At 34.1% G+C, this 112,585-nt stretch overlaps 14 protein-coding genes and 2 pseudogenes across 16 annotated transcripts; 7 read left to right on the plus strand and 9 right to left on the minus strand.

Moving 5' to 3' along the window:
* The first annotated feature begins 370 nt into the window (after nt 1-370).
* Nucleotides 371-5,541, plus strand: ABCF5 (general control non-repressible 5). Its single transcript, XM_011102597.3, has 9 exons — nt 371-1,486; nt 1,837-2,178; nt 2,414-2,554; nt 3,284-3,463; nt 3,628-3,783; nt 4,300-4,401; nt 4,510-4,638; nt 4,927-5,031; nt 5,117-5,541. The coding sequence occupies exons 1-9, from the start codon at nt 596-598 to the stop codon at nt 5,210-5,212; spliced, it is 2,142 nt and encodes a 713-aa protein (XP_011100899.2). The 5' UTR covers nt 371-595; the 3' UTR covers nt 5,213-5,541.
* Nucleotides 5,542-6,636: 1,095 nt separating this feature from the next.
* On the minus strand, nt 6,637-8,857 carry LOC105179015 (small ribosomal subunit protein eS6). The gene is made up of 6 exons (XM_011102598.3): nt 8,721-8,857; nt 8,545-8,609; nt 7,678-7,735; nt 7,483-7,591; nt 7,127-7,399; nt 6,637-7,007 (listed from the first exon to the last, which is right to left on the minus strand). Exons 1-6 carry the CDS (start codon nt 8,724-8,726, stop codon nt 6,769-6,771), a joined length of 750 nt encoding a protein of 249 aa, XP_011100900.1. The 5' UTR covers nt 8,727-8,857; the 3' UTR covers nt 6,637-6,768.
* A 1,411-nt stretch (nt 8,858-10,268) lies between these two features.
* LOC105179016 (programmed cell death 2 C-terminal domain-containing protein) lies at nt 10,269-14,001 on the minus strand. Its single transcript, XM_011102599.3, has 8 exons — nt 13,708-14,001; nt 12,735-12,835; nt 12,561-12,644; nt 12,379-12,470; nt 11,958-12,250; nt 11,243-11,477; nt 10,871-11,075; nt 10,269-10,513 (listed from the first exon to the last, which is right to left on the minus strand). The coding sequence occupies exons 2-8, from the start codon at nt 12,825-12,827 to the stop codon at nt 10,427-10,429; spliced, it is 1,089 nt and encodes a 362-aa protein (XP_011100901.1). The 5' UTR covers nt 12,828-12,835; nt 13,708-14,001; the 3' UTR covers nt 10,269-10,426.
* A 1,258-nt stretch (nt 14,002-15,259) lies between these two features.
* On the plus strand, nt 15,260-17,123 carry LOC105179017 (alkane hydroxylase MAH1). Its single transcript, XM_011102600.3, has one exon. The coding sequence runs from the start codon at nt 15,382-15,384 to the stop codon at nt 16,903-16,905; it is 1,524 nt and encodes a 507-aa protein (XP_011100902.1). The 5' UTR covers nt 15,260-15,381; the 3' UTR covers nt 16,906-17,123.
* A 5,772-nt stretch (nt 17,124-22,895) lies between these two features.
* LOC105179019 (alkane hydroxylase MAH1 pseudogene) lies at nt 22,896-24,755 on the minus strand (annotated as a pseudogene).
* A 4,451-nt stretch (nt 24,756-29,206) lies between these two features.
* Nucleotides 29,207-33,284, minus strand: LOC105179020 (small GTPase LIP1). Its single transcript, XM_011102602.3, has 7 exons — nt 32,634-33,284; nt 31,812-31,903; nt 31,597-31,738; nt 31,022-31,326; nt 30,586-30,639; nt 30,386-30,507; nt 29,207-29,573 (listed from the first exon to the last, which is right to left on the minus strand). Exons 1-7 carry the CDS (start codon nt 32,722-32,724, stop codon nt 29,378-29,380), a joined length of 1,002 nt encoding a protein of 333 aa, XP_011100904.1. The 5' UTR covers nt 32,725-33,284; the 3' UTR covers nt 29,207-29,377.
* Nucleotides 33,285-36,671: 3,387 nt separating this feature from the next.
* On the plus strand, nt 36,672-40,145 carry LOC105179021 (ras-related protein Rab7). Of its 2 annotated transcripts, XM_011102603.3 has the most exons (8): nt 36,672-37,036; nt 37,174-37,200; nt 37,552-37,651; nt 37,732-37,878; nt 37,970-38,050; nt 38,644-38,786; nt 39,368-39,400; nt 39,744-40,143. In XM_011102603.3, exons 1-8 carry the CDS (start codon nt 36,984-36,986, stop codon nt 39,814-39,816), a joined length of 657 nt encoding a protein of 218 aa, XP_011100905.1. In that variant the 5' UTR covers nt 36,672-36,983; the 3' UTR covers nt 39,817-40,143. The 2 variants fall into 2 exon arrangements, with proteins under 2 accessions (XP_011100905.1, XP_088733305.1); XM_088877179.1 differs by lacking the exon at nt 37,174-37,200 and having other exon boundaries at nt 39,744-40,145.
* Nucleotides 40,146-40,749: 604 nt separating this feature from the next.
* LOC105179022 (Tetratricopeptide repeat (TPR)-like superfamily protein) lies at nt 40,750-43,470 on the plus strand. Its single transcript, XM_011102605.3, has one exon. The coding sequence runs from the start codon at nt 40,811-40,813 to the stop codon at nt 42,950-42,952; it is 2,142 nt and encodes a 713-aa protein (XP_011100907.1). The 5' UTR covers nt 40,750-40,810; the 3' UTR covers nt 42,953-43,470.
* Nucleotides 43,471-44,264: 794 nt separating this feature from the next.
* CPISCA (chloroplast-localized ISCA-like protein) lies at nt 44,265-47,023 on the plus strand. Of its 2 annotated transcripts, none has more exons than XM_020691219.2 (3): nt 44,265-44,493; nt 45,539-45,757; nt 46,594-47,023. In XM_020691219.2, exons 1-3 carry the CDS (start codon nt 44,322-44,324, stop codon nt 46,761-46,763), a joined length of 561 nt encoding a protein of 186 aa, XP_020546878.1. In that variant the 5' UTR covers nt 44,265-44,321; the 3' UTR covers nt 46,764-47,023. The 2 variants fall into 2 exon arrangements, with proteins under 2 accessions (XP_020546878.1, XP_011100908.1); XM_011102606.3 differs by having other exon boundaries at nt 44,271-44,493; nt 46,621-47,023.
* A 404-nt stretch (nt 47,024-47,427) lies between these two features.
* Nucleotides 47,428-59,739, minus strand: LOC105179024 (GNAT acetyltransferase (DUF699)). Its single transcript, XM_011102607.3, has 26 exons — nt 59,426-59,739; nt 59,196-59,287; nt 57,847-58,018; nt 57,610-57,732; nt 57,224-57,397; nt 56,877-56,987; nt 56,666-56,799; nt 56,458-56,551; nt 56,025-56,123; nt 55,304-55,440; nt 54,996-55,093; nt 54,232-54,355; nt 54,068-54,155; nt 53,856-53,955; nt 53,729-53,781; nt 52,699-52,875; nt 52,574-52,611; nt 51,970-52,063; nt 51,369-51,548; nt 51,144-51,252; nt 50,985-51,054; nt 50,760-50,910; nt 49,963-50,091; nt 48,310-48,435; nt 48,175-48,240; nt 47,428-48,088 (listed from the first exon to the last, which is right to left on the minus strand). The coding sequence occupies exons 1-26, from the start codon at nt 59,528-59,530 to the stop codon at nt 47,831-47,833; spliced, it is 3,102 nt and encodes a 1,033-aa protein (XP_011100909.1). The 5' UTR covers nt 59,531-59,739; the 3' UTR covers nt 47,428-47,830.
* A 2,145-nt stretch (nt 59,740-61,884) lies between these two features.
* LOC105179071 (glucan endo-1,3-beta-glucosidase 8-like) lies at nt 61,885-64,165 on the minus strand. The gene is made up of 3 exons (XM_088876908.1): nt 63,769-64,165; nt 63,228-63,238; nt 61,885-63,178 (listed from the first exon to the last, which is right to left on the minus strand). The coding sequence occupies exons 1-3, from the start codon at nt 64,125-64,127 to the stop codon at nt 62,010-62,012; spliced, it is 1,539 nt and encodes a 512-aa protein (XP_088733034.1). The 5' UTR covers nt 64,128-64,165; the 3' UTR covers nt 61,885-62,009.
* Nucleotides 64,166-70,268: 6,103 nt separating this feature from the next.
* Nucleotides 70,269-74,395, minus strand: LOC105179025 (glucan endo-1,3-beta-glucosidase 5). Its single transcript, XM_011102608.3, has 3 exons — nt 73,946-74,395; nt 72,348-73,827; nt 70,269-71,950 (listed from the first exon to the last, which is right to left on the minus strand). The coding sequence occupies exons 1-2, from the start codon at nt 74,302-74,304 to the stop codon at nt 72,672-72,674; spliced, it is 1,515 nt and encodes a 504-aa protein (XP_011100910.1). The 5' UTR covers nt 74,305-74,395; the 3' UTR covers nt 70,269-71,950; nt 72,348-72,671.
* Nucleotides 74,396-79,247: 4,852 nt separating this feature from the next.
* On the minus strand, nt 79,248-81,009 carry LOC105179026 (glucan endo-1,3-beta-glucosidase 5). Its single transcript, XM_011102609.3, has 2 exons — nt 80,565-81,009; nt 79,248-80,403 (listed from the first exon to the last, which is right to left on the minus strand). Exons 1-2 carry the CDS (start codon nt 80,951-80,953, stop codon nt 79,248-79,250), a joined length of 1,545 nt encoding a protein of 514 aa, XP_011100911.1. The 5' UTR covers nt 80,954-81,009.
* A 3,892-nt stretch (nt 81,010-84,901) lies between these two features.
* On the plus strand, nt 84,902-85,483 carry LOC148784606 (secreted RxLR effector protein 161 pseudogene; annotated as a pseudogene).
* Nucleotides 85,484-94,335: 8,852 nt separating this feature from the next.
* Nucleotides 94,336-97,484, plus strand: WRKY13 (WRKY DNA-binding protein 13). The gene is made up of 3 exons (XM_011102611.3): nt 94,336-94,975; nt 95,154-95,375; nt 97,074-97,484. Exons 1-3 carry the CDS (start codon nt 94,662-94,664, stop codon nt 97,243-97,245), a joined length of 708 nt encoding a protein of 235 aa, XP_011100913.2. The 5' UTR covers nt 94,336-94,661; the 3' UTR covers nt 97,246-97,484.
* An 8,650-nt stretch (nt 97,485-106,134) lies between these two features.
* On the minus strand, nt 106,135-110,403 carry LOC105179029 (systemin receptor SR160). Its single transcript, XM_011102612.3, has one exon. The coding sequence runs from the start codon at nt 110,009-110,011 to the stop codon at nt 106,400-106,402; it is 3,612 nt and encodes a 1,203-aa protein (XP_011100914.1). The 5' UTR covers nt 110,012-110,403; the 3' UTR covers nt 106,135-106,399.
* Nucleotides 110,404-112,585: the final 2,182 nt, after the last annotated feature.

Here is a 112,585-nt window from a genome sequence, read left to right on the forward strand (position 1 = left end):
TAACATATAAAAAGATTGTCTTTTTCAAATTTGAAAAGAAAGAAAACAAGATGAAATGAAAATAATAGGACTAATTTGTGGGAATTTAGGATTTTTCCTAATTATAAAAGGAGATTTTTATTTTTTTACTTAAAAGAGAAAAAATATTTAAATTTATTGAATAAATGGAGTATTTACTTTGAATTGTTAAATGTTAGTTATGATATTGTACTAAATTATTATTTTTTTTCCCACAATATATTTAGTGCAAAATTGCTGTTTTTTTCTATTTACTTATATATATATTGACAATATTTATTAATATTTTTTATTTATGTTTTATGAAAAGACCGTTATATCCCTGAAGGCCTCCCCTCTATTCCTCGGTGATTTCTCTTCACCTCCCATGGGCGGAAACCCGAGAGAGATAGAGCGACAGCAGAGACTCATCACTGTGCTGAGTTTCTCTTTCCACTCTGAATTTCTCTCTTCCTCATTCTCTCTCTCTCCACACGCAACTCACGATATATAGTTAAAGCTGAATTGCCTGTTTCAAACAGCTCACACATTTTGACACACTACACGCACCAAAAGATAGAAAGGAAACGAGGAAAAAATGGACTTAGCCCCAAAGCTCCAATTCATGGACCTACGATCAACCTTTCTTGCCGGAGCAACTCCGCTTTCCCACTCTTTCCCCGCCACCCTCCGCCCTCTGAACCGACCCTTAAGTACCATGAGCACCGCGACATCCTCCTCGGTTAAAGTCGCGATCATCCGTGCTCCTCTCTGCAAAAACACACCTCGAATTTCCTCGAAATTGGGTGCGGTTGCCACGGAAGTCACCACCCTTGAAGAAGAGGAGGAAGATATAGAAGCCCTTCTCTCTGATAATAGCTCCGGACAATCAGAAATTAACTACAAGCGCGGGAATAAGAATTCCACCGGCGCGTCTTCCATTTCCTCTGGTGTAAAGTTAGAAAATGTAAGCAAAAGCTATAAGGGTGTTACTGTGTTGAAAAATATTAGTTGGGAAGTGAAAAAGGGCGAAAAGGTTGGATTGGTGGGTGTTAATGGCGCAGGGAAGACAACCCAGTTGAGAATTATATCCGGATTGGAAGAGCCCGATTCGGGGAATGTTATTAAGGCGAAGAATAACATGAAAGTTGCGTTCTTGAGCCAAGAATTCGAGGTTTTGTCAACGAGGACGGTGAAAGAAGAGTTTTTGAGTGCGTTCAAGGAGGAAATGGAGGTAGCTGAAAGGCTGGAAAAGGTACAGAAGGCAATAGAGAAATCGGTGGATGATTTGGAGCTGATGGGAAGGCTGTTGGATGAGTTTGATTTGCTACAGAGGAGGGCTCAAGCTGTGGATTTGGATGAGGTTGATGTCAAGATCAGTAAGTTGATGCCCGAGCTTGGTTTTGCCCCCGAGGACGCAGACAGGCTGGTTGCATCATTTAGTGGAGGGTGGCAGATGAGGATGTCCCTTGGGAAGATTCTGCTGCAGGTATAAAAGAATCATTGATATGTTCTTTGGGAGTTGAATCTCAGGTTTAAATTATTGGCAATTTAGAATTAGGTTGCTAGTTTCAAGGGTATGAATTTATGCTTGCCAATTGTGTATGAATTGGTTTGAGTTCCTTGTGCTGCTTGTTATTGTTACAGCATGATCCCACAGTTTGATATAGCCTAAGATAGATAACTGCTGCTATAAAATTGTTGTTGAGCTGCAACTCCTTGCATAAGTATGACTGATGCTTATGACAGTAGTGATGCATGTAAAGAATTCCAAACCTCATCATGTAGTTGCTTGGTTTGAGAAATTTGTTGGCTGATGACGTATGAGATTATTTGCAGGATCCTGATTTGTTGCTTCTGGATGAACCTACGAATCACCTTGATCTTGATACAATCGAGTGGCTTGAGGGTTATCTGCAGAAGCAAGATGTACCAATGGTCATCATATCCCATGATAGGGCTTTCCTTGATCAGTTGTGTACTAAAATTGTGGAAACTGATATGGGTGTTTCCAGAACATACGAAGGGAATTACTCTGATTATGTCATAGCGAAGGCGGCATGGATTGAAGCTCAGTTTGCAGCATGGGAAAAACAACAGAAGGAGATTGAACAGACAAGAGACCTGATAAGCAGGTTAAGTGCGGGGGCAAATGCTGGTCGTGCTTCTACTGCCGAAAAGGTCTATATTCATCTATTGTCTTTGAACTTAATCATTCTCATACAATAGTAAGAAGTATAATTTTGAAGCAATCTAACGTTTCTTTTCTGTTTTCCCCCTTCTCCTTTCTGTTTTTCTGTTTAAAGACCAACCTTGTCATTCTAATTTCTATTGTCAAAAATGATTGAAGTACCAATTTCCTTAAATTTGGAAATTTTCCTTTCTCATGACCCTTTTCAAAATTTGGTGGCAACAGAAGCTAGAAAAACTCCAGGATGAGGAACAAGTTGAGAAACCCTTCATCCGGAAACAAATGAAGATCAGATTCCCAGAGCGAGGAAGAAGTGGCAGATCTGTTGTAACAATAAAGAATCTGGAATTCAGTTATGAGGATAAGGTAATTGACTTTTTAACCACGTAAGCAAAACCTATGCTGCATGAAGATTTTACTTTTATAAGCTGAATGTCTCGTTTACAAATCTTTTAGGGGGTGCATGTGGGTGGGTTAGGATGGTAGTTGCTCGGCTTTTAACTAATTCCAATTGTCATTCAAAATTCAAATCTCTGTTTCTTCAGACATTGGTTAGAGTACATTCAGTATATAGGTTTTCCTATGCATGAAAAATTGTTCTCCAAACAGGAAGTGATTTATTGTGGACATATTTATGTATGTGTAGAGCGAATTTTCTCTGAGGCTGCTTGTAGATGTGAAGCACATATTGTGTACTAAAAAGAAAAAGAACGCTTAATTAGACAACACGCCGATAAAGTTAAGTAGTAAACTTCAGCTAAATTGTTTTATTAATTTCAGAAGAGTGTTTTCTCTGTACTTTTGAATGATATTGAACTTCTGCATTCAAAACATACTAGTATAGTGCTCTTTTTCTTTTTTGTTCATCCAATTCCAGAAAATGCCTTGAGAGAGAAGTTGCTTTGCTTTTTATGGACTCACCATTTTACTTGTCTGACATGTTCTACAATCATTTTCATGGCGATAAAATTATCATGTTAAATTTCCTACTGCTCTTTTTCAAAACCATTTTAACTGGCATAATAAGATGGCAAGTTTTGGTTTCTTTGGATCACCATCTTTCTGCACCACATTATTGGACTTATCATTTTACAGGTTCTATTCAGGAATGCGAATTTGACAATTGAAAGGGGAGAGAAAATAGCGATTCTTGGTCCAAACGGGTGTGGAAAGAGTACTTTGCTTAAACTGATTATGGGCATGGAAAAGCCAGATATGGGAGAAGTTTTGCTTGGGGATCACAATGTATTACCAAACTATTTTGAGCAAAATCAGGTTTGCTATTGTTGGCTTTTATTCTTAGATTAGAGTTTGGTTTTAAATTGCAGCTACAATGTTAACCATGTTTCTTTATACCTGTTTTTTTTCCCTTCTCTCTTTTCTTTTTTAGTTATTTTTCTTGTGCTATTTGACACTTTTTTATTTTTTGTTTGTTTCAGGCAGAGGCACTTGATTTGGGGAAAACGGTATTGGAAACTGTTGCCGAAGTTGCAGAAGATTGGCGACTTGACGACATAAAGGGTCTTTTAGGCCGTTATAACTTCAAAGCTGATATGCTCGACAGAAAGGTTTCCTTTCTAAGTGGTGGTGAGAAGGTAGACGCCAGTCGATCTTTCTTGCTTTATAACTTCTAATTTTCATTTAGGTATTCTGCTGCATGCTATATTATAATGACTTTCAAGCTTAATTTGAATTTATTATTTCGGTCTCCTTGCAATGCCAGAACTTGGGTACACCATTTTCTGAATAACAGCATCGGTAGATAATTTTCTGGTCAACAGTTTTTATGAATCTGCTTCTCGAGGACATAGCGTTCCTGAAAGCGTGTTCCCTTTAAGTAGAAGCTTTATGTTGTCTAGCTTGGTTCCTGATTTAATGATGTCTTACAAAGCTTACATAAAACATTTCTTTAAGTTCTTAAATCTTACAAGATTCTTAATATTGGTTCTCTCAATTTTGTTTGGATGAATTAATGCCAAGAGCTAATAAGATATGTAAGTGGAGGAGTGTGAAAGATCTTGGGAAGTTTGTTCCGATCTCCTTGCATGTCTTAAGCTTGACCTTGTTTTCCTCCATGATTCAACTACAGTACTATATTTTACCTTTCACAGGCTCGGCTTGCCTTTTGCAAGTTCATGGTAATGCCGTCGACACTGCTTGTTTTGGATGAGCCGACCAATCATTTGGACATACCTACAAAAGAGATGCTTGAGGTTTTTTTCAGATCCTTTATTTTCCTGCTAAATCTTTCCCATGTTAATGTTATGTGATCAGTTCATCTTCAAAATTCTTTTGCTTGATTTATAGTCGTCGTTTATCAGGAGGCGATTAACGAGTACCAAGGGACTGTTATTACTGTCTCTCACGATAGATACTTCATAAGGCAAATTGTTAACCGTGTCTTGGAAGTAAAAGATGGGATCCTACAGGACTACGCGGGGGACTACAATGTAATTCCTCATTCTACTTTTCCAAATGATCATCATTAATGTTTGCTATTTTACTTTCCTTCAAAATGAACAACTAACATCGTTCTGATTTCGAATACTACGTCTTCATACATCTCAATTAATTATGGAAAAGAGTTGCCGCTTCTATGCCATACATCAATGCATTATGTTTGTGACTGAGGCGAAGTCTTTGATGTGTGCCTGCAATCTTGATCTGATGGTTGTTTCTTACAAAAAAATTCAGTTTGTTGTCAATTCTGATAATTTAGTACTTTTTTACCGTTGCAGTATTATTTGGAGAAGAATCTTGAAGCAAGAGAAAGGGAACTCGAGCGGGAGGCGGAGCTCGAGGAGAAATCTCCAAAAGCAAAAGCCAAATCCAAGATGTCTAAGGTAAATGAGTTTGCACTTGTGGGACTTAGTATCATCATTACGTCCTTAATCGAATAATCAAACAAAAAGGTTCTTTCCTGACTAGGCGGAGAGGGAAGCTCGGAAGAAGCAGAAAATGCAGGCTTTTCAAGCTGCTAAACAGAAATCGAAAGCATTGAAAAACGCTAAGAGGTGGAAGTAGACAAACCGGTTGCGATGATATCATCAGCTTCTTGTTGCTCTGCGAATCTTTGTGAGAAACACAGGGGATGGTAGCTGTTGGGCTTAGGCTACCTTGTTCATTTGTATATATAGGACATGAATAGAAATAGATGACTTGTTTTAGGAATGATTGTAATGAAAGAGCAGCTATTTATGAGTTCTTGAGGTGATAACATTTAGTGCACAGGGTTCAGAGGAAAATTTGTTACAGGTTGCTGCTTTTCTTACTATGTTCTGTGAATTTTAATGTAATGAGAAATTCTGTCCCTTTATTGACAAAAGAAGAAGAAATGTCCATCCTTTGTGGGACTCCATAGTTTCAGAATTCGTTGAATGTTGGAGATATCTTGTACCAAAAAAATAAAAAATGATGTTTGTATATACTTTTCATATAGTAATAAAATAAATTTCTTCAAAAAATTTCACTAATAAAGCAATTTGGTTTTTTATTTCTGTACATATTTTATAAAGATTAAGATAACTTGAGATGAATGAATGATATTAATTTGTTATCCTTTTGTTTCACAATATATATGTATATAGATTATTGGATAACATAATTTCATGTATTAATGCATTATTTTATAGGCTAAATTAAAACGGATTATTTTCAATGGTTTTTTGTTTCCAGACCCGGCCTGCATGTAACTTGTTTTGAGAATCTGAATATGCCATTTTCACCACAAAGGCTTTTCATCTCCAATTTTTATTTTATTTTCTTTTTTCCTTACTAAAAATAGAAAATCATGAGTTTTTTTTTTTTTAAAAAAAATGAAAGTCCTAATTTAACTTTTTTAAAATGGGTTCTCCATACATACATTTGGCAACTTATATACTTTGGCTTCTATAAATTGAATATTACAGAAAAGTCTTCCAAACTAGTGAATTTTATCAAAACATTTTAATATTAAATAATATATCTTCAAATAGTTATAAACCAAAACCAATCAGTAAGTACATACCGATTTTACTTTAAATTTAAAATTAAAACCTGTCCAATAAATCATATCCGCATTTCAACGTTGGTTAGTTCGGGCGAATTTGAATTTTTTCTGATCAGTCCTAAGAGAACTAGAAAATAAAGAGTGCTTTCGCAGTGAAATCGTTTAGTCCCTCCATAAGGTTATAACATGACAAGCCAGTCTTTGGGCAATAAGGTCATTTAATTTTTCCTCCAATGGGTCTATAATCAACAATTTGACAACCAGTAGACAGCAGATCCACCAGAGAGAATCATATCACTTTCTCCATTGCACCTGCTCTATGGTAAGGATTTGCTATTTATGCATCGATGGGCTAAGGGACAGCAAAATCTAAAATAACCACTCCAACACGCCCGTGAGCTGCTGCAAACAACCCAACTTCAAGGTTTTTCTAGCACAATAGCAGCCAGTATGCGTAAAATAAGGAAAAAAAAAATTGTCTTAGCATAGATAACAACATCACAAGATCAAATAACTGCATCCAAATAAGATAGACAGCAATGTGTAGATATATTAAGCTAATCACCCTTCAACAAAACCAACATCTCAATATTTAAGCAGCAGCTGATGGCTTTGAAGCTGCAGAGAGCCTAGACCTCTTCTTGGCCAAGCTCTCACTACGCCTTTCCCTTTGTTCCTTCAATCGAGTAGCAAGAAGCTTCTGGTACTCAACAGCTTCAGACTTGGCCTTGGTGATCCTCTTCTTCTTGTCAGCAATTCTAGCTCTCTTCCTCTGCAATGTCAATGGAGTCACAAGCCTCTGAATCTTAGGAGCTTTGCTGACCTTCTTACCTGTAATCACAATAAAGAATAACATGTCAAATATTAAGTCACATGCCCATAATTCCATACATGCTGATCAGTTATGTGATAATTCTTGTAGATAAAAAAAACATGAGCAACATACTCACCGGATTTGGTGGTGAATGTTCGGCGGTATGTATTGACATACTTCCTAACATCATCCTCCTTTGAAAGGTTAAAGAGCTTGCGGATCTTTGAAGCCCTCTTTGGACCTCTCATCCTTGGCTTTTCAGTATCAGTGAGTCCAGGAAGATCACTCTCACCCTTTTTCACTATTACCAAGTTCAGAACAGAGAGGTCAGGGCTAACAATGCACCCACGAACAGACTTCCTCCTGCGCTCTCCATTTCTCCTACCGTAACCACGGAAGCATGGGGTACCTGTTCAAACAAGCATCAAATCTCATCAATCAGAGAAGACTAGAAGCAATCTAAAAGACACTTACCAAACACATTCCACATACCTCTGTGCAGCAAGAGTCTCACACGACCTGGAGTCAACACACCCTGCTTCATTGGGAAACCTTGCTTATCACAGCCTCCCATGATCTTGAATACATATCCATTGAACTCCTGAATTTCATCAAGTAAAGTCCATGTTAGTAAAAAACATTAGCAGCATAAAGTCCTAAAACATTGGTGGAAAAAGAATAGCATACCTCGCCCAATGCATCTCCACTGACCTCCTGAGAGATCCTCTTGTCCCAGAATACTCGGCTGCGATTACCAGAAAAATGAAGTACAATAAGATAAAATTCTTATTATATTAGGTAAGTAATGTCTGACAACAAGACTAAAACATAAGCAAGATAAGACCGGCAGATTCATGCTGCCAGATTTGAATTGGTCTAATTGTAATCACATGAATCATATCATAAACCTACATATACTCCAGAAAAAATCAGTCCTTCAATTCAAAACCAAATTGCGGTCATGCTCACAGATAAGTGATAGAACAGTTAAACAAACTTCACTACCCCTACCGTTAAGGTCTTAAACTCCAAAAGAGTAAATTACTTTACAAATCAAAAACAGCAGTCAACCAATTACATATAAGAACAAAATTGAGAGGAAAGGATAAACAACTTGACATTTAAGCAACAAGAACATCGTTGTGTATTCACAATGATTAGCCCATGAGAACCATAGTTTCTGCTTTACAAGTACAGTAATCCACCGGGATCCTAGCAAATTGAATTTATGGGCGGTCCACAGTATGCATAATTACCAATAAATAGAAAACCCAAAATGTAAGAAATTTCCCAACCTTAAAATGATACAAACAGCTCAAGAATCCATGTTCATCATTCTCATTACGCAAATTAAGCTCCTTTAGCAAAAGAAATCAGCAATAAGAAAATATAATCAAATACCCCAACACTAATTCCACTTTCTTTCACAACATTAAGAAATCATAAACTAACGAACCTCCAAATATCTACTTACATAGATTTTCAGCATATGAATAACAAAACTACAAAACTTCAAATTGAGGACTCGAGGAAGCAGAGGAAACGAAAACATACAGCTTCTGGTCGTCGTCAATTTCCAGCTTCTTCTGGCAACCAGTGGTCGGATTCGCTATATTGAACTACATTTAACAAAAATAACTACTTTCAACAAATTTAAATTTTGAAACAGAGAACACAAACATAATCACACACATATATATATAAATACACACACACACACAGACACAGACCTTCATCTTCGATGAAACGCAGAGGAGGCAGCGAAGATGTGAAGAAACGCTCCCAGACGCTTTTAGCCTCTCTTCTGAAAATAGGTTTCCGCAGTGGGTTTAGAGCACTTTATATATTAGTCGCCGTAGGTTATAATGTTCTTGGGCCACAAAAACTCATATTGGGCTTTAAACCGTTCAATTCAAGCCCAACTACACTTGAAACTGTTTAATTTACCTTAAACTGATGAGATCATGAGATACAGATTGTGTCAGCGACAGCTTTTTAAAAGCGTTTTTCATTTTTTTTGGCTATAAAAGAAGCACTTTTGAAGTGTTTCTACCTGTTTTGATTTTTTTGTAAATAAATTTAAATTATTTTATTTTTATTATAATAATTTTACTTTTAATTTTAATTAAATTTATTTTTAAAATTGCACATCTAACGTGGATATTATAATTTTTAAATAATTTGATAATTTAACACTAACAAATATGCTTTCACACATTTAATATTTTAAATTTTTTATATTTACTTACTACATTATCTCATGATATTCATATATCATAAAAAATATATAAATTAAATTACTATGATTATTTAATAAAAGAAATTTATTTTCTGGCAATCATATAAATTTAATTTTTATGAATGAATTAATAATAATATTACTTTAGTAGGTACATTATTAAATTACACGTTCAGTTTTTTTATTAATTAGCTAAACTTTCTTTTAGAAGTGTTTTTCCTCTAAATATAACCCAATTTATCTTCTATTCAATTCTTATTTTTTCAATAAATACTATCTATTTTTTATTTTACTACAACTTCTAATTTTTTTTCTTTTACACGAATCATTTATCTAAAAGTTGAAATTTTTGCGACACCCCATACTAATATTTTTATATTGAAAAATACAAAAAATAAAATCTTGAAGTTTTCTTCTAAAATGTGTATTATTTCTGTTAAGTTCCCTAAATTTATGTTATTTCTGAAAGGATGAGAAATTATTTATGTGCATTATTTCTGTTAACTTTAACTATTTTTATTATTTTTAAAATTTTTCTTCTCAATTCAATTTTGCTATTTTCTATTAAATTTGAATATGTATAATATTATTCGTTATATTTGATCTTTATAAGTTTGTTTTTAAATTTATATTATTATATTCTATATCCTATCGAACTATTAATGTGAAAAAAATAGTAATTTAATTTTAAAAAATGAGTTGTTAAGTATATTAATATTATTTATTATTTAATATTATTTTTCAAATATTAATAATTATAGATGACATAAATATGACATTAATGATCTGACCACGATTGACCCAACGGTTTAACCAATGACTCGTAACCTACTTAATTTTTCTGTTAGGTGAACAGTCTGAGTTTCAAAACATTGTTGAGAATCATAAAGGCTAACAAATTTCCTTATTCGCCAACTTGTCACCATGCTTACAATCACATTGTTGGTGCATGAGCATCAATTAATGGTACAGGAAGAGCGGCCCTGCTGTTATTTTCTCAACACACAGAAGTCTTGCTACGAGAATTTGGACCGCTGAATTGAAAAAACAATGATTTTATACCTGGTAAACAAAATTTCGGCAAGCCCGGAAAATCAACTGTAACATCTACCTCTATTACATATTCATGACTCCGGAAAGGAAAAGTTTCAGTGCTGTATCATACAAACTCGATTTTCGCAGAAGGTTACACACTTTTTACTCATGTTGAATGATAACTGCCTCCTCAGCGACTATCCAATCTTCACCGCCAGATTTTACTTGATACGACGAGTCCGCACAGCTCTAAAAGAGAACAGAGACGACAAGTTATAAATTGAAACAGACGGAAATGATAAGGCGAACCTCAATAGCACCGTGTAACAGAAGAAAGGGTGGAAACAGAGAGCACTCTTATGGTTAATAGCCCATCATTCGTCTAATGAACTTGAGAGCAACTATATATAGTAATCAAAGAAGTTTTATGATCTGCAGAGTGATTACTGTAGAAGATAAAGGAGCAAGTCATATGTGTTGCAATGGCTGTGGAGGCCAAATATGAAGTTACGAACTTAAATACAAAATTTTGGAACCCTTTTATCTGTTATTTCCATATATCTTATCTTTACTCTGGTTGGAGTTGCAAAACACAGGGACACTTACCTTCGAACACGTATAGACTAACAAAGTCATCCAATCAATTTTTTCTAAAGCTATCCTCTGCCTATCATCTGCTTCTTCCTGCAAGAAGTATATGACTGGGGGCATCAGCTGCATTTCATAATGCCTTGCCCCACCACAGAGCCTACAGGTCCCAGGATCTCCCATCTCTCCAGAAGCCAATAGGGGCTTTCCGCCATATGAGTATCTAAGTGCAGAAAGGTACACCACTTTCAGATTAAGGTAGAAACAGAAGGCCACAATAGCGGAACATGGCCCTAAGATATTGTATTTGCATGAAAGATTAAACAGGAAAATGTCTATGAGTTTGATTGCAAGAGGTGAGCTAGTTACAGAGGCTTTTTAGGTTTTTACCTGAAGCACTGCTCTGGATATGCATCCATACGCTTCTTGAACTTAAGGTAAGTCCTATCAGCATTTAATGCTCTATCATATTCGTATTTCTCTTCTTCATATGTTTCTACATTTGAAGGATCTTCAGAATTGTTCTCAAGCTCTTGGATAGAGAGCAAGCGGTCCTTAGAACTTTCGGAAGCATCTTTTTTGACTTGTTTCTCTTCCTGAGTGTATATGTAAAAGCACGGCATCACTGCAATGAAACATCATAGATATAAATCTTATAATTCTTAAAGATATAATAGATGTCAAGTCACAAGGAACCAAAGCTTAACAAGGTGGAGCATGTAAAGCTCCATCCAGTAAATTGTCAAGAAAATGGGAATTTCCCTAAATGAGTTCCTTCTGGTCACCGGTCTTCTTGAGGAAAATCATTGCACAAATTCTAGTCTCAAATAGATATCCCACCACATAAAATGTCATTTTATAACTTGACCTATATATTAACTACAACCATCAGATTACCACCAGATCAATGCAAAGATTTCAAACATCAACCTTTCATCTCATCCAGCTAACCAGCTCATAGCGTCTGCATCTTATGTTTTTCCAAGAGATTAATAAATGATTCGTTTAACTATAACGTTTGATTCAACCAGGAAATAGATATTGAGTCTCAAATGGAGTCGAAAACCCACATTTTATGATGTTTAAACAAAAATGTGAACCATACCTGGAATTTTATCATCAATAGACCTAGCTGGTTGACCTCTGGGCAGAGGCTTCCTACTGGGCTCAGCATCATTATTCCGCCTTTCGCCACTAGAAGTTAAACTTGCGGCTTCAGAAAGTGCCCTACCCAATTCCTCCAGATCTATGTCATCATCATCTTCATGACCATCCTCTTCATTAATGTCAAATGACCATAGATCCTTCTGCCAATTAGTATTTGAAATTGAAAGGGAAGATGTAGGAACCTGCACCCCTTCATTGCTTGAAATCTTCTGAACACGAAGAGCTCGCCAGCTGCAACATTCATGAGAATGAGAAACAGTAAATTGGTCCTATAGTAAAACTGACTCAGAAACGTCAGTCCACTGCAGACCAACAAAATTCCAGTACAGTTTCATGGCAGATTAGGAAAAGGACCTTACAGGAGGCTTTCACAATCTGGAACCACACAGCAAAAAACATATATTATTCGCTCTTCTATTGCCACAGATTTATTTGAAACAGGAGCATAAACCTGGAAACACAAAGAGATAAGAGAAGGAGATGCATTTTAATGGTGATTGTCGATGTGCACAAAGGGAAGGTAGGGTTTCATGGTGTAAACCTGTGCAATGAGACAAAGATTGCTTCCACATTTAGTGCACTTAAGCAGCTCTGGCTTCTCGCTAACAATTGGAAATGGACAATCCTGATAAATAGATAGAGTAACCTCAGATATCAGAAGGCACCAAAAGTAAGAAAATGAAATGTAAGTCTCAGCCTAGATCCTGCTACATACTGGAACTCCTCCAATCTTTGTCGTGTATATGTCAGCTGCTTCATAATTACTGTCAGCCCACGGTCCTGGCATGCCTAAAATGACTCCATCCATTTTCTTTTCTGAAAGTTAACACGTGCACTAATATGAGATGCTTTCAGCATGCCATGATAGTAAACCAAATATGTTTTTTGGATATTACCAACAATTGAAAGGCAAACTTTCATATGTTTGATGTAGAAAGACATGGTATTACCTAAAACTGAAAGAACATTAGAGGAACTAATGAACAAAGAGCAGTAATGCCCATGTATAACTCATGCAAGCGAGAGACACTATACAAATGCTAAAACTTTCTAGTCCAAATGCTTGCAATGGAATCTAATTAAAGAGCAATGAGATACTGATCAGCTAGACTCTTTGTTTCAACCTGCCTAAGTTTATGATCAAACTGCAACCTTAGATGAAAGTTATTAACAAAAGAAAAAAAAAAATCAAAATATCATAAATGAATACAGTCTTCAGAGGCATGTGATTGTTCTCAATATCAACCCTGATTCCACTGGCAATACCACCAGACAAAAGAGAACTACATCTTAGCAAAAATTACCCAAATTCCAAAACTTTGAGCCAAATTCATAACAAAAACATGAAAGAAGCCATTCCAAGGACGCAATTTAAAATTCATGCAGACATTCTTCAATACAAGTGTGCAATGCCACATTAACAGTCTGCAATTTTAAGCCATCCTCCACGCACTAACATCAAACACACACACACACACACACACACACACACACACGTGTGCATGCGCGTCTGTGTTGTACAACTAAATACTGACCCCAGAGACTTATCAAAAAGTAATTGCAACACACAAACACACACCCAAAAAAAAAAAAAACTTTAATCTAAACCAAAGTGCCCATACAAAAATCCAGAAACAAAGTTCGCAGATTGAAGTGAAAATAATTGATAAATTGAGCCGTTAACTAACCAAGGAAACAAATTTGAAGGAGTAGAACAAGAAAATTTCGCTCCCGAAGCTCAACACTCCCGAAGCTCAGAAACCCTAAGCAGAGAGATAGGGCACAGGGCGGCGGTAGGCAACGGTGTCGTTTAGAGTCTGTCTGGTCTTATTTCTTTGTTTACTTTTTAATTATATTTATTTGGTTGAATTCCCTAAATCTACACAGACTTAATACATGCTCTGTGATTTTGCACAACAACAGAAAATACAAGGCAGAGATGTAAAATTCAATCCACCCCCTCCCCCATCCCTCTGTAATCCATGGCTCAAGATGTTCCATCTAGGTACAAATATGTGTTACATGTCACATACTAATCACGTCTACTTACGACCTGTTTGGAATAAAAATAAAAAAAAATACAAAAATGCTAAAATTGGAATCATTCCCAAAACAATTTATCAATAAATTTAAAAAAATAGTAATGAGTTGTCTAGTGTTTTTGACTTAAAACAACTTTATAGATAAATAGTTCAAAAGTAAAATTCATAAATAAAAAAAAAATTATTTCATCTTATTCTCGTAAAAAAATTGACAAACACTTACAATCAACTCCGCCAAACACCCCTTTATATTCAAAGACACAAAAAAAAAAAGGACATGTACTTAGGTATAATTATAAATTGCTTGTTGATATTTTCAAGTTTCTTAATTTTGATTTTTTATTTTATTTCATATACACAGATTATGTATATGAAATCTTTTTTTTTTATACACTTCACGTATGTATATAGTGTTCCATGATTAACATTAATAAATTTCAGAAACCCAAAAAAATATTTGGTCAAATTAATCTAATTCTTCTGGTTGTTGGTTATGTATTAACCAAACTATCACCAAACTTTCCTTGGCAACTTGATTAATTTAAGGATCAATGTCACTTCACTTTCCTAAGAAAGTGACTACTCAACTATAATCATATTTTGCATTTGCGTAACTAGGTTACGTACATGATTTTCTTGGCAAAATATGTGATAGGGTTTCAGTATTTTTAATCTTTTGCTTTGTGGGAACTTTTAAAATGATACTATCAGCAAAACTCGACATATTTAATCCTATGCTTTACAGAATTTTTTAAATGATCGTAAAATTGAGAAAACTCGACACATTTAGTCTTTCATTTTATGGGATTTATGGGATTAAATGTGTCAAGTTTTTTCAATTTTAGGACCATTTTGATAATTTCGAAGAATATATATATATATATATAAGATTAAATGTATTGAGTTTTTTCAATTTTGAAATAATTTTAAAAATTCTGTAGACTATAGGACTAAAAGTGTTGAACCACTATCCTATGGGATTAAAACTGTAATAGTTTTATTTCTTGCAATAATTAGAACAATATTAATTACACAAATACTTGTGTTGTTCATATAAGTAAGTAAAAAAAATCTGATTTTTTATTTAATTTTCTCAAAGTTTATGCGTGCAAAATTAGGTTGTTGGATGATGTAAATTAACTGATAAGCTACCACATTAATCTAGAAACAAACTTATAACATTATATGACTAAACAATTCATTTGTATTTTCTTACACTCCAAAGCTCTGCATGGTTCTCTTGGCTACAAATAGACCCTTTTGTGGGTTCTCACTCATGAGCATAGTCCCATTCATAGTTCTAGCCAAGTTGTAATAATCATGATCATGGCCTCATTTGGCTATCCAGAAATCTTGTTTGCTCTTCTGTGCTGCTTTCTTGTTTGGTGTTTCAGTAACATCAATGGGATGCCATGGAACTGGCCCTTGGTTGGGATGCTCCCAAGCGTGTTTTGGCACGTTAACCAGATCCACGACCGGTGTGTAAATATTTTCGAGCAGGTTGGGGGGACTTTTCTGTTGAAGGGCCCTTGGTTTGCTAATATGGATATAATTGCCACGGCTGATCCAGCTAATGTGCATTTTATCATGAGCGCGAATTTTGCGAATTTCCCTAAGGGAGCGGAGTTCAAGAAGATTTTCGACGTTTTGGGTGATGGAATCTTCAACTCTGACGCTGACCTTTGGAGGAGCCAGAGGAAGCAGGCGCGAGCCTTGATCACTCACGAGCGTTTCCGCAAGTTTTTAATCAAGACTAGCTGGGAGAAAGTGGAGAAGGGCTTGATTCCAGTTCTAGAACATGTGTCGGAGCAAGGGATGGTGATTGATTTACAAGATTTGTTTCAAAGGCTCACGTTTGATACTACTTGCATCTTGGTCACAGGGTTTGATCCCGGGTGCCTCTCGACTGAATTCCCTGACGTTCCCTTCTCCAAGGCCATGGATGAGGCAGAGGAAGCTATATTAATGCGCCATTGCTTGCCGGAAAGCCTTTGGAGGTTGGGGAAACTGCTTGGAATTGGGCCAGAAAAGAAATTAAGTCGAGCTTGGACCGTGCTGGACGATGTCATAGGCAAGTATGTCTCAATGAAACGTGAAGAAATGAGCAAATCCAACAAATGCAATGAAGATGACGATGAAGGTTTGGACTTGTTAACCTCGTATATCAATGGAGACGAGTCCACAGGTCTAGAATGCAATGACAAGTTCCTACGGGACACTATACTGAACTTCATGATTGCTGGACGTGACACTACTAGTTCAGCTCTAACATGGTTTCTGTGGCTTGTCTCCACACATCCAGAAGTCGAAAGGAAGATAAGGGACGAGCTAAATTCCGTTGTCCCAGCCAAGGATTCTAACAAATGGAGGATGTTCCAAGTGGACGAGCTACGTAACCTAGTGTACCTACATGGTGCATTGTGCGAAGCACTAAGGCTCTATCCACCGGTGCCGTTCCAACACAAGGCCCCCATTCAGCCGGTGATGCTTCCAAGTGGTCATTACGTGCATCCGAAGATGAAGATCTTGTTTTCCCTCTATGCGATGGGGAGGATGGATTACATTTGGGGCAAGGATTCCAAAGAATTCAAGCCGGAGAGATGGATAACCGACCGTGGAACGATAAAATACGAGCCGTCGTACAAGTTCTTGGCTTTCAATGCAGGGCCCAGGACTTGTCTAGGGAAAGAAGTGGCATTCACTCAGTTGAAAGCTGTGGCTGCAGCTATAATCCATAATTACCAAGTTGAGGTGGTGAAGGGGCACATTGTGACCCCTAATGTTTCTGTCATTCTCTACATGAAACATGGCTTGAAGGTTAGGATTAGCAAGAGATGGACTTGAAATTACTATTATTATTAATTATTAATTACTGTGTGATTGCTTCATATGTTGTCATATTCCTATATATATATATATATATATATATATTCACCTAAATTAATATTAGTGAATGGAAAAAAAGCTTAGCCATAATTTTCAATGTATCAATTTGTACTTTTCATGTATGATTGGTATGTAAATTTTCATTTCAAGAATTAGACAAAATTAAATATCGTGCATTTTTACTTTTATGATGATATTTTGTTTCACTTTCTAAATAATAATACAGTAGATGATCAGTTCTTTTAAAACTATTTTACTCAGGAGCATGACCCCATCATACCTTGTAGCTTTCTTCTTATTTTTTTCTTTTTTTTCCTTAACTAAAATCATTTGCCAGCGTTTGATTACTAGAAAAATTTTTAGCATTTAATGATAATTAATTGTTATCATTACAAATATATAATTGTTATGATTACGACAACTACCTAATAGTTATTGGCCGTAGGATTTTTTGTAGTAGATGTTATACTAAAAGAAATTTAACATTTAACTGTACATAATTGTCATGATTAAAATAAATAGTCGTAATATATATTATTAACCACGACACTCAATTGTTGTTGGCTATAGTTTTTCCGTGTGTGACTAAAATATTTATCATGGTCAAGAACAATAACAAAAGTATTTTCCGTTAATGCTCATTAATTGTCATGACATAATTAGTTTTCATGTTGAATAATTTAAATTTTTAGCATTAGATTTTGTTGAATCATAATTAATAATAATTATTATTTATCATAATTTTAATCCGCAACCAATAAAATTATAGTTAACAATAATTTTCTTTTAGTGAAATTTGACCATGATATTTGCTTGAAAGAATACTTTTACATCCCATAAAAAATTCAAACATCGAACAAATTAGTTAAACGAACTTATCTATCAAGATAACGGTGCTGTCATAAGTGGTTGCATATATATATGGTTTGTCAAGACATTATTCTTGTTTGCTCTAATGTTGTCATTTTTTTTTTAAAACAAATGTAAAATAAATCGAAGATATATATATATATATATATATATATTTGTGTGTGTGTGTGTGGATCAAGTGCTAAAGCATATATGACATGTTATTTAATATTTTTCACATTTAATATAGGAGAAATCACTACAAAAAAATTATTACCTTACACTATTAAGTATTATATATTAAAAATCGTTGCAAAACAATATTATTCATCATGGTCAGATAAAATCGATACCCAACTTAGATTTTACAACGATTAATGAACATTTATTATGATTTTATATATTTCTAACATATTTGCTACAGTGTTTATCTATAACAAATGCTTTGACCTTATTTATAGAAACAAAAACAACATTGTACAGTAGTAGTTATTAGTATCTGTTATATTTTTTTTATTTTTAATTATAGTGAAAATTATATCTTTTTAATACGATTCAACCACTGTTCAACTTTTATTACTTTTCTGGTGAAAAGTTGTTGACTTCTAATTGTGTAATGATTATAACGATAATAGCAATCTTAAAAAGTCAAAAAGTAATAGTCTAATAGAAAAGCAATATTAAGAGCATTAATTACTAAAATTTATGGTAAAGTGTGCAGATGGAAATAGCTAGAATTTGTTCAACAAATGGTGCCTAATTGAAATTCTTTGAAAAAAATAGTTATACTTACTACATACAATTGAAACAAAAAAAAAAAAAAAAATGGTCGCAATAATATGATTGGATTGCAAAACATTATTGAAGGGGTGTTCGCAAAAACTTATTGAAGTATTTACGAAATTTTTGTTACGAAATTTTTGTTGAAATAAACAAAAAATGAGTGTCATTTGTGATGATTTTTGCGATTTTTATTTCTATATTGTTTAAATTGAACTTATTTTATTCCAAAATTACAAGTTTCTCCTCACCAATTTTTGCAGCTTATAGCATATTTTAGAATTCTTGGGAAAAAAATGATAGACAAAAAAAAAGCTAGAAACACTTCTTAGAAAAATAAGTAGATATTAGTTTTTCATAAAATTTTAAGAAATTATTTCAAAGTTTTAATGCATACTCACGAGAGATTGGCTTAGGCTGATAACATGCACTTCTAAGATTAATACTCACGAGTTCATTTCTTTCTTTTTTTTTCTGGTTGGCAGGTTTACTAGCGAATGTGGAAAAAATTAATTTTTCGCAAAGGAGTAAATCAAAGCAAGGCCATAATCGGAACATCCGAAACATTTAATAGAGTCTGAATGTTAGAAGGGTCCAAATCAGAAAATGTTCGAGAATGGTATCATTTTGGAGTTCTGGCTTCAATTCATACTATATCACCAAGTTTTTCAAAAATTTCAAACTTCCAGGATGGATTAGTGGGGCGGTCTATAATTCATGGCAAAACAACCCCCACTTGAAAAGAGGAGATGTTTTGGAGTTAAAATTCATATCAACTGCTCTAGAAACAATAGGAAAAAGGTTTCATCTAGTATTTCATTTTATCAAGCTGCAAGAGACTGTATATGGTATCTTTCAACAAATCAAACTACCTCAGGAGAAGCTCCGTTAGTGTCAACCATAAGTGACAATAATATTCCCACCAGAAGAGCTTGGGATTTATGAGTCTGTTTCACCGAGATCGATAAAGTCAAGTATCTATTAAAATTATTTTCACACAAATTAAATGAATCATTCCTGTTAAACTCCATGACAGGAAAAAACACCACATTTGCAGAAAGCATATTTGAGAAAAAGAGAATAAATATAGCAGAACAAACTCCTTGTAATCGAGGCCAGGAGGATGAAGACATACAATATGATGCATGTTGGGCAATGGCATAACCATGCATGCCCTTGCTATGAGAGACAAGAAAAGCCCTTGGTTTGGGACTAAAATTCGGGCACTCAAGAACCTAACTGAAATAGGATAAGGGTAAAAGAAAAGATTTTTACAAGGCAAAGTAAAACCTGCAGAATGTAAAAATTAAAATATGAGACTGTCAACAGAAATGACAAAGGACAACGGTTAAAAAGCTAGTTAGCAATCACTTAGCCGACAAGCCATTATGGCCGACAACTGAAAAAGATTTGAGATGACGGACGCAATGACGTCATCCGAAAAGACAAGAAGATGACGAACGCAATGACGTCATCAACAAACAAGTTGAAGTTCGTGGACGGTTATAAACAAAGGGGCAATGAAGCAAATGGGGATTATTAGAAATTTTCTCTATCTCTTCAAAGCATCATATTTTGTGTTTCCAAAATCTTGTAATTCCCTAACAAGGCAAGTCCTCTATCATATGATAGGCTAAACAGTTGTCTTCTCCAATAGAAGAAATAATATCTATTTAATATTTCATATATGTTCAATAAAAGTAAGGGCTTCTGTTCAACTTTTTTGTCCATAATTCTATTAAATCTCTATATTGGAGTGCTTTTAAGCCCTAAGGTACGAAACAAAATCAGGTTTTATTGTTTGTTACTAAATGGACCAAGTACATGTGGACCATCTATTGCGGTAGTGTGGTTGGAGGAAGTCCGTAAAATCCAGAATATGGAATACCTGAGAATAAGGCGGTCAGAACAGGTATGAATTTAGGAAGGTTAAATTTATTTCGGAAGCATGTTGGGCCTTTCTTGGAGCAGATAATGGACTATGGTTGATTTTTTACTAGAAGGCAAAATGGTCATAAAATAGGCTGAAGGACCAAAATTACGAATATTTGAAAGATACAGGACGAAAATTGCCACCTCGAATGATAAAGGACCAAAATTACCAACCCCTTATAGATACAGGACGAAAACTGCAACATACCTTCTTTTTTTAATATTGTTGGATCTTCAATAAAATTAAGCTTAGATAAAATTTATACCTTAGTTTGACTGTCTCACCATCAGGTATTCAAAGCCCTTGGTTTTACGAACTTCTTCTAACCACACTACAATAATAGATGGTTCATATGTACTTGAGTCCTTCAGAAACAAACAACAACAAATACGGTGAGACGTCTACAATTCACTTAAATCCAAGTAGAACACCAGCAAAGCGAGATGTTGTCCATCTTTTGATTTAAGAGTTCTATTTTCATAAGTATATAAATTAACATAGTTTTGAAATGTCTTTTGGATCTCTCTTAGTTCTTATAAGAATTTTGAGATATCCGGGCTCGAGTTCTTTCTAATCAGTTCCTTTTATCATAACATTAAAGACTGTAGCATTTTAAAAATTTAACCGATCAATCTCTCATTTTCAACCTCGGATCTTGGTGTATTGTAGACGCTCACCGTATTTATTATTGAAGGAGCCAAGTACCTGCAAACAATCTGTTACAAGAGTGTAATGGGAAGAACTCCTTAAAATTGATGGCTTGGAACGGGTGGCAAGATTGTCAAACCAAGGTATGAAGTATATAGAAACTTAATTTTATCTCGAAAATATGTTGGGCTTGACTAAGAGCATATGATAAGACTAAAGAACTTTTATCATAAAAGGTCCAAATGATCAATAAATGGGTTTGAGAACCAAAATTGCTACATTAAAGTTAGAGGATCAAAATTACCAACTCTTTAATAATACATGACCAAAATTGCAAAAAATTACAACTTGAATTGCCACATCATCAAATTCACCGAAAGCCCCAATTTAGGTGGTGACATGATTGATGACGTGGAATTTTTTGATCAAATTGGTCGGAAAAGACTAAAATTTCCATAATTTTTAAAGTTTCATGCCTAAGTTGTAAATTTTAATTTGAACAGGATCAAAATTGTCACCTCTCTTAACTTAAAGGAGTAAAATTGTATTTTTTTTTCCCCCAACATAATTGAACACCCTCTCAATTCAGAGTCAATTTCTTTAATTCCTTTTCATTATGAAAAATCAAAGGCTAAATACATTTTGCACCATTGAATTATGTATGTTGTTGTATTTACTCCATAAAGTGTAAAAGTAACAAAAAATCCCTAAAATACTTTGACATTGACACAGAACAAACATGCCCTTCTCACTTCCTTTTATACTTTTTAGTTTACTCCTTAAAGTATGTTTGATTAAAAATTTTCCCCCATAGTGATTTTGAATTTTACTCAAATTTACTTAAAAAATAATATTTAAATTTATAGCTTTCTATAAATTATGTAATATAAAAAGTATACAAGCTAAATATATGTAAATATATTTTACAAAGTAAATCATTTATGTTAAAAAATATGTAAACATGTGTAAATACATAGTGTATATAATTTTATAAAAAGTATTTTTTTATGTATCTTATAATTTTTTATCAAGTTACATGTATACATAAGTAAAATATATCATATCAGTATTCAAAAAATTATAGAGTATTATATATTAATTATATTCATTTGCATATTCTACCGTGTATATATATATTTGATGTAATATTGTATTGTAATTTATTTTTAAAAAAATATATATATTTATATAACAATACAAGCAAAAATTATATAAATTTCTGACCAATTATATAAAAAATATGAAGATTGTAAATTTATATAGAGTTCATACAAATTCTATATTAATCATAAGAATTATATATTTTGGGTAGCACTTATTCTAAATAATTTTTTTTAATTAATTCAAATTATGTTTTTAGGGAATGATTATAATAAACATATTTTAGGGAGTGTAAATAATAAGAATATATTTATAAAAATTTCATGAGGGAATATTTTGTTACATTTTATAATTTAAGGGGCAAATAAACTTTATGGATAGTTCAGTAATGTAAAATGCATTTATCAACCCGAAGATAAATCAAGATTTTTGAGTCAGGTCTAATCAAAATTGGCTAGTTTATTATATATATTTAAGGAACAAATATACATTTATGCCGGGAGAAGGAATTTGAAGAAGATGGGTTTTGCACCATCTCTTCGTTCAAGATCCCAATTTTCTTCTTCAAGAATTTTAAGAACAAACTAATAAAATTTTTGTCTCTAATTATAACCGTAGCAAATTGTAAGAGCCATAATTCGAAACTAGCAATTCTCCATTCTTGAAACATCACCAAGGACAACTTACACAAATAGATGACAAGGAAATTACTAGGTAGCAAGAAACTAGGAACAAGAAACAACCAACATTTTCAAGCCCCACATACATCTCAATTTTTCTTAGCAGACCATCTATTGGCAACCCTAACCTTCAATCCATTCCTCATGTAGAGGATGATGGAACAATTGGGCAGCACGCGGTGGCCGTCTGCCACGTGAACTTGGTAGTTATGGATTAAGGTGGCGGCCACTGCCTTCACCTGAGCGAAAGCCACATCCTTCCCCAAGCAAGTCCTCGGACCAGCATTGAAAGCCAAGAACTTGTATGAGGGCTCGTGCTTGATCGATCCCCTATCAGAAATCCACCTCTCCGGCTTGAATTCCAAGCAATCCTCGCCCCAAACGGATTCCATCCGTCCCATGGCGTACAATGAGAACATCACTTTCATTGTCGGTTCCACAAAATGCCCGCTCGGAAGGATATCTGGTTCCACCGGCTCCTTATGCTGGAACGGGACTGGTGGATATAGTCGTAGGGCTTCGCAAATTGCTCCATGCATGTAAACCAACTTCTTGGTTTCTTCAACCCCAAACACACGCCACTTTTCACGTTCTCCGGCGGGCAGAAAGGACTTCAGTTCATCCCTGATCCTCTTTTCCACTTCAGCATGTGTCGACACAAGCCATATAAACCATGTCAGAGCAGAACTCGTCGTGTCCCGCCCTGCAATCATTAGATTCAGTATCGTGTCCCTCAAGAACTTGTCATCACATTTCAAATCATGGGTTTGAGTACCATCGTCTCCCACAGTCATGTAAGACGTGAGCAGATCCACACCATCTTCATTTTCACAATCAATCGAAATTCCTCGGCTTCTCATTTCGCCGCGCTTCAGCGCGATATACCTGCCAATGACGCTATCCAAGACTTCACGAGCCTTGCTCAATTTTCTCTCAGATCCAACCCCAAACCACCTCTGAAGTTTCCAAATCTTTTCAGGAACCACATGGCGCATGAATATCGCTTCTTCGGCATCATCTAGGGCTTTCGAGAAAGGAACATCAGGCAAATCAACAGACAAGCATCCAGGATCATAACCAGTAACAAATGTACAAGTTGTATCAAACGTCAACCTCTGGAACAAATCCTGCAAATCGACCACCCGATTTTCCAGGCACACCGTTTCAAGAACTGGAATCAGGCCTTTCTCTACCTTCTCACGGCTGATCTTCGCCAGAAACCGGAGGAAACCATGGTGAGAAATCAGGGCCCTGGCAACCCTTCTCTGGTCCCTCCAGGACTCCGAATCTGCATTGAAAATCCCATCTCCAAGAACATCAAAAATTTCCCTGAACTTGGGGCCTTTCGGGAAATTCTGGAAGTTCGCGCTCATAATGTAGTGAACATTCTCAGGATCAGCAGTCCCCATCATGTCCATATCAGCCAACCAGGGACCCCGGAAATGAAAAGTTCCCCGTCGGGACTTCCCCATAATCTCCGTGCAATTGTCGTGAATCCGGCTCACGTGAAGCAGAAGCGTCGGCAGCATTCCGATCACAGGCCAGTTCCACGCCAGGGCCCTGTAATTCAACCACACCCACAAAGCCATAAACCACATAACTGACAAGAAAAGCTCAATATACACAATTCCCACCATTTTTAAGCAGAAAAAGCACACACGAACACGATGATTAGTGCTCCGAATATCAAATCACTCCACCAACATGCACTGATATTTATACAGATAGATAGGCATATATTTAAGAAGCTGACGCCTGACGGGGTTGGCTGGTTCTTGTGGTTAACCACTGCATTGGCCTTACCTTCTTAATGGCTTTTGGTAGCTGAGATTACATCAACATTTCCATGGAATTATGCTACTATGACCTGCCCACCATAAATTTCCACCTCATTATTATGTCACATACTTGAAAATTTTTGTCTGTTTTCACCAGAAAGTTAAAGGCGGATGCGTTGAGAGTTGGAAAAAAAAACCTCTTCAATTTATTTGCACCATTTCCTGAAACTATCAACTTTGACTAAACTCACTGAGCAAGCGAAAACTTTTGCTTATTTTATGAGTTGTGATGATCGGGACCAAGAAAAGTATTACCAGTAGAGATGAATTCCAATTATTTATGTCGACATGGAATTCATATATATATATATATATATATATATATATATTTAGGATAAATTACAACGTAATCTATTGAAATTTGTCATAATTATAAATATTTCTTTTATTGTTTAAATAATACATATTTAGGACAATTAACCATGATTAATATTACATTTTTTATAGTGCAACTAGAGGGAAAGAAGAAGAAGAAGAAGAACACAATATTGATGATAATGTGGATAGGTTTTATTTTAAGATTTATTGAATTATAAAATTATTTTTGTATTTTAATGTTGTTCTTTTTGTTTAAAAATAATTAAGTAGTGAATTCTCATTTTCTTTTTTTTTTTTTTTTTGGGAACGACTTGATTATAAAAATATATCATGAATTTCAATCATCAATAATGAATGTATATACGGCAATTACCAATTCTAAATATGTATAACCAAAATAGACCAACCACCTATATATTAATAGGATTGGAATTCTTGACTAAGAGGTTATGTTAGGTATTAACTTCACCAATTAAATTAGGCCACACCGACTAAATTTTGTAGTATTTTCCGTCAATTAATATTATAATTGGTGGAGGACTGATTCTAGTATTTTTATTTAAAAAGATATTAAAATATAAAATTGTAAGCATTTTATTTAACCATAAATTAGACCGATTTTTAGTAGTAGTTTTCTACAACGTAGTTGAACAAATTTGGATGGATATTTTTTATTTGAAATACTAATGTATCTTTTATTTTATGTCACTAATATATTTGCATTACAAATACAAAAAAATATATCATCTATTTTATTTGAGAAAAAATATTATACAAGTGATAGAGCTTATATATACATATATATATATATATATATATTAGTTGAGCGATGAACTATTATTAATAAAGAATAACTCAATTATGATCATTTCTATCAAATATCAATACCTAACTAATACAATTATTACAATCAAATTTCAATCAATACATCAGATAAATAAAATTTAAATACCATCTATTGTAAAATAGAATACCATTCTACACATATAACAAAATTTAAACGCATATATATTGGAAAGAAGGAAAGTTGGTGGAGATATTTCTAATACTATTACCATGCAGTACTAGGCAACCCAGCTTTTTGCGACTTTTGACAGCTAAAAATCTCTTTGGGAATTTATTTAGAGAAACTTACAAATTCTTTAAATTTTGTAAAAAATATTTTTAAATGTTATAAGAATGCTATAATTAGGAAAAATTATTTTCTTAATTCTTTAACTTTACCCATTATGATTTTTAACTTTATAAATATGCCTTTTTTTTTATTATGTCTGTAAGTTTTCAAAATTGACGAGAAATAGCCAAATAAGGATTTTCTACATGATTTTTCCACGAGATTTTAAAAATCAGTCGGAATTTACCCATGTGGCAGGCAATTTATTCAATTGTCGGCAGTTTATACACGTGTACAGCCACGTGTAATACATATGGCCATTATTGTTGACTGGCTATTATTTAAATACGAAAATTCCAAAAAATATATAAAATTTTAAATTTTTAGAATTTAAATGAAAAACCTAAATTAAAAGTACAATATAAAAGTTAAATATATTTTAATAATTATATTATTTACTATAAATAATATTAATTATTTTTTTATATTATTTATAAATTCAAAAAATAAATTTTCTTTAACTTTCTAAATATTTTTTAACTTTCTTTTAAAAACTTAACTTTTTTTTAATTTCTTTAATTACTTTTAATTGAATTAATTAATATTTAATTAACTTTTTTTTAAAAAATTTGCCGGCGACGGTGATTAGAACGCTGCCGTCGTTGCAGAGGAGGGTAGCGGCGCCATCCTCACCTCTGGGCGATAGCCGTCGCCACTGCCGCGGATCGCCCTTTACCTATGGACGACGGCCTTCACCACTAGGCGATGCAGGGCATTGCCGTCGCCCCCTGTGTGCTGGTTGCTGGGGGAATGGGGAGGGGAGGGTTGAGAGGTTAATTTTTCTTTAAATAATAAATTTATTTTTATATGTTATAATTATACATATAATATAATTTAAAATTGATTAATTTTTATTCCTTTTAAAATATGTCTTTCGACTCATATCCAAAGCCATATAGGATTAGAAACTTCCAAACATTTTTCAACTCGACAGTCATGTCATTTTTTCGGTTAAAAATTAAAGTTCTGATGATCAGAGGACTATTTGTATTATTTTTGTAACTTACAGGACTAAATAAACAAAAGATATACTTATAAAACTAAAAATAGGAAGTAAAATTAAAGGACGAAAAAATAATTTTTTCATATATAGTTATTCTAATAAATCTTAATGAATTTGAATAAAATAAGATTGAGAAACACATAAAATGCTAATTAACTATAATTTTCGTGATCAACAAATTTAAATAATTTTAAAAACTTGTTACATTTGTTCTTACTTTTATCTTAAATAGGAAGTCTTATTTTAAGAGTTTATAGATAAGCTTCTCTCTCAATTACATTTTTGAGATCTGAATACTTTACAAATATTTCAAACAAGTTAGAAATTCACCCAACAATGTCTAGGCCATGTTTCGTTTTGTTTTCGTTTTTAATTTTCAGTAAAAAAAAAAATGTTTATTTTTGTATTTTTGTTGTGAAAATGAGACATGTATATGTTTGGATTAGTTGATAAAATTGTATTATATAATATTAGTAGTGTCAAAAATATATTTTCGTATTTGATTAAAATGAAAGTTTTATTTTTTTACGATATATTACATTGCCATTTCTTGATGTTAAACTAAAATATTACACTAACACTCTATGTCTTTTATAAAAGGGATAATTACATTTACACTTCTTGATCTATGGCTTGTTTAAACAAACCATCCCTATTTTTTGGATAATTACACATACACCCACTAAAATATCATTATCACTTACACAAACTACCCTTTACCTTTTTGAAATATTACATAAACACCCCCTAAAAATGTTAGGATTATTATACAGACTATCCCTACTTTTTGACTGTCATGATAGTTTCTGTAATTATGCAAAAATAGGTGTGGTTTGTGTAAATAGACCATAGGTCAAGGGATGTAAATATAATTATTTCTTTATAAAATGACAGCTACAATGTCAGAGGAGTGTTAGTATTATTTTTTAATGGGTATTTGTGTAAGCTTTATTTTTTAATAGAATTATAGTTGTAGTTACAACTATAATTTGAGGGATGTATCGTAATAAAAGGCAAGTTGTTACAATGTAATTTACCTTATCTTTTATTGTAAGTGATGTTAAATCAAATATTATAGTTAAGTTTTTTATTAATTTAAAAAATATATGTTTGTTAATGTATAACAAAAATAATGATAGTAAAATATTTTTATTTTTATTATTATTTCAACAATAAAAAACTGAAAATGAAAAGAAACCAACCAGGGCATTAAAGTTCCTCATTCCCAGTAAATTATTATTTGCCATTTAGTCCATTTATTTGTTTTCAGGTGGCATCTCTGTATTTTATATCTATAGATATGTTTTAATACATTGCAGAATTAAAGTGACAATTGGACTGTCGAGGCCTAGGAATAGAGACTACAAATCTACACAGCTAAGAAAGGAAAATTAGAGATCTACAAGTAAGAATAACAACTTATTTGACCAAACACAGATATACTTTCTAAATTTTATTATTCTAAGTTATAGGTTTAAATGAATGCCATTAATGCCTGAATTATTGTCCAACATTAATAGTAAGATTACATCTATTTTATTAATAATTGTAATAGTTATTAATTAATCATAAATATTTGATATTGATAATTAGTATATTAATCATTATAATCAATAATGAGTGAAATTATGATATAATTGTATGAATTTGCTCAAAAAAGGGGGGAAAAATTAAACAAAAATCACTTGCTCATATGGAAATTATTTTTCCTTCTGGGCCGAATTGTTGCTTTGTAATTTTGTGAATTATCCTCATTTTCGCCCCCAAAAAAATGGTTATTGCCAATGGCTAGCCCTGCAAAGAGTCCTATTTTCAACTGAAATTGGCAAGAATAGGGACAATCAAATGGTCTAACGATGACATCTTATTCCTGTGAGAGATATGTCAGGGACATGAGTCTCAAGAGGGAGGTGGAGAACTAGCTTTGATCTTCCGTTTTTAAAAAACAAAGAAAGAAACTTTGCCATAATATACGAGTATTTGTCATCCAGATGTATTATAACCCAGAAATGGTATGGGGATAGAGAAATATGAAACATAAAAGCACATATACACTGCAGTTGAACAAGTTCCCAATGAAGCAAAAGAAAAAGCTGATTGTGAGGATCAGACGTTAATGTCCATGCGCCTTGATCTTGCGCTGGCGATATCATGGGAACTCGTCAAAGCAAATCTTGGGATGTTGTAGTTCTCTGGTGTTGACATGGGCCGCTGCGGATAAAGTGTGGGAGGTGGTGTCAGGTTGCGCTGAGCCGGAAGGGGATGAAGCGTGGTATGCTTGTATGGATGGTTGTTTATCAGGCTGAAATCAGCAAAAGATTAAGTAAGAAAAATGGTACAAAAGTGAAAATGATAACTATAGTTACACTAACGTCTCTTGAGGTTTTCGGCACTTTACCGCCTGTAGTTATAGTTTACATTACAGATTACAAAAGTGAATGGCCAAGGGAATCTACAAGGTAAAACATGACCAATGGATATGTCTGAAAATTTTCAAACTCGATGGGTTTTTGATGTAATACATACAAACTTCATGGGATCTAAAATGAATTATACCCAAACATGACACTTCAGTTTGTCTTTCTCTCCCACCTCAAACAAAAGTTAAGGTGAGTTCACAATTCAAGATTTTGAATTCCATGGAAACTTCACATTTTAGTTTATTAAAGTTCGAAGTCCCCGTTAGAGTATTCAACTATTCATGCTTCTAGAAAATAAGGGGGACTTTGAATGGGATCAAAATTCCCAATAATGTGATCTAATAGGACTAAAATACCTTCCCCTCAAACAGGAATAGTGTTTTAAGGTATACCGACTACACAAGAAGAATGGACACACTAAGACCATCTAGATTTTCTTGGGTCTATTAGAAAGAAGCTCTAAGAATACAAGGAATACCTGTTTCATTAAAAGAAGCAACAAAATTTTAGGGGTAATTATAGCGCCCTCCCCTGAGTTTGGTTTAATTACAGGTAGAACCCCTCACGTTTGTAGAATAGAATCCGGATCTTTAGAGTTTATTTCTTGTTGTATGCATAAATAATGCACTTATGTATAATTAGAGAAAAGCGCTATCAGAAAAAAGATTCCTCAGCAGTGTACTGTATTTCATACCTTGGACTTTGATAAAGCTGGTCGTCATCGCTTGAAATTTCATTTGATTGTTGCAACGGCCGGTTAATTGACCATGAGCTTGCACCAGGCAATTCATCTGAGAAGTACCTTCTCCTGATTAACTACACCAAATTCATGGCTCATTTAGATGATAAGCTACAACAAATATAAGCAGGGATGTGGGAGGAAAATAAACCGACCGTTTGAAAAAATTTTATCAGCGTTTCCTTGTCATATCTTGCTTCCTTGGCAGCCTAATTCAAGAAACAGAAACTCAACAACTGGTGGATATCTGCAACTAATACAACATCTTTCATCTTTGAAAACTGTGAACGAATTAATTTGAGTTAAAACAGCATCAAATAAGAAATGTCATTTTGCATTTATTAATTTTTTATGAAAGGAGTTCCCAGTAGTAAATGTCGGCTGAAAATCAATGTTATAGCTTATCAAAAGTTTAGCTACTTAGTGTTAAGAGTAGGATATTCCGGTGGAAATATGACCACCTTTGATTTATTGATACTTTTCAATTTCCATACCATTCTGAGACCTAAATAGAATTAGTTAGAAGCTTAGCCCCTCTGGGACTTGTCATGAAGCTCTTGAAATCAATGCAGAGGAAAATATCGAACTTACTGCTAGAAGGCCTCCAGCACTAGGAAAACTCTCAGTTAAAGGAAGTTCCTCACTAGAAGGAAGTAAACCCTGCTTTTCAACCCACTGGCGAGCTATATCAACAAGATTACCGCTGCTCCCTCGTGTGACTTCTTTCGAAGCAATATCAACTTTATTTCCTATAACAATGTATGGGACAGGAAGGCCGCAAGGCCCTGCAGATGCTAAAGGAGCTGAGAATGTCCCTTTTGCTGCAATCTCAGCAGCCCACTTCTGCAAGCTAGTTTTTGTTCTTCTTTGAGAAAGGTCGTGGACAAAGATAACACCTAATAATCCAATTTCATTCCAGAAAAAGAAGAAAAAGGACATAAATGAAGATCTTATATTTAAATGTATAACAATTCAAAACTCAACTAGGATGAAGTAAACAGAAAATTAGTATGAAAGGACTATTTTGACGAGTAATTGATGCATAATGGATAGAAATTTCAGCCTCATATCGATGGGGAGAAATACAAAGGCACAAATTACTCATGGAAGAGAGAGTTTCATTTGATTTAAATAGATTCTTATTGAATGAAAAGCAGATTATTTACCATTAATTTGATTATAGAAGAGAGACCGGCAATCTTTGTATCTTTCATGTCCTGATATATCCCAGAGTTCAACAAAAAATTCTCTTTCTGTGTCACCTTTGACGCTATTTGATGAGCTTCCAGAACTTCCATAAGTAATATGCTGCGAAGAAACAATAATAAGAAATCAACTTCATCCTACTAAGTCATTTTAAGAATACGGATACACCTATTACCTTCACAGCAACAGTACAGCCAATTGTTGGAGGAGGACGAGCAATGGAAGAACCTCTCATAATCAGATGAACTAGAGAAGTTTTCCCGACACCTAAAAGAACAAAGCAACTAGCATGAGTTTGATAATATGTACTGAAACCTCAGTCAAATCAACGGAATTCAGCAAACGAAGATAGACACCATATTACAGCACTCAAAACCGAGCATCTACTAAAGATCAAGTCCAACAAGGTAGACACCTTATAGCAGTTAGGCTAAGTTTTTGTAAGAGAGTCCATGCAGCAAGACAAGATGAATCCTTAACAGAAATAACTCAATATCACCTCCTCAACACTACCACTCTTTGCAGCCGAAATCCCAATTAACTGAAATCTAACCTGATCAGAGGAACAGGTTATTCATATATATATATATATATATATATATATATATATATATATATATATATGTATTACCTCCAATGACTGCAATTGCATTAAACCTGTGCTAAGCTATATAAAATCAAAGTTCAAATAATTATTTCTAATACTCAATGAATTACAACATGGAAGTAGCCGGGCCCAATCAACAGTATGGACCTGTAGTTGCCTTCATCCAGAAATTCACAGTACTTAAATACTTCACTACATGAAACAATGCATATAGTGTTCCATTAAAACCTTAAAATAAATCTGAGAAATAACGCATCCATTAAAAAATGAGCTAACTTAAAGAACATCCGTCAACTAACAAAACAAGAAGTAGAGACATCAATAATCAAAACAAGCAAACACAGTGACGAGAAACTGAGAAAATGAGCTCCTGAAACAGCATTGACTTACCTGAGTCCCCAACAACAAGCACTCTAACCTGTCCACAAGGAGGCCCACCATTCTGCTCTTTGTTCTCCCTTTCTCTTCCCCTCCAGAACATTTCTCTCCCTGCTCCAGATAAACAGTAATCTCTCCTCCAAGAAAATCTCAAAAAACAACCAAAAAAATATTCACCTCAGTACTAACACAAGTCCCATCAAGAAACACAACAAATCTCCACCAAAACCAGCACTTTCTGAAATGGGTTCTTCCAATTTCTACCCAAAACCCATGTCATACCAGCTTTGCGATGCCCCCACAAGATTCAAAAAGGGAACACAAATGGGGCACAATCTTTAACAATTTCAATGGGACGCGCTTGACTCCGAGTATAATTACTCACTTTCCCGACTGATTCCACAAAAAATAATCGTATTTTTCAGCTTAATATGGTGAAAATCCACAAGGGTTTATGCAAAAAATTGCGGTTCTTCCCTCTCAGCTTACAATTATCGAAGAGGCACCAAACTTCCAACTATATCAATTTTTGTTTCCTGAAAATCTTAGATCACTTATGTGTAAGTACGCGGAGAGAATCAAACAGCTGATCTGAATTGGCAATTAAACTATTTAGTTTTGATCAGACATGATTTTGATTCATGCGGCATTAGCAATGGGCTAACTTACCTTTATCCTCCCATTTTATTAGTTCCCATATTTTATGAAATTTTTATTTTAATCCCATTTTGTTAATTTTTAAGTTAGTGCTTCATAATTTTTATCGTTAATTTTTAAAGATAAAAGTGATCAAATATTAGACTAACACATCGGCTCTAATAGTATGGGGTTTAGTCCTCAAACTTGATGGTCCACGGAGTCTCATATATGGGATGACTGTATTTAAGTTCTGGTAAAAAATGACAATATTCTGATGTGGTTATTATAAGTCTTGTTCCAATGCAATCAGAATATGTATGAAAATTGGTAAGTTCCAAAAAATGATCAAATAGGAAAATATTTTTCTATGTTGATCAAGTGGAAAAACATAATCAGAATAATAAGCATAAATGTGAAGTTCAGGATGGGAACCGATGACCAATTCCATACCCTAGCCAATGAAAGGACCGTACCTATATGACACTCGGTAATCTTAAGGTTCACGCCATTTTCACCTATTTTCTAGTGTCATGGCCATTGTTAAACGACCACCATTGTGGCGGGTGCTTTCGTATTAATTCTAGAATGAATGAAAGTTTAAATTAATTCGAGAGATTAAATGATGTGATCATTTAAATGGGAGAACCCATGTGATGAGAAACCCAAGATTTAATTAATGAGATTAATTACATTTGAGTTAGGTCTAATTAATTTGATAAGATCAACTTTAATTGTAGGATCAATTAATTAGATTTTTTACTTGGTAATTTAATGAGATTAAATAAATCGGATTAGGCTCAATTATTTTATGGATTAATTAATTGGGCTATGGGCTAGGATTTATTTGATAAGATCAAATAAATTCCATTTAGGCTTTCAAGAATTTATTGGATCAATTTTATGGAGGTCCAAGTTTATGTGTTTAATTTATTTTTGAATTAAGACCAATAGGATATATACATAGCCCTAGCTTGAATATATATATATTTATATGTGATATATATATATATATGAGGTTGTATGGATGAGGTAGTTATTACTTAAGTACTTATGGTACTAGTAGGTAGTGTACTGGGGACATACATTATACCTATTTTTTACTTCACATGCAATGTATACATGTATACATACGATAAGTACATGAGATGTCTCTTATGTTTGTGCATGATACATAGACTTGTATATATATAATTTTGCATATGATACAAAAGGCAATACTGCTCCCACACTTATCATCTGGACAACTCTCTTCTCTCTCTTTTTCTCTCTGTTCAACACTATGTATTGCTCTATCCGTAGAGTACATTGAATGTAAAAAAATGGCTATAACAGAGTTTCTCTTATTTGTATTAACAACTACTCTAGAAGGAATATTTTTATGGTGCTAACGATTTAATAACTATCTTTGTAGTTCCAGAATATTTCAGTTTATGCTCCAACCTATTATTTGGATATACCAAGAAAGATGTACAATTTAATGAGACTACTATGAAATATTTACTCATAGGTGAGGCAAGCTCTTCTATTCTGGTTCATGGTTTCTCTTGGCTATATGGTTTATCCGAGGGAGAGATCGAGCTTCAAGAAATAGTGAATGGTCTTATCAATACACAAATGTATAACTCCCTAGGAATTTCAATTGCGCTCATATTAATCATTGTAGGAATTGAGTTGTAACAACAACTACGAGACAGATTTTACGAGATGGATGAACTAAGGAATGACTTATCTAGACAAGTCTATTAACATCACCGGACCAAAAGAAGGGCTGATGAACTGGAGAATAAAAATTCAAAGCTTTGATGAGAGATAGAAGCCTTGAAAACTGAACACAAAGTTGAAGTAGAACAATTTGAACAAGAAAACCAACAACTTTGCAATGAAATAGTCCACCTCAGCGAGACTATTGATCAATTTGTTGAGATGGTTCTTGAAAAATCGAAGGAGGATCCTGAAAAAGATCCAATGGAATATCCAGACGAGTATGACGAGCTGACTGATGGTAGCGTTATTAACTGAAAGGTGTATCCTGTGACGAGTTGTTACTATACAACTCGGATGAGCCAATTTACTGCTTTCGTTTATTCAATAATTTAATATTAAAAGATTCATTGATTATGATATATACACATAAGTATATATATATATATATGTGCTCAATGAATGTGATGATTTATCTTAGTCCATTTTCTATATAATACTTAAATCAGTGTTGTGATTTTTTTTCCAACAATTAAAATAGGAATTCAAGGAGGAAGGGATCTTCTAATCATAACGTGTGAAGTATGTTTAGATTGCAAGTTCCTGATTTCTTCCCCGTAAGAAATGAAAGAAGATTTATATCCCACATTTTTTAGCTAAAACAACTTACCTTGAGCTTAAATACTTTGAGAGTTTAATCATAATCTTCATTTACACCATCATAATTAATTAGTGAATAACATGATTAATCATCCACTATGAAAGTTAATATTTAATATTATCTTAATTAGCCAATTAATTACATTCTTAATCATTATTAACCCCAATGGAGTTTCACTTTTGATTTTGATGAGTTCAAAGTTTGAATATCCAAAGTTGAGAGATGAGATGTTGTTGACTACACCTTAAAAATCAACAACAACAATAATAATAAATATAATAAAACCTCTCTTTCACCAGCAGAACTTTCCAGCCTTTTCAACCACATGACTTGTGAACTCACAAGAAAAGTTATTACAACCTTTTCCCCTCATCAAAATAAAATTATAGATTCACATGAAAGACCAACACTTCACATCCAAACCTAAACATACATACACCATTTATTGATTCTAAATCCAAAAAAATAAAATAATTATGAACAATGACTTCTCACGTGTACGTTAGATTATGGTGGTGTAATAATTTGTGAACTAATTATTTTTGTGAATTAGAGTTCCTTCTAATTAATATCTTTATAACAAGAATGTCAGAACCAACTCGTTGATTAAATAACATTAATTATTTTAATTACAATTCCCTTATTATTTTTTCTTTTCTAAAAAGAAAAAACTGCATGCATACACATTCTGGAATTTGACCATTCTAAATACTTCAAATTTTTTTGCCTCAAAAAATTAAGGATAGATTACGAGGGACTATTTTGAAATTTATCGTAATTACAAGTACCTAATAAAATTAACGATTGTCTAACAAATACTCTTTCATGACAACCTATTGTAGGGGGTATTTGTTAGGCAGTCGTTAATCATAGGAGGTATTTATTATTTTTCAAATAATAAAGAGTATTTGTAATTATGATCAATTTTAGGAGATTTTATTATTTACTAAAAAATTAAAGAAATAAAAAATACGAAGAAGAAAGAAAAACGCGCATACACATAGACATGGGCTTGTAAGAATTATAAAGCAAAAGTAGTGGAACACCACTTGAAGTCTTGAGCAACAAAGAACCACAGATTTCAACCTCCTTCAAACTTTCTAGACACCCAACCAAACATGGTCTCCACGATGTCTCAACCTGCTGCTACAACTTCTCTACAAGTCAATAACTTAAACTTCCAAACCCTTCCAGAGTCCAGCTTCTGATTATTCCATGTTTGCCTTAATTTAAGCAGAAACTTATAGCTAGCTTATCGATCAGCTATCAGATAATCATAGCTAGCAGCAGCAGCTTAACATAATCAACTTAACCAGTACTTCCTGTCAGAATTTTTTGGGCTTCAAGTAATTTCAGCTTCCATGACTATGCCAAAGAGAAGTTTGCTCAAGATTATTCTCCTTGGAGACAGTGGGTATGTTTTGTGTTTTTTCTTACATCTAAAGGGCTTGTTCTGACAATCTTGAATTATCAATATTAGTTATGATCATGTGTTTTCTAGGTTATTTTTCGATTTTTTTAATGTTGATGATGATTAATGTAATTTCTCAGGGTGGGGAAAACATCCTTGATGAACCAGTATCCTTTGATAGTTTACACTTGTATCACAGAAATATCATCAACTTTTGCTTGCTCGTTTGTTGTTATTACATGCAATTTTCTTGGTAAGTTAACTCAGAAAACGCGTAAAAAGGGCTATCCCATCAAGTTTTCCTTAGCGTCAGCATGCAGCATGAAAGCACGTTAGAGAAGTCAGGACATTATTTTTAGCGAAAAATCTCTGACACGAGAGTTGAGTCGCAGAAAAAAACAGCTTATAAGCTAATATACTACGTATATCTACAATGAAAAGAGTCGTATGTTCAAATTTCGTGCTGCACTATTTTATATAGCTCGATTCTTGTACTCCGTTGACCATTATTTTACCAGATATTTACACAAAAAATTCAGACCGCAGTATAAAGCAACAATCGGAGCTGATTTTGTCACCAAAGAACTGCAGATTGATGACAAATTGGTAACATTGCAAGTAAGTCAGCAGCATCATCAATTACTGTTCTATATATACATCGCAATGATCTGTACTTATAGGCATATAAGGTCGAACAGATATGGGATACAGCGGGGCAAGAACGGTTTCAGAGCCTGGGCGTGGCGTTCTACAGAGGGGCAGATTGCTGCATTCTCGTCTACGATGTTAATGTACTCAAATCATTCGAGACACTTCAAAATTGGCATGAAGAATTTCTGAAACAGGTCCCTCATCACCATAATTAGCTATGATTAATTCTTTATTTTTGAATAAGTTCCCCCAAAAGTTATATGATTCTTGAAAATTATACCGCAGGTAGATCCTGCAAATCCTGAGACGTTCCCGTTTGTACTCATAGGAAATAAGGTAGACATAGATGGTGGAAACAGTCGCGTGGTAAGCGCATCATACGTACTACAAATATATATACATTGCAAATTACATTTTTTATCGAAATTTTTAAGTTAAATTATAACGAGCTCTCCTTATACTTGGCGTAATTACGAGTATTTCTTGTTGTTTGTGAAATTGCGTATATCTTGATTTTAATGGCCGTCCAAAAAAACTAACCCAATCCCATAGTCTACATTAGCATTTTATTCATTTTTTGTGGTAAACTGATCAAAATGTCCTTATAGACTATGAATTATAATTTTATTATTTTTAAAATTTTTCTCATTCTTTTTTTGTAGACAAATTCGCCAATTTTTTTTAATAGTTATTCAAAATTTTCCAACTACCTCATCGGATTTTTTTTTTAAATTTTCTATTTTTCTAAAAAGAATATACTAAGATCAAAGTCGATAATTTCAAGCATCCATTTAAGGATTACATAATTTCATAAAATAACAAGAATTTCGATAATATTTTCAAATAACGAGAAATTATTTATAAATATAGCAAATTTTAAGAAAACTTGTTGTGATTTACCCAAATTTTTATTGCTCTTTTTTGTAAGTTAAAAAATGTGTATATATTTGGTGTGGTAGGTATCGGAGAAAACGGCGAGAGAGTGGTGCATTTCCAAGGGCAACATACCTTACTTTGAGACATCGGCAAAAGAAGACTACAATGTCGATGCTGCATTCTTCGGTGCAGCCGAAACTGCACTCGCCACTGAGCCAATAAACATGTAAGTCATAGAATATAATAGAAGCCAAAAAATTTAAAAATAATATTATATTTATACTCCCTAATTTATGATTTATTTACACAATTCATCTCTATCTTTTGAATAATTACACATATATCCACAAAAGCGTCAACATAATTTTTGCAAACTACCCCTACTCTTAAAATTACACATATACCCCCAAAACTATCAACATTGTTACATGAATTACTATTGTTTTTTTACTATCAAGGGTGGTTTTTATAATTATACAAAAGGCATGGGTGATTTTTATGAATACATCATAGATGAAGAGTGTAAATGTGAATCAAATATAAAGATACAAATATATTTCATGGTTCCCAAGTTGAAATAAAATCATGTAAGAGATTTAGTAAAATATGATAAAATTACAAATATGTCCTTTTATGATAAAGATATATCATGAATAGCAGACAAATAACGAATGCATAAAAGTTGGGGCAAAGTGTAATATTGGTGAGGCTCGACGTTCTGACAAACCTGTTGATTCTTAAAATCTACGTGTACATTTAATTTTGAAAACATCAAGTTATTTCTCATGCGATATTTTTCTGTTTCAGATGGCAACTAGATGAGGAAATGCCTTCCCACTGGTGAGCATGCATGCAATTGAACTCTCAACTCTCCCATAAAATAGAATACAAGTTAATGTAATTTATTCTATTTATAATATTATAAATGAGCAAATTACTTCATATAATAAAAAAAATAACAATTTACCCCCTGTACTTTTCAAAATAAAGTTCACTATGTAAGGAGGTAAATTTCTGCATTTTAAAAAATACAGGAAAGTAATTTACTATTTTCTTTTTTTATAGGGAGTAATTTTTATGTTTGCAATACTGTAGGGGATTGTTTGCATTTTTTTCAAATAAAATAGGTGATGTGATGGAAAAGGCTCATAAACTCACTGTATATCTCTTGGTGTTTGTGCAGTGATCTTCAAAGAATTCCAGAGTCAATCTCTGGAACTGATCAGCCAAGAGGAGGAAGGGGATGTGCTTGCTGATAAATTATTAACATCTAATTGCTAGGGTTACATGCAATTTCCTGTCATTTAATGATGAGAAATGAGTGAAAAAAAAAATTCTATAAAAAATAAATAAATTATCTTCTATATTTTGAAAAATGAAGCAAATTATCTCATATCTAAATCGTTGATAAGCGATAATTTGCTATTCATTTTACAGGAAAAATTTTGCTCATTTCTCATATTGTATGAGTAAATTGTATTTAACTCAAGATATAACACGACAACTGTTCACTAGTGAACTAATTTATGTATTTTTCTCAATTGTTTGTATTGATATTTTTATTCAGGTGCTTTTGTTTATCAGTTAACTCATTCAGTCACATATGATACCTCTTTTACTGTTATATAATTTCTTAAAATATTGAGCGGGTTGAATGTTATGATCTCACATACTTCGTATTTAAATGTAAATTTTATTTTTTTGCTAAACTAGTTGTTTTGTCCATTAAATATTGTAATGTTTTTTGCAAGCATTATAATATTTTACAAATTTCAAGTAGGGCAAATGTAATTTTCTATCTGACAAAAATGCATTTGTAATTATATTAAATTTCAGGAGATATAGATGTAATTCACCCTAATATATAAGATAATTTCAACAGGTTTTTAATGGTAAAAAATGGCTAGTTTAGCACAAAAAAATAAAATATTATATTTAAGTACAAATATGTGGGACCATAACAATTGACCATCTCATTATTTTAAATCATTACAATTTGGTCCAAAGTGCATTTTCGTCTAAAAAATTGATCAAATTATGGTCAAATTTTTTATTAGAGATATTTTGGAAATAACAAGTGATGAATTCATCAGAACCATACCAATTGAGTTAAATATAAAACGGAATAAACTTTAAGAAGGATAAATATAATTTTATCAAACTTTAGGAATGTGGATATAATTTACGCTAAATATAACATGGGATCGCATGTGTGCGCCCAACACTTAGACGTCGGAGGTTTCTTACCTTATGAACCAAGTTGCTGCACTATCGCCACAGTCACGCCACCTCTTCAGCAAGCTCCGTCACTTCACCGACCACCAAGGCCTCCCCGACGGTAAATCCCTCCACGCCCACCTCCTCAAAACCGGCTTATTCCCTTCCTGCGCATTGCTCTCCAGCACCCTCCTCAACTTCTACGCGAAATGCCACCTGTTCTCAGAAGCTCGTCTTTTGTTCGCGGAAATGCCGCACAAAGAGGACTCTGTTTCGTGGAACATCCTAATCAACAGCTACTCTCAACTGGGCCTTGCCCATTACTCATTCTCGGCCCTCCAGCTCTTCAAAGAAATGCTTCAGCATCGTAGTCTCCCCAATTCTCATACTTTCGCCGGGATTTTCTCTGCTGCGGCTATTTTGGAGGATGAGGTTATGGCTCGCCAGGCACATTGTGTTGTGGTGAAATTTGTGGACTCTTGTGATGTGTTTGTGTACAGCTCTATGTTGAACGTGTATTGCAAGTTGGGTTTTCTGGGTGATGGTCGGAAGGTGTTCGATGAGATGCCTGACAGAAACTCCATCACCTGGTCTACCATGATTTCTGGCTATGCTTCGCAGAGGCTGGGGAATGAGGCTTTTTGGGTTTTTAGAGGGATGATGTCTGGAGAAGAGGAAGAGGTCAATGAGTTTTGTGTCACCAGTGTTCTGAGTGCTTTTACGTCCCCAGAGTTTGTGGATAAGGGGAAACAAGTTCACAGTTTAGCAATTAAGAATGGGTTATCGGAAATTGTCTCTGTGGGGAATGCTGTTGTTACCATGTACGCAAAGTGTGGGAGTTTAAACGACGCTGTTCGGGTGTTTGAGCTCTCCACTGATAAGAATTCCATCACATGGTCTGCAATGATTACAGGGCACGCGCAGAGTGGGGATGGTGAGAAAGCGCTGGTGTTGTTCAAGGAGATGCATTTTCGTGGGATGAGGCCGAGTAAGTACACCATTGTCGGGGTGCTTAATGCTTGCAGTGATACTGAAGAAATTATTATGGGAAAGCAGGTGCATGCATATTTGGTAAAATTGGGTTTTGAGTTTCAGATGTATATTATGACTGCTTTGATTGACATGTATGCTAAATGTGGTTTTATAGTCGAGGCCCAAAAGGGGTTTGACCATCTGCATGACTCTGATCTTGTATTATGGACATCCATGATTGGAGGATATGTACAAAATGGAGATAATGAAAGCGCTATTAGTTTGTACTGTAGAATGCAAATGGAAGGGATTGCTCCCAATGAGTTAACCATGGCTAGTGTGTTGAAAGCATGTTCGAGCCTTTCAGCTTTGGAGCAAGGAAAACAGATACATGCTCACGTGGTTAAGAATGGGTTTACTCTTGAAGTTCCAATAGGAAGTGCTCTCTCGACTATGTATGCAAAGTGTGGGAGTCTTGATGATGGGAATGGTGTCTTTAAGAGGATGCCTGCCAGAGATGTGGTGTCATGGAATGCCATGATTTCCGGTCTTTCTCAAAATGGTCGTGGGATTGAAGCTCTTGACCTTTTCGAAGAGATGCAACTGGAAGGTGTAAAACCTGATTCTGTTACCTTTGTAAACATTCTTTCAGCCTGTAGCCACATGGGATTGGTGGATAAAGGTTGGGAGTATTTTCATTCGATGCCCACGAAATTTGGTATTGTTCCAAAGATAGAGCATTATGCCTGTATGGTTGATATATTGGGTCGAGCAGGGAAGCTCCATCAAGCCAAAGAATTTATTGAATCAGCAACTATTGATCATGGTCTCTGTTTGTGGCGTATTTTGTTAAGTGCTTGCAGAAACCATCGTAACTATGAGTTGGGTGCTTATGCGGGAGAGAAGCTGATGGAATTGGGTTCACAAGAATCATCTGCTTATGTATTGTTATCAAGCATTTATTCAGCCTTGGGAAGATTAAATGATGTTGAACGCGTGAGAAGAATAATGAGCATCAGGGGGATTAGCAAAGAGCCTGGATGTAGCTGGATTGAGCTCAAGAATCAGGTTCACGTGTTTGTTGTTGGGGACATGTTGCACCCTGAGATTAAGGAAATACGTGAAAAGCTATTGAGGTTTAGCAAACTGATGAGGGAGGATGAACTTTATCAGCTGGAATATGGTCAAATTTTAGAAGACTAACAGTGAAGTGAGGATTACTGGTTTGTTATAAACAAAGTAATTCCCTCGAGTTTTCCATTTAGATGAGACATGAGGTATGCAGATCGGCTGCCCATGATAATTCTAAAATCAAGCTGGCGGGTTCTGCATCAGACTTCTTTGATCCAAGGATAGCATTGACGAACCCTATGGAGCTTCAAGAAGATGAAGCCGATACGAACAAGAAGGGCCTGCAAATTTAAAGAACCATGAGCCATATTCAGCTGTAAAAATGATGAACACGTCGGCTGGAGAGTGGAAACAGAAGCACTCAACGCTAACATTGGACTGCGGAGACAGTGATATTGGTGTCGAAATTCTAATACATCAACCAAGATTCTTTTTTTGTTTTTTTGGGAGTGAAAAAATTGTATCCACTGAAAAACAGGGCTCGAAACAAGACCAACTGTTATAGGTCTCCACATTGTTCATTTATGTAAAAGTTCATGTTGTTGGCATTAAAGTCATTTTTACAGGACTAAACAAATGAATTGAAGGTCTATCTTCTCCACCAAAATGGAATTATGAACTAATACGTTGATGCCAATTCAGGAATTCCTTTCTTTAAGCTTTAAACCTTGAACAAATATGACATGCAACAAGCCAGGTTCCAAGATCTTGGTGAATAGATTGGTTAAGAGGTTGATTGCTGCATTTTTCCAAACCTTTTGTGTGCTCAAATAAGTGAAAACAATTTGAATTTTCTCGAACAAACCGATAGAAAGAAATCTATTCAACGAGTAAAAGAATGAGAGAGGGCTTTGAATCTCGAATAGTTCTTTGTCAAAAAGTACACCAATTTTTGAGATTGAGACTATCAATCATTCAGTCATCTCTCCAAAAAAATAATTTTAATTTTATTCCTCCAAATAGGGGTAGACACTACTATTATATGTCGAAAGATAACCTTTTTAATTTATTGTTAATGTGTATCACCTTTTATCATATGAAATGTAGGCTATCTACTCATCTAAAAGGTTTCTCATTTCACATTATGTAATATAGTGCTTCATATCTCAAAAAATATTTATTTTTATATCTTTATTAAAATTTGAAGTCCAAATGTAACCTTTCTTGTTCTACCATGAAAAAATTGATGAAAATATCTCGTCCTTCTTGTGGCTATTGTAGCAACAAGGACACCTGCAAAAGACTCAAACCCCTCTGCAATATTTTTTTAATAAATAAACAAATACAAATAAAAACCTTTTTACTCCCACAAGCAAAAAAACAACTTCCACGTGCCACACGTGCCATCCACACACACAACACACACTAGAATTTTCTTCCTTTGGTTTCTTGATTTTGTGATTGTCTTATTGCTTGTGTGCCTGAAGTTGGAGCTGGAGCAATGGCTTTCTCTAACACTTTGCAGTCTCTATCTGTTAATCGCTTGATCAAATCTTCAACCCCACCTCGATTTTCCTCTTTCTCTTCTTCTTCCTCTCTTTCCTTCGAATTATCCCCTTCATTTCTCAATCGCAAGAAACCCCTTTTGTCAATCAGGTCAGCCTCTGTGGAAGGTACGATTTCTTTTACCCTTGTTCTTGCGTTTTCTTTTTATATGCACTTTCAGGTAATATGTTCAGAATCTACAAGATTTGAGTAACGAACGGTCTTTTACTTCTTCTTGGGTTGTTGCTTTTGTATTTTCTCACCATACTATGTTTCAGTTGATGAAATTATTCTCGAAATTTTGGGGGATTGATGTTAGTTTTTAGGTAAGTAGGATAGGGTTGGAGCTATTGAATGTAAAAACGAGGTGAAATTAATAAAGGGCAGCTAGAAACGATGAAATCGATTGCAGAAAATGCACTATTGTGGAGCCTTGACAAGGAAAGTTGCATCTTGTGAAGTAGGAGGAGCCAAGTTTTTATGTTGAATATTTGATGTTATTTTAGCTTTGTGCCTTGGATATACAAGATTAAGGTTTCTGGTTTAACTTTTGCTCTAAAAATATGTCTTTATTGATGGACTTACCTATATATCCCATCTTCATTTTCCTGCTCTGGTTCATTCAAAACTCAATCATCAGTGCCCCGTTATTCTCAAGCATAGACGTATAGGATTTTTACTAATATACCATTGGATTTTGATACAAGAGATCGAGAACAAGTTGAGAGTCTAAATGAGAACTAGAATGAACTACAAAAAGAAACAGAAAGTGCACTTGAGGACCAGTTCGATCCTTCTAATTAACCTGTCATTTGTACTACCCTCTATCTTCCTATATATCTGAATATTTTTATTTGTAAATACGGAGCATATTCCATGAAAAGATTTCTCAGATGTGCCAACTCTGTTCATTCCCTAAAAATGAGTATATTCAGGGATAGGAATTTTGGTGGTTCGTTCATCTTATAACATTTGGAAATCTATTTCGGAAGAAAAAAATGAAGTTGATATCATATTAGCAATGAGCATGTTTATGTTACCTACTACGTAAGACATACATATACACTTTTGCCATGCTTACAGCGGTCCGCGTTGACAAAGTTATGGTTTTAAGTACGTTAACCTGCAAACTTGGTGTTAGTCTGAGGTTATGTCTCCTTTTTCATGTTCTAGCACCATCAACGGCTGGCGGACTCGCACCTGCTATTGCGTTGACTGACAATGCACTGAGGCACTTAAGCAAGATGAGGGCTGAGAAAAGCGAAGATCTGTGTCTTAGAATTGGTGTCAAACAAGGTGGATGCTCTGGCTTGTCTTACACTATGGAGTTTGAGAGCAAAGAAAACACCAGACCTGATGATTCTGTTATGGAGTATAATGGTTTTGTTATAGGTACATGACACGTTCTCTTCATATTTTCCAGTAATACAGGCTGAAGAATCACATATTTGAAACCTGAGATTTTAGCAGAGAATACTCTAGTCTATAAACTTCTTGTTTGGGCCATTTCAATCTCAAAATTGGTTTTCATCACAATGAGGCTCTTTTGGTTGATAAATGAGCATTAAATGATCTATGCTTGAATATGAGGTCATTAATGTAAAACAAAATCTGGTATTTTTGATTTATAAGATAAAAATAATGCTTTTGCAAAATCCTACATTCCTATAAATGTTGGAAACTTAATGCAAATACTTGGCTATTTATGTTAGATGCAAATATTCAGTGCATTCATACGGTGATTACTGATGGACATATTTGATCTGTCTAGTAACAGAAATAGTGGAAAAGAACCTAGTTTTGAGATAAAGTCTATTGGAAAGAATGTATTTAAAAATTAAAATTTGAGACTTGACTTTATGACAACCTCGGGACCCTTAGTGTGATCTTCCTGGAGCTGAACTCATTGTCATCTTGCTTTTATACATTCTTCCTTTGACCCATGTTGTTTGCATCTGTGGTGAACCAGTAGTTGTTTAGGTAAGCAAAATTGGTTGACATGGACATAAAAGGACAATATAATGAGCCAATGTTCTTTCTCCTCGCAGTAGTTCACTATAGTGAGACCCAGTAGGTTTTCTGTAAGAGCACGACCAAGCATTTTTCTCCGACGATAATACCTTGGAAATGGAGGTTTATTGAGAATCATACACTTTCAACAAGTGATTTAGATTAGTTTTTAGTAACTGGTCTTTTATTACCGTATCTTTCGTGTCGGTTGTTAACAGTGCTGCTGCTATCTCTGTCACGTGCAGTTTGTGACCCTAAGAGTCTCCTCTTTCTCTTCGGTATGCAACTGGACTACAGTGATGCGCTCATTGGGGGCGGCTTTAATTTCAAGAACCCAAATGCTACTCAAACATGCGGTTGTGGTAAATCATTTGCTGCGGAGATGTGAACGTTGCTTAGGCAACAAACAGATATAGCATATGTACACTGTATCATAACACTCCCGAAAAAATGTTGCACTCGAACTCTTTATCCTGGTATCACTTTGGAGAAATTTATAGTCAGAGTTAGTGCAATGCATTCATCTGTTTGGTGCTGCTGCATTATCACCCTTGTCTGATTCTTCTAATTTGAACTCTAAACTCCTATTGAAGATTCCAAAAGAATCTGGATGAATGTCATTAAATGCTGCTGCTACTTATGTGTTAATAGTTTTTGTTCATGTTTGTTCATGTAAGTCCAGTTTCATCCCAGGCTTATGCATCAAAGTGTCGTGCTTCAGGGAACTATAAGAATCAATATGGAGTTCTGAAATTCCCTTGGCTAATGATGCATCCAGTCCAGTATTTCAAAGTGTGCAGCTTATGCAAGTAATGGATGGATTTCATTACATATTCTATGTTTAACTCGAGCATTACTGTTTTTGATTGATGTCCAGTCCTTCCTGCTCGGGTCAGCCACCAGTCATCATTAAACCTTGAGCTGTCCATATGTTGTTTTGGCATCTTGGTGGCTGGCAGATCATGCTGAGTTTAGTTTAATAAGTCACTCAAACCAATCCATTTATGAATCGTCTCAGCTACACATTGCAGATGCTTCATACTATGCGAAAGTTAATCACATGGAACGTCAAACTACCATATCAGAATATCATAATAACAAACATTGTATAATCTTACAATTTAACCTCTTTGGCTTCAGCCAAAATCAATTCTGTAAGTAACCAAGAATGATTTCATGCTACTTTAAGTAAAGACACATGGAGTTGACCATTCACCCAAACCAAGAACCCATGGATACAAAAATGAGAAGTGCAGAGTTGAACTCTGCACAAGGCACCAAAGCTAACACAGGAATGGCAACTTACATTAAGTTTGTTGCTTAAGTAAAAGACTATAACAGGAGATCGGCTCACATCTATGGCAGATTCTGCATTGCCCGCTATAAAGTGGAGCCAAATACAATCAAAGTTACAGTAGAAATGGCGAAAGATGAAAGCATTGGCTAAAAATATGGTCAGGACTTCCTCCTCTTGTTTGATTTGGAACTGTTGTCATGTTTATTTCTCTTCTTTTCACTCTTTTGTTTCTCGATATCCTTTCCGTGCTTGTCATTCTTATTTCTATTGGATTTTATGCTAACCAGACCACCAGAGAGAACCTTCGCACCACTATCTTGCAATGCATTTTCAAATTCAGCTTCTTTATCTAAGATAGCATACTGTTGAAGGAGATCTGGGTTCAGGATACCATCTGACTTGGATTTCATGTCATCCTGAATATAGGATCAAGTAAGAACAGATTGTGTAATAAGAGAAAACAAACAATCAGAAGAATAATAGTCAAAGAAGTCGGCAAAACCTTGACTTGTTTTACTGCATCGTTCAGATCTTCTTCCACTGATATTGGATGAGGTTCCATTGGAATCTGAAAACAAAGAGCTCAGCAAGGATAAAAGGGTTTCAACAGCAAATAGCATTTTAGTAGTTTACTTACATCTTTTAGGCGAGAACCAGTTGGACGAGCATCTTTTGATAAAATACCACTTACATACTTGTAGAACTTCTTCATGACTTTCATATATAAAGCCAATATCTGCTGCCTCTCCAACTTCATCTCTGCCTATAGATCAAATGAGTATACCGGAAAATGATCAATAACCAAGTGCTACCAAAAATACCACAGTCAAAACATTTCCAAACCACATAATTCATGCTAGCATAATGCCTCAGAATCACAGTTACATGTCTTTAGAACTATATTATTTTTGTGAAAGCTGGATCTTATAAAGGAAATTATGAAAAGAGATCCCATGACAAAGAACTATTTTGTTGACAAATCTCCAAAATATGCAGTGGATCCAATGCAGATTGCACTACCGAGTTTACTAATAGTTGGCCTGTAAGGGCTATTTGGGAGCCTATAGAACTTAATTTCGAATTTTTGAAGCCTGTTTACAGCACAGGTAAAACATTATCCAAGGGTAGGGGTGAGAAAAAGGATGAGATTACACTAAAAGGGTCAGGAAAAGCTCCCAAACAACAATGGCAAAATTCTCAGTTACAATGTTCTCATAAAATGACAGGTACATGCTTGTCTTGGTAGGAAACTCAGTAGCTAAGAAAGTTTTCAATATGAACTAGGAACATAGAAAACCAATCAAAGAACAATTCAGGGATATTATCCATGTCATATCTTTGAATTACTAGGATAAAAAATACAGGTTCACTAATCTCAGCCATTATAATTAGAGTATCTCCAACTATTATCTACTTATAAAGATAGTATAAACCATTTCCAACCCTCTTCAATCTGCCCCTTGTAACCCCCTTCCGAAATGCCCAAGTTTTAGATGGGATACCATTTCCTAGAGAGTAGTGTGCATGGAATGATCAAGCAACCAAATCATTTTGGGGTCATTTTGACACTTACTATGGGGAAATCACAAAATGCATTTGTCATTGCAACTATTGATTGCCAAAATTGACTTCTTCATTTATGGCACAATGCATGGTGATTGAATTATTTGGGCTTTGATAAGTTTATTTCAATGGAATACACAATAAAGCACACCACTTCATGCACCCATGATTTATTTAAATGTCACTAGTAAAGGCATCACTAGCAAGATCACAAACTTTAGGAAGAGTAGTAACTATAGGTCTAGAAAATAGACGCTACAAAATACCAGAAAAATATGCAATCAAAACTCTTATATATTTGAAATGTTAAAGGTAGACGAGTTATCAGGCTGACATGGTGGGTTCTTGTGTTATCACACCCTTCACATTTTTCACTTTCTCCCCTCGCATGCAAGGATACTTGTATCCAACATTCACAAGGGACAAGATAGGAAGTTGATGCAACATTTGGTGATGCACCAGTGAAATTTTTGGACATAATTAACAAGGTAGGTTTGCGTAATTATTTCAAAGGGCAACAGCTGGTAACACCTAACTAATGTGGGAGCGTCATCAACACTAAACAAGCTTTAAATGTGAAACATAAAGAAAAGCAAAATACTAGACCTGTTTATTGCAACAAAATCTGCCTGAATGGATAATATAAGTACTAGAACTTGTTTTATGATAGAAACCCAAAATCACCATTTTTTTAAGATACATGAAGGGGGTGGAAAATGATTAGTACCTCAATGGACGAGATAACTTTTCTCTGCAAACCTATGCAGAGTAAAACTGAAGCCTGGGCATATGACAATGTAACTGGAATCTTCTCCCCAAAGTATGCAATGGCAAGATCATTTACAAACTCTTCAGTCTGCAACATCCAAAATATTTACAAATCACCCTCAGATCTCACAGAAACGGATTAATAGTAGTGAAAATTAATGTAGATGAAGATCAGAGGAAAAAATTATTAAGAAAAAATGTGACAACTGAAAACCTGAGAAAACTATAGGTAGATTCCACCAATAACCAAACCGTAATAATCCACAACATAAATGATCTATAATATTTGATTAACCAGATGACCATCACTTCTTTTCTTTATGATCAAATTGTGTTCGACGTATCGGAATATGAGACATAAGCACAAAGTAAAAGCTTTGTGCTTCAAATTCCTAAGGATTGGCAACCAAGACTGCAACCATATATTCCAGATGAATTGGATAGCTCAGTGAATCTCGTATTGTCTATAAGGCCGACACTGATAGCCAGCTTAGGTTAAGTCCTTTCATTAATGCTCCATTAGAAATGCATCTCATGACAACGGTTGGGTTTTACTAAAAATATAATAGAACTTTGTTCTACAATTTTCCTTACCAGAACTTCATAAAAATCTGTGGGCAAATTGAAACATACCGCAGGACTAATACTTTATATCTGACTTTAAGAAATAGATGTAGTTCAAAAGAGAAACGATAGCAGCCAGTGAGCAATATATCTAACGATGATAAATGTATTATCATTAATTAGAGATCATACCATCTGATGGTCAGCAAGATTGTTTGTATATGCTTCAAGATGATACATAGCATCATCAGATACTTGGTTTTCAATCACGAACTTCAAATATTCAATGGAAGAGGGCGACCCATCATCCACATCTGAGAAATTGATCTTTGGGTCCAAAATACTGCAAACACCATGAGCATCAAAATACTGAAGAATTACGCCGGAAGATGACAAAACCAAATGCCACGGTCATACCTCATGGCAAGCTTGTATTCCATTTGACGGAATGTACCAGCCAAATATTTAGTAAACTTCTTCCTGAACACTGAACAATATAAGAAGGATAAATGTTTGATCCAAAAACATACATACACTCAAACTAATGGACTTCTGATGAGAATAAATTGGACAGACCATGATAAAAGTGGCTGAAAAAGCCTAACTGCTCCGATCCACGAGATTCAATATCATCATTGTTTAATGCCTTCAGTATCATGCAAGTGTGCTCACCGGTTACACTACTCTGATTTTTCCAAATGCAAAATCAATTCGTAAGCTAATCTCTAGACAAGTATATAAAGATATGATAAACGTACTGAAGATCAACACCCCTAAAAATAGAAAAGGTACAAACTTAACTGGAATGGGGCTAATGTAGAATGGAGCGAAATTATGTTTCCTCCAGAAGCGGAAAAGGTCTAGAGTAAGCCCAAAAGAGACGCCAAGGTAATGGAGCTTTTCTGGTTTTCTCTCACGAAGAGGTACAAGCAGTGGAGGAAGATCAGTTCTCGGCTTTATATTTTCTTCCAGCAGAGAGGCCTGCAGCCATTATGACACTTAGAGGCAGATCAAAATACAAGAAATAAAATGAATATTGAAAGAAATAAGTTAGCAACTTTTAGCTTAGCCAAATATTTCCTCTGTGGCTTCTCCAATTACTTGAGAGAACAATACCAGGTTCCCACCCCTTAAGAGATATTCTATTATTTTTCTTCCTTAGTTCCTTTAGTCGATACAATTTCCTTTTATTTATCACATGTCTGCCATTTGTGCACAGAGGCGATTTTTCATTTCATCTGCACTGGCAACAGAGATTCAGACGAAGCAACTAACTACCATATGCCAAATTGCAAAAGGTCAAATTTTACATGGATTCTGTAGAGCAACTAACTACTACTTGTAAAATTGCAAAGGTAGACCCAGAGACATGACTAAGACACGAAAGAAACTATAAATGGACCTTCTCTGCAGCCTCAATGACTCTGACTTCAGGATTCTCTGGAAGATCCTCCACATCAAGTTCAGAAATTTGAGTCAGTTGGCCCTCAAAGTACCTACATGCAGCAAAACTTTCAGTTATACAGACCAACCAATTTTATCATTGCATGTGATTGGCAAGATTATGATTAATTTACACCCTCGAATAAGAGGCAGCAAGTATGATAGGCATTCTTCTTACACCTTAAATTTACACCAATATGTATGCTATCAATACTTCCAAGAATAGAAGTCCTAGCTTGAACTTTTTATCTCTCTCTGGATCTACAATTAATATTAACACAACCAATTCCATGGTATTTTCTTCAAAACTAGAGAAAGAATATTTTCATCAACTATTTCCTCTTTTACATCCAAAATCCAAATGAAGCTTCAATGTATTCATGAAAACCTAAGAAAACCCAAAGGTATAGCAAGAGAGACAAGAAAGGTCCCAGCAAAGCTGCCATCACTGAATAGGTGTTTCATGCCTGCTAATGAATCACGCTTAAGTTTCTTTCTATTTGTTCATCTAAGAAAAAGGCACAGATGAAAAGAAACACAAACCCTGATGAAAATAAGCATACCTTGTCAAAAGTTCAACAGCAGCTGAACCATATCCAAGCTGCAATATTTGAAAATTGTTGCTCAGGAAGGATACAGAGAAATACTTTTCATGCTTTTAGCATTTAAGAGAAAAAGACAGCAGTACCCTCATTGCATTTGGATGTGTGGCAATGCGTACAATTCGAGCACCTGAAAGACTTGGGAAAACTGTGTCCCTGAACTGTTGGCAAAATTTCCAGGGTATTTGATCTCCAGAGGGCTGATGACCACTATTTAAGCTTTTAATCGAAGATTTACGAGAAATTTGCCCCTCAAAGGAGATCTACAAATTAGTCATGCAAAGAGATATATACCAGTATGGTCAATACCATTCTTTCAAAGTCCTAGAGAAGTGCATCACAGAGTGCTGTTTGAAACAGCTAAACTGTCAAAAAAGCAAAACATAATCTGAACAAATAGCATCACAAAAAATGAAAATGTAATTATTGTTAACTTTTTAAAAAATGGTTACAAAGCAACAAAATTATAAAAAAATAGCTTGCATCCAGCTCTTTTTTTCTTTTCCTTCCAAAGAAAGACTGCAATTTCAGAATCAAATTGCTTTAGTCACACCAAAGACTGCCTAAATATCAAAGTCCAAACACATGGAAGTCTGAGTTGGAAATAAAACAACATAATTTTAAGTTATACACAAACGAAAGAATAGAAAACAAAAAATATTGATCGCAGTACTTAATGATAGCAAAATCCAGCACCATGTACGTTGAAAACTGACAGCGTCATCAATACTTCTATAAATTAGTGTTACACAGGGGAAAAGAGGCAGCTTCTGTCTACACCACCAAAGATGAAAGAGCATTTGTTATTTGTACAAACTTTCATCATTATAACATCTTCTACCCCGCCTCAAAAAGGCTCACATGTTGCAGCCTACAAGTCAACTTGACTACTTTCTTTTGCAAAAATGAAAATTGTAGTTCAATGAATAAAAGTACATGGATACTATTATTGACACAAGAAACATACTTAAACTTTTACCAAAATTTTAAAAGAAAAATTAATACAATAAGATAATCAGAAGATTAAGCACCCAGAGTTAGTATATTAACAAACAGATTTATATTTCTCAAGGAAACAATTGTTCTCTGTTTATGTAACCTAAGAGGAAGGCATACCTGGATTACACACAGAATATCAGGAAGATGATTTTTGGACTCATCAACAGGACCTGTAAAATGATGAGTACATAAGACCCTAGTCACGATGTAAACGATATATTTAACATAACAATATCAACTGTACCAAGTAGCACAAACAAGTGGTGGGCTGGAGCATCAGCCATCAATTGCAAATCATTTGGAGAGTTCTTGTAGTGAGAAGCAACATAGAGAGCCATCATCCTCTGCCGATGTAAACATGCAAAAACAATATAACAACCAAATTCGAAGAAAGCCCAAGTATAAAAGCATCACAAAATTAGGAGCACTCACAAGCACATGTTTGTGTATGCTTACCTGTAAAAACAATTCACTGTCCTTGTGGTAGGAGAAAAGTGTGTCACGATTGACATAGTAGAGATCACATTCGCTGGGTGGTGGTAGCCTGACAAAGAAAGAAAGTAGCTAAACAGAGAGAACATTATCCAGCTTTCCTCAAGTAGCCATTAGTAAAATCAAACCTGCTGATAGTAGGTATAGAAGTTGCAACATCCAGACATAGTAAAGCATTAAGCCAGGATTCAATTGGATCATCAGAAGCATATCTGATGGATTCGCTCAATTCAATCTTTTTGAAGAGCCGGCCTACAATGGAAGTATGTCGACATCAGGCTACTTACTTAAGCAGAAGGTCCTATTTCTGGAACTATAGGCATACACAGACATGAACCAGGATGTTAACATGTGTCAACAAGGAGAACCGATTAAAAGAAACTCTCCTTTCAGAGAAAAAGGACCAAACAGTTCAGTTATCTCAAATATGGCATCCATGAAAGACAGATAATTTACAACCACTGGAATCACGAATTATCATTTTCAGACTCCTGTATCATCTTTCATATAACTCGCTAAACGGATTTACAGACTCAAATTCGATCAATAAATATTCGCTGGATCAATCAACCGTGAATAGCAGGTATTCACAAACTTTCCTCTCACGAAGGAACATCTGATTCATGAATAGGAGCAACTTCATATGAAATATTTTCTACAATTTCTGCAATGTGTTCCAGATGGATTTATGGTAGCCCGAAGCTAACATGAAACGGACAGAATACATATGCGAGATGAATGAATGCAAACTGGATAGAGAACTTGGGTATAAGTGTCAAATTAGACACCCCATCATGAAGAGCAAAACTATACAGAAAGTTCAGTTGGTAAGAGGAAATCTGATTACAAAAGATATATAGCAGACCACAAGAAAAATGAGAATTTAAAACACCTGAAACAGCAGTCTCAGCGCTTCTACTTGATATCTGGTTTTGTTCATCGAGCTGCTGCAACAGTTTTAGAGATAACGACCTTCCTGTACCTTCATAGCTTTGGGAAAGAAAAAAAGAAATTTCAAAAGAAATAGAATGATCATTACTTCCTTTACTCCTCAAAAATTAAAAGAGACAGCACAAATAAGTGAGAATAGTTGGTTCAGTGAAGAGGAATTCCTTCAAAGAAGATAAAATTTGCAGCCAGAGCAGGATGCTTTATTTAATATTGAAAAGAAAACAAATTTAGCATAAGAACATGCCATACCCGTTCACGGTCGACGAAAGGAAGACAAGATAAGGACCAAGCAAGGACCTCACAACTGGTAAAGGTATAGCTGCTGCTTCATCAACGACCAACAATTCTACTTGTGAGAGCTTTTCATGTTCATGTGGCTGTATGTACTGCATAAACAATGGGGAAAAATCTCTTATTTCTTCATTGTAAAGTTAAGAATAGGATAGCCAGCAAAACAAAAGAACAGCTTGCCTGTTCTTCATTTAGAGTAGGAGAAGCAAAGGCACAAAACAACACCCCTTATTTCTTCAAGGAAAAATAAATAAGAAAGAAAAAAATGGGAGTCCACCCATTCATCCTCACAAGACTCCTTATGAAAGGGTGGTAAACAGTGAGGAAAATGCTACTCCACTCTACTCTCTTTCAATTAAATCACATGAAGTCGCAAAAACTCCTCAGGTTTTCACACCCCTTTCCTCTTCTCCTCCGCAACTAACTATGCCCAAGAAACTAAATAACAATCTAGCAGGCAAATAAAGAAGGTATACTAAATAAGAACAAGGGATGTGATGTTTATTTCAGAATACATAGATGAAATTAAACTTAAAAGGACAAATGACGAGCAGTTCCTACTAATACATGTAAACTATAAAGGAAAGTACATAAAATACTGGGTGATAAAATCAGTATGGGTATTTTCGATTTTACTTGGGCCCATAAAAGAGAAATGTAATATACCCTAATTACTTACCTGAATAGTCTGTCTGTGCTGTTTATAGATATTGATCCTAACAGTTGCTTTCTTCAAATCAGGATTTGTGCTTTTCACCACGTCATAATCCAAGTGCTCCTATAAATGAAGACACTAGCATGTCAATATTCAGTAATATACTCCTACCTCTTACTCTTACATACTTATTCGCATACAACCTAAAATACCAGTTATTCGACTTTTGGGCTTGAATAAAACTTAATAACGATGTTAGAAGGAAATGCAAAAGTCTCGTTATCTAGTCCGAAACCAACTAGCAAGACAAGCTTCTGCAAACGAATAGGTTTCAGCAAACAGATAATCAGATTTTTAAACCACTGGCGTGAAGAGCAAAATGTTGCGAGACAATGCGGAAAAACAGTAGATATTGATCTACATTATCTCGAGTAGCAACAAAGGGTGGGTGCCATACCTTGTACTCAAGCATATCAAATCCCTTGCATACAAAATCAAACAGAGTTTTGACATTCTCAGGGCTTGGTGCAGTCACAAAGATATTGGAATATCTATCAAGGAAATTTTAGTCTGTATCAGCACACAAACATGCTCCAGAAAAGGTGGACAGGGAAGTAAGGAATGACAGAAGGGTTTCAAATATCCAAATTAAGTTCATACATTACCCTGCTGCAACAGCTCCAGCAATTGCCAAACCAAGAGCAGCTGACTTTCCACGGCCACGAGCAGCAAGCAAGGCTACTGTGCTTCGAAGGGTCTTGTCCAGAATTGCGTCAAGGAATGTAATTACAGCTTTTCCCTATGTTAAAAGAAAGAAGACTAAATAATCAAACTCCAAAAAACATTAGTTGATACTACCAATCTCACAATTATTACCTGGTCCATCGTGCAGCATTTTCTAATTAGAGGACCAACAGGAAAATCATCATTTAGTTGTTCCTTCAAATTCTTCAGTTCTCTTTCAGCTTCTGAAAGCCCCTCCGAATCCTTTCAAAACACACACAAGAATAGCAAATTATCACATAAAGCTCCAGGGGTAACCAACTTCTTTTTACTACATATTTCACTCCAGCATCCAAAGAACCATAGCTCAGGATGTATTTCTGAAATATGCGCGACATGGAACTGAGTGAAAATATTGCAGTTGCAAAAATGATTAAACAAGGTGCATGGGTATGTTTCACTTCTCAAGACTATCACAATCTAGACTGCGAGTAGCTGACCTCTCGAACTGGAAGTTGGGTGATTGATTTCATGTGTGAAGAAATTGGTAGAATATTCAGTTCATCATCCATCACGATACAAGCTTTGCATGAAGCAAGTGAAAGCAAAAATCGTTCATTAAAGCGCCCAGCAGCCTGAGAATGAGACTCTGTACGAAACCTCTCATGAACATCCTGAGATTAGTCATGCCTAGTAAGTGCAAAATCAACAGTAAAACCACAATGAAGGAAAAGGAAAAAAGAAGAGGAAGTGTCTATCCATGTAACAAGTTATTCTGTTAGTTTCTTGAAAAGTAACATTATCCATCTCAAAAAAGTAACTCTTTATTCTAAGAATTATCCTGTTCAAATACTCATGAAGGTTTAGGTAGAAACTATGACAGTACCATAACCATAGTGTAAAGACTAGTGAGTGAAGAAAGCGAGCGAAGCAGCAACACTATCAACCCACCACCTTCAACAGTCTCAATAGTCCTTGCGAGAAGATTTGGTGTCAAAGCTTCAAAATCCTTACATGGAAGAACCAAAAATTAAGTCAAAATCACACAGAGGCAAATCAGATGCTTATGCCAGGAGATGCCTTGCTAATTATTTAAATGGAAATTGCAAATTTGACCTGATACCTGTAATATACACATGCCAAATGTGTTACCAAGAATTCTCTCAGAATCTCTGTATAAGCAATAAGTTATTCCAGCAGTTTCAACAAAAAGTGAGAACGGATCAACCTTCTCAGGATCCAACAGCCCCCTCTGCATTAACTTCTTCACTTGTTTGGCCCGCTTTTTTTTATGACTGCATAACAAAAGAATCAAATGGAATAAACTAAACTTGTCTCTTGGGTAAAAGCAATAATACAAGATTGAATATCAAGCACAATGATGGATATCACTAAATTAATGGAGATAGATTCACGTTTAACAATAAACAAAGTTAGAGGAAACATACATTTTTTAAATTAACGAGAACAAAGTTACATGAACTAACATCCCTGATACTCCGTATAAAGTGAAGGAGGTTTCTGGGACTTCTATACTCATCGAGAGCTAGAAACGGGCAGTAAAGTTTTCTGACCTGACATGAGGTCAGACTGGAAGAAGAAGCATGAGGGTTGAAGAGAAATCAGAGAAAGATGGGGCAACAATCAAAATAGAGGTGGACATGGATAGGGAGATGCTTCTTTGCATGAACCAGCTTCTGTTTTGTCCTCAGCCGCCAGTCAAGGACTGACAAAAGCAAGTTCCATAAACGGAGCTCCCTTGTTACCTGTTCTATTCCTGTTTAGGGACTTAGTTTCTGCTTCTATATGACATTTTTTAGTCAAGTCTAGGTTGAGTTCAAAAAAATTTGCCTGCTGTTCTCATTTCAATGGATTATATAAGTGACTTCTTAAAGAAAAAAAAAAAACATCCCGGATACAATAGCCTGGTCCCACAACTAGCAGGACCCACAAATATTTAGCAGAAATGTCACCGAACATTGACCATGGCATACTTCATAAAAGCATGCGCATAAATATGGTTAGCTGTCTAAAAGTTCATCCAATAGTTGTGGAGATGTTCATTCGTACAATAACAGAAGTACAGAGGTCATAGGGTTTGGACTCAAGCTCCAGGATCCAGCAATTCATCTATATTCAAAAGTTCAGTCTAGATCCCAAGGCATTTTCACAGAGATTAGACCTACTTTACCTCCATTGCTTTGAACTATTTTCCTTTCTTACCAATGGAGGCACCATAAAAAAGAGGATTTCGTTTCCTGCATGCTAACCAATATGCCATATTTTAAATTCATCCAAAAAGTATCATGCTATATGAATGCAAACCTCCTCAGTTACTGATACACATACAAAATCAAGACTCAGTGTATCCAATTCTGATCTTGCCTTACAAATCAAACAATTGAAATCCCACCTGATCAAATCATTAAAGGCATATTATTACAACGTTAGGGGGTAAGAAGATCATCGAACCTGCTAAGCTCGAGTTTGTCCTTGTAGCACCATAACACACTCGGCCTTGACTTCACAACCGATTTACTCAACATATAATGCAAATTCACAATCTGTTCGAACAAAACACGTAAAAAATTGAACTCACTAAGTCACCGTAGCACAAAAAAGGAGATGGATGCATAAATTCATACATATATACATACATATAGATATATCTCGAAACACAAATGTTTTTATTTATTATATACTTGTTCGCGAGACTTGTCGCCAATCACAACAAACATGGAGCGATGACGGGCTTTGACGCCATTCTCAATAAGGGTTCTGATGCGTTCGTCTACCTTTTTCCTCATTTTCTCCCTTAATTCTTAATATTCTCTTCCCCTAAAATTTACTGGAAACGGCTTCTCGCGTGGTGGGAGGTTTACGGATTTACAGGCGGCCAGCGGTAGTGAGACAATCAGAACTCAGAATTTGCGGGTGTGGAATAATGATAAATATGGGTTGCAGTTGCTGAGGGTTTAGGGCTAGGGTTTAAGGAACCCCTGATGAATTGTGGGCTCGGGGCGAGCTTGAATCCAATTGCTCTAAAGACCAAACATGGCCCGGCCCGTATTTGGTTCGGGTTACCGAAATTAGGTCTTGAATAATATAATTAGATAATATAGTAAATAAAATATTAAAATATTTTAAAAATATTAATATTATTAAACTATTTGAAGGTTTTAATATCAATTCTAAATACGTAATTTTAAAAATAAATTTAAAATAATAAAGTTGAAAATTATTATAATAACAATAAAGTAGTAAAAATTGCTTCTAGTTTTTTGTTTAAAAGAACTTTTTTAACAATTTTAAAAGTAGAAATTGAAATCCAAAAGACCTCAAAAGTATTTTTTAAATCCAAAAGTTGAAATGTGTCTTTTCAAAATTCTCGTAAATACTCTCTAAATATCATAGTCAGTTCACTTTGATTGATTATAATGGTTGGGCTGGCAAAGTAGTGGGATGAGTTAACTAAGTGGATTAGTGATTAAATAGCCTAGATAGTGTTTGGATTCCCTTTCTGAGTGTTTTATGGAGAAAGAGAGAGAAAAATAAAGATAAATAAGTATGTGTTAGATAGCTTACATGGATAGCTTTCAAATCGCGTATGACTCTCCATAATCACTTTCCATATCCTGCTCTATGGTCACTTATAAATAGACCTATTGTGTAGTTATTTCAATAACATTTTACTACATCTAATCTCACACTCAAACTCTTACTCTCTCTCAATTTTGAAGTTATCTTAAGCTCATTTCGTGCAATAACAAAATTATATCACATTACTATCACATTTTACCATTATTCTCACCTCACTTCAAATTTTTCTTTCATTTTACCAATAAAGAACATTATTAATTTAAGCATCGAAGCGCTAACCTTTATTTTGCAGGTTAGTCCCCCGTTAATTTTAGGATTTTCGTGAAAGTCCTTCGATCCTTGTGGTGCGGATGAATTCTAATACACATCATTGACACTGTCTATGGGGACATTAAAGCTTAGACATGAGAAATGGTCAGTTCAAACAATGGAGGTGACAACAGATCTCTCTAGGGGAACACTTACCTCCTCGTTGCAATAGGCTCCACTATTCTATTTACAGAACAGACGATAGAGGGCCTCCACACCCCCACTCCAACTGTTGACCCAACAGCTCTGCCTGTTACCGCCAACCCACTCTTATGTGAGCAACTCCGCGAGTTCATAGTGGAGACCTTCAACTCAACCCTCCAAAATCTTCTTGCTCCTACCGCAAGCACGATAGCAGATCATATGCCCCTACCTGTTGTTGTCAACTCTCTCCCATGTGAGCAAATTAGCAAGCTCATCATCGCTACAGATAGTTAGCGATCTAAGGATCTCCCAGACCTGTTGTAATGGCGGAGTAGGACAAATGCCACATCATGATGTATCTAACGCCCAAGGAGAACATGACGGACCTGCCCTTGCTCTACTCTAGCACGATTGGACTTCACCCTATTAATCACACCAACAAGGGCCTTGAAGAATAATGTTTCCCTCGAGGCATGGCAAATCCTTAGACAAGAGATGTTGGAACTTCTTCCATAGGTAAGGGGAGAAGCTCCTCACCTGAAGCAAGCAATACCTTCAGCCAAGGGGTGATGGCTGAAGAACTCTATGCTCATTTCAGAACACCAACAAATCTACATGATACCCTAAGCATTACACATTACCACACATATTTCAGTATTGAGGGAAACTTAAAAATAGAATAAAAATAAAATTGAAATAATTTTAATCTATCATTCTATATTTGGTATACCACAGAAAGAAGAAAAGTAATTGAATCAATCTTTTCAAATTACTCGTCTATCTATTTGACAAATATTAAAAAACTTAAAACAAAAGCAACTAAACAAAGACTCATTACATAGATATATTATTTTAAATGTTAAATTAATTATAATTTTATAATATATATATATATATTTGGATATATTTAACATATTTTAATATTTTTATTTTGATATTCATTATATTTGATGTATTTTAAATAACATATAATTTTGTGACCGTAAATCCTTGTAAATGATTTTATAAAATTTATTTTTAGTAATATAAAAAAATCTATTCCCATTAATCTATTGGGAATAGTTAAAATCATAGATTGAACGGGAATTCCTAATTTCATACTTGGGGGAATGGGCATTCCCAAGGGGACGAGTATTCCTAGTCCCTAAGTTATATTGAACATTGTTTTGAAATGAGCATAGGTCATTCCAATCGTAATGTAAATGTACATTTGATGCTTCTTAGCAACCTTATTCACACATGTACTGCATATATCCCAATCATGGAAACTAAAGGCAAAAGCAGTGTCCATCCTCGCAACCTTTCCCCACCGCTATTCAACCCTTTCGTCTCTGCAGACTCAGCTGCCAATATCTCAATAGGAAACTTGCACGTACCGACGGACGGGTCATTCAGCACCACCTTCCCCAAACCACCAAAATCACATGTAGAGGTCTTTTCGTTGTACTGCGCCTTGTTCTGGAAATACCTATTGAATGCGTACGACACATTCTGGATGGGATCTAAGTGCTGGCACGACCCTCCTGGAGCGAGCGGCGTGCAGTCAGCCTCTTGACACGCATAATCAAACATCTGTTGTACCAACATTTCATTGTCTATGTTCCCATTGTACACGCACCAGCGTTTAGGCATAAGCACGACACCCTTAGCACTAGTCGGGTACATGTCTCGGCCTTGTCCGGTAAAATCAATCTTGTATTTCGGTTGCCCGTTGTTGTTGTAAACACCCCAGTGCCGCCTGAAAGCCCCCAACTTGATCTTATGTAAGTTCTCGTCCACCAGGGTATGGATATACACCTCGATGGAGATTCCAGGGCGCAATGGGGTCCCTTTGCTGCTCTTAACGAAAGGGAGGAGCTTTCCGAAGAACCTCTCGGCATTGGCGGAAGTAGCGCCTGGGTAGCCGTCCGTCGGCCAACCGATCTGGCCAACCGTCAGCTCCACATCAGGTCCTCCAGCTTTCTTGATTGCGTGAAGAAACGAGTCGTAAATGAACTCAAACACATTCGTATAAACGAGGCCGTTGTCATCCTGGATTGTGAAATTGGACTTGTTGTCGATGAATGCGAATTCTGGGTCCCAATTGTTCTCTCCATTGAAAATAAGAGGGAACATGTTGACGACGAATGGAGCTTTGCTGGTATTGAGAAGGGTCACGAATTCCACCATCAGTTCCATGATATCAGGGCGAAATTCAGCCTCTGATGGCTTTTTTATGCCAGGCTTTAAGACATCAGTGTAATGTGGGGTGGTCGCAGTAACATTTTCGTACCCATTCCTGACGATCATCTCCTGGATGTATCTCAATGAACTGGTAACATTTGTGAACAAACTCTCATGGGAAAGTTTTGAGAATGGTTCATTCCCAATATGCACGTACCTTAAAGAAAAACAAAAACAAACTTCTCAAAAATCATTTTTGGAGCGACTTAATGATGTGAAAATTCTTACCCAAATCAAAGCTAATTGGTTGAACCAAATCAATCATTCATATAGCAAGTATGATAAACTTGTTATGTGATTGATCACTTTTCTTAAATTATACACCAATTATACGATAAATATATTACACTTGTTAAATCTGACCAAACTCAATTCGAATTAGAATTTTCCTTTAATAATGATTTGATGCAATACGTCTTTTTAGAAATATGATCAAATATAATCATGCATGTATGATTGATATGACATGTTTAAGATAAAATGGAGGGATATTGTTATTACAAAAATTGAGTACTACCAGAGTTTATAATTTAAGGTAGCTAAGAAATTAATTACAATTAAAATTTGAAGATTTCTTATTAATATTTCAAACAAACGTGAGGCTTTTGAAAAGGTTTCTCTATAATTCGCACTTCACAATTCCAAGGTAAAAAGTAAAGTAATATGTACAAGAAATTAAGACAAAGCTAATTACCAATTGATCATATGTCTGCATATTAATTAATGATATATATATATATATGCATCTTTATTATTATTATTATCTTACCTTATGTTAACATTTTGAGTTTGATATTTCCGAACCTTCTCCTGCAACCAATATGATGCGAGACCACGATTAAAAAGATGTTGAAGGTTCTCATTAGGCATCGTCACGGTGATGGCGATATCTGCTCCAGATAAGGCCATTAGGACATTCCCGCTGGCACTGAAGAGCTTCAAATGTCGAATGTTGTTCTGTAATAATAAATCCACCACCATGGAGGGGATCAATCTGTGGGATGTTTGCCTACCCCAGTTCACGCCGATGATGCTGCCTTCTGCCATATACAATGAAGAAGGCAAAATTGTTGTTGTAGTCGTTGTTATGATTAAGACGATCAAGAAGATTATTGATTCTTGCTTCATGATGGGGGTTGAATAATATGAATTGAATATGTTTTTTTTTTACGGTACAGAGGAGAAAATGAAAAATGTGATTGATGTATATTGATTGTTGTGTGTAGAAGATATTTCTATCGGTGATTTATGAGAGGTTTATATATAGTGAGAGTCTATTAAATCATTAGGTACTTTTGACATATTTTCGAATGATATGATTAATTGAGCTTATCGGGAAGAATAACAGTTATTTTTCTACTTGTTCCTGTCTCCTGTACTTGTCTTGTTTGACCTCTCCTATATTTATGGTGACTATCCCTTTTGTTTCTCATTTTTTCCTCCAATTATTATATTATTTTATTTTATGTTAGGAAAAATATTAATACCATCAGTTAGGACTATTTTATTTTTTATTTTATTCATTATAGGATTAATATTTTTAATTTCATAACTTTATAAAATTAGCACTTTTAGTCCTCATATATTTTTTCGTCTATAATTTAACAGTGTAGGCCACGTGCTCAGCTCGTAGATGTCATAAGTACTTTTGGCTGGAGAAAAAATTGACCCTTCTTCAAACAGTAGCATATGAATGTTCCATTTGGCCCACTTGATATACTTGTGGAAGACATGATTCTTTGTGTTGCTTCTACATGGCTTCAACTTACAGAAATATGGGAAGAATGCGATTCAATTTTTGTGAGAGAAGAGAGAAATTCCCCATTGTTTGCTCTAGTTTCTTTACAAATTTATTTTTTCTCCCCTAAAATGTCGTTATATTTTCTTCAAAAAGTGGTTCCAAGCTAGAAAATACATCAATTTTTCCTTTAATAAAAAATACTTAACAGTCACGTGTTGGGCACGTGCACTACACCATTAAATTATAAATGAAAAAGTGGACGAGGACCAAAAGTGCTAGTTTTTATAAGTTATGGGACTAAAAATACTAATTTCATAATGAATTGGATCAAAAATGAAAAGGGCCTAACATATTGGACAAAAGATACTACTTCCTCTTTATGTTATATTGCTTAATTAGTCGATTGTAAATTTTATATATACATTGAGATGATTAAAAAAATCTTAATTTCACTTTAAAGATTGGTAAACATTTATAAAGTATATTTTGAAATTTTAAATTCTAATATTCTATTAAAGGGTGTTTTTAAAATATAATAACTATACAGGTTTTGAAATAAGTCAATAAACATGTTATTGTAAATACATGTAATTATTACGTGTGAATGCACGCACTTTTTGGTATTCCCCTATAATGCTTATAACTTTTTGTATCCTCGTGATATTTTGTATTTATAGTATAGTTTGTAATAATAATTTTGATGATCTGTAAATACCATTATGTAATTCATTTATAAATAATTTTTTGAAAGAATAGAAAAAGAGATTTGGAGAGAATACTTATCTTGTTATCTTATATAATTAACGAAACATCAAGAGGCCGTTATTCCAGAATTTATTTTAACTAACGACCCTGTGACTTCTAACTTTCAAACAAAGGATTAAAAATGTAAAAAAATTTAACTTATAGAATACAATATGATAAAATCGTAACGGTTAGAACTAAATTAATAAATAAAATCCTAAAGTATGAAATCAAAAGTACCATTTTTCTATCAGAAGTGTTCACTGGCACTGCATTAATGTCTCCAAAACTAGGATTGCTAGATCTGTAAGCCCAAACTTCTCCAAAATTGAATTCCCTTTCATTACTTAAGCAATGCATTACAATATTTGCTTATAATTATTTATTATTTTTTAAAATATCTAATAAAATAACATACTTTTGATTAATTTTTCATTCTTTATTGTTATATTATTTAATGATCCGCAAATTGATTCAAGAGGTGGGACATATTAATTGCCCATTTGCAAATGAATCTGTGCACAAGGAATAATAAGATTTTGGTTGCAAATGGTTAATATTTTCTCAGGACATTTCTGATTTGGTACTTCACCTGCAAGGGAAAATATTATTTTTTATCCCATGAATTAGATGGGTTTTACTTTTGATCTCATTTATTACGAGATTAATATTTTTAATTCCATAATTTATAAAAATTAGAACATTTGGTTTTCATTCACTTTTCTATTTACAATTTAGCTTTGCAGGTCCCATGCTTAACATGGCCCTTAAGTACTTTTGACTAGAGGAAAAAATGGTCCTTCTTGCAACAATACCATATAAATGCTCCATTTAGCCTATTTGGTTCACTTGTGGGAGATATGATTCTTTATGTTGCTTCCACCTGATTTCAACTTATAGAAATATGGAAATGATATGATTCAACTTTTGTAAGAGAAGAGAGATTAGGATTAAACTTTTATAAGAGAAGAGAGAAATTCCCCTTTATGTGCTCTAATTTTCTTCAAACTTTGTTTTTTTTCTCTCAAATGCAGCAATATTTCCCCCCAAAAGTGGTCTCAATCTGAAAAACACTCCAATTCTCACCCCAACCAAAGATACTTAACATCCACGTGCTAGACACGTAGCCTACGTTGTTAAATTATAGATGAAAAAGTGGATTAGGACCAAAAAAGTTAATTTTTGTAAATTACGGGAACAAAAATACTAATCCTACAATAAATGAGATCAAAAATAATAATAAATCTAATTTATGGGAACAAAAATATTATTTTCTCGCACCTGCAATTATTAACTCAATAGAAAGTTTCTCATTTTGTTGTCTTTACGAGTGAATATGTGCAAATATGAATCAAAGCATTACATCCTAGGTATTCTATATGGTGTTGTAATAAAGTTTTCTTGTCAATGTGCCAACTTTGTTAAAAGAAGAAGTTTAGAAATGGAATTGAAGGTGCCTATTTTAATCTTTAGCTACAAAAAATAGAGATGGCTTAGAGACGGAATAAAGATAAAATTAGAGACAAAATGAAGATGTATTATCAATGGGAGTCTTACAAATTTAAAGACGGGTATTGTCTAGATTTATTTGAACAGACAGACAAATTTTATAAAGAAACCGCCTTAAATTCAGAAACGGAAGCGATAGAGTCAGTTATTGGGTGTTATTTTTTTATGGAAATATTCGGTCTCTAAAGTTTTTAGAGTCGGAATTATGGCTTCAAAGATGGAATTCTGTCTCTAAAACCCTATTTTCTTGTAATGCCATAAACTGCATCTAGGATGTCATTCGTGGCTTCAAATCTTCGTAATTCATCACGTTTTTTGCTGGCAGTTTGGAGATATATGGCCTTTTACTTCGCAGGTCCAACAATTGCAGTTCTTGAAACTTTTATTGGCTTGGGTATAGGTTCGTCCGAAAGTTCTCCTTGTAGGGGTTCTTCCTATGGATCTTGCATCTGTTTGTCTAGATCCTTGGGATGAAACCCTTGTTGGTCCAGTCTTTTGTCCAGATTTGTATGTTCTGGCTTTTGATTTGGACCACCAGGACTTCTCCAGAAAGAGGTTCGTCTGAAACTCTTAGTGTAGCAGGTACTCTTTCTACTTCTTCTTCTTACTTGGCTCGCTGATTTTCTTATAATTGTCAAAAAATCTTTGTCATCACAACAAAGAGGAATTCGTTTGGCTTACCTCTCAACCTCTTCATGTTTTTCTAGATAGATGCTTGATAACACCAATCCTTCAGTTTGTCTTTAAGAAAAGATATTCTCCTTGCAACTGAATCCAATTGTCCATCGGGTGCATATCTTTGTAAAGAACATTGGAACTACTACTTCTGTTGCTACTTCACTCTAGAAGAAATACTTACAAAACCAATAGATATATTCATTTACTGAACAAATACTCCTTAATTCAAGGCCAAAAAGAGCTTGTGAATACTTTATAGCCTTTGCTCTACTTTCTTCGGAGTATCCATCTCCGATGAAGTGTATTTTGACAAGCTTTCCTAGCCAATTCATTATTGTGCTTTTTGAATCCCCGACAAGGATACTGTCTTTAGTATCTTCTAGGGTGTTGTCCAATTCGATCTTCACTGAACCCTCCAAGCTCAACTCCACTAGGGTAGTTGTTGCTATCTTTATGGATGCAACCCATTCATCTATCAGCTTCTGATGTTTCGAAAATTAATAACATCCAGGTTGAGTACAGAGCTGTATGGGTGCAAAGGATGTAGCATGGTCGTTGCCCAAGGTGTATGTTCAGACGTTCTCCTTGGATTTCTCCCTGGATTTTCTTCACGTCTGGTTCCCACAAATGCTGATATCACGTTGGTGTATAAATTTGTACTTTCCCTCATCGGATGATCCTATGGAGGATCATTGAAACCTGTACTTCCCTATGGTGGTGGTAGTGTTGGAGTGATTTTGTTGGTTTGAACATTAACTAAGTCCACAAACCCAAGTTGGGAAAATGATTCAGCTAATTCCTGTAAATCTGATAGATCTACCCTTGTAACTTCTGTTATTTCATGGAGCTAATGACTTCTCGGGTCATATCATCTTTTGTCTTTGGCTTTGGAATCTCCATTGTCTTTCACTTCTAATATAGAAGAGATATTGTTCCAAGAGCGTCCCTGATCCTCTTCTATCTGGATCTGGATGTCTCAAGGCTTTCCCTTTGGTTTCCCTTTAAATCTGCAATTACTGATTTTAGATCTGTAAGATCCTTGTGTAGATTTGGAATGATCTTAAGGATCTCATCCACTTTTTGGCTCAAAATATCTATTTTCATAGGTATATGAATTAATCTATGTCCATAGTCTTGAACTATCTTCTGAATTTCTCTCAGATCTTGCAAGGTCTTCGAGGTATCGACTCGAGTTCTTTCCAATCAGTTCCTTTAATCATAATTTTAAAAGCTGTACTGGAAAAGGAATTTGCCCACTCCGGTTTTTCCTGTTGGCTTTTTATCATGGAATTTGGTTGTTTGTAGACTTTTTGCCGTATTCCCTGGTAGCACCTTTCGGATCTGGTGAATCCTCCATCGTTCTTCTTGTTCTTTAACGATAAGAGGTTTAGGTTCCCACTTCGTTGTTTTGTGGCCTTGTCTAGAATTTCTAAGACGAAATTCTTTTTTTGTCTTGCCAAGATATGAAAATACTCCTGGTTGTCACTCGAATCATCTTTTGGTATTTGGAGATAATTTTCTCCCTGACTTAGAATTTTCATAAAGAAATTCCATCTTCAATGTTTCAAAATCTAAAAGTATTCCCTGTTGTAACTCGAACTTTTGTTCGATTCTATTCTCTTAAAAAGTCTCATCCGATAGTGAAAAAAATATCTAAATGTAATTATCACATATATTTATTTAATAAACTTAGACTTTGATACCCTTATAGGTGAGCATGTACAAATGTAAGCATAAAAATGCAAAAAGTAATGAAATTGGACTAAAATGCTCATTTTAAAGCTAAGAAGGGTAAAATCATCCATAATTCGGTCAGATTCTTGTGGAGGACTAAAATTGCTACCTTTTCAAAACATACAGGATTAAAATTGCAGTCCTAAAATTACAGGATCAAGAACGCCACTCTCTTTAATAATGGGACTAATTTTGCAATTTCCTCTAAATTACTTGTAATGAAAATTGTGACAGAATATCATTGCAAATGTTTGTCGCAAACTATCAACTTCGGTTTAAGCGGAATTTCATGGATGTGTTAATTATTCCGTCGCAAACCATCTGCAATTTGGGTTTTGGGCCATGTCTTCTATTCAGTTGGAAATTCCGTCACAATTTTTTTTTACTAGTGAATATATATTAACCACTTTCTCCTTAAAAATACTAAAATAATATAAGTCCTGATTTTGTCTAACTATTAATATTTTCATGTCTCGTTATTTGGGAGGAAATTTTCAAATTTAGATGATTTTTTCTACACACTATCAAAAGTTTTACTTTCCTATGACAGTTTTGAAAATCTACAAGATGTTAGCTTCTAGCAAATTTTTTTCTCAAATTAGATTTGATCGAATCAAACTAATTGTAAAATAATTATTTATATATATATATATTACACTTGTTATGTGATTTATCATTTTTTCTAAACTGTCTATCAAACACATGACAAGTATATTACAGTTACCATGTGATTGATTAAGGTTCGACGAAATCGAATCCAAACTAGAATTTGCCTTGCATAACATCTTCTCACATATGTTATCTAAGATGTTTGTATATATATTTTTTCGGTAATGATAAATTTCATTAAGTAAAAAAAATGTACTAAGTGTACAAATCAAATGGCAACTGAAGTAAGTCATGGTATCCGCCATACTCATATAAGGCGATAGTACTATTGCTATGAGGTAGTCCAACAATAAGTATACGGAGTCTAAGCTCATAAAAAATAATTCGAGCAACGGAAACTGCATCGCGAACAAGCTGTTGATACCTCCGTCTATTCCATTCTTGCCAAATGTGATACACAAGGGATGCCAAAAGATTATGATAAGCAGCACTGATAACATGTTTTCCCCTCCATTTCGTGCAACAATCAATACATCAATGGTCCATCCTCTAGTGGTCTAAGAGAAGCAGACCTTACGTCACAATAGTTGAAGACAATTTCTAGCATAAGGGCAACAAAAGAACAGGTGCTGGTGAGTCTCATGGAGATGCCGAAGCCACGGCCGATCCATGGTAGAGAGCCTCTCACGCAATACTGACCATAGTATAAAAGTGTTTCGGGGGATCTTGAAAGGGTCCATAAATAGTGAAGACCAACCTACCTTTGGGCTCGGATGCTAGAAAAATATCGTAGATGCTTTTATTGGCATAGGAATCGCCATCAAGGGAAATAAAATCTCGACCGCCTCTAATTGAATGTAAAAGTCGCATGACATCGATCATGGAAGTATTCCTCATCCTAGGCCAGTGCTACTCCCTATCCTGGATGACCACCCGAAGTAAATCATCCCCGCGCGTGCGAGTAAGTGAGGGGCCGCGAGGGACATGCTAAATAAGCGGCCCCAAGGGATGCCATGGATCGTGCCATAGCTATATCCTCTCACTATCTCCAACCATATAATGTATATACGACTGCAACGTACTACGTAATCGAAGGAGCTTCCTCCAACCCCAAGCTCCAGATGTAGCGTCAACCGTCCATATAGATTTACTACGCATCGCATTGAGTTAATCCACAAAACCCAAATAGATACAGGATTCGAATTGACCACCTTCCAGATATGCCTAGTCATAAGGGCCAAGTTAAGTCCAATAAGATCCTTAAGTCCTTGGCCACCCTTCTCAATCGATCGACACACTTGTGTCCAAACAACCTTAGGGTAACCAGTGGTCGATGTTCCTTTCTATAGAAAGTTGCGGAGCCGCTTCTCAATTTCCTTGATAATCTCTTTTGGCAAAATAAATGCCATTGCCCAGTAGATCTGAAGAGCCATGAATACCGATTTTATCAGTTGAATCCTTGCTGCAAAGGACAACTGAAGGGCGTCCCAACCTCGTAGCCATTTATCTATCTTCAGCGATAATGGTTTACAATCAGTGATTGTAAGCCTAGACGAAGTGAGTGGCAAACCTAAATAAGTGACGGGAAGTGTTCCCTCCTAAAAATCAAGGATGCCAAGGAGGATATCTCACATTAGATATGTAGAACTTGAGAAGATAATATAAATCTTGGCAGCATTAGTATGAAGCTCGGACAATGAAGCAAACATCTCCAATCCCTCTTTGAACAACGGGTCAGATCCCTCATCCGCTCGACAAAATAGGAGCAAATCATCAGCAAAGGAGAGTTGGAATTACCTAATCTCACCCCATCTCCAATGGTAAAGGAAGCCACCATCTTGTTATATTCTTTGCTGATAGATAATTCCTAGCACCTCCATAACCAAAATAAAGAGGTAAGGAGACATGGGATCACTTTGTCTCAGCCCTATAGCCCCTGCAAAGAATCCATGAATACCCCCATTCAGAGCAATCAAGAAAGAAGGGGTGGTGACATTCTCCTGAATCCAGCCAATGAATTTCTTCAGGAAAATAAAAAGTCGCAATGTCGCAAATATGAAATCCCACTCCACCATATCATAAGCCTTCCTCAGATCCACCTTCAACGCACACCAGGGTGGAGTGCGTTGTTGGTTATACACTAAGAATAGTTTCTGAGCAAGTAATACATTAGCCCCAATGGAGCGGCTAGGTACAAATGCATTTTGCATAAGGCTAATCAATTTATTAAGCACCACTCTAATGCGTTTCACTATAATCTTAGTAATTGCTTTATACAGTATATTATAACAGGATATAGAACGAAAATCACCAACAGTTAAGGGATTATGTACCTTGGAAATTAAGGAAATGATTGTCGTGTTAAGTTGTCTTAGTAGTCGCCCATGCTGAAAGAATTCCAAGACGACATTCGTTATTTCCTGTCCCACAATAGGGCATGCAGATTTATAGAAACCTGCAGAATATCCATCCGGGCCTGGTACTTTGTCCTCCTCAATGCCAATATTTGTATATATTACTATATTTTATCTTAATTCCAATACCTAATTCTATCCAATTATCATTTGTATTCGGCTATTATGGACGAAACTTTCATGCCCCATGATTTTTTTTTTTAAGAAAAGTACTTGAAACAAAAGTCCATCTTTATATATGCTTTAAATTAATCTTAACAAGAAGATTAAAAGCAAAGACAGAACAATTGATGAGCTAGAAGATGCCTGTAGCCTTTCGCCGGCCCTACTCCTCTTCATCAGCCCATCAGTTTCCGCACGCTCGGCTGCTAATATTTCCACAGGGAATTTGCATGTGCCTACAGACGGATCCTCAGTCACCACCGTCGCCAAGTTCTCAAAATCACAACTGCTCCCATTAGTGCTGTATTGCGAGTTCATCTGGAAGTACCTGTTGAACGCGTACGACACATTCTGCTCAAACGTCAGCTGACTGCATAATCCTCCAGGCAGAAGGCTCGTGCAGTCTGCTTCCGCACAGGCGCGGCTTACCTGGTTCTCAACTTTGGTCAAGTTTGTCTTGTCCCCTTTAAACACGCACCACCTTTTGGGCATGAGCACGACACCCTTGGCCGTCGTTGGATAGATGTCCCGATGAGCTCCACTGAAATCTATCTTGTATTTGGGCTCCCCGTAAGATGTGTACAGCCCCCAGTGGCGCTGGAAAGCCCCCAAGCTGATCCTGCTCAGGTTTTCATCCACCAAGGAGTGGATGTAAACGTCGATGGAGATTCCAGGGCGCAATGGGGTCCCTTTTGTGCTCTTAACAAAGGGTATGAATTCCCTGAAAAACCTCTCAGCGTTGGCGACATTGGCCCCTGGAAATCCATCCGTCGGCCACCCGATTTGCCCCACGATCACCTTCAGGTTAGGCGCTCCAGCTTTCGTGATTGCGGTAACAAATGAGTCGTACACGAATTCAAACACGTTTGTGTACACGTGCCCGTTGTCCTCGATTGAGAAATTCGACTTGTTGTCGAGGAAGGCGAACTCGATGTCCCATTTGTTTTCAGCAACAAAATGTATTGGGAATACGTCCATCACGAATGGAGCATTGCTGGCGTTGAGAACGCTCACGAATTCCACCATCTTTTCCTTCAAATCAGGGCGGAAATCGGCCTCCGATGGCTTCATTATGCCGGGCTTCAAGACATCGGTGAAATGTGGAGTTGTTGCCACGACGGTGTCGTACCCGTTTAAGCGGAGGGCTTGTTGAATAATTTTCAACGTGTCGACAGCATTGTCATAGGTTTCTGTGCGATAGAATGCTGAGAATGGCTGGCTTCCGACATATAAGCAACTGTCAAAAATCAACAAGTTCAACAACAAAATAAAGGGAATCAATAATACAGAGATCAAGAAGGATATACATATATACACGCATGCGTGTGTGTATATGTGTTGTATCAATGAATTACGTTATGTTGATGTTCTTATTCTGGTTCTTGCGGATCTTTTGCTGCAGCCAATATGCAGCAACCCCTGTGTTCACAATATGTTTAAGGCCCTCGTTAGGCAACGTGACGGTGATGGCAATGTCTCCCCCGGCAAAGGCCTCTAGGACGTTCTCGCTTGTGCTGAAGATTTTCAAATGACGAATGCCATTTTGTAATAACAAATCGACCACCATTGATGGGATCAATCTGTGCGACGTTTGTCTGCCCCAGCTCACCCCGATCACCCCCCCAACAACGTTGAATGAACAGGAAAAAATTGTTACACCTGTTAAAAAAAGGAGTAGAATTGATGGGTTGCTGAACGGAAATTGTCTTCCCATATTTGATTAATCAGATAAATGTCTGATCATATGGGGTGGAGTGGGGATGGAGGAGAAGGGAAAGGGATCTACGATCCAATCTATGTTAGAAAACATGCAAATCAGCTGTGTGTTTCTGTGGAATAGATGAAGTTTATATAGTGAAGCTTCTTGTCCAGTTGTCTTGCAGAGAACGCATGAAATTAAACCTTATCTTTTTATTTATTTTTTGCATATTTGATTAATTAAATAAAAATGATATTCAAGACCATATATATATATCATATAATATCAGTACGATTAGTAGTAATATTGTATAAATTTTATCAACGAAAAAGAATTATTTTTTGTATCATTCTCTTGTAACTTAGCAGGATGGTATTTTTAGTTCTGTACAAATTGATTTTTATAATTTAATTTTGTAATTTTATAATTTCAAAAATCTTAATTAGTCCTTTCCAGCCAATTATAATTTGGGTCATGTGCAAGTCACATGCAATTTTGCAGCTAAATTGAAGCTCAACAAAAGATGAAAATTGCTAAAATATATTAAATTTATATAAGTAAATTATAAAAATTAATTTATGCAGGATCAAAATTGTCATCTTCATAAGTTCCAAGAATAAATAAATTGCATTTTCCCCATATATAGGGTATTGCAAAATTGATATGGTATTTTTCAAAATAGCGCAATTGATATTATATAAACGCCAAAAATGCAAGCAATCCCCTTGTGATATTGTAAATGAGCAAATTATCCCCTTATGAAAAAATAAATAGCGATTTACCTCCCTGTATTTTTCAAAATACAATAATTTACCACTCTATGATTTTTAAAATGAAGCAATTTATCTCCCAGTATAAAGAGGTAAATTGCTTTATTTTAAAAAATATAGAAAATAACTTTCTATATTTTTTTATAGGAATGTACTGTACTCATTTTTAATATCACAGACAATAAATTACTATTCATCCTTATAAGACTGAGCATTTAATGCCCAAATATCAGGTGAAATGCATATGGAAGTACTAACTTTTCAAATGTGGCCATTTATATAGTACTAATTGTTCTATTTTGAAATGATGGTGGTAACTTTAAAATACCCCCTAATAGTATGTATGAAAAATCAAGCTTTCTCCCAAACTAAACAAACAAAAATATAACAATATATAGACTAAAGAGAATAGTTTACCAATCAAACAACATAAAAAAATCAGTGAGATAAGAAACTGCACTAAATTAACTAAAAGAAGATCAGAGCAAGACAAATTTAAAGTAATGTTAACAGTGATCAAATTCATTTTGAGTTTCGGAGATCTTAAGGTTTTAAAATAGAAGACTTTCGGGTACTAATTGTAGTTAATTTAAAAGAGATTAGGAACTAATTAGGGTCAAAGGTAATTTTCGTCCTCTAATTTTGGTCAATTTTCATTTTAGTCATTTAACTTTTATAACTTTTTAAAAATGCTCTGTTTTAGTCCTCCCACCAGATCTAGGCAAATTCTGGATGATTTTATCCCTCTACAACTTTAAAATGTGAATTTTAGTCCATTTTCACAAATTTTGCATTTTTATGCATATGCTTACCGATGCTCGCCTAGAATGGTATCAAAGTTTAGGTTTATTGAAGAAACATCTGTTTAGTAGCAGGATGTGCTTTTCGGAAGACAGGATTACAAGTTACAAAGGAAAGGAGAAGGAGTTGTTAAAAATTTTAACTTTTCAACAGATTAGGTAGATAATGTAAAACTTAGATGCCATAAAGGATGAAAAAAATACAAGTTATATTTAATATCACTAAAAAAGAAAAAAAAAATTTCCTTGCGATGACTTATATAATTTGCAATAACATATTATTGGTAGATATAAAGGCATACTAGAAATAGAAGGGGCCATCAAATTCTAGTTGCAGGACGAGAAAATGAGATTATGACTTTATGGTTAAGTTTCATCAAAGATCATAAACCATGGTGAAGAAAAGGTAATAGTATGAAATTCAATCTTGATGGTGTTACCATAAGGGTTGAATGACTAGTCCCTTTTCTATATACATATATGTTGGTATGTTATATAATCAATTATAAGACAAAGTATTTTATAGCTTATATTGATTTAGGATCAAGAATTTGCACAGCAAAATTTGGAGTTTTCCTTATAGAAGCAAAAATCATGACTAGAGGAGCATTCGGAACCCCTAGTTTAGGGTAAAAACACATCCTATCTACTTTCATGGTGCAAGTCCTGGTATCTTGTTTGGTAACAATTTCATTCAAATATTTACAAAATACATGTAGGATAATCAAAGGAATCTGTTAATTTACTACTAATTATGGTATTGAGATACAGATTTCGCAAAAATAAAAGACATTTAATAGGATAATGTCTATAAATTCTCGCAGCAAGGGTGATGATTTTGATGCAAAATTAACTCAACCAAAAATGCAAGATAAGAGAAAATTTGGTAAAACTCTTTTATCTTTCAGGCAACAGGAACACATCAATAGCGATAGCTTCTATGAGAAAACTGAAGAAGAAATTAGGAACCTTAAAGAAGCATTGCAGGAGATAAAGTCACTAGGCATAAGCGAGGAAAGCAGACTTTCTCTCGAAAATATCAAGAGACTAATCCAGAAGAATTTTAGCGAGAACCCTCTAGCATAATGGAATAGGAATAAGATCGAAACAACTCTTAAGGTCAATGCCAAATGCAAATATGAGTATGTTCGATATAAGCTTATCCGGATGATCATGGAGGATAAGAAAGATGTGTTGGAGATTATCAAGGAGCATATGAATCTTGGACTCATCAAGCCTGGAATCTTTGCTTACAGTAGTCCTGGATTTTTGATAAAAAATCATGGTGAGATAAAAAGAGATAAACCCAAATTGATAATTAACTAACATGTTATTATAATAAAATATTAGAATTTGATGGTTATTATATTCCCAGTAGAAACACTTAATTGATTACATTAAAGGTGCTAAAGTGTTTTCAAAATTCGACTGCATATTTGGTTTTTATCATATCAAGAGGGAGAATGAATCAAAGAAATTTATCGCATTCTCCACACCACAGGGGCAATATATCTGGAATATACTTCCAATTGGATTAGCTAATGCACCCCAAATACTTCAAAGAAAAATGAATAGTCTTTTTAAAGATTATTTTGAGTTTATGTTTATCTACATTGACGACATATGCATCGAAGAATATGAAAGACTATATTAAACATCTTGAGATATTTTTTTATGAATGTCATAGAGAAGGTTTAGTACTTTTTGAGAAGAAAGCTAGTACCACAGTCAATAAAATTAAATTTTTAGGAATCCTTATTGACGAAACAGGGATTGAATTACAGGAACATATTATGGAAAAAATTTACAATTTTTCAGATCTGCTCAAGGACAAGAAGCATTGACAGACCTTCTTGGGAGTTGTTAATTTTGCAAATATCTTTATCATTGATCTTGTAAAATATAGAAAGGATTTTCGACCATTCTTGAAAGAAATGGAAAGTTCAAAAGTGGAAATGGGAGAAAATTTCAAAGGGTTCGTGAGCTAAAACAAATTTGCTATAAGCCTTCCAAGCTTGTCATACCACAAGACGAACATGAATTGGTAATCTACACGGACGCTAATGACTATAGATGGGCAGCAATGCTCATGAAAAATGCCACTACAGGGTAAGAATCTTGTAGATATATAGGAGGGTTGTTCTCAGAACAACAAGCCCAAGTCTGATACGTCAACGATAAGGAGTTCTTTGCAGTTTGGAAGACTTTTTAAGAAATCACCTCCATTTTTACTTGCTAAAAAATTCACATTAAAAGTTGATAATACTAATATTAAAGCTTTCTTGAAGAATAAATTAAAATCTAAAATTGAGAAAGCTCGTATTATCAAATGGCAAACAGAATATCAATATTATTGTTATAATATTATCATCATAAAATCTCACGAGAATATTCTTGCAGATTTTCTAATAAGAGATGGAGGCATTTGGAGCAAACTCCGTCATGTTAAGGCTCAAGCACCTCAGAGAAAATATAGCTAGAGGAGCTTGACAAGAAGTTTGGACGACTAATGGTGAATGGCCAATTAGCCGGACTTGACATTGTCTAGGTTGCGAAACTCGCGAGCCGGCTCGACTGTTCTGTCACCCATAGGAATAAGTCTTGGAATTCTAGGGTTTGTATGATTTGTTGACTTTTAGATGGGTGCCTCTAGGCGTGCAACTTCAATTGGGCCCTCTGGTGGTCTGACAACCTCGTGTGGTCGTTAACTAGGTTTTCAGGTGGCTTGATAATCTCAATTGTCTCAAGGGCCTTTAGGCAAGTAGTCTCCAACTATACCCTTGGGCGAGCTTGCGAGACCTTCAGGTGAATCACTTCCAGTTAGGCTTTTAGCTGCTAAGGCCTAAGCAGGTGAGCAGAACTCCAACTGTTGGACTGTCAAAATACTAACAAAATCTAATGAAAAGATTAAAGTGATTTTTTTGTAACTTGTATGACTATTAATGATAATCACATAATTAATTGGACAAAAAAAATATACGAACCCTAAAATATGGATAAACCATGCAATTCTCCCATCTTTGCTTGCACGTTACCTGCACCAATCAATTTCGATTGACTATTTCAAATTCTATTACATATATGTTTCAATTAACATATACATGTTATGTATAAAAGATATTATTAAATAAAATAAATATTATAATATTTATATATATGACGTTTATATATTAATCGAAATATATTATATAATAAGATTTGAAATTGAAAATTCAATTGTTGAACCAACATCTTCCAAGAGAATTTGTTAAATCTAACATGTTTGAATTAAGATTTTTTCTTACTAAATTTTAGATTGTTTGAATCTCGTTATTATGGACGAAACTTTCTTGTTGGATGATTTTTTTAAGAAAAATATTTTAAACAAAACTCCACCATCATACATACCCTAAATTACTCTAAACAAGATGATTGAAAGCAAAGGCAAAACAATTGCTGATCCAAAAAATCCCTGTAGCCTGTCCCCCGCCCCACCCCTCTTCATCAACCCGTCAGTTTCCGCACGCTCCGCCGCCAATATTTCCACAGGGAATTTGCATGTGCCTACAGAGGGGTCCTCAGTCACCACGGTGGCCAAGTCCTCAAAATTACAAGTGCTTTCATTAGTGCTGTATTGTGATTTCATCTGGAAGTACCTGTTGAATGCGTACGACACATTCTGGTCGAACGTCAGCTGACTGCACGACCCCCCAGGGAAAACGCTCGTGCAGTCTGCTTGGGCACAGGCGCGACGGACCTGGTTCTCAACTTTGGTCAAGTTTCTCTTGTCCCCTTTGAACACGCACCACCTCTTGGGCATGAACACGATGCCTTTGGCCGTCGATGGATAAATGTCCCGATGAGCTCCACTGAAATCTATCTTGTATTTGGGCTCCCCGTTCGACAGGTACACACCCCAATGGCGCTGGAAAGCCCCCACGTTGATCCTGCCCCGGTTTTCATCCACCAGGGAGTGGATGTAAACGTCGATGGAGATTCCAGGGCGCAATGGGGTCCCTTTTGTGCTTTTAACAAAAGGAATGAATTCCCTGAAAAACCTCTCAGCGTTGGTGACGTTGGCCCCTGGATATCCGTCCGTCGGCCACCCGATTTGCCCCACCATCACCCTCACGTTAGGCGCTCCAGCTTTCGTGATTGCGGTAACAAACGAGTCGTACACGAATTCAAACACGTTTGTGTACACGTGCCCGTTGTCCTCGATTGAGAAATTCGACTTGTTGTCGAGGAAGCAGAACTCGAAGTCCCATTTGTGTTCAGCAACAAAATATATGGGAAATATGTCCATCACGAATGGAGCATTGCTGGAGTTGAGAACGCTCACGAATTCCACCATCTTTTCCTTCAAATCAGGGCGGAAATCGGCCTCCGATGGCTTCATTATGCCGGGCTTCAAGACATCGGTGAAATGTGCAGTTGTTGCCACGACGTTTTCGTACCCGCTTGTGTAGATGGCTTCTTGAATAAATTTCAACGTGTCAACAGCGTTGTTGTAGGTGTCTGTGTGGTAAAATGTTGAGAATGGCTGGCTTCCAACATGTACGTAACTGTCAAGAATCCAAAAGTTCAAGAAGAAAATTAAAGGGAATCAATATGAAGATTAAGAAAGTATATATATATATATATATATATATATATATATGCATATTAATTTATATAAACACACACACAAACATGCGCGTGTTAGTGTGTTGTATCAACCAATTACCTTATGTTGATGTTCTTAACCTGGTGCCGACGAATCCTTTGGTCCAGCCAGTGTTCGGCTGCTTCAGCGCTCATAACATCTTTAAGGGCTTCATTAGGCAATGTCACGGTGATGGCAATGTCTCCCCCGGCAAAGGCCTCTAGGACGTTGTCGCTGACGCTGAAGACCTTCAAATGACGAATGTCGTTTTGTAATAACAAATCGACCACCATCGATGGGATCAACCTGTGCGATGTTTGCCTGCCCCAATTCACGCCGATCACGCCCTCCACCACGTTGATTGAACAACAAGAAATTGTTACAACTATTAAGGCCTGCAGGATAATTGATGGGCTGAATGGAAATTGTCTTCCCATAGTTAGATTGACCAGATAAAAATGTCTGATCATTTGGTCTATGGGGAGGAGAGGGGAGGGAGAGAGATCAGGGAAAGGGATCTGACATAAATGTGTTGGAAAAATTGCAAATCAGCTGTGTGTATCCATGAAGTTCACGAGTTGTCTTGCAAAAATTGATTAAATACATTTTTGGTCCTTTAACTTATATGATTTAGCGCTTTGCTCTTTAATTTTTGATGCATCTCACAGAGTTAATTACTATATATTTTTTGAATTAACTACACTTAAATTCTTTCTACAAAATGCGAAAGTACACTTCTCCCAAAGAAATTTTAAAATTATTACACCCCCTTCAAAAATTTACTATTTACATCTAATCCTCTTTTGTTAGAATTTGAACATAAAATATTGACGTTAGCAAAAAAGCTATATATATTCTTTAGTGTTATCCCTCATTTATTCTAATTTAATAATTTTATATTTATAAGAGAAAGGCATAATTTTGTATTTTGACATTTTTCAGCGACCATAGCTCTGAAAAGTTCTTTTTTATTTCTTTGGACAAATTAAAATTGTTTGTGTATATAGGTCAGGTATTTGGCATAACCTCTATCCATTAGTTAAAGGGTAAAATATATTTCGTATCGTTGTATAATATTTACCTCCTAAATTAATAAATGTAACATTTATCTTTTGATTGGACAAAAATACCTCTCATGCTTTGTACAATTATATTATTTTCAATATATTTTAGTACATTAAATTATTATTCGAATTATTTTTTAATTAATTTTTTTAATAAATAAAGAATTTACATAAAAAATAGAGTATATATTAATATTTATATATATATAGTAGATACACAATGAATATAATATAACCAACATCTCATATATGCTTCTTAAAAGAAATTGACAAATAGATATTTATGTATATATGTTTAACCAAACGTTAAACATTTCTAGAAAAAAATGAATAAATATATTTTATCATAAATTTTAAAAATATGTTAAAAACCCAATATTTAATTATTTATTTTCATCTAAAAGAATAAATAGTTAATAACTTAATTTTATCACCAAATTAATAAAATCTTTTCATGAGAATTTTTTATGTATTTATTGTACTCATTTATTAGTTAACTTTGAGTCTGTAAAAAATAAAATAAAATAAAATTTGAAGTATTTAACTCACTAATTATATTTTACTTTATTATATAAATAAAAGATATTTCTTCAATTAAAATGAAAAATTAATAAAAAAAAAGAAATTTTTTGAACTAAATATATTTATATATTACAATGTTTAAAAACTTAATTGTAGGGAGTAAGTGCTATATTTGTTAGTTTAAAAAGGTAATTATTGCATGACGAATAATTTAAGAGAGCAAAGTGTATTTTACCCTTTATTAAAATCAAAAGTAAATATATTCAACACATAAAATCTATTTTTACATAAAAGTTTTGGGCATAAAATCTCAGAGACTATATGGTCGATTTTAATGGATTCAATTGTTTGGATACTTGTGATTTCTTGGTGCCAAATGAAAATTATTAATTGTTTACCTTAGCGTTCAACACTAGAAGAAATGTAACATTCAATCATAATTAATTATTATAATTAATTAAAAATAAAAAATCATAGTAAATATATAATCATTAATTGTGGTCATACAGTAGTTCTTAGCCATGATTTTTGTACGTATAACTAAAATATTTATCATAATTTTTTAATCATGAAAAAATAATTTAATCATAATTAATAATAATTATTTACCATGATTTTAGTATATATCCAATAAAAAGGTATTCAATAATAGAATAGCTCTTTTTGGATTTTCAGTGAATTTAAAATATTGCTAGTATTTTTTCGATAATAATGATTGACTCAAAAGATGGTCATAACTAATAATTTGATAACATATTCTAATAAACTTAGATAAAAAATTTATTAACTAAAAGATTTTTAGAAATAAACTTTAATAATTATACAACAAAAGATTTAAATTAGGAATTCATTTATAAATTAAGCAATATGATACACCTGCATGTGCTAATAAATATATATATATATATATTTAATTAACTTAATTATATTTATGAAAATCAATACAAGAACATCATTTGGCGGGAAAATATTAATTCGCACCCTCTCAATTGCCCAGTGAACTAGCCAGATTATTAGCGCAGCTCAGGCAACTTCGACGCCGTTTTGGGCTGCATCCACTATGTAAGCGAGCATACGTGGCCTTGGATCAAGTCATTGGACACCATTGTACTTTGTATTGAGTGCTTTACGGCTCGTTTGATTCATATGATGGAATTAAGCATGATAAGATTAAATAAAATAAAAATTCAATGATTATTAATCTTATTTTGCATTATATGATGTTCGATTTAGAACCCAAAACTCTTTTGTTTATCTTTTCAAGATAGCCCAAAACTTTTTAAAATTATAAAAACAAAACTCTAAATGTGTTCAAAACTTGTCGGATACGGTGTTCGACGTCGTGTTCTTTTTTTATTTTATATTTTTAGACATGCAGATGCCGTGTCCGATACGTGTTCGATACTGCATCGAGTAATTTTTTAGAGCTCCGTGTATTATAGGCTATATAATAGAAAAAAAATCTTAAAATTTGAACTTATTTGGAGGAAGATATGACCGTTTGACCAAGCTTTGCCTAGTCTATCCGCGTATCTACGAATGTAGTTACTTGCTGACTAAAGAATCAATTCCAGCCAGTTCTCTTGGAGATAATTGGAAATTTTTTATTATGATATATCTTAAGGTGTCAGCCACTTATATAGCGTGGCCTCCCGACTGATAGAGGTGGTGAGCTCTAGATCGCATGGAATTTAACGTCCTATGATTGTTCGGAGAACACCTCAACAAAATAGTGTTGCGAAAAGAAAAAATAGAACAATTCTAAACATGACGAGAATGATTTTAAAAACTAAAGCAATGTCGAAAGAGTTTTAGGCCGAAGTAGTTGCATGTGGCGTTTATCTCTCAAACCAATCACAAGAAAGAACGAAGCTTGATGACCGAAGTAAGAAGATTGTATTTCTTGGCTATGATGAGAGTTCTAAGGGGAAACAAATGTTTTGATCTCATTGCTAAGAAGGTCAGGATCAGTAGAGACATTGAGTTTGATGAAGTCGCCTCATGGAATTGGAACATCCAAAAAGAAGAAAGGTATCATTTTCTTCCACATCTAGAAGAAGAAGAGAATGAGGAGCTTGAAGTCGAAGGTGATAATTCAACCCCCTCTACACCAAGCTTAAGTGATCAACCTCAAAGGTATCGTAGCATTAGTGACATTTATGATGCTACAGAGAGAATAAACGATGACAACCTTTTTCGTTTGTTTATAAATAATGAACTTTTGAGTTTTGAAGAGGCCATAGAGGAGAAAAAGTGGATACAAGCCATGGAGAAGAAATTCATTCAATAGAAAAAATGACACTTGGGAGATAGCTACATTGCCAAGTGGTCAGGAAACCATTGGAGTCAAATGGGTGTACAAAATAAAAAAAAAAATGCCAAAGGAGAAGTGGAAAAGTATAAAGCGAGGCTCGTTGCAAAAAAGGTACAAACAAAAGCATGGCGTGGACTATGAAGAAGTCTCTGCTCCCATTGCTGGCTTGGAGACAATACAATTATTTATCGCCCTTGCAGTTCAAAACAGGTGGCCAATTCATCAAATGGATGTGAAGTCCACATTTGAATGGTACTCTTGAAGAAGTGTATGTTGAACAATCGGATGGTTTCATCGTCAAATGTCACGAAGACAAGGTGCTAAAATTGAAAAAAGCACTATATGGGCTCAAGCAAGCACCAAAGGCTTGGTATAGTAGCCTTGACAACTATCTTCAAAAAAATGGTATCTCAAGATGTCTTCATGAGTATGCTCTTTATGTGAAGAAGGAGAAAGATGGTATTTTATGCATATGTATTTATGTGGATGACCTTATTCCAACGGGAAGCAATCCACATATGTATGGCAAATTCAAGAAGGCAATGCCGCAAGAATTTGAGATGAATGACACGGATTCATGTCATATTATTTGGGACTAGAAGTGAAGCAACAAAGTGATGTGATCTTCATTTCTCAAGAGGCATATGCAAGGAAGATCATAAAGAAATTCAAGATGATGAAATACAATCCCGTGAATACTCTAATAGAATGTGGAGTAAAACTATCAAAGATGATGGGGCAACAAAAGTCGACCCAACTACATTTTGAAGTCTTGTTGGAAGTCTATTGTACTTGGCATGTACTAGACCCGACATATTATTTGCAGTGGGCTTACTGAGTCGATTTATGGAGAATCTAAGTGAAGAACACATGAATACTGCAAAGAGAATTCTTCGATATCTAAAAAGTAATTTTGATTATAGTATTCTTTACACCTCTTCTAATGATGCTTGCCTTAAAGGATATTGTGATAGTGATTATGCCGGTGATGTTGATGATCGCAAAAGCACTACCGAATTCGTATTCTACTTGGAGAAAATGCAATTTTGTGGTGCTCAAGGAAGCAACCAATGGTGACTCTATCAACATGTGAGTTGTAGTATGCTGCCACAACTCCGGTAACATGTCATGCAATATGGAAGATTGCTAAGTGAACTTTATTTTGCTCAAGATGCAGCAACTAAAATTATGATGGACAACAAATCAGCTATTGCTCTAGCTAAGAATCCGGTGTTTTATGATCGAAGCAAACATATAGATGTAAGGTTCATTTTATTTGAGATTGAATTGCTAACAAAGAGATTGAGGTGAAGTACATAAAAACTCTTGATCAAGTTGCAGATATTTTACAAAGGCCCTAGAGAGATGATTGGAGTTGTAAAGAAGTCAGGTTTACAAGGGGGTGTTGAGAATTCCAAAGGATAAAATTGCCTTCTCGTTTTCTGCAGCCATAGCTTTTCAGCCAATTTTTAGACTCGTTTTCAGAAGTGAAACGATTTTTCATTTTGAGTTTATTTTATATGGAATGAAAGCTTTTTGGATCTAGTTTCAAATGGTCCAAGTTTCAAATGCATTGGAAGTTTCTGCAGAGAGTTATGACCTTTAGAGACCTTGATGCCAGAACAGAAAAATGATGTTTAGAATTATGTTTTTGCATTTACTTTATGTATGAATTTTTATGCTTATTAGTGGATGTTTAGGCCTATAAAAGGACTTGTAATCTAATAATATTCAAGTGAATTGAGAGTTACAATTTAGAGTACAAAAATTCTAAGTTTTCCTCCTTTTTTTCTTCCTTTCAAAAAAGTATTATTATACAATTATCCCACCATAGCTTCCAACAATGACAACCAAAAAAAAAAAAAAAAATTAGAAAAACATAGATAAAACAAAAAGGAGATTATATTAAGCTATAATCAATAGAGAAGACTTTGGTATGAGATTACTTTTACAATAATTCAGTGTGAAAAGCCTCTCAATCTAATTTTACAATAATCATTACTTTAGAAAAATAATAATAATAACACACAAATAAATTGTAATGGCAAACATGGAATTATAGCTAATGACTTTGATGTTACAATCATCAATTGCATTTGATCTTTTAGGTGGGTCCTACACTTATATTTTATGATCCTAATTATGCCCAAAACCCCAAACTAGCACATCTTGATCTTTCATTTCCATGTTGTCTCCAATTATGTTGTCTCCAATTATTGTTTAATTAATTTAATTTTATTATTAATTCTTTGGCTCTTAATTAATATTTTCAAAGAAAAATATTCTTTTTGTTTCATATATATATATATATATATATAATTATGACATACATAACATGAAGGGAGTAATTTATTCCATGAATGCTTTTTTTTTTAAATGATATTATTAGATCTAAACTCAAGTTTAAAATGAAAATATATTGCCCATTAATTTGTCCCACTTTCACTAATTAAATAAACTCAAATATCACTACTTATTACATATATAACAAATCCAACTAATACATCAACAAATTTGAAAAAAAAAAAAAAACGAATACATAAAAAAGTGTGGTAAATCCTAATTAACTACAACTGTGCAATGATTATTAGTTGTTGCTTCGGTGAGGGAGCTCAAAACATAACCACAGTTGAAAATCGTAGCAAATATTTTGATTATAGTCAAAACCATGGCAAATATTCATTAACTGTACCAAATCGTAATTTTTTGTATTGGTTATTTATTTCACTCCGACATATAGTATTTGATTAACCATAGGTTTTAAGGTAAATTACACTCATCTTCCCTAAGGTTTGGCATAATTATAAATACCATCTTGTTGTTTGAAAAATTACAAATACCTCTATGATTTTAACATCTGTCTAAACAACGAGCCCATTCCGTTGGATTTGCATTCAATTTTTGTGCTAACCTGACTAAAATGCCCTTTTGTATTATAAATTAAAATTTTTATATTTATTTTAGCCACCCTAAATTTCTTTTATATTTTTTCAAATAATTTTTTTATTTTTTAATAAAAATTAGTAAGGGTAAAATAGTAATGTCCACTTCACCGTCGAGGGGGTACATAATTATTTTTCATTTGAGGGGGGTATTTGTAATTTTTCAAACGACGGAGGTAGCTATAATTTACCCTAATTTTTAAGTCGTGGTCCTTACATTGGAGGGAATAATTTTTCGGGTAAATTACAATCTACCTACTTGTGTTATGAATAATAGGCAAACAGCTCCCTTATAAAAAATAAAATAGCAATTTACCTCCCTATATATTTAAAATTGAATCAATTTACCTAATTAGGCAGGGAGGTAAATTGCTATTTATTTTTCATAGAGGGTAATTTACTCATTTTTAATATCACACGAGGGTAAATTGCATTAAACTCATATTTTTTTTTTTACATGATTTTCAAGAAGGCAGATGGGCTTAATGACAAGCATTCACACTAATCATAGATCATTAATTCAAACATATAGCTACCAAAACACTAAACATAGATCATTGAGTAGTTGAAAAGTATTGTAGGAGGTGTCTCACCTAATCTAAATTTAAGACAAGTTAATTAGTGACCTAAAAGTGAGTTCTAATTAACTAATATTGCCCGTGAATGAGAGGGGAAATTGGTCACGTCACGGACTCCATTTACTATTCAAGATCCCTTTACTGTAATAACTCAGCAAACATTTCTCACTAGCAGCTCAGGTTTGTGTTGAAATTGGCAACAATACACCCTTAATTACATGTTGGAGACTGAAATTTGTAGATGTCCTAATATAACTAATTATTGAGTTATTTTTTTATTATTTTTTTCTAAAATAAAAACGGTGAATTATTATTAATTAAATTAAATTAATTACAATCATTCATGTCGGATATCAATTTCAAATAAAGACCAGTTCAACATTAATCATACACTGATCAATAATATCAAATAAATTAGCACCTACTCAATCCACGCATAAGTGGGCTTTCTAAAATTCAATTATAAGTAACTCGTTGAACACAAAATATATATATATACAAGAGTATATATATGCACTTAAATTCATTAAATAAAACTTATAAGATATCCAGTTTATCATCAATTTTTAATCAATCTATAATCACTGGGATATATAAACGCATTGTATTATCTTTAATTCTATATTGTAATTTTTATATATAAATTCATTATATTATTTCATAATGAATTTGATTTATTTATTGAAAAAAGGAAGGAAAAAGAAAAAGGCAAGATATACGGAGGGTAGGATTGTAGAAGGAGTTGGGTATTATTAAGTGAAATGGTGACTAAAAGTCTAATACTCATCCTAACCATTATACCATACTATAATTATTAGCACATTATTCATATGGTTGCTCACATTTCGTATTAAAAAAATTAAGGAGTGCGTGTTTAATTAATTACAAGAGAAATTTAAGAATTAATGTAAATCCCTACCAACTCTAACTATAAAATTACCAATTCTGCTTAATTTCTGGCAAGAATTTGATTTAGGATCCAACTTGCTTACCTCTTGAAATTGGATAAAATGTAAAAGGATAATTACGTGTTCTTTCCTAAGATTTGATGTAATTATATGTAAACATCTTATGGTTTGAAAGTTTTAAATAGTATTCATAACGTTTGTTTTCATCCAACAAATCCGTTAGTAAAAATTTGCTGATATCAATAGAACATAAATAAAAATTCATATTTATCCTCGAATGATTTATTCCTAACTTATTGTAGATCAAACAAATATTTTCTTACCAAATTATCCTTATATATCTTCACAAGCTAATGTATATGAGGATGTATATCTTCACTCTTGTAAAGGTAATTAGGTCGAAAAAGACTTGTTTGACCTACATTAAGTATGTTAGTCAATCGAGGTAAATATGAATTTTCATTCAACTTTTTTTTCTGATGTCAGCAAATTTTATGAATTTTATTATATCTAACTGATAGATTTATTTATGGGAAGACAACAAACATAAAAAATATTAAATATAATGTTCTAAATTACATAAAATTTATATATAATTATACTAAACTTGATGGGAGTGCATGCAGTGTAATTATCCCAAATGTAAATTAATAGAGAAAAAGCATTGCAATCCAACAAATTGACTAATTTCCTCATGGGGGAATTTTGAATAATTCTTTTCTAAAGTAATCATTGAGTTGATTGATATTGGAAAAACAATAAAAAGCAATAAAAGAATAATATTTTAGTTAGTTAATTATTATTATTATTTATTATTAATTAAGCTTGTTTTCTTAACTTTGATAGTGTAGGCCAATGTGGGCTTTTTGGGAATGAGCCCAAAATTTCTACTTAAATTAAATTATGAATCGGCCCAAAAACATTGGCAAAATCAAATTCTTTCACTTCCTTTTCTCAAGAAAATATATATTTATTTTAAGAGAATAAATTAAGAAATATAACTAAAGTATTAACTTATGATCATAACATACTCAATCCAATTCAATTTATCATCATCGTTTAATTGTGTCAATTCATATCTTAAAACCCAACAAATTAAGGTACCAAAAATATTTAAATATAGTACATAAATTTTACACATGATGTATATATATAAATATTAATTTGGCATCTCATTTTATATATCTCAGTGGAAAAATAATAAGATGAAATTATTTATATTAAAAAAATATATAATATTTAATTATGACTAATTATTATTTTAAAAAAAAGTAATTGTAGTGGTCGTGATTTTGTGAGGATGGTTATTTGAAATGACTAAAAAAATCATGTCGAATTTTTTTGCTATGGCTAAGAGTCATGGTGAATACTTTTATCATGATGAATAATGCAAATTTTTTTTAATTTTATTTAATTATGATTAATGATAATTATTTACCAGCTTTTAGTCCATAACAATTAAATACAAACAATAGTAAACTTTTTTTCAGCGTTAGTTTTAGATGGAATTTTTTATTTTTTTTTAGTATATAATCAATTGTTAGATAAAAATATATTGATAATCGGTGACATGATATATAAAAGATGTTACCAATGAAACAAAGGACAAGCAAGCACAATATATATATATATAGTTAAGTACGTATACGTATACGTATATATATATATAGGTATTTAATTTGAATCTGGGGAGGCATAATGGCCACCTAAGGCTGAGGAGAGACAAAAAGAAATGATGCCTGTTTGCCAACACTCTATTTGTAGTCACCTTTCTCAGAAATAGAGTTCCCTGTAGCTGATGCAAAAGCACTTACATCATGCCAACGCAAGTGTAACGTTAATCCACTATTCTTCACCCCCAAACAGGGCCTTGTCTCTTCTTTTTCTTTTTCTTTAATTAATATTTTTTCCATAATTTAATTATATATAATTAACTAATTATGTTTGAGAAATACATACAAAGTAATATTTAATTATAGTAGTTGTTTAGTTGATTTGAGTTGAGTTGGGGGGGGGGGGGTGTAGGTAGGGGCCATATGTCTTTAATTAATTAATTCTCCATCGTTAACTTAAACTCCAAGCTTATTCATGATTAATTTTTTTGTAAGGAAATCATTATTGAATTTTAAAACTTTGTTCAAGCTATCATAATATATCAACCTAATTTTTTTTGTTTGTGGGTGTTTCTGAGTAAAAATGAGGGAAGATAAAATTTATGTATATATATAATTAAACACATAAACACGCAATATTGTCTAGGATGTTGATTGTAGAAAATTACACCAATTGTTCGTTAATTTCTATGTTGTAATAAGTAAAATTATGTTTAGATGAATTTTTAGTTTCAGAATTTAGAATTTAGGTTGTTTGTAATTTAGTTCTATAACTTCTTAGGATAAAATTTTGATTTTACGTCTTTTTATTTTTATAATATCAATCACTTTTTCACTGGAGTTCACTATTTTTGTAAATAAAAATTATATATGCATCCCACATAATCTTTTAAAACTAAAAGTAATGTTTCTATTGGATTAATTGTTTTTTTTATTTTTTTTGTCTTTTTAACTTGATAGAGTGGTATTTTAGCTCCACATCTTTTTTATTTTCCCGATTGATTTCACTTCTCTCATTTATACGAAAATATTAATAAATAGCTAGCTAATTTTAAATGATTAAGAACCTGATATACAATTAACCAACATATATAATAAACAATAAAATAATTAATGCGATCGTAAAGGCAAAATATTCACACATTTGATAAAATCAAAACTCAAAATGTCACAATATTTGCAAAACAAAAAAAGAAAAAAAAGGAGATTAGCTTTTACTATTTACACTAATTAATACCCCCAACCCAACATTGATAGTCTTGATAATTACACATTTTAGCAACTACAAATGTTGTTGGGATGAGGGATATATATATATATATAAGATTACATGTATCAAAAACTTTAATTGTTACCCAATCACATGAACTTGATTGAGTATGTAATTATATAGGTAGTAGTGCAAAAGGCAACACACAAACAAATATATGTAATGCATTTATAGTTCTTGAATGAGAGAACCAAACCAAAATTGCTTCATCAATGCCTATTCTCATGCAATCACTTCAATGATGGCATATATGTGCACTAACCCCCCACCCCCCTACCCAACCCCCCACCCTACCCCACCAAAAAATTTTGCTAAACAAAGTAAACATAGATTAATGTGTGCAATTGAAGAGATGATAACAATATTATGGGGTGGGGTGGGGTGGGGGGGGGGGGGGGGGGTTGGATTGGAACTTGGGAAATGGTGGGTAGAAGTGGGGTTGGAAAGGGATTTAAAGGGAGTGGAAAAGGTAACAAGCTTTTTTCCTGCCAAAAGTCAAATAGGGTCTCCCATCATCAATTATTACAATCATATCTTTCACTGCTGAGGCAGAAAGGAGGAGATTTGCAGCCAAGATTCATCATCATTGCTATTTCAGAATTTTTTTTTTTTTTCCTCTCTTGGGGGGCCAAAAAAGAACCCTAGAAATTGTATAAAAGAAACCCTAGATTTATTTACACCTTTCCTTTTTCTTTTCTTTGAAAAATACTTTTATGTCCCCCCACCCATATATCATTTCAAAATAAGTATTAAATTTAAAATGTTTTTGTCGTATTTCAAAAAGAATGACGAGTCATTGCTAGAAAATATAAAGATCATTAATTCTTGATATTATTCATGATCAATACATGAGCAATCAATTATATCATAAGTATATTACTTTTTTTAGATGATTTTTATTTTTTTTTTGGGTACATTTACATTGATGCTCTTTTTAATTACGCCAAAATATAAACATCCTCTATTTTTTGTAAAATTACAGCTACACCTTCAAGGGGTATTAGTGTAATAATCTTCAAGTGGTGTTTATATAAGTTTTTGCCTCTGAAAAAAAATAGTAGTAATTATAATTATAATATTAAAAAAATATTTATAATTTTTATAAAAAAAGAAATTATATTTATATATTTTGATCTAAACTCAAATGTTATATGTGTTGTAGCAAAGTGTTTGCAGTAATTAGTATTGGCATAGGATCCATGAAAGATGAGAAATGAGTGGATGGTGTGTGTCATGTGCAGAAAGTCGACAATCCATTTGCAGAAGCAAACAAAGCAAAAGAATTACATTTGATGACAACTAATAAATCTCTTTATCACTCCTGCAACATAAATGAATCCTATTGTTTGTCTTTGTGTTTTTTGACCTTATAAATAAACACACACACACACACACATATATATATATATATATATATTTCATGCCTCAGAGGTCAAATGCAGACATATATCCCCACAACTCACTTGATCCTCTTAAGACATGCACACTGTTTAATTTTCAGAATTTTGCTTTACACTTTTTTCCCTTTACACTGGAGTGAGTGTTTGCAAACTATAAATAATGGGATTTTAATTTTAGCTTTTAAAATTGAAAATTGAGCTCTTTTAGTGTTTGATTTGCAAGTGGAATTTTTTTTTAAATCTATTATAAACTCCAAGCAAATATAAGTATGCATCTAATTGTTTTAAATCAATTTGCAAAACAACTTCTTTTTTCCTTTTTTACTGCTCTTTTATCAACCACTTCCATTTAATATTTTCTATTATTACTTATTTTCCAAACTAATTTTAACTTTGTTCTAAAAGCACAATTTTTGCGAACTACCCTATACTCTTAATAGTTGAAATCATATAAAAAAATATTTAATTGTCATTTTTAGTCGTGTAATTATATTTCTCTGGCATTTTAGTCCTAAAAAGTGACGTCAATCTTGTCCTAAAATCACGAAATTAAAAGAGGCAAAAGACTATTTACAATCCTAATTAAACTTACAAGACTAAAGTTTTGAATAATTATAATTACTGGTTTAAAAATACAATTAAATTTAGAAAAATTAATATTGTCATGTAACTACAATTTAATTTTTTACCCTTATTTTTTATAAAATTATATTTTTAGTCCTATAACTTTAGATGATTAGTACTTTGGTCCTATAAATTACTTTATTTATACATTTGGTCCTTTTTTGACAAAATTAGTCGTGAACATCTCACGTTTGGTATTTTTTTGATGAACTTAGTCATGTGTTGATAATTTTTTATCCCCTTCACAGCATAATAAATCTCATTTTTTGTTCTATAATTATGAATAGATAGAACTAAATTATTAATATAAAACTAAATTTATCAAAAAATAACCAAATTGATATGTTTAGGACTAAATTAATAAAAAAATAGATATATAAAACAGTAAGTTATAGAATAAAAAATGTTAATGACATAAAGTTGTAGGACAAAAATATATTTACTTTGTGTGTGTGTGTGTGTGTTTTTAAGAAAAAAAGAAAAAGTAGAAGGGGTTTACTAGCTAGGCATAAAGTGTCATCTCAGACAGCTTTAAGTGTAGTGTGTGGGGTCAGTTAATTCAGATAAATAATTTGATTGAAGTCATATGTAGCAAGAATACACATTAGTGGAAGAGATGAGAGGGAATGGGGAAAGTGAGTGAGTGGTCGATGTGCCTCTGTGTATTGCTGCTGGATGCTGGATGCTGGATGCTGGTATTTAGTCACTTTCAACACACGATCAACTACTAGCTACCCCCTAATTTCCCCATATATATCTACCCCAAATACCTTTCAGACAACCCCCTCTTCTTTCCTACTCTCCAAACCTTACATTAATTAATTTCCCTCCTTCAACCTCAAACTCCCCAAAACCCAAACACCTACCCTTATTACATTTTTCACACACACACTTTAGACCTGATATTTAATCAAGGTTTTCTTTTATCTATCTATATACATATATGGCTAATTCTCATGAGTCTTCCCAGTCCATGATGCTGAATCAGAGCTTGTTTGAGGATCAAGATTTGATAATATCATCACAACTTGGGGTTTTCCCTTTTCATGCAAATTTTGCTTCTCTCTCTCTCCCAATGTTGGGTAATTGCAACCTACCCCTTAAAACTCTTGCTCCAAATCTTGCTGCAGATTCACCACTAACCCTCTCTGATCACTCTATTGTTACTAAGCAAAAAGAAGATTTCACCTCTCACTTTGCAGCACCTGGATCCCAGATTCTTGCTTTGCAGACATCAACCCCCTCATCAAACTTCTGGTAATTAAAACATATATATATATATATATTCTTGCATATATAATTCTTGGAAATTCTTACATGTGAAAATATCAGACAGTGATGATGCTGGTGTTCTTATTACACTGTGCATATTGGTATTAATTTGTCTTGATCATGAACGACCATGCAATAATATTGGTTTGTTTAATGATGTTAGGGCATGGGGGGAATTGAGTGATTGCATGAGCATGAAGAGAAGTAGTGTTGGGGATGATCATCTAGGGGTATCGGCGATGAAGATGAAGAAGATCAAGGGTAGAAGAAAGGTGAGAGAGCCCAGGTTTTGCTTCAAGACTATGAGCGATGTGGATGTACTTGATGATGGTTACAAATGGAGAAAGTATGGGCAGAAAGTTGTCAAGAACACCCAACATCCTAGGTAAGGACCAATTTTTTAATATTATTTCATTCTTGACCATGATCCCTTTCCATGTTTTCTTCATTTCTTCAAGCTTCATTACATCTTCAGATTTAGTTTTAGGTTATAATCAATCAAACATGAATGCCATATTCAGTTTTTGTGTGTACAACACGCGAGCTAAGTCTGTGATTTGTCCATGAATATTTATATGTATGTGTTTGTGTTGCGTTTATATATATATATATATATATACCATTTTATACATATATATATATATATATATGTGTGTGCTTGAAATGAAATATCAGTTTAAAATAAAAGATTCGAATAAGTGTGTAAAAGTTTCAAGTAATGGTTGTTACATGCAAGAGCAATCTAATACAATGATGCATACTTTAGGACAAGCAAAAAAGAGTAATTTTAATTTGAATTATTACACCAAGATCACCATTATAATTATCCTCATCATCATCAATTTGATCAGTGTTTAATAATAATACTAAAAAGAAAAGGCAAAAGTGAAAATATAATTGTCTGATTCTAACATTGTCATCAATCAAATTAAACCCTTGATGTCTGATTCATTAATCAATTCATAATGCTGATCTAACTTCTATCTCCACATATATTTGAATACAAAACCCTAGCTAGCATCATTTTCTTGAAAATTTAAAAGAGAGAGAGAGAGAGTAATGATGATGAATTCTCCCTTTGTATTTGTTTGGACATGATGAGGGATCTATCTATGGAGATACCCTTTTTCATGATTTGGGCTTTAGGGTTAGTAAAAAGTAAATCCAACTTTTTATTGTCAAATGATTATCATCTATGTTTCTTTTTTTCTCCTCTTTTCAGGAGCCATTCCCCTCTATTACCAAACTGTCCAAACTTTACATATATCAGCAGAGACATGCATGCCCAAGATCAGAGCCCACTCTGCACCCTCAAAACCCTTTATGTTTTTCCTTTGATCATGAATCCAGCAATTGCCAGTTTGCATTTCTTGCACCACATTTTTCTCCATTTTATGTCTTCTCATTATTGGTTTTTTTACCTTTTTTCTTGTACTAGGTTAAAGCATATAATGTTCCCACAGTTGCCCTACCACTTAACCTAAAATAATTTGTCTGTATTATCGATATACCGTTAACTTAACCTTAGTCACTTATTACATGTTAATTGTCAGCTTAATACTTCATAGTATGAACAAAACCCAAAAAAAAAAAAAAAAAAAAAGGAAAGGGTACATTATGTGTTTTTGTATACTTTTTCAATGAAAATGTACAAGTGTTATGTTTAATTTGTGTTTGAGAACCGGAGCGATTTACTTAGATAGTATAAAACTTGTAGCTTATATGCATTTGTACAAGAGACTTCCTACATAAACTAGAAATTTTGTGTACAATTGATGGTCAGATCACACATGATTAATGATAGTTATTACCACCTAAGTCTCATCAATCCAACCGTATTGAATGAATCGGGTGTATTGTATTTGTTCTGTCCTATAAGATAACAATTTTAGTAATCCTTTCACACAATAATAGAAGTAGGTATAATCTTTTCACCATTTATACATGCATGTATATTATATACTCTCCTAGTTAAAATCTTTCAGTTTCCTTTGGCTCATATATGTCATCAAGACGCGCGTGTCTTAACATACGTTAATCAATTCTTGGCGGGTCTCATGAAATCGTTCTCAACACTTTGCAGGAGCTACTACCGATGCACGCAAGACAATTGTCGTGTCAAGAAACGTGTGGAACGACTGGCAGATGATCCCAGGATGGTGATAACGACATACGAGGGGAGGCACATACACTCTCCGTCACACGATGAGGATGATTCCCAAGCTTCAGCTCAGCTTAATAATTTCTTCTGGTAGTGATGATGATGATGATGATGTGGGTGGTAGTTGATGGTTTTATATGACTTGTACTGTTTTTTCATAGTTAGGAAGTTGGGAATAAGACAGTGTGGATAGAGTTAGAAATGTAGTAGCATAATATTAGTACATGATGCTGTGTGTCATCTAATTTCAGTGCCCTTGTTTTACTGGGCCTATGTAGTTCATCAGGTGCTGCCACCACCTACTTTGTATCTATCATACATACTCTTTTCTGACATGGAATTCTATTACGTACGTCCTATGCTATATGTTGGATGATGAAACACACACACACACACACGCACACGCTAAAGGGTAGATATACACATATACACACACGTGTATACAATATCTATGTTCTAGCTATACAGGCATCTATGTATGTAATAAGACTAATTAGGATGTATTAATTTCGAATACTTACATCTTTCCAGTTGGCTGTTTTTCATAACATTAATTGAGAGGATTATGGGCAGGAAATAAGTAATAAGTCTTCTTGCCTGGAAAATTCTAATTCAAATTGGGTTTGGTTAAATCAGAATTAATTATATGATAAGTTGAATACATTTGTCATATAATTAGTATTAAGAAAAATGAGCAATAATACCAGATCTAAATTGGATAAAAAAAATTCCATTCTTGACATCTTTGCAACATGTATGTATCTGTGAGAGAGAGAGAGAGAGATTATTAAGACTTAATATCCTTATTTTCAACATAATTAGGTGTATATATATATTGAGTTTGTAGTGTTAGTTACTAGTAATTTTCTTTTTGAACAAAAGAAAATGTCGTTGGGCCAATTTTATGGCCCACTTCTAAATATTATCTAAATTTTGGGCCTTTTGTTATATGTTAGCAAGTGGAGGCCCAATGGGAAGTGGTATTTTTACAATTGAAAGCACTAGTATAATTGAATTAAGAAGAGCAAGTGAATTTGCATACCTCTACCCAAGAATTTGTGGAGCCCATCAATCAAGGCATGAATTTGAGCAACCCTAATCAAATAAAAAATATTATTAAAATTTCAATAATCCAATAAAGCAATTGATAAATTCAATGTTAAATGAAAACATTACTGTTAATGGAATAATAACAAAAATGTGTTTTTTCTATTTGTTAGAATTAATATCTTAAATCTTTAAAAAAAATAATATAAATAAATGATATTTTGCATTATCACACAATAAAATATATTCAAAAACTAAAAGGTCTGATTATACGAAGAATGCAGCAGAAAAGAATAAATTTTGGGAAATGAGAATATTATATTTATGACCAGTCAAACATAAAATAAAATGTGGGGGCAGATATAACAAATGCACACACACTCAATATTTATTTCTTTTATATTTTTCTAAAGGACAAGAGCACGTGGAGGCTACTCACTTCAAGGTTGCTTTTTATTAAATTATTATTATTATTATTATTATTAGGGTTAAATACAATTTGCACAACTGAATTATTGATGGGTGTCAAGACCACAAAAAATAATTCCTACAACACTTGTGAAAGTGGAAGTAGGGTCAATTCCACAGAAACTGGTTTTAAGTTGCTTTCTTTGAGGAAAAAGAAAATAATGGGGGAGATTTGATGACAAAAAGAAATACTTAAAAACTAAATAAACTAGAAAATCATACTTGATTCATGCGAGTTGATCATTGATGCAAAAATAACACTATGTAAACTAATAAATCAGTTATGATTGTTGATACGACCTAACAACCTCACCTTTCCTTACCTTTTCGTCAGCCAAAGTACGATCGTTGGCTAGATCCCTAATTAACAGACAACCTTGGGAACGTCCACAAGATTTAATCTATTAACAACATTAAGAATTAGAAAGGCCTGATTCTAATCAACAAACTCCTACGATGATAATTCGTTTAAAATAGATCATGCATTCCCCATAACATAACTAATTACTATGACATAATTAATCATGCTACGTTGCTACTAAGTATTGAACTAAATAAAAAATTACACGAATTTATAAATAGCTAAGTAAACCTTTTTGATAATGAACAATTGGCCATATCATTCAAAAATCAGATATTTGTAATTAAAGTACAGAGAATAGCATGAATATTCATTTAACAAGTGTAGAGCGCATATTAGATCTCACAACATAATACGAATCAAGCAATCACCATACCTTAACCAGAAAATAAGGAGTTTAGCTGGACATGTTAATGGAAGAACACACTAAAAAGTGAAATTCCATTAACTCCGGTTATAAATTAAAAGTAAAAGAGAGAGTAGAATAAGCAAATGAAAATAAGGTATTCTATTTCCACCAATTAACAAACCCCCCTTCAAATGAAAAGACCCCCCCCCCCTTATTTATAATAAAAGTCTCCTACAAATCTAGACGTATAGGGGGGATTAATACATAATTAACTCTAAAAAGGTAAATAAATCACAAATAACATGTTTTAACGAATCCTTCCAAATCTAGGCACTTCATTCCTTTTTCTTTTGCGGAAATCACTCGTTTTTCTTCACTCCACTGCGCGTGGGCATGCTTAGTCAATTCTGCAGAAATGTCCTTGTAATCTCCTTTTTTCTTTTTGATGCCTTCAATTCCTATTTTAGCTTGCCATATTTGCCTCATGTCTTCCCTTTTTGCTGAATATGCAATAAAATCACATAATTAGGGATATTTCTGCTTAAAAAGGAAGATTAAATCGCTATAAAATTATGACAATGGCAGAGTTATAGGGATTAGGCGGGTAACACATGACTCAAGTACAATTCTCTTTCTAACGTGTCGAGTCATGTTGTTAAGGTCAAACTTTATCACACTTATGATGTGGGTTCGATTTTTGCCAAAATATTTGATGACTCTAAATGTGTGCCGGTTTTCAAGAGGTTAAAATTTATTTTTTATGACAGTAAGTCAACTATAAAGACATTAATTGTAGGCACAATCCACTTTGACGGGTTTATGAGATACCGTCCCTATTTTCTTTTTCTTTTTTAAAAGAATAATAATTTTTTTCTATTGGAGAACTGGATTAATTTTTTTAGATTTAATTTAATTTTGTGATTGTAATTGAAATCTAAATTATTTAATTTTCTAAAAAAAAATTGGATCAGCACGTGGAATATTTAGTCAAAAACAATCAGATAAAAAGAGTATTTATTTTAAATTTATGAGGAGCAGAAAAGTTTTAGGATTATTCAAATTCAATTTAAAAAAATCAATATTTAAATGCAAATTGTTATCTTTAACAAATAGCACAACACTTGCACGTGATCGAGGACGAAAGAGAAGAGCGGATCCAGTGCATTAGGTGTAGATGCACCGTGAAAGTTGGTACGCGGGATTGTCCAGACTCCCGTTGCCTTTCCCTTTTTGTCGTTTCACGGCGTTTCATCAATCTGGTACTCCGGGCGGCGGGCCCACATGCTGGTGATAGCACGTGGGCAGATCCAGCCTTTTAAAGTTTTCAATAATTTCTCCAGGGCCCCACTTGCCCGCATAGACTGCCCGTGTCGTGTCTGCTGCCCCTTAGAGTGGAAAATTGTTGCCTTGGCAATAATTCGGTGGGTGTCAACTTGAAAAACTCATTATGCTCTTAATTTCATAATTACGGGATAATTACCGCTCCCTTCTTCTAAAATTTAATATAATTAAATATAATTTTTTTATTTAATTTAAAAAATTTACATCTAACACTTTGAAAATTTTATTCCATCTAATAAATAAATTATTTTATTAGTCACTGAATTTACTAATATTAAAAAAAATAAATGAAAATATATTCACCCTCAATTGACTTATTATTGACTTATTGCAGGTCTAATAATTTTGTTCATACTAAACTACCTTTATAACAATGAAGATATAACTTTTCACATGTATTAACACATGAAGGCGTTTGTTTATTTGTTTAAGAATTATTTCTTTTATCCATTCTCCATTTTTTTAATAAAAATGAACAAAATTAAAATAATAATTTCCATGTCAAATGTTGTCTTACATTTTGTGTTCAAAAGTATAATTATTTGTGGATTGAAACTTTGTCTACCCACTTAAAATATCAGGCCCAACACACACACACACTACTCACCACTCATTTTCCTTTTCTTGTATCTCTACAATCCAATAATTCTATTATTTTATTTATGATCAAATTAAATTTAAAAATATTAATTTTCTTGAATAATTATTATTTTCCATATTACCTCCTCTTACGTACTATATGTTTTTTCTTTAAATATTATCTTTGCTCAAATGAAAAGTCGTCCCAAGAAAATTTACTATTACTTATATTTTAATTACCATACACTAAAGTTAGTAATAATTATTATCAGATCAAATTGATACAAAAGTCTAATTTATTGAGATAATTACACTCCCCTATCCGTGTAATTATATTTAGACCCCTTATAGTTTGAGATATTACATCTAATACCTTTGATGTTTGTTTCGTTTAACAAATAAGTCTCTTTATTAATTAAAATTTATCAAAATTGCTGATATTTAACAAAAAAATAATAATCTATATTTGCTCTCGATTTATTTATTGCATGTCAAATAAATTTTTTTATGATCAAATTATCCTCATACATTTTCATGCATTAATACATGTGATGAGGTATATCTACTGTTATAAGAGTAGTTTAATCCGAAAAAAATTACATCACCTGTAATAAGTCAATTGAGTGTAACGTTAATTTTGACTAATGAAAGAATTTATTAGATGAAAGCAAACTTTAAAAATATTTAATATAATTTTTTTAAACTATAAAAATTTAAGTATAATAATATTAAATCTTGAAGAAGAAAAGTATAATTATGGATAACTTACTCCATTATTAAAATTGAGTGAGGGATATTTGTGTTTGGGGGGAAATTGAAATGGAGGAATCATAAAGCGACAGCAGGTAACAGGGAGGGTGAGTTTGTAGGGTAGCCCCTCAGACAATACAATGGCCCACGTGCTGCCCATCCGCGCGTGTTCCTTATGTGTCTGTCACACACACACACATCACATACAGTTATCTTTGTCCAATTGCCCTCACCTCTCCCTCTCTCTCTCTCTCATTGCACAATCACATAATTTGCTCCTCACATAATTTAAGAATAATCGTATTTACACTTTTTAATTTATAATCTATTTAAATTATTATGCATATATTTATTAAAATATTATTATTATTTACATAAATTATTTTTTAAAAAAAATTACATACCAATCCCCTAAAGACGTTAGCATCTTTATACAAACTACCATATTTTTTACTGTTAGGGACAATTTTTATAATTATGTAAAAAATAAAGATACTTTATATAAATAAACTATAGATTAGAGTATGAATATAATTATCTCAATAATTTAAATTGCTTTATAGACTCACTCCTATACTTTCATATGTTTTATTTTTGAAAAAAGATATGATATTTTCCGCAACCATGATATGACAATGTCAACCACTATGTTAGATTATGAAAGTCTCGTATTATATTCGTTACAATATTAATATTTATGGTTAAAAATTATGATAAATAATTATTATTAATTATAATTAAATAAAATTAATATAAAAGAAAATAGTCTTTCTATTATGAAAAAATTATTTGACACATTCAAGATTCATAGTAAAAATATTTATCATACCAAATGTTTTGGCCACCTTAACAAAAGTTACGACCAACAACGATTGTGTGGCCGTGGTCAGTAATTATTTGCTATTAGTATTTATTATTAACCATGATAATAAACTATGGTTAAATGTTATTTTTCTTGTAGTGTATGTGATCTTTCTTCCATCTCCCTTCTAGGAATAGCACGGGTTTGGGATGGATTTGTCAAAATCTAGGAACTATTCTGCCAAGAAAAATTTGAATCCAGACCTCGGACATAGTGGATCCGATTAATATTTTTAAAATATTAGAAAATATATTTCATAAAAAATAATACTATCATAACTCTACAAATATGAAACAATAATATTATTGAAATGGAAATATATTTTTTTATCAATGCATATGTGCATGGGCATTAAAATATTAAAAAATTAGAATATGTGTTACTTATATGAATACTAAAGTATTTATAAACTATTTTATGTTATTATTTTAATTTATAAAAATATTAAATTTATGTATTATGTAAGTAAATTATACATATTTTTGTATATATAGAAATATATTTTATATAAACATACATAAATTATACAAAAAAATTAAATGGGGCGGGTTAGAGCCATATCCAGTTCCAAACCACTAAAATCGAAAACCTGTATATTGACACGTGCAATATATTTTTTCATCAATTTTATATTTTTTATAAAATAATATTGATTGATGGATAAAATTAAATATTGCCATGTATGAAAATTGAAGTATTCAAGGCAATTTAAATCTTTTCTTGCCAACAAAGGAAGCAAATATCAATAATTTGGTAACTTTGTATCACATTTTGTGATTAAAGAAACAAATCATAAATGATCAATCATATCACGCCACGACATCAAGTAAATATGGTAAAGTCTTACATTCTACAACTATAAATAGGGGTATTTTATCAACAATTGGGCACACAATTCAAGGCACAAGACAAGACACAAGTGAAGATGAGTCAAGAGATTATTCAAGACAGAACTGAAAAGACAATCGAAGAAAGATTCAAAAGAACGCTAAAAAAGTTTCAAAATCCTCTCAAGCGCAAATTAAGGAAGATCCACAACGTTCAAAGAAAAAATCAAGGCGTTCGTGGTAGACACCATCCAAAGTCAACATTTGATTTGTGAAGAAGTCAAACGATCAGCGAATTAACGTTGTAAAGACACAAGTCCATCTTGGTGAAAGATCAAAGTGTAAAATCCATGAAGAGATATTCAAGTTCAAGTCAAGTTCTCCAATTCTATAGTAATTAATTGAGAAATAAGCCAAAAGACCATCCAATTAACGTTATTAGATACGCAAGTCAACATCGGAGGAGATCAAAGCATGAAGCTCCACCTCCAAAGTCGTCAAAAATCAAAGATCGCATTCATGAAGTAAAGAATCAGATGTTTTAAGTAGAAATTTTGTACACACAAAAAGTATAATTATATTTAAAAATTATTTATAATATTTTTTTTGTTTCAATAAATTCAAAAACACGAAATTTGTGTAACACAAATTTCTGTCACACCAGTGAGACAATTTCTACCTCTCATCTCTTCATTTGGACTTGATAAATAGTTTATACTCATATGAAGGAGTTTTAAATTTGAATTTGTGGATAGTTTATACTTATATCAGGGAGTCTTCATTTGAACTTGATAGATAGTCTATGCTCATATCGTGGAGTTTTCAACTCTTTATCTGAATTTGAATTTGATAGATAGTTTATACTCGTATCAAGAAGTCTTTACTTACATTTAAATTTGATAGATAATTTATAGTCGTATCAAGAAGTCTTTTCTTGCATTTGAATTTGATAGATAGATTATAATCGTATCAAGGAGTGCTTGACGAAAATTCAGTTTAAGAATTTAGATAGTTTAACCTCATATCTAGGAGCATTATTAAAAGTTTAGACTCTTGTCGAGGAGCAATGATTGACAAATTCAGACTCTTATCAAGAACCACTAAATCCAAATCTATCCTGAGACCCATATAAGATTGTAAAACCCGCCCTAATCGGGGCAGGTTCGGGTTGACCATTCCTACTTCCTTTATTGAAATGTCTTTCTTGTTCTTCAATAGAATTATTCTGATGAAATCTTGACATTTGAGTTTCGAACACTTCTTATATAATTAACTAAATTTGGCCTTTTAATTTGGATTATCCTCTCCCAGAATTTTGATTGGGGTTTGAGTTGCGTAATGTTTAGGATTCGTTTGGTTCGTGTAAAAAAAGAAAAAGAAAATATATAAGAATGCATAGTTAAATAATTTGACAAAAAAGACATGCAAAGACACCTTTACTTTTATTTATAGTGAAATTACAACGAGCTTATATAAAATTTGGCATAATTACAAATTATAATTTATAATTTACAAGAGTATTTTGGTTAATTCACAGAAAGAATAAATAAAAATCTAATGGAGACTAGCGGATTGCGCAAATTGTTGGACAATCGTGAAAATTAGGAGTATACTGATAATTTCTCAAATTAATAACAAATAGATATTTGTAATTATGTCAAATTTCAAGAGAACCCATCGTAATGCATCCTTATTTTTATCTATGGCACTACTTATAAATAAGAAAATTATAATATGATAAAATTACAAATATTTTCTACCATTAATTCTTTCTATTATACTAATAATTGAAAAAAACAAAAATATTCATTTACAAGTTTTGAGAAAAAAGAATAATTTAAATTGAAGCCATGCTCTTCCCTTCACTTTCATTTTTCCTTTTATGGAACCAAACCAAACGTCCTTAAGGTAAAATATTAGGAGCACTTTGGTGGAATGGATGGTGTTGCTGAAGCAAGAAAAGAATAAACGTCCACGTGCACGTGAGCATGCGCACGCACACACACACACACACACATAAATAAATAAGTAAATATTTTAGGACCACTTATGTACATTACAATCTTAAAATAAGTAAAGTGTGAAATAAAATAATGACAACAATGTATATATATATTTCCTAAGAAAAGCGTATGTGGCATCTTTGCTATGATGGTTGTTTGCCAAACTAGGCTACATGTATGGTATGTGTTTTCAGGATGAGTTTGAAGGAATTTGGTTTGTGTACAATCTTGAATACCGTGAGAAGTAGGTGATAAATGATTTTAGAATTAATTGTGAGTGAAGATGGATTGTTGGGAAGGTTTTAGAATTATTGGATAATGATAGAGCTGCTACACACAAATTCAGACATCAAAGTTGGGAAACATGATGAGTATGCCCTACAACTCCCACACACATTTTTATGTCTCATCACTTGTATGCATATATCAAAATCTAGTGGGTTCTGTTCCAGAGTAAGAGAGCATAACAAACTCAAACTATATATGTACAACAATGTTACAAGACAACCTTTTACATCTATGGTAACAAGACTTTTGTTTTGAGGGACTACTAGGATAAATACGACAGCTTTTCATGTACTAGTTCCAAGGTTTTCAAAATGGTAACGTCCTTGAGTGGGAAAATTTGAATCATCAGCATAGAATGCTGATACTTGTTTCATCACAAGTGTTTGCTCAGCTCATTGCCTTCCTTTATGCTCATTTCCACTCCTTCCACCGAGGTGAAACAGTCATCATCCATGGTGATCGAGGAGGCCGAGTCGAGCCCGGATCCGGCCTGAATCTCTTTGAACATTGCCATTACTTGAATCATCTTGGGACGCTTCCAAGGCCGGTCGTCTAAGCAGGCGCACGCAACTTTCAAGTGTTGTAAAAGCTCTATCTCCAAGCTCGGATCTTCTTTCATTAGCTCTGGATCGAATACGTCACTTACTCTCATCTTCGCGTGCATTTTCACCCACCCCACAAGGTTGTTGTCACCAAAATCAGCTGAATCCGTTGGCTGCCTCCCTGTGAGCAGCTCGAGCAAGACTACCCCATAGCTATAGACATCGCCTTTCGTGGAACATCTAAAGCTCTGGTAGTATTCAGGCGGGACATATCCAGGAGTTCCTGCCAATGTGCTGACACTTAGATGAGTATCCATTGCGCTCATTAGCCTTGCCATTCCAAAATCGGAAACTCTAGCCTCCAAGTTCTCATCAAGCAAGACGTTGCTTGATTTCATGTCCCTGTGGATGATATGTGGAATGCAATTATGATGTAGAAAAGCCAATCCTCTAGCTGCTCCAATGGCGATTTTCCTCCTGGCGTTCCAATTTAGCTTGATCCCGGTTTTCTTCCTGTCGTGGAGAACATCTTCTAGACTTCCATACTTCATGTACTCGTAGACCAAGAGTCGTTCTTCGCCCACCTTGCAATAGCCCAACAACGGAACTAAGTTCCGATGCTTAATCTTCCCTATAGTCTCCATTTCAGCTGTGAATTCTCGGTCTCCCTGGCCACTGATGTGTATTAGTTTCTTGATTGCCACGACGCTTCCATCCTTCAACTGTGCTTTGTACACGTCCCCAAAGCCACCGGATCCTATAAGGCTATCATTATGGAACCCGTTCGTGGCTTCAAGAAGATCGGCAAATGTGAGCTTCCTGAGGGGTTTTTCAAAAGTTGCAAGGTTAATGCTTAACGCATCACGAGCGCTAAGTTTCCATACGCTGTGGGCCGTCGCCGAGTTGGAGTGGTTCTCCATGTAGGCCTCGAGAGCAGCTTCTTTCTTCTTCCTCCTCTTCTTTGTTTCCACAGCAACGATAATCAAACCGAAAATGCAGAACAGGGAAAACAGCAATCCCATCGCCACACTTCCAGCAAGGGACGCTTGTCTCCGGTTAGACCTCGGATGCTGGTTGCTTCCTGCATTTAATCCCGACCCACAAGGCGGAAGAGGGTATCCGCAGAGACCGGAATTATTCTGAAATCTATAATCAGGAAACGTGTCAAATGGTGCTGATTCAGGGATCATTCCTGAGAGATTGTTGTTTGAAATATCAATATCCCCGAGCAACGTTAAGCTAGTCAACGACTGTGGAATCGTACCATTCAGCCTGTTGTAGGACAAGTCAAGAATCGCGACATTTTTCAAGCTCCCAAGTTCTTGTGGAATTGGACCGGAGAGATCGTTGTGCCCCAAATTGAGTATGGACAAGTAGTACATGGACCCAAGCTCCTTTGGAATACTACCATCCAACTTATTGTGAGAAAGGTCAAGAAAAATCATTGACCCATTGTGATTGAACGTCGGTTGAATGGTCCCTCTGTAAACTCTGGTGAAGTTGCAAGGATGCCTATTCGAAATTCTGTCCAGCTGTTCCCGTCTAATGCCTCCAAACTCAAGCAAATTCCCAGCTCCATGGCACTGCTTGCTCCCGTCATTCTTGATATACACGTAACTCTTTCCTGTGAGCAATGCCACCGCAATATTGCCCGACTGCTTGAACAGGGCCGGCGGGATTGTTCCCGTAAAGAAATTACTATTGAGATCCAACCAAATCAAGCTCCGGCAATCCCCTAACTCTCCTGGAATACTGCCAGATAACGAGTTGTTCCCGAGCTTCAGAATTGCGAGATTAGCCAAATGGCCCAAAGAAGCCGGTATCTCCCCAATCAACTCGTTATTCGACAATGAAATCCAGTTCAGATTAGTGCAGTTGCTAAGACTAGCCGGTATTGACCCCGTTATGTCATTGAAATCAAGAATCAAGTTCTCCAAACTCTTCAAGTACATAAACTCCTGTGGGATTTCTCCATGGAGTTGATTCAACCACATGATCACATCCCTCAGCTTTGGCAAGCTTCCCAAGCTAGTCGGGATAGCCCCAGTCAAATAATTGAAACTGAGATCAAGTGATTCCAAATGTGAACAATTACTCAGACTTTCAGGTATTAGACCAGTGAAGATATTGTTCTGAAGGTACAACACCTTCAAGCTGTTCTTAGGGTCTTTACAAAGCCCAGAAGGAATTGAACCAGAAATATTGTTGGAACTCACATCTAAAGTCTCCAAATTTACCAACTTTGACAAAGAATCAGGCAAACCACCCAGAAAACCATTGAAAGACATCAACAAAGTCTTCAAATTGCTCAAATTCAAGAGTGTGTCAATAGGTAACTCACCGGAGAAACTATTGCCAGATACATCAAGAACCTCCAAAACAGTGCATGAAGCAAGTTCTTGAGGCAAATTGCCGGTCAAATTGTTGAAAGAAAGATCCAACTCCACAAGAGTTGTGCATAAATCTGATATATTTGCTGGGAAAATACTCTGGAAGTAATTTTCTTGGAGGTACAGAAACTGTATGCTCCCACTTGGCAGCTTTGGAACTGGGCCTGTGAGCTTGTTGCTGGTGAGGTTTAGGAAACTCAGCTTCAGACATGTGGAGAGTGAGTCCCCAACATCACCAAAGAATTTATTGGAAGATAAATCCAGGTATTGCAAATTGGAGCAGTCACCAAAAGTTGGAAATTTAGTAGAGAAATTGTTGAGGGAAAGATCCAAATACATCAAATTCTTCAAGTTCAACTCAGGCACGCTTCCTCCCACTTTATTACCTTTCAAGGACAACTGCTGCAGCTCAGAAAACTCATCACCGGACAAAAGCCAAGAAACCACGTTTTCACCTGAGATTTTATTGTAGGAAACATCAAGAACATGCAAGGACGACAGCCCAGAGCCCTTAGCGACTTCTTTGACAGAAGGGTCCATCAAATTCCTGGAAAGATTGAGAGAAACCAAAGCAGGACAAGCTCCAAGCGCTGAAATATCAGTTACGGGCCCTGAAATCGCATTTTCAGCTAGATCCAACGAATTCAAGAAACCGCTGCAGGAGAATCTGGGAGCAGAAGATATCGCACTGGAGATATTAGCGTTTTTCAGCACAAGGGATTCTAAGTTCTGGAGAGAAAGCAAAAAGCTGGCAACTTTGGAGAAGTCTGCGTCGAGGCGATAGTTGGAGAGGTCAATGGAGGAAACTCTGGAGTTGTTGTTGCAAGAAACGCCGTGGAAATTGCAGGGAGAAATGGTGGGCTGCCAGTTGGGGAGGTGGTCGGGGTAGGGGAGTGAGTTCTTGAAAGAAAGCAGCTGCTGAGCGTCTCCGAGTAGGCCATTGGCGGAGGAGGGGGGAGATGAAAGAGAAAGCAAGAAGATGAATATGAAGAAACGCAGAGGGTGAGAGGAGTAGTACAAGGGATGATGGAAGAGATTGTTATCGGCTTTCATCTTCAAAAAGACTGGACTTTTATGGGGTTTGGTCTCTCTCTAGGCATTCAGCTGCTCTCTTTTGCTGCTCCTTCCATTTGAGAGAGAGAGAGAGAGAGAGATGCAATGTAGATACAAATGAAGAGGATTGGTGGTTTAGAGAGAGGGGGGTGGGGGCGAAAACTGAGGGAGTCAAAAGACAGTGTAAGGATGGTAAGATGGGTATATATATTGAATTATCAGTTGTTTCTTGTTTCTTGTGAGAGAGAGAGAGAGAGAGAGAGGTGGTGATCTGGTCACATGGCATGTGACACAATACTATTTCTATATGATGATGATCCAATTCAGTCACCCCTCTAACTTTCTCTCTCTATATGTATAGGTGGTGCTCATGGATGATCTCTCTCTCTCTCTCTATACATAATGGTTTGTTGTTGTTCTTCTTGATCTTCAGTCTCAATGTTATTACAACAATCTCTCTCTTCTCTCTCTAGGTCGTCTCCTCCTCCACGTACGTGTGTATGTGTGTGATTAAGGATGTGATGGATCCATCACTGTCTGTTTTAATGGACCAGATTCCCATTCCCATTCTCATTCCCATTCCCACTTTTATTTCATCATCTTTCTTTCATTACCTTAATGTAGGGCAACTCAGATTATTGTTACCATTATTGCAATCCCTTTTTTTTTATTTTATTGTTTTGATCAAATAATAAAATTGAGATTTCAAAATTTTATATTTCTTTTTTCTCAAAAAAAAAAATGATGTAATTTTATATTGATTTCTTTAGGTTTTGTGTTCTGACTATAACTGTATTAAGTGCAACATTTGAACTTATGATATTTGATTAAGCTAAATTAAATGGAGTTGACAAATAAATCAAATGATATGATACTCATCTTGTGATGGTTGAAGCTCAGTTCCTTAAATATAACAAAATAAAGTGATGAGAATTATATTGATGATAGGATTAATTAAAAATTTGGTAGACCTAATTTTAGGGAGGAGAAGGCCAAAAAAAGCAGTGAGAGTGATGATGTACAGTTGGGGATGGGGCATATGTTGGTGCTTGGATGTTTCCATCTTAATTGCCTATTGACTTATTCTATTTTTCATTTTCTCAATTCAATTCTCCTTCACATTTATTTCTTTTGTCCTCTCAAATTCTCAATAATAATTATCACATTATAGTCATTTTCACATGACATTTTTAATATTTATCTCAAAAATAGTTATATATAATCTTATTTAAATGAATGTATTAAATAAATATTTAAAACTATATCCAAATGATACTTATTTTTAAATGTAGTAAATGATGTTATGAACCATAAATATCAAGAAAATCAGAGGTAGAGTAACTTATTAATTTTTTGTGTCTAAATATCTAATAAATAATACCTTAACATTCTATTTTTAGTTATATTAATGAAAATGGCCTAAATAATTAATGCCTAAATGGTGACAAATTAAGAAGCTAATAACCTCTGCAAGTTAAATCATATAGTTCTATCATCAAAAATTAAAGTCACAATATATATTTGGAATCTCAAATTTATGGACATCATAGAAAACATAACTTACTTCCACCCTCCTCACTATTTTCACAAGTTTTTTAGTAGAATAATATTTTTTGTGGATTTCGACACCCGTCATATATGAATCAAAGTAAAAAGCACAAGTAAGATTTCACAACATATTGGAATCAAGCATTCACCATATCTTTTATCTAGAAATAAAAGATCTAGCCTAGCATCTCATAGAAGGACACATAAAATGAGAAGAAAATATATCATATAAAAAAAAAAAGAAACGCAGAGAAATAAAAGATTCAAATATCAAAGACCAAATATATTCATATGGTGAATTACATCACTTATTTATGCTAACTAGTTACCAATTCCTATTAGAACTAAAAAAGGGTAGAATTCTAATAAAACTAAAAGACCTAAGGAATTGAAACTATTATCCTAAAGAATTTCCTTCAGTAAGGAGAGTTTCCCATTAGCCATAAATTTCCCGATCAATCACCTTCCCAAAAACTGTGTCTTGGACTTTTCTTTTCTTTTTTCTTTTTTGTTGATTTTTCACAGGTTTAGGCGTGGGCACGTCTAACTGGTTATACCAATATATTAAGTAGCTTCTTTCTTTCTTTTTCATTTCACTAATATCTTATAAGCTAATTCCGTAATATAGCACTTGATTAGGAGTATTTTAGCATCAAAAGATAGCAAGATATCGCTGAAATTATAATAAAAATGCACTCCTATCATGCACACGGGCTCAAATTTTAAAAACTTATGGTAAGATTGATGATTAAAAACTTATGATGTAATTGCAATTTACTCACTTAATAAATAAATAATAATAGCCTCCACTATTTTAATTAATGGCCTCTATAATATTTTTAACTCTCGTTAACCAAATTTTATTAATTTTACAGTGAGTCAGACGTGTTCAGTCGATAAATAATTAATTAAAATTTTAATCAAGTGAAAAATTACAAAATACAAAATCAAATAATTCGGATGGTTCGATATTTTGACAACCTTATTTATCTGTTAAAATAAGTAAAATTTTAAAATATTTATTAT

This window comes from Sesamum indicum, linkage group LG13 (genome assembly GCF_026168435.1).
Source record: "Sesamum indicum cultivar Baizhima isolate 11 linkage group LG13, ASM2616843v1, whole genome shotgun sequence".
Lineage (NCBI taxonomy): Eukaryota > Viridiplantae > Streptophyta > Magnoliopsida > Lamiales > Pedaliaceae > Sesamum > Sesamum indicum.

Coding starts and splice junctions, on each gene's coding strand:
- ABCF5 (XM_011102597.3), top strand. CDS start 596: ATGGACTTAGCCCCAAAGCTCCAATTCATGGACCTACGATCAACCTTT. Junction 3,464..3,627: donor ACTATTTTGAGCAAAATCAG/GTTTGCTATTGT, acceptor TGTTTGTTTCAG/GCAGAGGCACTTGATTTGGG. Junction 5,032..5,116: donor CCAAATCCAAGATGTCTAAG/GTAAATGAGTTT, acceptor TTTCCTGACTAG/GCGGAGAGGGAAGCTCGGAA.
- LOC105179015 (XM_011102598.3), bottom strand. Junction 7,592..7,677: donor GTGGAGATGCATTGGGCGAG/GTATGCTATTCT, acceptor GATGAAATTCAG/GAGTTCAATGGATATGTATT. Junction 7,400..7,482: donor GAGACTCTTGCTGCACAGAG/GTATGTGGAATG, acceptor TTGTTTGAACAG/GTACCCCATGCTTCCGTGGT.
- LOC105179016 (XM_011102599.3), bottom strand. CDS start 12,827: ATGGATGGAGTCATTTTAGGCATGCCAGGACCGTGGGCTGACAGTAAT. Junction 12,471..12,560: donor ATCTTTGTCTCATTGCACAG/GTTTACACCATG, acceptor TTGTGTTTCCAG/GTTTATGCTCCTGTTTCAAA. Junction 12,251..12,378: donor CCAGATTGTGAAAGCCTCCT/GTAAGGTCCTTT, acceptor TGAATGTTGCAG/CTGGCGAGCTCTTCGTGTTC.
- LOC105179017 (XM_011102600.3), top strand. CDS start 15,382: ATGATCATGGCCTCATTTGGCTATCCAGAAATCTTGTTTGCTCTTCTG.
- LOC105179020 (XM_011102602.3), bottom strand. CDS start 32,724: ATGTTCTGGAGGGGAAGAGAAAGGGAGAACAAAGAGCAGAATGGTGGG. Junction 31,904..32,633: donor GCTTGTTGTTGGGGACTCAG/GTAAGTCAATGC, acceptor TTGTTCTTTTAG/GTGTCGGGAAAACTTCTCTA. Junction 31,739..31,811: donor GCTGTACTGTTGCTGTGAAG/GTAATAGGTGTA, acceptor GTTTCTTCGCAG/CATATTACTTATGGAAGTTC.
- LOC105179021 (XM_011102603.3), top strand. CDS start 36,984: ATGACTATGCCAAAGAGAAGTTTGCTCAAGATTATTCTCCTTGGAGAC. Junction 38,051..38,643: donor ATGGTGGAAACAGTCGCGTG/GTAAGCGCATCA, acceptor TTGGTGTGGTAG/GTATCGGAGAAAACGGCGAG. Junction 38,787..39,367: donor GCCACTGAGCCAATAAACAT/GTAAGTCATAGA, acceptor TTTCTGTTTCAG/ATGGCAACTAGATGAGGAAA.
- LOC105179022 (XM_011102605.3), top strand. CDS start 40,811: ATGAACCAAGTTGCTGCACTATCGCCACAGTCACGCCACCTCTTCAGC.
- CPISCA (XM_020691219.2), top strand. CDS start 44,322: ATGGCTTTCTCTAACACTTTGCAGTCTCTATCTGTTAATCGCTTGATC. Junction 44,494..45,538: donor CAGGTCAGCCTCTGTGGAAG/GTACGATTTCTT, acceptor TTCATGTTCTAG/CACCATCAACGGCTGGCGGA. Junction 45,758..46,593: donor GTATAATGGTTTTGTTATAG/GTACATGACACG, acceptor GGTTGTTAACAG/TGCTGCTGCTATCTCTGTCA.
- LOC105179024 (XM_011102607.3), bottom strand. CDS start 59,530: ATGAGGAAAAAGGTAGACGAACGCATCAGAACCCTTATTGAGAATGGC. Junction 59,288..59,425: donor GCGACAAGTCTCGCGAACAA/GTATATAATAAA, acceptor TTGTTCGAACAG/ATTGTGAATTTGCATTATAT. Junction 52,876..53,728: donor ATATTCTGTGTGTAATCCAG/GTATGCCTTCCT, acceptor ACTAATTTGTAG/ATCTCCTTTGAGGGGCAAAT.
- LOC105179071 (XM_088876908.1), bottom strand. CDS start 64,127: ATGAAGCAAGAATCAATAATCTTCTTGATCGTCTTAATCATAACAACG.
- LOC105179025 (XM_011102608.3), bottom strand. CDS start 74,304: ATGGGAAGACAATTTCCGTTCAGCAACCCATCAATTCTACTCCTTTTT. Junction 73,828..73,945: donor AATAAGAACATCAACATAAC/GTAATTCATTGA, acceptor GATTTTTGACAG/TTGCTTATATGTCGGAAGCC.
- LOC105179026 (XM_011102609.3), bottom strand. CDS start 80,953: ATGATCAGACATTTTTATCTGGTCAATCTAACTATGGGAAGACAATTT. Junction 80,404..80,564: donor GTTAAGAACATCAACATAAG/GTAATTGGTTGA, acceptor GATTCTTGACAG/TTACGTACATGTTGGAAGCC.
- WRKY13 (XM_011102611.3), top strand. CDS start 94,662: ATGGCTAATTCTCATGAGTCTTCCCAGTCCATGATGCTGAATCAGAGC. Junction 94,976..95,153: donor ACCCCCTCATCAAACTTCTG/GTAATTAAAACA, acceptor TAATGATGTTAG/GGCATGGGGGGAATTGAGTG. Junction 95,376..97,073: donor AAGAACACCCAACATCCTAG/GTAAGGACCAAT, acceptor AACACTTTGCAG/GAGCTACTACCGATGCACGC.
- LOC105179029 (XM_011102612.3), bottom strand. CDS start 110,011: ATGAAAGCCGATAACAATCTCTTCCATCATCCCTTGTACTACTCCTCT.